Genomic DNA, 144,179 nt, shown 5'->3' on the forward strand with positions numbered 1-144,179 from the left:
AGACAAGAAACAGCACTTCCCTTCCCCTCTGCACCGGTCTGTTTATAATGTTCTCTGTTCAAAACAGCACTGCTTGTTAATCACTATCACAGCAGTGTGATCATGTATTAAATGTACACAACAGAGGACACACCCAATGCATAGTAGCAACAAATAATGGGCACAGTACAACTGTGCACATTAATCACTATTACTATACAAGACAGTGCCCACTAATCACCACCGTTATATATGGCAATTCACATCAATCACCATTACACTACACTGCAGTATTCAATAGCCACAAATATTTGTAAAGACTCTAAATTAATCACTGCTACTAAGGTGCACCTATCATTCACTACTAATTAATGGACCAGTAATTGCTATTTTTCATTATTAATCTCCACAACAGGCACAATTAACTGATCATGAATGCACAACACACGACTGCCCGTTACTCTCAGTGGTACCCATTAAACAGTATGATTGTACACAACATGCATTATTCACAATTACCAAACATATCAATTAATCAGTTACTGTACAAAGTGGTTTCCATTAATCACTAATACACTACACATCAGGTCCATAACCACTACTGCTGTACATAGCAGTGCCCATTAATTAGTACTGCAGTGCACAGTTTTGCCTTTTGTCATGATTTCTATACAGTCACATCTTTACCCATTAATCAATAGTACCCAACATTACCAGTACACAGCTATGCCTTTTATCACTATAACTACACCTAACTTTGCCTGTTAATCACCATTACTGTACATTACTGGGCCTATTAAATCACTATTACTGAACACAGCAGTGTCCATTAATCACTCTTAGTCCAGGGCAGCACCTTTAATTGCACTTTGGACCATTAACCAATATTACAACACAGTGTCTTTAATCACTATTACTTGCCAGTGCCTTCCCTGTTATCACTATTACTACTACTGCACACAGCAGCACCCATTAACCTCTCTTACTCTCCACTGAAGTGCCCCAATCACCATTACAGTGCAGTGTCTCTAATCACTACTATTAGGCAGATTTTCCTGTTATCTCCACAGTGCCTGGTAGTTACTCTTACTGTCCACAGTGGTGTCCATCAATCACCAGTGCAGCATGGTGTCTCTGATCACTATTAAAATCCACAGCAAAGCTCATTAATTAATCTTACCATACACTGCCCAATAATTACTACTATACAGTGCCCAATAATCACTTTTATTGAACACAGTTGTGCCCATTAATCACCACCACTGTACATAGTAGTGCCATCAATCACTGTGATGATTCATACCCACAGCTTTATCCACTAATAACTGTACACAGCACTACCTATTTATCACTACTACTGCACATAGCACACCCTCTTAATCATAAAACTTTACATGCTTTAATCTCCATTCCTATATGCATCAATGCCCATTAATTTCTAACAGAGCATAGCAGCTTCCATTTATTGTGACCATACATGCCAAATTCATTAATAAATATAGCAGTGCCAGGTATCATTCAATATGACACAGTAGTCTATTGCACTCTATCAGTGTATGGGTATATTCCTTAATCATTATTACTGTAAACAGCAATTGACTTTATTCACCAGTACTGTGCACAATAGTGATTAAAGTTACCATTGTAGTGTTCAAAGACCATAGTTCTCGAAACATGAGTTTGAATTCCCTTATTTAAAATCGGGAAGTAAATCTGGTATCAATAATGGTATTTGTGAAACTACCAGACTGTTGTACAAACCTATCTAGTTCATCAGCTTCCTTTAGGGAAGGAAAGCTCCCATCCTTACCCAGTTAGGCCTGTATGTGGCTTTAGACTCCCTTCTCATGATTGACTTATAACTGCCTCCTTAGTTCAGGGGAAGATAAGGATAAATGCTGGCATTGTGAGTGACATCCACATCCTGTGACTAAATAAATACTAATTCTACTCATCAATCACTTTTATTGAGCACAGCAATATCTACTAATCACCAGCTAGTCACTGCAGTGCCCATTAATAACAAGTAATGAACCTAGTAATCCTGTTATCCATTGCTAATATATAGAGCATTGTTGATTAGTAACTAACTGCAGATTACTGCGCACAGTGGTGTCCATTAAATGATATTATTCTGCCCATTAATCACAGGATTAATGGAATATTATTGTATATGACCCTGCCTGTTAATCACAATTAGAGTCATAGAATTATACAGCACGGAAACAGGCCCTTCAGCCCAATTTACTGACTGAGTTGCCTACCATTTGCCTACTTTTGGCCCATATCCCTCTAAACCTTTCCTATCCGTGTACCTGTCTAAATGCCTTTTAAATGCTGTAATTGTACCCACCTTGACCACTTCCTCTGACAGCTCGTTCCATATAACCACCACTCTCTGTATGAAAAACCTGCCCCTCAGGTCTCATTTAAATCTCTCCCCTCTCACCTTAAACCTATGCCCTCTAGTTTTGGATTCCCCTACCCTGGGAAAAATACTCTGACCATCCACCTTATGTATGCCCCTCATAACTTTATAAACCTTTATAAGGTCACCCCTCAGCCTCCTACGCTCCACGGAATAGAGTTTCAGCCTATCCAGTCTCTCCTCATAACTCAAACCCTCCAGTCCTGGCAACATCTTTGTGAACCTTTTCTGCACCCTCTCCTGCTTAATCACATCCTTCCTATAGTGTGGCGACCAGAACTGCACACAGTATTCCAGGTGCAGTCTCACCAACAATTAGAGTGTGTGCTAGTGCCAATTAATCACTAAATACGCATTGCAATGCTGATTTACTCCCCATGCTCTACAAGGTGGTTTTCATTAATCATTATTAAATGAAACAATAGTGCATGTTAATCATTATTACTCTACTTGACCTGCACCCATTAATCACTTCCACTGTACATGGTAATGCCCATTAAATGCTATAAATACACATAGCCGTGTCTACTAATCACTATTGCTCCATATGTACCCAATTTGGAGTAGTGCAAGGTCGAGATAAAATTATAGGACTGAAGGTAGCTGTTGAGTCTGAAAGGGCAAGGCCATGGTGGGAATTGAAGACAAGGATGAGATCTTTAAAGGTTATTGTTGCATAAATGGGAGCCAATCTAGGCAAACAGACAAAGGAGTGATGGTAATAGAACTAATTGCAAATTAGGAACTGGGTAGCAGAGCCAATAGAGTTGAGGATAGAAGAGCAGAAGCTGAACCCTTTTCCATGCAAAGAAAATTGAGCAGCTTCCTTATACCAATACGTCACCACAGGTTGAAGCCCAGGATCCCTATGTTTGCTTGAACTCACCAAATCTCTGGAGAACTGTTCATCCAAAACAGACACAGGAAGCTACAGTCCTGTTGAAAACATGTCTGCATGATGCAGAAGGTGCAACATCTGGCCACCTCCTGCCCACTTAGTATTACACTGTTAACAATATGATGTTTGTTTTGATTTTCCCTGGTGTCTATTTCTGTCTGATTACACTTCTGTGTAGCAGTGAGGCACATTAAATGCAACATATAGATTCACAATTGTACAAAGCGGCTGCGGCTTGGTTGGTAGCACTCTTGCTCTTGGCTACGAATCCTGCACGGGGCACTTAAGCCCAAAAATCTAACCAGATGTTTCAGTGACATATTAAGCTGCAATACAGTGCAATGATGAAGGTGCCTTCTTTCTGATGACACATTACACCAAGGTCCCGGCTGCTCTCTCAGATGGATGTGAAGGTTGAAATAAAACTATTTCAGGGATTTATCCTTGCTGTGAAGGCACTAACTAACCACCAAGTAACGTCACAAAATCAAGCAATCTGCTGATTATCACATTGTTATTGGAATCCTTGGTTGCATGCAAATTGCCTGCCACATTCCTTCATTATAGCAGTGAGTACACCTCAGAAGTACTTCATTAGTTACAAAGCATCACTGGTAGTTTTGAATCATGCTATATGGATATAATATATATATGGATATATATATGGATATATGGATATAAAATAGATTGTACTCAGTTTGTGTGTGCCACTTAACAAAATTTGCACGTACTTTTTAACATACTTATTAGTGTTTGTGCACACTGTCAAATAGTTTATTCAAACCATGTAATACTGAGCTTGTGCACACCATTTTGATGCAAGTTAATGAAAGCATTTAATACAATATTTAATTGAGGGTTTTCTTACACTGTTTAATAGTTTAATTGTGTTTATATTTAATGAGTATCTATATATACATTATTTAATCGAGTATATATACCCACTGATTACAATAGAAAATTCTGGGTATTTCAATGACAGCAGGAAATTTGGAGCAGCACAATGAAACAATTAACTGCAGTCCTTGGCACAGACATTAGTGCCTGAAACAAAAGTTCTTGTAACATGTTGTTACAGATTTGCACAGCCTCCTTGATCCCTCTGGGCAAGATTGACAATCAGCAGCTGGGGTCCAGGCAAGAGAAATCCCCTCCTCCCACCGCATCTGACTGTCTCCGGGGGCAGCAGACCAGCTGGGTTCATTAGCATTGCAATGGCTGCTGGACCAAGAAGACACAGGCTGGAAGGTATTAATTAAGCGGCTTTTCACTGATGACCCTGTGATTTTTGTCTGTGTCTTTTCCTTCCCAGCACCTGATCTCCTGCACATCTCCTGCTAACAAAGGGGTGTCATGGTAAACAGAACATGCAATCATTAATCATAGAACCATATAGAAATAGGAGTACAGAAACAGGTCAAATAAGCCACCCTCTAAGATGTCTTTTTTATCCTGCGCAGGAACTTCCTTCCACCCCTCTATCTTACTCTATCACTATATCCTTTTCCTCTCATATACTGATTCAGCTTTGCCTTAAATACATATTATTCTCCACTTTAACCATTCTGAGTTATAACAAGCTCCCCCTTCACACCACTCGTGGGGTAAATGTGATCCTCTTCACTTCCTGACAGGATTTATCAGTGATTTCCCTAGTTTTGAATTTGCCTCAAAAACATCTTCTCTATATCACCCATTCTTTAATTCTTTCAAAATTTGCGTGCCTCCTAGAGAATTCCAGCTACTTTAAACCAAGAGGGAATATGAGTGGTGAGGAGGATGCAGTGAGGCTTTGAGGGGATACAGACAAGCTGAGTGAGTGGGTGACAACATTTGAAAAATCTGAGGTTATCCACTTACATAGAAAAACAGAAGTACCGTGGTCTTTTTTAAACGGTGAGGGATTGCAAAACATTGATGTTCAAAGGATCCTGGGTGTCCTTGTATACAAAGGACATGCAGGTGCAGTAGGCTGCTTAGGAAGGCAAATGGTTTGTTGCCTTTTTTTTGCGAGAGGATTTGGGTACAGATGTCTTATTACAATTCTGCAGGGTGTTTGTGAGATCAAATCAGGAGTAATGTGTCCAATTTTGGTCTCTACCTGAAGCAGAATATAACTGCTATAGAGGGAGTGCAGCAAGACATGTACCAGGCTAGTTCCTGGCTTGGCAGGTCTATCATACAAGGAGGGATTGAGAAGACTAAACCTCTGTTCTCTAGAGTTCAGAAGAACATACGAAATTATTAGAGACCTCAATAGGATGGCTGCAGGAAGGCTTAGAACAAGCACTAACAGTCTCCGGATAAGGAGTCAACCATTTAGGATTAAAACAAGAAGAAATTTCTTCACTCAAAGGAGTGATGAATCTTTGGAATTCTCTACCCTCTACCCAGTCAGTGATCACACAAAGTAAAGATTGACAGACCTCTAGACATTAAAGGAATCAAGGGATATGGGGCTAGTGGAGGAATTCCCTACTTTGGAATTGTCTACCCTGCAGGGTCATTGGAAGGTCAATCTCTGATGGCACTCAAAACAGAGATAACAGACCTCTAGACATTAAGGAAATCAAGGGATATGGGGCTAGTGCAGGAAAATGGTGTATGAGGTAAAAGATCAGCCACAATCTTGTTGAATGGTGTAGCAGCCTCAAGGGGTTGAAGGGCCTACTCCCACTCTTACTTCTCGTGTATGAGTTAAATCAGAGAAAATTTACAGTAGCCTTTTCTTCCTAAATATGTCAGCATTGCCAACATTTACCACCAATCCCTAACTGCTGTTGGACGATGCTAGTGAGACATCCTCTTGTGCTGCAGTAATCACATTGGTTCAAAGCTCTAGGGTTTTGACCAGCAACAATGAAGCAGCAGCAATATGTTTCCAAATCAGGATAATGTGCAACTTAGAGATGAACTTGTAAGTGACAGCATTCCCATGAACTAGTTGTCCTTCCTCCTAGATGGTTGAGGTCATGGGTTTATAGACTCATAGTGTCATACAGCATGGAAACAGGCCCTTCAGCCCAACTGGTCCATGCCAACCAAGACACCCATCCAAACTAGTCCCATTTGCCCACATTTGGCCCATATCCTGCTAACCCTTTTGTGTACCTGTCCAAGTGTCTTTTAAAAGTTGTTGTTATACCTGCATCAACCACTTCCTCTGGCAGCTCATTCCCTGGACCACCCTCTGTGTAAAAAGTTGCCCCTCAAGTTCCTATTAAATCCCTCCCCTCTCACCTTAAACCTATGCCCTCTAGTTCTAGATTCTCCAAACCTGGAAAAAAGACTGAGTGCCTTCACCCTATCTATACCCCTCATGCCCTATCTGCACATCTATAAGATCATCCCCCAGTCTCCTACATTCCAAAGAAAAAAGTCCTAGCCTGTCCAACCTCTCCTATAACTCAATCCCTCAAGTCCTGGCAACACCCTTGTAAATGTTTTCTGCACTCTTTCTAGTTTAGTAACATCTTTCCCATAGCAGGGTGGGCAAAACTGAACACAATATTCCAAGTGCGGCCTCACCAATGTCTTATACAACTGCAACATAACCTCCCACCCTTTATACTCAGTGCCCTGATTGATGAAGGCCAGCATGCCATAAGCCTTCTTCACCACCCTGTATACCTGTGACACCACTTTCAGCGAACCATGTACCTGAACTCCAAGGTCACTTGTTTAGGTGGCTTTGTGAAGAAACCTCAACAGGTTATTGCCATGCATCTTGCAGACAGTACGTCTGTTTTGGAAGGGAGTGATCATTTAGGATGGTGAATGGGGTTCCAATCAAGGGAAGTTTTTATAATATTTCTTTTGCATCTAATTTGCATCTGATGAAGCTTAAATATTGTATAGTAAAGTCAAGAAAGAACCTTCATTTCAATAACATTTTGTTACAGTTGTGCAGCGTGTGGGTGAGACCACACCGAGAATACTGCACATAGTTTTGGTCCCCCTACCTAAGAAAGGGTGTAGTAGCATTGGAGGAAGTCCAGAGGAGGATCACCAGGCTAATTCCTGGGATGAGATGATTGCCCTACCAAGAGAGACGAGACAGGTTGGGTCTGTATTCCTTGGAGTTTAGGAGAACTGATCTGACTGAAACATATAAGATCCTAAGGAGGCTTAACAGGGTAGACCGAGATGTTTTCACTTGTGGGAGAATCTCAAACAAGGGGATGTAGTTTCAAGATAAGGGGCTGGTCAAGTAAAACCAAGATACATAGAAATTCCTTCTCGCAGAGCGTGGTGAATCTTTGGAATTCTCTGCCCCAGAGAGTTATGGAGGCTGGGTCATTAGAAGTAGAGGTAGATGTAAAAGATCGTTTTAAAAGATCGGGGGATGAGGCGATGTGGATCTGGCACAGAGAAGTTAAGGCCTGGGCAGATCATACTGGATGGTGAGGGAGGTTTGAGGGGCCGAGTAGGCTACTCCTGCTCTTCTGTGTTCATCTTCGATACGTCCCAAAGCACTTTACAATCTCTTCCTACCCATTCATCTCATAATGGTAAGTAAGCCAATGTTTTTAAAGGATAGTTATGTTATAATGTAGGAAACATAATGGGTAAATTTTGCACAAGCAAGATACCCTAAAACAGTTTTTCTGATGTTGATTAAAAGATCGACTATTATTCAACATGACAAAGAGCCCGTCAGAGAGGGTAGGTGAAGCTCGAATAACCTCACACTTCACAACCTCTGTTCCTCCACCTTCAGTAATTCACTGGAAAATGTGCTGGGAATATTGGAGAGTGGGATTTTGCATCCTTCTGATACAGAGGAATTGGGTGCTACCCGTCTAGCCACAGCTGATACTGAAACCCCTCACTTTATGCGACAAGCTGCCAGCAAATGCATTAGAATCAAAGAGTCAGCATTATTTTACAGGCCCTCCCTAGGTTACAAACGCCCAACTTATGGACACCCGTACGTACAAACAAACTGCAACAATCAGGGGCTGGGTGGAGCCGGGCAGAGCTGGGAGCGCTGAGCAGACTCACTCCCTCACTCACCGAGTCAGTGAGATCGGCAGGCGGCCGCTCTTCCCTCACCTGCTCGCTCTCCCGTCACAGCAGTTTCTGCGATCCTCTCCCACACACTGTGTCTGTTCATTTCCGACTTATGAACAGTTCAGGTTACAGACGGTTCTCAGGAGTGGAACCCTGTTGTAATCCAGGGACTGCCTGTACTCACCCCAGTGTGGTGGAGGCGGGGAAAGGTTTCAAAGGCATCTGCTGGCATGGTTATTACATCTCAGGGCTCATCGGTGCCTGGTGCTGAGCTTACTACAGGAGGGACACTTCAATAAGCCTTTGAAAACACAGGCTGAGGAAAGAACTAGCCAGTAATTTTCCTGGAAAAACCAGGAGAACAGGAGGAAGCTATTCTGACTCTCGTTGTCCCAATAAGATTAAGGCTAATTTTCTCCTCTTCTTCATTTATCCACCTTTGTTCCATATTCTTTGCAATATTTACTTAATAGAAATTTATCAGCTGAAGGCTCTGAGCTGACCCCAAGCCTTCTTAGTGGGAAAAGTTCTGTACATTCTCAAGTCTTTGCCTGCATTAACATCCCCCTTAATTCCAATTTTAGGACCTCGTCCCCTTGCTCTGCATTCCCCACCAGAGCACGAATTCACCCGAAACCCTCCTGTCAAATCCCCTGATCACCTTGCATTGGCATCATGGTTGGCACAGACAAGGTGTGCCGAAGGGCCTGTTGCCTGTGCTGTACTGTTCTCCCTTAAACACCCTCACTCTTCCTCCCATCAAACATACATAATTCTTTGCTTACTTAAAAATAAACAAGTAGATGGAAGCACAAGGGATGGGGGTGGGGGGGGCAGGTGTGAATGCAGAGTGAGGATGCTGTGGATGGAGACTGCTCAGAGGGAGAGTGAGAGCTGTTTGCATGGAGAAAGAGGAGGTGAATGGAGAGGGAGGAGGTGAGGAGGGAGAGTGAAGGGGTGTGGAGGGAGAGTGAAGACCTCAATCAGTGAGGATTGGTAACAACATCTCCTCACTGACCATCAGCACAGGTGTACCTCAAGGCTGCATATTTAGCCCCCTGCTCTACTCCCCATACACACATGACTGTGTGGTTAAGCACAGCTCCAATGCCATATATAAATTCGCCGATTTTGGATGACTCACGGGTGGTGATGAGTCAGTGTACAGCAACGAGATAGGACATGGTCCCTCAGGGTAGGTTGATTCAGAAGACAAAGATGCACGGGATCCAGGGTAAATTGCAAGTTTGGATTCGGAACTGGCTTGCCCATAGAAGACAGAGAGTCGGGGTGGAAGGCTGTTTTCTGTCCATGACCAGTGGTGTTTCACAAGGATCGGTGCTGGGACCTCTGCTGTTTGTGATACATATCAATGACTTGGATGAAAATGTAAATGGGTGGATTAGCAAGTTTGCAGCTGACACCAAGATTGGTGGAGTTGTGGAAAGTGTAAAGGACCATCAAAGAATACAGTGGGGTATAGATCAGTTACAGATATGGGCAGAGAAGTGGCAGATGGAGTTTAATCTGGGCAAGTGTGAAGTGTTGCACTTTGGGAGGTCAAATGAAAGGAGAAAGTATACAGTTAATGGTAGGCTCCTTAATAGCATTGAAGTACAGATTGACCTTGGGGTCCAGGTCCAAAATTCACTGAAAGTGGCTACGCAAGTGGATAAGGTGGTAAAGAAGGCGTATGGAATGCTTGCCTTCATTGGTAGGGGTGTTGGGTATAAGAGTAAGGAAATCTATAAAACTTTAGACAGAACGCACTTGGGGTATTGTGTGCATTTCTGGTTGCCTCATTATAGGAAGGATGTGGAGATTGTGGAAAAGCTGCAGAAGAGGTTTACCAGAATGCTGCCTGGATTAGAGGGTATGAGCTATAAGGACAGGTTGGCAAACTTGGATTGTTCTCTTTAGAGCACTGGAGGCTGAGGGGAAACCTGATAGAGGTTTTTAAAATTATGAGAGGCATAGATAGGGTAGACAGTCAGAATCTGTTCCCCGGGGTAGAAATGTGAAACACCAGAGGACATGCTTTTAAGGTTAGAGGGGGGAAGTTTAAAGGCGGCGTGAGGAGCAAGTTTTTTACACAGAGAGTGGTGGTTGCCTGGAATGGTTAGCAGGGGTAATAGTGGAAGCAGGCAGTTTGGTGGAGTTTAAGAGGTTTTTAGATAGACACATGAAATATGAAAGGAATGGAGGGATATGGATAGTAAACAGGAGGAGGACGTCTTGTATCGGCACAACATCGTGGGCAGAATGGCCTGTCCGGTGCTATACTATTTTCTATTCACCAGGTGAGGTGGTGTTCATGGAGAGAGAAACACAGTTAACATTTCAGGTCTTTCATCAGAACTGTTGTTCTATGTTCTATGACACCTGGTTGGGTGGTGCCACAACAACAACCTCTCACTCAACACTGGTAAAACGAAAGAACTTATTGTTGACTTCAGGAAAGAAAAGGAGGTCGAACATGCGCCAGTGGATTGGCGGTGGAGAGTCAGCAGCTATAAATTCCTGGGTGTTAACATATTGGATGACCTGTCCTGGGCCCAGCACATAGATGCAATCACAATGAAGGCTCACCAGCGTCTTTACTTTCTTAGAAGGTTGAAGAGGTTCAGCTTGTCACCTAACACTCCAACAAACTACTACAGATGTACTGTTGGAAGTATCCTAACTAGATGCATCATGGTCTGGTACAGCAATTTGAATGCACAGGAACATAAGAAGCTGCAGAGAGTAGTGGACTCTGCCCAGTACATTATGGGCACTCACTCGCCACCATCGGTAGTTTCAACATGAGACTCTGCCTCAAGAAGGCAACATCCACCATCAAAGATCCCCACCACCCAGACCATGTCATCTTCTCGCAGCTACCATCGGGCAGGAGGTACAGAAGCCTGAAGACCCACACCACCATGTTCAAGAACAGCTACTTCCCTTCAGACATTGGGTTCTTGAACCAACCTGCACAACCCTAATCAATACCTCAGTACAGCAACACTATGACCACTTTGCACTACAATAGACTTTTTTTGTTCTAATTGTGTCCTTTCTTGTATAATTTCGTATAATTTATGTTTAATTTGTCTTTCTTGTGGATGTTGCATCTCTAATACCATGTGCCTGTGATGCTGCTTCAAGTAAGTTTTTCATTGCACTTATGCATACATGTACTTGTGCAGATGACAATACACTTGACTTTGACTTTGACTTTGAAAGTGGTGTGGATGGACAGTGAGGGTGTTGTGAGTGGAGAGGGTGCAGTGTGGAAGGAGAGTGAGCGGCATCTGGAAGGAGAGCAAGGCAGTGTTTGCTAGTGGTAGGGTGAGGTTGAGGAAGGAGGGGGACGTGTAGTGAAAATCAAACAAAACTGCAGATGCTGGAAATCTGAAATAAGAACAAAGTGCTGGAAATACTCAGCAGGTTGGGCAGCATCTGTGAAAAGAGAAACAAGAGTTATTGTTTCGGGTTGGAGACCTTAGTCAGAACTGAGAACTTAACAAAAAATAATTTTAAGTTGCTGAGAAGGTGGCAGAAGATTAGAAGGGGTAAAGGGAATAATTGTGGTCAGGTGAGGCCAGGTCACATGGGTTGATGGAACAGTTGGAGGGTGATTATGCTTCTTTGTCTGTTATGTGTTGCTGGAAGCAGTGCTGTGGGACGTACTCAGCAGGTCAGGCTGGGCTATGGAAAGAGGAATACTGCCAATATTACAGATGGACGGCTTAGAGTCATACAGCACGGAAACAGGCCCTTTGGCCCAACTGGTCCATGCCGACCAAGATGCCCATCCAATGATGTTCTGGATAAGTGGCAGAAGCAGTACACCACCTCACAAATTAACGTCAGGCACCTTCTGCTCTACCTGCAGGAGAGTCTGAAGGTCCCTCACACTGGGTTCATTAGCCACCTCAGAACCCACAGAACCAGAGTGGAAGCAAGTATGAATTAGTTATTATATTTCCTACTTTATAAGTGACTATATTTTTAAAAAATTTCATTGGCTGTTAAACAATATTAAGCAAGTTGAGACTGCGAAAGCCACTGTACACAAGTACTTCACTTGATACTGCTGATGAAGTTGAAACTATTCGGTATACCAGGTTTCTTGCCCATTTCAAGCAGTCACGGGCCAAGGACTCCCAGATGTCATTTCAAATTCCCAGACGTACAGTTCTGATACAGACAGAAAGAAAAAGCAGCTACCTAAAGATGGGGAATTTGATATTGAGTCCAGAAGACTGCAACGTGCCCAAATGGAAGATGATATTTCTCCTCCAGCTTGTGTTGGGCCTTGTTCTAACAGTGTAGGAGGTCACAGACAGAAAGGTCAGAGTGCGATGGAGAAGTGGCAGGTATCAGAAAGCTCAGGGTCACTTCTGTGGACTGGATACAGGCACTCCGCATAGTGATCACCCAGTCTACATCTTTTTTCTCCAGTGAATCACCTAAACTTCATCATCTAACTCTCATCAGCAAAATTCTTTATTTCCTTTTTCTTCACGAGCTTATCTAGCCTTTCCTTAAACGTATATTGCCGGTCCCGTTGCCATGAATTCCACATTCTCACCCCTCTCCAGTTCTCCTGATTCTCTGTTTTATGGTGACAATCTCATTTTGATGGCTACCCAAAAATGAAAACAGTTTTCTGAATCTGCTCTATTGTAACTTTTCATAATTTTAAAGATTTCAACAGAATAGAAAATCAGGTGGAGCAAAATGGTTTCAATTCAGAGATGACTTAATGACAATTAGGAAAGTAAGTTGTGAAGAGGACATAAGGAGACAACAAAGGAATGTAGATAGGTTAACTAGGTGGAAAAATGTCTGACAAATAGAGTACAGAGTGGGAAAATATGAAATTGGCCATTTTGGCGGGGAAATAGTGATCACAGAGCTCCTGTGATACAGAGGAATCTGGGTATCCTGGTATCGGAATTGCAAAAGGTCAGTATACAAATACAGCAAGTAATTATGAAAGCCAACAGAATATTATTGTTTATTGCTAGAGGAATTGAATACAAAAGTAATGAGCTTATGACTAATAAGAAAAGGTTGGATCAGCTTGGTTTGTAATTACTGGAGTTTAGAAGAGTGGGAAGGGACTTGATTGAAATATACGGTATATGGTCCTGAGAGGTCTTGATAGGGTTGATGTGGAGAGCATGTTTCCTTTTGTGGAGTCGCTGCTTAAGAAGAAGGGGTCTGCCATGTAATGGAGAGACGAGATGAAGTGTTTTTTCTCGGAGAGTTGTGGGTTTCTGGAACTCTCTTTCTCAAAGGGCAGGGAAAGCAGAATCTTTGAACCTTTTTAAGGGAGAGGTGGTTAGGTTCTTGATAAGCAAGGGGTGAAAGGTTATTTCAGGTCGACAAATATGTGGAGTGAAACTACAATCAGATCAGCTGTGATCTTACTAAGTAATGGATAAGGCTTGAGGAGTCAAGAGGCCGGCTCCTGCTTCTAACCCATGTTGGTTTATCTATCTGCACTCACGTTACAAAAGATATATTTACTGGAATGCTCACTTCCTTCGTTGACTTGCTAATCAAGTTTCTTCTCAAAATCAGTTATCTTACACTTCCCCACATTGACCTGCAGGTCCCACTATTTTGTCCTCCCACTCCTATCTCTCCCCAGTCTTCCACAGTCCTTGTTGCCCCTCAAGCTTTCCTGTTTTGTATAATTGACAATTTTGGATATTGAACTTCCTGTACTCATCTCTACATCATGTACATGTACTGAAATATCAGTCATAGGTTTCACATATTTCAGAAAGGTTTAACTTATGACCATAATTAAGCAATCTTTTGATATTGGTATTGATTTATTATTGTCACTTATACAGAGGTACAGTGAAAAGCTTGTCTTACAAACCAATTGTACAGGTCAATTTTTTGTTAATGGAATCCCTGAGCACCAGTTTTCAGAGGAGAACATTTTATAGGGAATGAGGGGAAAAGATTGGCAAGGAGTATAGATGGCCCTGAAGTTGTGAAAGTGGCTATATGAATGAAATCCTTTCTTTTTTTCTTTAAATAAGTGGCTGTCACCAGTGCTGTTAAATAAATAGTGATTTTATTTTATGAATTATGTGTTTGTATTCCTAAACATTATTGCAAAGGAAACATGGAAATTTTGATTTTGAAACAGTTTAAACTGTAGCAATTGTTGGTATTAAAGAGCAAGATCTGAAGGTGTGTATATGTAAGGAATATTTCCTAACATTTTCAAAAGAATGCACAGAAATGGTTCTTCAGTAACTCAGTACCCCCTTACTGATACAATGGAGACTGTACTTTGGTCTGGCTGTAAAGCCTCAATTAATTTTATAGTTAAACAATTTCAAGAAACTTGTGGAGGAATTATAATCCCAATCGAAGCCGTGCTCAGACTCTCAGTTTATTGGTTTATGAACCTCTCCAATGCAATTGATTCTCCTTCCTCCAAATGCCAATCTGTCGTGACAGAAAGCTTGATTGGCAAACTCAGTGTCCCCTTACTGATAGAATGGAGACTGTACTTTGGTCTGCCTGTGAAAATAAATGTCCAGATTCATTCAGAATTAGAGGGAATTGTTCACGTAAAGAAACACCAGCATCTACGCACACACTGAGCAGGGTTTCAGACAATGAGATGTCAGGGAAAGAAGTCACTCAGTTGCCTGCAAGAATGCAAGTTTTACAACTCAGTGCTCTTGCAATTGAGCAACAGATAGAGACTGATTAACAAAATTGTACGTAGCAAGGATGCTCAATTTTGATACCGTTTGGGATCTCAGACTTTGATAAGGTGGCCCGGGCCAGTTTTTGTTGTTGTTGCTGCCTGATACCCATGAAGCACTACAATGCCGACTCCCAAAGAACTTTATCGTTTGAAAGTACTTTGACTGTGCAAATAAACCATGAGCCGGTGGCTGTTCCTATCAATGTTCCTTTTGTCGTGTGTTTGCATTATGTCTTCTGACCCTAATTGACACTCTGTTGTCCTGTAACATCAGATTGTTGACCTCATTGAAACTGAGACCTTCCACACGTTCCCCATTGACCTCCAAAATTTCATCCCCTGGTTCCAGTAATCCAGAGTATAATTTCTCAGCATTCTTGTCTGCCATTTGGTGAATAAATATACCTGAAGCCAAGAGAAAGAATATGAGTTAACTTCATAAAGTCACTGCATTCAATATTTGCTCATCTACCTACATGTGTGTCTATGTGGATTGCAAAGAGTAGAATTGTTAAATTTGTCTATACCTGCAGATTGTTAATAAGAATGAATTACAATATCAGTTTGATAAAAGCCTGGCAAAAATATCTGGTTGAGTATGAACTCTAAAGGCTATAAAAATGCCAAAATGGTTACAGAATTGAAAAGTGAAAGGATCTAACGAAAGATCAATAACTTTGGACCACTGCAGCATGAGATGCAAAAGTTCTTAATAACAAACAGATTAATAAAATTAAACAATTGACATTTCAGGAAACAAAACATACTCATTCTACATTCAATGTGTTGACTATTTACCCTTGTCCTACCTTTGAAGGCTTTGCTTGCCCTGCTACTTCTGTGGGCTTTATTGGGCAGCCATACCACTGAAAGTCAGTTCCTTGCTGCGGAGGAAGTCACAGATATCCAGGATGGCCCACTGTGAGCAATTCCCCTAGATTGTCCCACTACGGACTGTGCCACGTCTGCATGAGGGGCAGGAATCTGGGCTAGCTAATGGGTTGGTAAATAGAAAGATGCTGTTCGGGTGCCAGCAGTGGGCAGTACAATTATTCTAGGCTTGGGAGCGAGAAGGGGACATGAAAAGGCTTTGGCGAGTAGAGTTAAGGAGAATCCCAAGGCTTTTTACTTGTACGTGAAGAGCAGAAGGATGGCTAGAGTAAAGGTGGGAAGATGTGCCTGGAAGCTGTGGAAGTGGGTGAGGTTCTCAATGAATACTTCTCTTCAGTATTCACCAAGGAGAGGGGTCTTGATGACGCTGAGGCCAGTGTTGGTAAGGGTAATGTTCTAGAGTATGTAGATATCAAGAGAGAGGATGTGTTGGAGCTGTTAGAAAATATTAGGACAGATAAGTCCCCGGTGCCTGACGGAATATTCCCCAGGCTGCTTTGTGAGCTGAGGGAGGAGATTGCTGAACTGTTGGCTAGGATCTTTGAATCCTCGTTGTCCACGGGGATGGTACCGGAGGATTGAAGGGTGGCTAATGTTGTCCCCTTATTCAAAAAAGGTAGTAGGGATAGTCCAGGGAATTACAGACTGGTGAACCTTACGTCTGTGGTGGGTAAGCTGTTGGAAAGGATTCTAAAAGATAGGATCTATGAGCATTTAGAGAATCATGGACTGATTAGGGACAGCCAGCATGGATTTGTGAAGGGAAGATCTTGCCTCACTAGCCTGATAGGGTTCTTTGAGGAGGTGACCAGGAAGATTGATGAGGGTAGTGCAGTGGATGTGGTCTACATGGATTTTAGTAAGGCGTTTGACAAGGTTCCGCATGGGAGGCTTCTTCGGAAGGTCAGAGGCCAAGGGATCCAGGGAGGCTTGGCTGTGTGGATTCAGAATTGGCTTGCCTGTAGAAAGCAGAGGGTTGTGGTGGAAGGAGTGCATTCGGACTGGAGGGCTGTCGAAGCTTACAGAGGGATATTGATAGGATGCAGAGCTGGGCTGACAACTGGCAGATGGAGTTCAATCCAGAGAAGTGTGAGGTGGTACACTCTGGAAGGACAAACTCCAAGGCGGAGTACAAGGTAAATGGCAGGATTCTAGGCAGCGTAGAGGAGCAGAGGGATCTGGGGGTTCATATCCACAGATCACTGAAAGTTGCCACACAGGTGGATAGGGTAGTTAAGAAAGCTTATGGGATGTTAGCTTTCATAAGTCGTGGGATCGAGTTTAATAGCCGCGAAGTAATGATGCAGCTTTACAAAACTCTGGTTAGACCACACTTAGAGTACTGTGTCCAGTTCTGGTCACCTCATTATAGGAAGGATGTGGAGGCATTGGAAAGGGTGCAGAGGAGATTTACCAGGATGCTGCCTGGATTAGAGAGTATGGATTATGAGGAGAGACTAAAGGAGCTAGGGCTTTACTCATTGGAGAGGAGGAGGATGAGGGGAGACATGATAGAGGTATATAAGATATTAAGAGGAATAGATAGAGTGGACAGCCAGCGCCTCTTTCCCAGGGCACCAGTGCTCAATACAAGAGGGCATGACTTTAAGGTAATGGGGAGGGAAGTTCAAGGGAGACGTCAGAGGGAGGTTTTTCACCCAGAGGGTGGTTGGTGCATGGAACGCGCTGCCTGGGGTGGTGGTGGTGGAGGCTGATACATTGGTCGAGTTCAAGAGATTGTTAGATAAGCATGTGGAGGAATTTAAAATAAAGGGGTATGTGGGAGGAAGGGGTTAGATAGTCTTAGGTGTGGTTTGAAGGTCAGCAAAACATGGTGGGCGAAGGGCCTGTATTGCGCTGTATTGTTCTATGGTTCTATGGGAAAAGTTCTTTCTCCACAGACCTACCAGCACTATTCCAGGCTGGGCCAGCAGTTGGGCTTGTAAGTTGGTGGAGACAACATTGCACCATGACTTTCACTGCCTCAAAGCACATATTAGGAGTGGATTTTAATGCCATGAAGGCAGTAGGCTGTGCCTGAGTGGTGTAAAATATTGCTTTGTTACCAGCGAACTGAGCTTCCTTCGGACTGAGCAGACTTTGGATGACCTCCACCTGTGCTGCTGTGGAAGCTGAAACCTCTGTTATCGACCACCGCACCATGCATGGGTCTGTGTCTGACAGAATCGAAATACCCAGCACTTCCCAACTGTTCAGATAGGCTCCGGGTTCCACCGGACCTATGCATTTTAGGAGAAAAATAAGGGGTGACCTTATTCAAACATATAAGATCCTAAGGTAGCTTGACAGGGTCGATATTGGGATGTTTTCACCAGTGGGAGAGTCACGAATAAGAGGGCATAACTACTAAATAAGGGGCCAGTCATTTAAAACTGAGGTGTGAACAAATTTCTTCTCTCAAAGGGTGATGAATCTCTTGAATTCTCTGCCCCCGAGGATGGTGGAGGCCAGATCGTTAGATATATTTCAGGTGGAGGTGGGTAAATATTTAAAAAGTCGAGGAATTGAGGGTTATGGAAACTGCCACAGAAAGAGGAGTTGAGGCCAGCATAGATCAGGTATGATCATATTGAATGGTGGGGCAGGCTTGAGGGGCCGAGTGGCCTACTCCTGCTCCTATTTTCTTGTGTTGTTGTGAACTGATGGGATATTCACTATAATTTGTCTAAGATTACTGCAATGGAAGTCAGGCTATATTCATTCCAATGGTTTGGTACTTTAAAGCAGAATAATATAAAATAAACCTATAGCTCTTTGACTGTGACTGAACTCCAGAGCAGTACTCACCGCCATGAGATCTAGAGATGAAAAACCCAAAAGGTCCATGAGCTGGTTTGGACAGTTGAAGCAGGAAGCTGGCATCAGCAAATGTCTCCATTACCTGGCCAATAAACCTTGGGTGATTGGGCGATCCTATGTCTTCCACACTGAGTGAAGTTAACGACTTGCAGCCAGTCGCCTTTGGCTCACTTTTGAGAATATAAAGAAGACATTTATAAGGGCCATACCATCACAACACAATCATACAGACCTCCGCTCCCCTAAGAAATCACTCTTACATGACAGATGAAAACAAAGGCATATCACTCCCCCAGCAATTGTCATCATATGGAAAGAGGCAAGAATCCACATTAATTGATTTCTATGTTTGGACCAAGTCTGTGATGACAGAAGGCACTGAATGACCCTACCAAATTCCAAATTGAGCATTGATAAAGGAATTATTGGTGAGTAACTGCTACAGAACAGCACTTTGTTGACACCATTCATCATTTTGCTGATGACTGATAGTGGATTGATGGGACTATAATTTCCAGAGTGTATTTGCCCTGCTTTGTGTGGACAGGACATGCTTGAGGTTGACAGGCAGCTGCCAGTGTTATAACTATGTAGGAATGGCTTGGCTCGGCCAAGGCAATTACTAGAGTGCAAGTCTTCAGCACTACAGTTGGGATGTTGTCTAACCCCACAACTCTTGGACTATTCATTGGTTTCAGTTATTTCTTGAAATCATGTGGAGTGAGTCAAATTGGTTGAAGTTGATGGTGGAGACTTCAGAGGAAGCCATGATGGACCACCATCTCTGAATTTCTCATTGAAGGTGATTGTAAGTGCTTCAGCTTTGTGCGTGGAATGAGGATGCAGTCTCCCTATTAGACAGCAAATTGTCCAACACTGTTCATGACTGATTGTGGTTAGTTTGTATACCTTTGATCTGATCCAGTGATTATGGGATTGCTTACTCTGTCTGCTGCAGGCCACTTTTGTTGTTCAGCACACAAATAGTCTTCTATAGCAATCTGACCTATTTGGCAGGTCACTTTTATAGCTGGTGCTGCTTTCAGCATACCCATAAATGCTCTTGTTTAATTAAGTTTGCTCCTCTAGCTTGATGGCAATGTTAGAATGGAAGGTAACCAAAGGTACGAGGTCACCGATTGTGGTGGTGTACATTCTTGGCTGCTGCTGCTGATGGTCCACAGTGCCTCATGGATGCCCAGTTCTAAGCTGCCAGATCTGTTCTGAATGTCACACAACTTAATGTAAAGATGGGACTTTGTCTCTGCTAGGACTGGCTGCTCCTACCAAAGTTGTCATGTCAGAAGCTTCTGTAATAGGTAGGTGGTGAGTACAAGGTCAAGTAACTTATCTTATTGGTGGACATTGAAGTTCTTCCATATGCATATTCTGTCCCCCTTGCAACTTTTAGTGCTTCTTCCAAGTTTTGTTAAATATGGGAGAAAGCTGATTTATCAGCTGAGGGAGGATGGTAGATGGTATTGGTATTGGTTTATTATTGTCACTTGTACCGAGGTACAGTGAAAAGCTTGTCTTACAAACCGATCGTACAGATCAATACATTACACAGTGCAGTTACATTGAGTTAGTACAGAGTGCATTGATGTAGTTCAGGTAAAAAACAATAACAGTTCAGAGTAAAGTGTCACAGCTACAGAGAAAGTGCAGTGCAATAAGGTGCAAGGTCACAACAAGGTAGATCGTGAGGTCATAGTCCATCTCATTGTATAAGGGAACCGTTCAATAGTCTTATCACAGTGGGGTAGAAGCTGTCCTTAAGTCTGGTGGTACGTGCCTTCAAGCTCCTGTATCTTCTACCCGATGGAAGAGGAGAGAAGAGAGAATGTCCCGGGTGGGTGGGGTCTTTGATTATGCTGGCTGCTACACCAAGACAGCAAGAGGTAAAGACAGAGTCCAAGGAGGGGAGGCTGGTGTCCGTGATGCGCTGGGCTGTGTCCACAACTCTCTGCAGTTTCTTGCAGTCCTGGGCAGAGCAGTTGCCATACCAAGCTGTGATACATCCAGATAGGATGCTTTTTATGGTGCATCTGTAAAAGTTGGCGAGAGTCAAAGGGGTCATAACAAATTTCTTTAGCCCCCTGAGAAAGTAGAGGCGCTGGTGAGCTTTCTTGGCCATGGCTTCTACGTGATTTGACCAGGACAGGCTGTTGGTGATGTTCACTCCCAGGAACAGGAAGCTCTCAACCCTCTCAACCTCAGCACCATTGATATAGACAGGTGCATGTACACCGCCCCCTTTCCTGAAGTCAATGACCAGCTCTTTTGTTTTGTTGACATTGAGGGCAAGGTTGTTGTCATGACACCATTCCACTAAGCTCTCTATCTCCTTCCTGTACTCCGACTCATCGCTGTTTGAGATATGGCCTACAACGGTGGTATCATCTGCAAACTTGTAGATGGAGTTAGAGTAGAATCCGGCCACACAGTCATGTGTGTATAGGGAGTAGAGTAGAGGGCTGAGAACGCAGCCTTGTGGGGAACCAGTGTTGAGAATAATCATGCCAGAGGTATTGCTGCCTATCCTCACTGATTGCAGTCTGTTTGTTAGAAAGTCAAGGATCCAGCACTGGGATATTTCCTTGCTGTATCTGATCTGATTCCATGTGGTATAGAGTCAATATTGATAACTTCTACTTACCTGTATAGCACTTTGCCACCATCTCTGGTAGGTCTGCTCTGCTGGTGGGGCAAGATGATTTTGATGGAGGTGTTAGGAATATTGGCTGAAAGGTATGAATTCATGAGAACAACTTATCTGTGGCACATTCTCCGAGTTCCCAGATATTGCGTGATTGTGTGAAGGTAGAACAGGCTGGAGTGACTGTGTGGTGCCCAGCTCCATTGTCCAGGCCAAGATCAATGTCCAGTGATCAGTCAAATTTACTCTTGTTTTAACATAAAAGTTAAGTACATTGTTAAAACACAAGAAGAACAAAGCTTATTATGGAAATTAAGAGTCTATTAGTTTTCTGTTGGTTTGTAGTCACATCTGGGCCAAATGGGTAGGGGCTGTAGACCTGTTTCCTTGAAGAACATTAATGATCCAGAAGTGTTTTTTATGACAGAGTCGTAGTTTCATTGTCTACAGTACTGTAACTATTTCTTTCTTTCATTACTTAACTAACTGAATTTAAATTCCCCAGTTGCCATTAGTGTGATATGAGCTCATTGTTTCCACAGTGTAGGCCTCTAGATTGCTAATCTGGTAACTATGAGACTACCATACTGTCATATTCTTAATTCCAAGTTTCCTAACATCACATTCACCTCCCTGTCCTTCTGGAGTGGACCAACTTGCTGACCAATTGAGCAGAGATGACATAAGATCTCAGTACCTGGCCACTGTCTAATTACAGATCCAATGGACCTGTGGTAACAGGCAGTAAAAACACTCTAGTGGACTTTCTATTAGATCAAAATGACAATGATACTGTTATTTCTACAGCATGTTTAATGTTTGGAGAATCTCCACAGCACTGTTATTTAACACAATTTGAGATAAGGTTATTTCAGAAGATATTAGGAAAATAACAAAAGCCTTGGTTGAGTTTCTTAAAGGTGGAAAGAGAAGTAGAGAGAGACAAGGTTTCAAGAGGGATTCCCAGCTGAAGGACTCTAGTGTTGAAGATATCCGATTTAGGGAGGGCAAAGGAAATAGAGTGAATTGGAAACAAAAATGAAATCATGTAAGATCTGACACAATTCCAGTTCTGCACAAACCTCTGTACTACCACTCAATACCTTAAATGCTTTCCCTTACCTGCTTCCTAAGCCAGTCTCCATCATCTCCCCTACCAGGTATGAGCTGCAACGGTTCTTCTTATTCTGGGAGTAAAGCAATTGTATGGATGATGCTTTCCTCAACTGGGCCAATGGGGATGCCTAGCAGGAGATAATGTCAACAGTCAGTCAATGCTCAGTCACATAGTCAACATTTCCACACATTTTTAATGTTGACCTTAGGACTTATTTTGGGTTATGTACACGCTTCTTAACATTAATTATTCAATTGATATTGAAACTAATTCTGGATAATCCCATTTTCCCTAGAGATGTTAATTCATCAGATTAAGCTTTAATTAAGTTATATTGCAACTTTATAAAACTCCAGTTAGGCAATTCTGGTCACTTCATTATAGACAGAATGTGGAGGTTTTGGAGAGGGTGCAGAAGGGGTTCATCAGGATGCTGCCTGGATTAGAGGGAATATACTATAAGGAGAGGTTGGACAAAATTGGGTTCTGTACTCCAGAGCGGCAGAGGCTGACGGGAGACCTGATAGAAGTTTTTAAAATTACGAGAGGCATAGATACAGCTGGTATCTTTCTCCCAGGGTCAAAATGTCTAGTACTAGAAGGCATGCTTTTAAGGTTAGAAGGGGTAAATTCAAAGGAGATGTGCAGGGCAAGTTTTTTTGATATACAGAGAGTGGTGGGTGCCTGCAATGTGCTGCTGGGGTGGTGGTGGAGGCAAATACGATAGAGGTGTTTAAGAGGCTCTTAGATAGGCACATGAATATGCAGAAAATGGAGGGATATGGACATTGTGTAGCCAGAAAGGATGAGTTTAGTTAGGCTTTTAATTACTAGATTAATTAGCTCGGCACGACATCATGGGCCGAAGGGCCTGTTCTTGTGGTGTACTGTTCTATGTTCTATAAGCAAAAACTAAGAAAACTTCAAAACAAAGGCAAAATGTTATAAAAAAAAGTATTGGTGACAAACTCTGATTAACTCCTTCCCAGTAATCTAATAAAGCAAGGCTCCAGAAGAGTTTGGTTATCCACAACACATCACATGTACACAAACTAATATCCTCCTTTGGAAAATCTTATATTTATGTCCACTTGTCTAGATTTCGCTTAAATGGAAATGGTTTCTCAACATTCTCTCATTCAATTCTTCGTCATTTTAGAGAACTCTTTTAGGCCACTCCAGATTTCTCTCAACCAGAGAAAAGAGTTGCATACTTTCAGTTTTGACATTGTCCTACAAGAAAACAGTGCACAGGATCTGATATGGTTTAGGAATCAGAATAGTACCTTGTTCTTCAACTATTCCATGAAGTCCATAGGTTCAATTGTTAATGTGCAGAGATACCTGGACATTGCACACTGTTAGAAAGCACTTCCAAGATTTTGGATCATGCAATGTGTACACTTCCTGGTCAACCACAGTGCAGAAATTATTGTCAGCTGGAGGAGCTGAAGCTCCAGTGGGGTTGAACATCAATAAAGCTGGGATGAATGTCCTTATGGGAAGGTTTACTTGTGCTGTGGAGGTGGGGAGGAGAGGTTTAAACTTCTTTGGCAGAGGGTTGGTTACAGTAAGGCAGCATTAAATGGTGAGAAAGGATTGGGAGTTATAAATGGCATTAGAACAAGAAACAGAAAGCTTTTGGAAAGGACCAGATTATAAGAGAGTACAAGAGGGTCTAAGATGGATTTACAGTGTATTTATAGACACACAAGAAATGTGCTAAACAAGGTTGGTAAACTGCTGGTGAAATTAACCACTTGGAATTATGATGTCATGGAAAAAACAAAAACCTGACTCAATAAAAGGCAGAATATTCCTGGAGGCAAGGTGTTCAGGAAATATAATGAAGGGAAGAAAGGAAGGACAGTGGCATATTAACTAAGGGGATATTACAGTGCTGGAGAGAGAGTATCGAGAGTAGCTCCTGGAATGGACAAGCGCAAAACCTATCTGTTTCGAGTGTAGAAACAACAGATTACTGAAACTATCCAAAAGATTGCCTAAAAGTGGAAAGGATGTTGAGGAGCTGATTTGTATGGAAAGTGCGGATGTGTCAAGACTTAGAGTAGTGATAATGGGGGACTTCAACTATTGAGATATAGACTGACATAGCAATAACATAAGGGAGAACTTGCATGATCAATATGATTTTGGCCCAACGAAGAAAGTAAATGAGCTTGGCCAAATGGAGCAAGTATCGGGGGGAACAGTGATCATAATGTCATAAATCTAGTCAAAAGGAAAAGAAAAGCTTACAAAAGGTACAGAGAGCTAGGTAATGTTAGAGATCTGGAAGAGTATAAGGCTAATAGGAAGGAGCTTAAGAAGGAGATTAGGAGAGCCAGAAGGGGGCATGAGAAGGCCTTGGCGGGCAAGATTAAGGAAAACCCCAAGGCATTCTACAGGTATGTGAGGAGCAAGAGGATAAGATGTGAAAGAATAGGGCCTATCAAGTGCAGTAGTGAGAAAGTGTGTATGGATCCAGAAGAAATGGCGGAGGTACTTAATGAATACTTTACGTCAGTATTCACTACGGAAAAAGATCTGGGGGATTGTAGTGGGGACTTGCAGCGGGTTGAAAAGCTTGAGCATGTAGATGTTAGGAAAGAGGAGGTGCTGAAACTTTTGGAAAGCACCAAGTTGGATAAGTCGCCGAGACCGGATGAGATGTACCCCAGGCTGCTGTGGGAGGCGAGGGAAGAGGTTGCGGAGCCTCTGATGATGATCTTTGCATCGTCGATGGAGACAGGAGAGGTTCCGGAAGATGGGATGGTTGCGGATGTTGTTCCCTTATTCAAGAAAGGGAGTAGAGATAGCCCAGGGAATTATAGACCGGTCTCACCTCAGTGGTTGGTAAGCTAATGGAAAAGATCCTGAGAGGCAGGATTTATGAACATTTGGAGAGGTATAATATGATTAGGAATAGTCAGCATGGCTTTGTCAAGGGCAGGTGCTGCCTTACTAGCCTGATTGAATTTTTTGAGGATGTGACTAAACACATCGATGAAGGGAGAGCAGTAGATGTAGTGTATATGGATCTCAGCAAAGTGTTTGATATGGTACCACATACAAGGCTTATTGAGAAAGTAAGGAGGCATGGGATCCAAGGGGGCATTGCAGTGTGGATTCAGAACTGGCTGGCCCACAGAAGGCAAAGAATGGTTGTTGAAGGGTCGTATTCTGCGTGGAGGTCGGTGACCAGTGGTGTACCTCAGGGATCTGTACTGGGACCCTTGCTCTTTGTGATTTTTATAAACGACCTGGACGAGGAAGTGGAGGGGTGGGTTAGTAAGTTTGCAGATGACACAATGGTTGGGGGTGTTGTGGATAGTTTGGAGGGCTGTCAGAGGTTACAGAGGGACATAGATAAGATGCAAAGTTGGGCTGAGAAGTGGCAGATGCAGTTCAACTCAGATAAGTGTGAAGTGGTTCATTTTGGTAGGTCAAATATGATGGCAGAATATAGTCTTAATGGTAGGACTCTTGGCAGTGTGGAGGATCAGAGGGATCTTGGGGTCCGAGTCCATAGGACGCTCAAAGCGGCTGCACAGGTTGACTCTGTGGTTAAGAAGGTATATGGTGTATTGTCCTTCATCAATCGGGGAATTGAATTTAGGAGCCGAGAGGTATTGTTGCAGCTATATAGGTCCCTGGTCAGACCTCACTTGGAGTACTGTGCTCAGTTCTGGTTGCCTCACTACAGGAAGGATGTGGAAGCCATAGAAAGGGTGCAGAGGAGATCTACTAGGATGCTGCCTGGAACGCAGAGCATGCCTTATGAAAGTAGGTTGAGGGAACTCGGCCTTTTCTCCTTGGAGTGACAGAGGATGAGGGGGGACCTGATAGAGGTGTATAAGATGATGAGAGGTATTGATAGGGTAGATAGTCAGAGGCTTTTCCCCAGGGCTGAAATGGTGGCCACAAGAGGACATAGGTTTAAGGTGTTGGGGAGTAGGTATAGAGGAGATGTTAGGGGTAAGATTTTTACTCAGAGAGTGGTGAGTGCATGGAATGGGCTGCTGGAAACAGTGGTGAAGGCGGATACGATAGGGTCTTTTAAGAGACTGTTGGATAGGTACGTGGAGCTGAGAAAAATAGAGGGCTATGGGTAAGCCTAGTAATTTCTAGGGTAGGGACATGTTTGGCACAGCTTTGTGGGCCGAAGGGCCTGAACTGTGCTGTAGTTTTTCTATGTTTCTATAACATTCAGAATAGCTATAAGAAAGGATATAGATCAAGGTAAAAATAGTCCATTGGAGAAGGGTCATTTTCAATGAGATACAGAAAGATCTGGCCAAGGTAATCTGTAATCAAAATTTGGCAAGCAAAAGTGTGGGAGACCTTTAAAGTGGAGTTACCTCAGCTATAGTATTGGTATACTCGCATGAAGGAACAAAGCCTGTGCTCCCTGGACGACCATAAAGATAGAGAGTAAGACAGATCAGGAAAGAGAGCACATGACAAATGCTAGTTTATCAATAAATGGAAAGCAGGTAATTTAGAGAAAACTCAGAAAGAAAGCAAAAGGAAGTAAGAGAGGCAAAGAAAGCATGAAAGAAGATAGATAGCAAATATAGAAGAATAGAAAAAGAGTTAGTTGAGAAGGAGTTGGGATGATGAGAGATCATTAAGTACATTTACTCTGGAGGCAGAGGGATTTGCTGAGGTATATCAGACTTCACAGAGGAAGAAGATGCTGCTGGAATCTCAGCAAGGGAAGTTTCTGCTGAGATTCCAGCAGCAGTTGAGATTCTGCATGGGCTGAAAACAAAAAGTCTAGGATGTGAAATGTTAACTCTTTTTCTCTTTCCACAGATGCTGTCTGACTTGCTGAATGTTTCCAGCATCTACAGGCTTATTGAATTTCTTAGCTTTGGATGAATTGAATATTTGAGGCCATCAGGAGTGCGCTGGAGTTGTTAAGTCTGGCGGCGACAAGAACTGGAGATGAATAAAGACAGCAGAAGTTACAGACGTGGGAGCAGGCAGTACTGCTGATGCATTAGTCTTTCTCCAACCTATGTTATTATAATCAAAAAGTTAAGTATTTATTACCCATCCCTTGTTGCCCTGAGTGCATCAAGGATTAATTGTAGACATAAGACACTGCAGATGCTGGAATCTGGAGCAAAATTATATCTGAGAACTTCAGGCAGCAACTCCACATGTGTGACTCTAAAGGTAGATCTGGGTGGGAAGCTTCCACCTGCAGTGACCCTGAGTTTGCTCTGAACTGCCAGCACCTTCTGGAATTTTCAAAGAATGTTGACAGATCTGAATAACATCTGGAGAATCCCCTGGTATTCAAATAGTGTTGAATGGGAGCCACATGCCAACCTGATTGTAGTGGGTGACAAGCTCCCTTATTGGTTTTTACACCTACACAGCAGGTTCCAATCATCGGATTATTGAAATGATGTGAATTTGAACTCACAACTTCCAGTTGCTAGACTTACAGCATAACCATAACATCAATACAAGAGTGTATATTCTTAACTTCCCACCTGGTGGCGCTCATGTACTATTTATACCATTCATTCAATGCTTTGACTATTACAGGATGATAAGAGTGACAAACAGTTAACAGAAAAATGCACAAATACTCCAACTATGCCGTCTGCCACACAAGTTCATCTGACACAAGCGGTCTATCCTTCTATTCCCTTTATTTACTTATCTAGCTTCTCCTCAAGTACATCAATGGTATTTACCTAAACTAGAGTTAGAGTTTCCAAGTTCTCAACAATCCCTGTGGGAAAGTTTTTCCTGAATTCCCTACTGAATTTAATAGTAATTATCTCAGGCAACAAATGGAGTCAAAATTCAGATCATCCAAAATCCAAAGTGAATGGCAAATCAGGACTATGAGTTGGATGGTCACTCCAATGTCCTAAATCATACTTGTGCCCCTTGGTTCTGGTCTACCTCTCAAGAAGAAACATTTGCCCAGAAATCAGAGTTCATCCTCTTTTGGTGTGATGAACATATGGTGTATATATTGCTAATGCTCACACAAAAACAAAATCACAAAATTAGGGAAAAGTACGTTAATAGTATGGCAGTATTCGCACAGATTCATGCAAAGAGCAGTTCCCATCGGGAGCAATATGTAGAGCTTATAGCTGCCACATTGAAGACTTGCTGGCCTCTGGGAAGGTGGTCGGACATAAAAGAATCTCCTTCTCCATGTCAGTCATGGACTCACTGCAGAAAAGACTGTTATGAAGGTGATGGAAAATGTGGGGGAATTGGAGGGGACGTAGGGGAGGAAGCAACAATATCCAGTGTGTTTCGCCAGCCCCTACGTGATCCCATGCGCTGATTGAGTCTTGTTCTACAAATGGCACTATGTCACTGTGTGGTACACAGTCTTCACAGCATCTTGCAGTAAGATGCATTATTTATAATAGTTGCTAGCAACAAGAAAACACATGGTGATGCTTTTGCATGTATACCGAACAATGAAAAATTAATCTGGCAGAGGCAGCAAGTCAAACATCAATGTCGCACCTGGGACCCTTTAACTCATACCTCTTTGAGAATTTGCTGCAGAGTTTGATCCTCGTTTTGTTATGGATGCAATAAAAAAAAGACATAGGCTGCACATTATGGCACACTGTGGAAATGGCCACTGCACAGTTGAAGATGTCATCAGCTGCATGACTGATACCAGCAGTGTCATCCAAGCCAAGGGGAAATCACACAGTACCAGGCCAATTTCTCCATGGGCATTAATGTACAACTGGATCCAATTTCTTGATAATTGTCTCAATGCCAGTTCTATTAAAGCTCTTCATAAATAGCTTTACGAAGGTCACCTCTCAACTTTCTCTTTTCTGTAGTGAAAAACTCAAACCTATTCAGACATTAATAGTGATTGTACACCCTCTCATGTTTGGTACCATCTCTGTAAATCTGAAATCTAATCTTCTCATGCCTTTGCATACATTCTATAACATGGAGAAAAATGCATAGTACTCAATGTGGGCTGTAATCCAGATTTTATACTCTTAACGTAATTTCTCAATTTTTAAATTGAATCTCGCACAGAATGAAGCAAAATAACTGAGACCACACACCAGCCGTAGTGATTGTAGAGAGGGAGTCTTCCTCAGGTTTCCTCTGGCCTTCTCACATCGCAGCTTCCCAGACATGGCCTCTGTAGATTGGCAGTTAATCTGCTCCATACTGGACGATCGGAGCCTGTTCAGTTTACTGACTGTGTTCTGTCCAATTGATGTAAAGAAGGCCTTCATGAAGGATCGAGACTTGTGTTGGCTGTCAGTAATGTGCTGAGTTCTAGAGTTACCCTGAGAGGTGCTGCACAAGAAGACAGAATGTTATTCAGGCAGTGCTCACATGTAGCTCATCTGTACTTTATATTATAGACGATAGGGGTTGGTTTTATACATACAGTGGGTGTGTATCAAGGATCGATCACTGAGATGTTTGAGTTGGAAATGTGTGTCAAGGGATAATGTACATATGGGGGAGGAAGGGTGCAATGGGCAAAATAGTAAAGTGAGATAGACACCAAGGTCTAGAAATTCATAAACTCCACAGAGGAGTGAAAAAACTTTGTTGCGTGTTTCACCTGTGCTGTTTCATTCTACAACATTAGGATCACCATTTTTAATCACGAACCTAGTACAACACAAGTGATTTTCACGAGGCAACATTTGTGAAGAAGGGAAGCTGCACTTGTGACCATTCCAATAAGGTCAATTTTATTTAGCTACCAGTATTAAGCCCCACAGTTAACAAGCACCTTAAAAGGAAAGTTAACACTGTGGCACACCATACTGCTGTAACTGTTAAGGCTGAGAGGATGGTGGAGAGAGGGGGTAGAAAGACCAGGAAGCATGCACTTGTGTTCCTCGCCAAAGATCTCAAGATATTAATGGATGAGATTCACTCCTGAAGGTAGTCCAGGAGACCTCTAATCAGGAAGAGGCAGGAGGTGGCAAATAAGATTCCAGCCAAGTATACAACCCCTGTTTGTACTGACCATTACTGAAAGAATCATGTCTTTCTACCCTCTGGAACAGCAGCATCCAACATCACCCCACACACCTATCCTTAGAGACATATACACATATATAATTTGATTGTTTGTCATTTTAGCTCTAATACCATAAAGACCCCTCCTTATCTGTTAGGCAAAGGTTGCACATAATAGGAAGTTGGCACAGCAAACAGGATGAGGATCCTCTCATGGTTAGAGCCAGCATGGTCAGCTGAAGCTAATGCCAATGGGATGCAAGTTATCTATGCTAAAATTCTTTCCTCCTTCACTGAAATGACTATTCAATCTGAAGTGTTCTGCACATGTCCTGGCCACTTTCAGCAAAATGCAAACACAAGCAGCTTTGCTATTCTAATAATTATCTTCGCAAGCTATCCAAAGAGAAACCCACCTCAACCCAACCTCAACATGAGGAGGAGGAAGAGGACACAGCATCAAAGCATCTAAGCCCACTGACAGCAGCTCAGACACTGGCACTACAAGGGTAGAGCAGAGTAAGCTGGAGGAGCTAGTTTCACAAGGAGAGACATCTTGCACGAAGAGGCTGCAGGCAGGCAAGAGGTGAAGGCAATCTAGTGTGACTGTTCACTGGAGAGAAAATCCACACATTAGTATTTCCCCTGAGGATTCAGAGATGGGCATGATAACAAAGTTTTCCAGAGAAGGCTAGAATGGATGCAAAGTGAAATGTTAGGTTCATTGTTTGGCCTGTCAAACTGAATACATGAGGTGCTCTAACTTCACATATGAGATCATGCAGAGCCAGGAGAGCATCACTTGCACTGTAAAGGCGATTTGCACCCCTGAGCCAGATGTCATCGACAGCTCTGCATTGTAGTAGTTAATAGTCATGTTTCAGTTTCCATGGAGGCACAGCGGAGACCACTTAAAGTCTTTGTCACTCTGTGGAGACCAAGGCCAACTCATCAGAGCTCTGCTAACTGTCGTCAACAGCATATTGCTCTCATGAGGGAGTAGAGAGATACCACTGGGGAAGAGATTGGTTTCCACCAGGCACAGATTACTATCATTTGTAAACAGGGAGCTGACTCCCAAGAGATCACAGTAACCGTCAGTGTGACCTCATCTGCTTTGTGTGATTTGGATGCAAGGGGCTGGAGGTTTTAATGGTATTTGGGCAATCTGGGATACGACAAGTCTACCAAGAGTCGAGCGCCATTATAGTGCATAAAACTTCTGTGCTCTTTCAAGGTGTCAGTGTTCACCTATCACCACTGGCACTCATGCAATGTCCACTGATAACCTGCTTCATAGTGCATACAAGTTCTTGTATTCCTTGATCTAATGACACTCTAATAAGATTTGTGTAGTCTTTCAGTCAGAAGTTAAGGTGAAAACTGTTGATTAGTGAAAAGCTGCTCATTGACTGCATGGGCGAAGATGAAGATACTAAAGTTAAAGCTGACTCTTCCTTCATGACTACAGGAAACACAGCATCCTACAGGTAGTCCTCCAAGGAATGGAGTCCATGGCAAGGTCAAGCATAGCCTTTTAGCTGCCCATCTGTCGACATCATTCCATTGAACAAAATATTTAATCTGGACAGAGTGATACCTGAAGTTCTGTTTTGTTGTTTGCCAGTATCTTTATCCACGTTGTCTTCATCCAATCTTTACCCTTGAAGAAATCTGAAACTCAACATTTAGAGTAATTCATGCATTCCACATTGTTCTGTGACAGCAGCAGCATATGTATACTTGCCAACTTTGTTGGGATAAGATAGTGGCTTTCTTTCCCTTGCATGACATAGTGTTCAGTCTGGACAATCCCAAAGGCAGGTTTTCAACTACCTGCCATTATACTGGTTCTGAATAAAGTTGATCACATATAATTGATCAAGATAGATATTGGTCAAGCAAAAGGCTGGCCATGGTCTCATACCGTTCAGGGTTGGCACTGATTAAGGCAAAGACCTCACAGGTACTCATGATGCACCCCTTAATCTGTTACTTGACTAAGGATATTGATTGATCCCACAGAATTTTTGAGGCAGCTGTGTCTAAGGTTCATCATGCTGTACATTTTACTGTACCCTTGCAAGGTCATGACAGTTCAGAGCAATTGATGCTAGGTTGTGGAATGGTGCTCATAAGCATAGGCACAATGGGTCTCAAGGCTGATATGCTTGTAGGAGTATCTCAAATGGACCTTGCCATGGACTCCATTCCTTGGAGGACTGGCCCCTTGAACCATTGCTTCTCCATTGTGATGTTGGTACTCCACTGATACTTTTGTGGACCATCCTTGCATAGGTGGAACAGTATTTGAGTACTGTCTTGTTTTTGTCTTTTTTTTGCACTAATGTCTTGTTTTTGCACACTTTTTTCCCTCTTCACTTTCTTATGTATAATTTATGTACAATTTATATTCTGTGTTTTATGTACCTATGTGCCTGTGATGCTGCTGCAAGCAAGTTTTTTTGTTGCATCTGTACCTCACAATACTTGTGCACATGACAATAAACTCGACGTGACTTGATTAGCAGAAGCTGAACACCAGTCGAGTTCCTCCTTGCTTGCTACTCTGAGAGCCACTAATTGTTTCAGTAGCTATGGCTTATGAAACAAAATGGATTTGAAGGAAAAGAAACTATATTTCGTTGGTCCCTTGCCAAGGACACTTCTGGTATTGAAAATGTCTGGGTGTGAGCACTGTTCCCAGGTGCATACGTGTGGCATATATATTGCCTACATTAGAATCTGTGACTTACCAGATCTTCCCTTACAGGACACCCAGACCAGCATGTCCCTTCATGACCCCTGGCATCATTGTCTTCCTGTAGCACCTGTCATTGCTGTTTCCACAGCTCTTCCTTCATTTCCTCCTGCTCATCCTCTCCTTCCCTTTGGTAAGTACTGCAGCAGGCACCCTGATTGGTGCAGACAGTGGAATCTCATCACAAGAAAGCCAATGGCAATTTCAACTAAGTGGCGTTGTATTGTATCAGCATTCAGAACAAGAAGCTGGAGCACAGACAGAATTCAAAAAAGGAGAGAGCCCTTATTTTTCAACACTTCTCCATTAGGCAATAGCAACATCATTCCCTAACAGTGTAGAGAAGGTGGAGTGCCTAAGAATGCAGGAGTTAAGTAAGCTCCTCAGAGACCTGGCATTGAGCATAGGAAAGCTTCTCTCATAGCTAATGACAAATTGAACATTGAGGGAGTCAACGAGTCAAGTGGTTTATGAAGAGATTTGAGATCTGAAGGCAAACTCAAAGCATTATTTGAGTTCATTTTATCATCGTATTAATTTTAGGAAGCCTGTAATACTAGAAAATCCATGCTCCTATTCAGTAAATATAAGCACTTCAATGCTCCCTCTCTCAGGTCTCAACCTTGCTCGCAGTCCCTCTGAAACCTGCACAACAGTTTGGTCATCCAACAGAACCAATGGGAGCAGTAGGGCTGGTTCCCATAGCAAAGATATTTCAAATGTTGAAATGCCAGTGTAGCTCAGTAATGGTCTCTGTGTTCAATAGGACCAGTTTTCAAATTAAGTAAGCAATCTCCAGGGTGTTTTGCAGTAGAGCGCGGAAGTTGGAACTAACAGTGAGAATGCCCCCTTCAAGTTATGGCCAAGTCTTGCAATAAAACATGGTTGTGTAATGGGTGACGAAAGACTGAAGCAGTTCAGAGCCTTGTGGCCCAACTTAATCATAAAATGCCTACAAGGGGCATTTCATAAGGATAGACATTGTTAGATGTTAACCAGACAAGTAAGATTTTCAACAGAAAAGGTCAGCTGAATTTCTGGAATGACATGAAACAACCTTGAAAACCTCATTATTGCATCTAGCTCCATTTTCATTTATGTTGTCCTGAAATAAACAGTGCTGAACAATAACGTGTGCATGTTGAGCGTTCACGTCAGATGTGTGTTGAGGATGGGATACAGACTGTAGAAGTATGGTACAGATAGTCTCAAAGTTAAGAGTGTTTCATAATTTAAATTTTCATTTACTTCCTTTAACAAATATGATGATTTTATAATTGGATGATCATACCCTTGCCTAATCAGTGGATAATCACATCAGAATGCTGCCAGATTCATATATTACTTTTGGGCTGAACTTCACAGGAACCCATGACTTCCCAATATGAAGAGCTTACATCAACAGTATGTTTACATGATTTTGCAACTGAGTCAGGTCATTGGTATAATCCAAGCAGACAATCCCAGTGAGAGATGGCTGCAATTTTGAAAATGCCCTCTTTTAGATTAAAAATTAAATTAAGGCCTTTTCTGCCCTCACAGATGGATACAACAGATCCCCCAGCACTACTTTGAAAGTGGGTAGTTTGTTTATCCTTCAACCATATCGCTAAATTAGATTTTCTGGCTATTATCTTAAGTCCAATTTTGCAATTCTGCTGCGCAAAAACTGCCTTCAGTATATTCCTATCTTATAATTTTGACTGCACTTCCGGAGTAACTAAATGGATGTTAAGTAGCTTGGAACATCAGGTCAAATATGAGAATGAAACTCCTTCTGGCTTATCGCTTAATGGCCTCACTTACCTGATGAATCAAAGCTCATTTAAACAATCTGGGTCTTGGATAGGGAGGGAACTGGCCAGAGAAGATTCACTTGGAAAGTGGTAATACCATGGAGTCTGTTGATTGGAGAGGTAATCCGGGGTCTGAGTTGGTTGGGAGAGGACTGGATGGTAGTCAGTGGTAAAGATTATTGGGGGGGGGGGTGGAGGGGGAACTCCAATAATATTGGTAGCAGGCAACAGATTAGGGCTAGGCATTCACGGGACCAATCACCACAAAGAACAAAGAACTTACCTATATGGAGGTGGACACCTCAAACTCTCTGGCTGCAGCCCAGATAATATTGGACCCTTAAAATTGTGCTGAGACAGGCCTCCACCTTCCAATTAAGGTCTGATTAAATGAGCCTCATCCACAAAAGACATCATTGCACAGAGGACCAGAAATAATGAACAAACTAACCACCCTCCTTTTCCATCAGCCACCTGTATCAGAGTCTGCAGATCTCACATTAGCCTCATCATTAACCTCAGAATCACAGAACCAGTTTGGAAGCAAGTCATCCTAGATCCTGAGGGACTGCCTAAAACAGGCAAACTGGAGTTAGAACGTGGAGTACAATAGAACCTTGGATACCTCAAATTTACAGAAGGTAAAACAAGGGAAAATGGCCATGAGTGCTTCAGATTTAACATGTTTAGAGGTAACAAGAATGATGGGGGTTGTATAGCAGTAGATAATCTATTACAAGGATGGAGTCAGGCAATATCAAAGAGGTGGAATTAGGCAGTCTAAGTGATGGCACAGATAGGTGGCCCAAATATTATCATATTATTAAGTGTGCAGACAGCCTGGTTCAGTTGCCAAGAAGAGGTAGGTGCTCCAGTCAGAACCTTATCCAGCTCTCACCTGAATGAATTCTCTGACCTGCTGCTGCCCATCTGATAGCTGATGGTTCTTTTCTCAGAGAATAGTATAATATATGAAAATCAAGAAATGGCAGATGCTGGAAATCTGAAATAAAAACAGAAAATGCTGGAAATACTCAGCAAGTCAGACAGCATCTGTGAAGACAGAAACAGAGTTAACATTTCAGCTCGAAGCCCCCTCATTAGTCTGACCTGCTGGATATGTCCTACAGCACTGTATTTTGCAACTTTTATGTTCCTTTGTTCAGATTCTCTCCCTCTGCCCCCATGAGCCCATTAACTGGGTTACCTCGTTTACAGCTTAACTCCATGGAACCCTGACCTCACCTTATCCAAGTAATGCCCTTTGTTCAATCCATTTCTCTCTTTAATTGAAAATCAAATTGTTTTCTTTCTTTCCCAGTTCTGACAAAGGGTCTTTAACCTGAAATATTAACTCTGTTTCTCTTTCCATGGATGCTGTCTGACCTGCTGAGTACTTCCGGAATTTTCTGTTTTTTTTGTATAAAGGTAACCTTAAATAGCTTAAAACTGTGGCCCTTGGTACCCCTTATCCCATTTAATTAAAACAAACCATTTATTAACACATAATCTATTTCTATCATGATCTTATAAATCTCAATCAAATTATTCTCAAAAGTATGGACTTTTAGCCTGCCTTGATAAAGACAATTATTCTGGTGGCTCTCTCCTTTGCACTTTTCCAAAGCTTCAGTTTCATCCATCATATGAGGAGAATAAAACTGGATGTAATATTCTAATTGAGACCTGGACTTGGTCTTGTCCAGCACTAAAATAATGTGCTCCCCTCAGAAGAAATAGGCCATATGGCTCCTGAAGCTCGGAAGGAGACTATTCAGCACATCCAGTCTTTCTGAGGGTCCTGACCTGAAACGTTGATTATCCCTTTGCCTCCACAGACTCTGCCTGACCTGCTGAGTCCCTCCAGCAGTTTGTTGTTTGCTCCAGATTCCAGAATCTACAGTCTCTTGTGTCAGACTTCCTGAATTTTTTTCAACTAATTCAACTCCACTGCTCTTTTCATATAACTCAGCTGATACTTCCCTTCACCAAAATATATCAACTTTCTTTTTAAAAGTTATCATTAAACTTGCCTTTCAGATAATGCTTTCTGCATCATAATAACTTGTTATGTTAAACAATCTCCTGACTCTCCTGCTAATGGACACAATTTCCCAGGATGCAACCTTATCAAAACCTCTTATAATTTTGAATATCTCTATTAAGTATCCACTTTCTGCTCTAAAATCAATAATCCTAGCTTTCCTTAGTGTCTTCATGTAATTAGTCTACTTCACAACAAACTTTTTTTTTCCTTCTTTTGAAAAAAAGACGTTTTCTGTGCAGCATTATTTCATAATTTCTGCTGGTCCCACATCCAATCAGATAGGCTGTGGGATCATCTGAAATTAAATACTTTCAATATGTGGTCTCAATACAACTGTGAGGAAATAGAGAAGCCAAAATGAACATACTAAAATCACACAAACAATGTGATTACCTTTATGTTGGTTGTGGGATAAACATCATTTTCATATAGCAGTTCATGTGAAAGATGGCAGTGAAATATTTCCTCAGCATGAGTCTGGATTATGTGTGCAAGTTTCTGCATTGCACTTGCACAGCTAGTTCCTTGGACTTTGGAGTGGAACCCACAACCTTTTAACACAAAAGTAATTGGTAACAGTGCTATCAACCAAAATGACACCTGATGTCCTACAACAGATACCATCCATTGCCTCCCCTTCACTTATCTTCCTAGACCCTGACTGTATGTGACTATGTAGGAGCATCCCAGATGAGTCTAGACAACTTTTTAGGTAGGGACTCTGGATATTAATCATGGACCTCAGCCGACATGTCTATTTGGTTCATCGCTTCCTTCCTACTAACCCTCCAGTCCCAGGCTTTTCTTTGCTGATTAACAATGCATCTACCCTGGTACACAAATTTAGTCAGGGAGTCTTCCAAATGTAATGGGAGCTTTAACTCACAATGGCAGCTGATTGTCATCTGAAGACTTGCTGGCTGGATTGTGAATGGGCTTGTCTCCGCATTGCACTGCCCCAATCCCAGGCAACAGTGGTTCACCATCCCTGGCTGCTGGTGGAGGAGGTTTGGGCAAACTGTTGTGTTCTTCCTGGACCAAGGTCGGGACAGGTGTCACTGGCTCCCCACTGGAAGTGATGTCTTGGGGCTGTGTCTTCACTGTTGCAGACTGACTTTCTGTTAAAAAGGAGAGAATGTGACCACATGTACCCAGAGTCCCATGGCGTTAATTCATACAGAATGGAACAAAGAGCCCAAGAAAATAGGAACAAGAGTAAGCCACTCAGCCTGTCACACCTGCCCTGACATTCAATATGATCATGTCTGAACTTCCCCCGGTCTTCTGTGCCAGTTCCCCACAGCCCTCAATCACCCGATCTTTCAAATATTTATTTATCTCCACTTTAAATACTTCTAATGATCTAGCCTCAACAACTCTCTGGGAAAGAGAATTCCAGAGATTCACTCTCCTCTCTGAGAAGAAATTTCTATACACCGGTTTTAAACTACAATGTGAGTAAATAACAAAGTGTAGCGACTCACCGTCCGAGCAAGTGAACCGGCTCGACGGTCGGGTCGTGCGTCGTCGGAGCGGTGAGGCCCAAGATGGAGTTGGGCCTTCGTCTCCCCCGAGCGACGGGGAGAACCCGCACGTGGGAAAAGTTTTATGACGTAGCGCATACGTCATTTCCATTTTCGGTGGGCGGGAACCGTTCCTCTTAAAAAGCCCGTGCAAGGCGGGAAGATAAATCAGTTTTGTTCTGCAGCTCATCGACTAGTGTTTTATTTTCGCATCGCGGTAGCTGACGCGCTACAAAAGAACATATTTTAAACTATGCTTGAATAACACCCAATTCTCAAAATAAACCTTACTGATACTTCACTTGAACATAATATTACAGTGGGGTTCTGATTAATCAGATAGCTCCACCAAAGAGCTGGCACTGACACTGAGGAAGGGGTTAGATATTCTTAGGCATGGTTTGAAGGTTGGCACAACATTGTGGGCCGAAGGGCCTGTATAGTGCTGTATTGTTCTATGGTTCTATGGTTCTTAAGGCCAAAAACCTCCCATGTGGTACAAGATTTTATAATTCCATATCATACAGTTGCCACACCCTCACATTTCAGCTATTAGCTACCCATCATATCCATTTTCATTGCATAGTCCCATTTTCTTGCACTAATTGTAAAGTGGTAAATGCTTCATTAACCAATAGAATGTCTTTTTTTTTACTGTCAATCAAACAACCACACTTCCTATATCGCTAACAGTTTTGATAACTATTAAATATAAGTACAAAACCACACAATTTTTTAATTAAAGCCTCTATTAATATTTCTTTTGTATTTTTTGTTCACTGCAGTATCCAGGTGGTTAGTCTCTACATATTTTAGTTTGAGGCCAATTCTGGAAGATGGCTACTCTTACCACCAACAGATATTTAAACTACTGGATTTCTGGTCACACAAGGATTCTTTTTAAACAGTACAACAAGGTTATGTACCAGGAGACAACCAGCAACAAAGTGATTGATATCTCATGGAAAGACAGATTTAAGGGGGGGGGGGGGGGATGGTGAGTAATGAGTGATTGGCCAGGTCTTTCTCACTTTTCAAGCAGAATTACTGGAAACATTTACTCTGGTTAAACATGGGCTGAAGTTTCTCCAAATGACTTGTCACATAGATCTGTAGCTTATTAACAAACTCATGATTCTTGCCAGTTACCTGTGTTCTCACTACATCAGTACTAATTGCAACATAATTTGTTGTATAGAGGAACATTAGTCATTCTCCCTCAGACAAACTGTTAAAGGTTATCTCTGTCATGACAGTCATGCTCTCTTCATTGTGTTTGATGCTGAGGTCCCCACAGGATACAGGTGAGCTTGGTGATTGTTTATTTATATTTCAAAGGTATCCTTTCCTTCATGCAAACTAAAGCACTGCCATTCAATACTATTGCCATGACCCACACTAAATTTCACAGAGGGTCACTAATGATCAGAAACATAACTGGACCAGCCACATTAATACTATGGTTATAACAGCAGGTCAGATATATTCAATGCCCGTGACCTGACTGCTTGAACTTTTGAATCATTGACAAGGCATGAGTCTATTTTCCACTTGCTTCAACATTATTCTGAGCACCATCAAGGATAAAGCAGCTATCTTGACCAACCAATTACCCTAATAATTCACTCCCTCTACCATAAGTGTGCTGTGCATTTACTATCTAGGAAATGCACTGCAGCAATTTAACAAGGCTTCTTTGAAAGTATCCAACAAATCCACAATTTCTACCATCTAGAAGGAAAAATGTAGCAGGTACTTAGCTCCACCACCAAGCTGGCAAGTTCCTTTTCAAGTTACACATCATCCCGATGGTTACATATTACATATCCTTCATCAACAAGTATTGGAACATTTTACCCAACAAGACTGTAGAAGTACTTTCAACAGACTATAGCAATTCTAGAATGTGCCTCATCTTCAACCTCTCAGGGGTAATTAGGGATGGGCAATAAACTCTGGCCTTGCCATTTGGCTCTATAACCCAGAAGAGAATGAAAAAGAACACGCGATTTTTCCTGTTCACAGGAGCAAACGAGCTGCTAGAGGAAGTGGTAGAGGCAGGTACAACTACAATGTTTAAAAGACATCTGGTTAGGTTCATGGATAGGAAAGGTTTAGTGGGATATAGGCCAAATGCAGGCAAATGGGACTAGCTCGGGAAGGCAACTTGGTCGACGTGGATGAGTTGGGCCGAGGGGCTTGTTTCTGTGTTGTATAACTCTATGACTCTATATCAAAGGTTTCAAACATGTAATAAGCCTTTTATTTGCATTTGGAGTGGAGATAATGTTTACATAAGATACTGGCCTTGGATCCCTGATGTTCTGTCTAAACTAATAAGATAGGTGACACATTTCCGGCCTATATGTGTGTGTTCTCACAGCCCACCATATTGGAGGTACAGGAGACTGCCTGGCACTGAAAAAAAACACTGGTGGTGCTTAGTTGAGTTTGTAAATGATTAGCTTCAAGCAGTTAGAAGACAAAGCTTTTGGAAGTTGATATCAATGACCCATTTACCTGTTCTGTCCTTCCGTTTTTCAGTACTTTGCTTGGATGAGGAGACTGTTGCATGAGTTGGATCAATAAGACAATTCTGGTTTTCGGTGAGTTTGATGGATGTCTTATGCTCAGAAGACAATAGCCCATCACTTATATTTGTTATCTGTTTGGACATTTCTGAGTTTTTTCCAACTTCTGATCTGTAGCCCTCTGAACTTTGATCATCACCATTGTTATTCCTTACCAACTGAATAGCAGAACTCAAAGGGCGGTTAGCTAAAGGGACTGATATGCCAATGGTGTGGCCATTTGGCAACTGTTGATTAGGACCACTGGGACTCTGTTGAGATTGAAGCAAAGACATATCTGGAAAAGTCTGAGAATTAGATGGTCTTCCATCATTCTCCTCTGGATTTAAATGAATGAGCCTGTACTGAGGAGAAGGACAGGTATCCAGGTTTGTTAAAGGATTATTCTTCTGCGTTAGTGGCAGTTTGTTTTGTTGGGAGTTGGACAGGATTGTCAAGTTGGCTTTGTTGATCACTGGTCTCTTGGGAAGAGGATCTTGATCAGAAGTGTTTTCTTCGAACTTTGTGGGAAATGATGTATTCATTGAGCGAGAATTGGACATCCTGGATCTCCTCTGGGAATGGGAAGAAGAAGGAATCTCCTTGACTTGACCATTTCCGAGAGAGCTTGTGCCCTTTTGTCGGGGAAGTGATGAGCAGTATAAGGTGGAGTTCTCTCTATTCTGCTTAGAACTTTGAACTGGCTTCACGACTGGACACAATGAAGCAGGTAACTGCGCTGAAAAGGGGGAAACTTCCACAACTTGTTCTGTGGGTAGCCTTGGTATGTGACTGTGCTTTGACATCGAAACACCGGCCACTGGTTCAGAATCAGCAGAGTCTCTTGACTCTTGAATGCTACTTATTTGGCATTGAACATGTTGGTGACCATCTTGTTGCTTCTCAATGGGTTTTCTTCTAGACTTTGATTTTCCACCTCTCACAATGCTTACTGGTTCCTTTTCAAAACTGTTCTCCCCAATGCATTTAGTTGACATACCTGTGCCTTTGGCATTCAGTTCAATACAGTTTGTAGAGTCTTCATTGCTCCCTGGCATTGTGGCAGAGCTGTGCATTGGGATCTTAGGCTCTCTGCAATCTTTCATCTCTTCGAAAGCAGTGTTAGTAGTATTACCATCAGTTACTGATACATCATCAATGGAAGTAATCTCCCCTATATATGTTTCCTTTATAGGTTCAATTCTGATTCGGTGCTGTGAAGGGAGAACCCAGCAAGGTACAATTCTGGGAGGCAATACTCCAACATCTGGAGCCTCCACACCAAAGTTATTTTGGACCTCCTTTGCAATAGACATGGGGAGCTCATGATGACTGGGTCTTTGAGGTTCCCTGCCTTGGTGAAGTACACTAGCATCTGGAAATTCATAAGAAGGAGGGTCAAGGCAAATTGCTTTGGTACTTGAAATGATGTAAGAGCCACAACAGCTACACTTCCCATCAATGCAGATTGCTGTGTTGAAATGAGGGCTGCTAGCCTTGCCAAGTGGATTTTCTCCAGTCTCTCCGGTGGCAACCGGATTTGGTCCACTTTTCCAACTCCAGCTCCCAATAACTCCAGTGTTCTTATGGAAAGGTTTGCCATAATTCCTTGACTCAGCTCTCAACACATACTCCTTCTCTGGAGTCCCATAGGATGGAAGCCCATGCTCTTGTGTCAATCCCCTTGGGATTTGCCGAACTGAAGACTCAAGGCCACATTTCCTGCGTAATTGGTAGCGCACTTCAGCCTCTTGGGTGGACTCATCCTCAAACCTTACGTGGCTTGGAGACTGGCTTCGCTTCTTGCGTAGTCCGCATCGCGACTCACCACTGGAGGAGTCACTGAGGTTGCAGCTGTTTTGGGTGCTTGATGAACATTCTTCTCGGGAGAAAGGGCCCTTCTTTGGTGAAGGGGTACCTTTAGTGCCAATTTCCCTACAGAAAATGGAGAAATGGGTAGTTATTTCATAACCTGCACTGCTACAAAATCAGAAATCCAATCTTCCAAAGCAACTGCAGATCAAAGGTTATACCAGGAAGCGACAATAAATTATTTGTCATGTTTACAACCTGACGAGTTCCTCACTCTTCCTTGGACAGTCACAGATCATCTGAAACTCAGGTTTCCATAATGATAAAACATAGCCTGGATGTTACTATCTATATTAGCCATGGCTCAATGGTAGTATTCTCCCAAGATGTTGCATAGAAGTATCTTGCTATTCTCACTATTTCAGAGAACAGCAAGATACTTCTATCCAATTTGTCTTGATCGATATTTATCCTCAACCAAAATCTTCTCTCTCTTCGCTATTGCACTGCTCACAAAATGTCTTATGCACATAACGTTTGTAACCATTCTCTACTCACTGTATTTTTATAGAAAGAACACTTTCATTTTATTGGGAGAAGTTGTAGTTTCCAGTTCTCCTGCAAAATTGGCTTTGTTTCCTGTGCAATACACTTGACAGTATTGAAGAGGACTTTCACCTCCTGTAAAAGCCAGTAGATATTTTCATAGTTTCTAGATTTCTCTAAGATATCCAGACATTTTAAAACAACATTACTTTAAGTGGTGAATATGAATTTTAAGAAATCTGGTAAGTAAGGGAAGTGATTTCAGCACTGGTAGTCTATGTTCCTGTTTATCACCCTCCAGCAACAGCCTCCACCTTAATCGACCCGCCCCCACCTCAATCCAACTTCCTCTTCTATTTTTTTTTGTCTGCCTTCATCTATCATTCACCTGCCTCTGTCTCCCAAATCCACACCTCCCCTCCCCTACCTGGCTCAACCTGCCCATCATCCTTCACCCCTCCTCAGTCCACCAATTGCCTTGGGCTCCTGTCACACCACTCCCCCTCCCCTCTTTATACTGGCCATCTCCCTTCTCCACTCCCAGTCCTGATGCAGTGTTTTGATTCAAAACAGTGACAATTCCTTTCCCCCCACAGATGCTGCTCGACCCGCTGCGTTCTTCCAGCAGATTGTTAAAGATAAGCCTAATTTACTTTTTCCCAACTAATGTCCAAATTATGAACCCCTTTCAAATGAATGAGGATTACAACCTGACCCAGGCTGCAGAAGCCTATTCTCCAATATAAAGCTGGGAAATTCCACACGAGGGATCTATCTTTGGACTCCATGTAGAATTCTGCAACTCCCCCTGCTGTGGGTTTGCACATTGGACCTTAGAGTGCAGCAATCTTAGAGTTCAGGCTTTAGTGAGTGAGGGGTTTCAGAGAGGAGAATATTTGGTGAGTAGCAACAGGTGAATATATCCACCTTTCTTTATTCCTTTAATTCTCTAAGTAAAAGTAAAGGTAGAGACTTCATGTTGCAGTAGGTAATACTTAGAATGGAATAATGAGTTACTCCCTTTAATTTAGAGTGCTACAACAATTCAAGAATTCAAGAGTACATTCTGCTATAACATGTGTTTCCATAACATGGTTGATAGATTAGGGAACACTATTTGGATTATGCAGGCCACATTGGATATAGCATGATCACAATCAGGTAAACCTGTTGAAATCTGTGCTTTGAAGGCAATTACAGCTTGTTCTGTTATAACACAATGTTTCTTAGGAACGTAACTATTGTGTTATAGCAGAACCACCTAAAATTCATGGCAGAACTCAGCCCATGGTATGCTCCACCTGGGCTATGTGGGTAATCAGGGACACTTTCAATGTGGGAAGTGTGTCTAGTTGCAGCTCCTGACTGATCACAAGGCACAGACGGCATTGTAGATAGACTCACTGTAAAGTATCAGTGATGCATACAGCATCATGGAGAGCACATCAAGTGAGCTGGTCACCCCGCAGTTATTGGCTGCACAGGCAGAAAAGCAATGGGTGACCAGCAGATGGAGCAGTAGGCTCAGACAGGTAGTGCAGGAGTCCTCTGCGGCTATTCCCCTCTCATACAGATATACCTCATCAGAGACTGTTGGGAGGAAATGGCCTTCCAGGGAAAAGCAGCAACAGCCATGTTCATGGAACCACGGCTAGCTTTGCTGCGCAGGGTGAACCATGGGGGATGGAAGCTATAGTGATAGGGGATTTGATTGTAAGGTGAGTAGATGACGAGCACATCTGAGGACCAACTGCTGGGATTAGTAAAGATAAGTGCTTGATGGTCAGCACTAACATGGTGGGCTGAAGGGCCTCTTTCTGTGTTGTATGATTCTATAAGTCCTTCCCAGGTGTAGCATGTTTAAAGAGCAGGAGAAACAAAAACTACATCAACTTCTCCTGATTAAAAAAAAATAATTTTTGTATAAAATACAGTGAGTGGAAGATATTTACATATAAATTATATGAATAAAACAAGTTCAATCATTCAGTGATTCAAAAGGCATTGATGGTTGCCACAGATTGATCCATTCACTGTCTGCATTATTTATTCTTAAGCGCTCGAATGACAGAATAAACTGAGATGGGGTGAAGAAAGGACTGAATGCTGAATCTGCTGCATTAATCTAAATATCTTTTGAAACATTAAAGTACTTCCTTCCTTATTGAAAGATGAGCTATTTTCAAAGCAGATTCCATTCTCCGTCAATGGTAACATTTTGAGAAGGTGTTTCTTGAGATCACAATACTGATAATGGAGAGATGTAGGTGTGAAAATTACTGTTAGCATTTGGACTAATCTTGCACTTCAAAACATGACCAAAATCCACCAAGACCACACCTGGAACATTGGATTTTGGGCATCACAATCTTGGAAAGGGTAGAGTGGGTTTGGGGAAATGCAATATGGATTTATTAGCATTATACCTAACCCCATGGTACATTATAAGGAGCGCTTACAGAAAACTAGTGCTATACTGTATTTGGTGGAATTCATAAGTTTCACATGTGCTTTAATCAAAGTTTTCCACATATTAAGGAGAACCTGAATAAAATAGTGATAAATTATATTCTTGGCTGAGGAGTCAGAACTGGGGCATGATCTACAAATTAGAACCAAGAGTGAAGAGACTTAACACCTCCACAGATACAAGGTTATGGACATTTGGAACAATAGCACTTGATGCAGCATCAATTATAAATCTTGAATATGTGATTGATACTTTTATATTATCAAAGTATTAATGATCTAGAGAAAAGTTGGGTATAACAAATTAGGTCACAGATTAATTACAATCTCCCCGAGTGGTAGAATAATTTTCAGAAAATAAATTGGGTACTCTTGTTCCTAACCTCCAACTTTCCACTCTGACAGTTCTTAACCAATAAGCCTATATCAATTATACTTTCAACTGGCTCATATTAAGTATGCATTAATTGCATAGTTCATGAAGTTTGGCTTGGCGTTTCTGGTCATGGAACATGTTGGCACAGAACAGAGATTTGCAGCATTGACATGCATGGAGTCAAAACATGCTTTGATGCTGCCAGCTGAAATTGGGCCACATTTTCGAAAAAAAAGAATTGGCCACTCAGAGGGAAATTTGTTCACTACAGTTACACTGCTGAAATGATTACTTACCCACTAGGCACTTACCAACTAGACACAGGCACGGTAGCATAGTGGTTAGCATAATGCTTTACAGTGCCAGAGACCCGGGTTCAAATCCGGCCACTGTCTGTAAGGAGTTTGTACGTTCTCCCCGTGTCTGTGTGGGTTTCCTCCGGGTGCTCCGGTTTCCTCCCACATTCCAAAGACGTACAGGTTAGGAAGTTATGGGCATGCTATGTTGGCGCCGGAAGCGTGGCGACACTTGCGGGCTGCCCCCCAAAATCACTGCGCAAAAGATGTATTTCACTGTGTGTTTCGATGTACATGTGACTAATAAAGATCTTATCTTACTTGTGCAATTTGCTAAGGAGCAGTCACCCTCTTCCCAGTTACTTCCATTCAAACATTCAGTTCTTGAACTGAGGAGGTGTAGGATTAATAAACTATATCTGTATTCATATCTTAAGACGGATGAGAATTATGGCTGCTCGAAATACTGACTTAAAAAGTGTCCTCCAGGCCGGAACACACCACTGCTTTCCTGGGCTGCGTGCTGTGTGGTAATTGCTGTGCCTGGAACTTAATTGGATTCCCATTATGTTCCCACTATGGAGATGATGGTCAATCTTAATGGAAAATGGGAAGGCTGTCTCAAACAATGAAGGTGATACCTGCCTTTGTCTCACCCGATTGCAAAACGATTAGCTGAACCTGGGGTGTGAGGCTGCTCTTTGTCCATCTGCAGTAGCCCTTTGTCCGTTTCCTGCTCAACCAAGAACTCCGGCGCCTGACTCATTAAAGTGTGTGTGACAATGTTTGTATAAATTACTGTCTGCCCCCTCTGTACCTCAGAGGACTCCGCCGCAGACTCTGTCTGAGAGTAAGGTTTCTCCCTAGCGATATATTGCTAAATAAACGCCTTTGAATTAACCTGTTGCACTGTGTGATTTACAGCAGACGGAAGTGGGACTTCAAAATCGGGTTAACAGAACAACCAGCACACCCTAATCACTACTTTAGCAACACTCTGACCACTTTGATCACTTTGCACTAAAATGGACCTCATTTTTTTTGTTCTAATTGTGTATAATTTATGTTTTTCTTGTGAACATTGCTTAAATGATGCTGTGTGCCTGTGATGCTGCTGCAAGTAAGTTTTTCATTGCACCTGTGCATACTGAATTGTTAACTCCTGAACTGTGAAATATAAGAGATTGTTCACAGTTGGCATGCAGCTAACTTCATGTACGTACCAACCCTATGGGGATATTGTGAAACTTCAGGCCATTCATCTGTGGCAGGATTTGTTTTATTAATGGTCACTGAGGAAAGTTATGAGCAGCACTTACACAGAACTCTTCACTACAGGCAAAATGCTGTGGTCAGCCTTGAGTGGACTAGCTCGGGCCTTCATCCGAGCTCTCTCCAGCAGCTGTTTCGCCAACTCATGCCTGGGACTCAGTGGCAGCTGATTGGAGGACACAAAGGCTCTGTCGGGTAGATTAGGAGCAAACAGAGATTAGTGGACTAAATGAAGCTACAATGCAACACACACACACACACACACACACACACTCTCACAAATCTTTGTGTTGTGGCACATGACAGCCAATGAAACAATAGGGTAGGCCTACTGGAGAAAATGAAGAATGGTTTAGTTAGGAATAAGGGTTATTTATTCAAATAAAGAACACTTCACTGCTCCAGGCCACAAACTGCAGGAAGTGTTCATCACACTGGCTGCATTCTATTGGTCAGCCCTTTAACTTTACTGGCACTCATTATTTCAGTCTCCATCAGCCCTTTGCTGATTGCTTTGTAAAACAGAATTTTTGAGTGGAGACAACCAAAGGAATTTTTTTAACCTTATTTCATTGCTGTAGGATGAGCTTGCATGATCAGATCAAATCTAATTTACCTCCTATATCTCACTGATTCCAATGGAGTGGATAACTGGCTAATATTAGTGCATAGTTGAAGTGAATATTTCTGGGTCTGCTGACACTCAGTCCTGGATAACACTGATGTTTAATTGTTATCAAGATTTAGTTTACGCACACAACCCAGTATGATGTTGAGTCCAGACTAAGACTCAACCTGCTGCTGCTCAGCTCAGTGTCTGGCTAGGACTTAGCCAAAAACAACCAGGTCCTGGCAAAGATTTGATCCACTGGCACTAACAGAGACATACTGAAAAGGACCCCGTGGCCCACTGTATTTCTATACACTTGTGATGCAACTAGAAAATACAAAAATACATAAAAGAAAAGCAACCAAGCAAATCTCCCCATATCCCTTCCACTATTCTGTAAGTCACATATTCTCAGCAACATTGTCCACAAACGCATCATTGATTTCTATATTTTAACTAATAACATGCTATTTGGTCCCTGCTTTAAACTCTATTCTCTCCCTCTGGCAATGGTCTGAAACTGAAACGGATCATTCATAACCTTAGTGTCATATTTAACTCCAGAGTTTCAAATCTCATATCTATGCCAACACCAACTCAATTGCTGCTGAAACAATCGTCCATACCTATGTAAACCCTAGATTTAACTATTCCAACACATTTCTGACAGTCTGTCTACTCTCTGTAATCCTGTCACTAGATGCTTTGCCTCTGTATGTCCCTTTGCAACTGGATACATGACTTCCTCATCGGCAGACCTCAATCAGTGAGGATTGGTAACAACATCTCCTCCTCACAGACCATCAACACAGGTGCACCTCAAGGCTGCATACTTAGCCTCCTGCTCTACTCTCTATACACACATGACTGTGTGGCTAAGCACAGCTCCAACGCCATATACACATTCGCCAATTACACCACTGTTGTAGGACAAATCACAGGTGGTGATGAGTTCAGTTTACCGGAGTGAAATAGGACATCTGGTTCAATGGTGCCACAAAAACAACCTCTCACTCAACATCAATAAATCTAAAGAGCTGATTGTTGACTTCGGGAAGGGGAAGGAGGTCGAACGTGTGCCAGTCTATATTGGCGGCGGAGAGAGTCAGCAGCTTTAAATTCCTGGGCGTTAACATATTGGATGGCCTGTCCTGGGCCCAGCACATAGATGCAATCACAAGATCGGCATACCAGCACCTTTACTTTCTTAGGAGGTTAAGGAGGTTTGGCTTGTCACCAAACACTCCAACAAACTTCTACAGATGTACAGTTGAAGTATCCTGACTGGTTGCATCATGGTCTGGTACAGCAATTCGAATGCGCAGGAACGTAGGAGGCTGCAGAATAGTGGCTTCTGCCTGATACATCATGGGCACATCCCTCCCCACCATCGGTAGTATCTACAGGAGGTGCTGCCTCAAAAAGGCAATATCCATCACCAAAGATCCCCACCATCCGGGCCATGCCAATCTTCTCACGGATGCCAATGGTCCCACACACCAGTTTCAAGCTACTTCCCTTCAACCACTTGGTTCTTGAACCAGCTGGCACAACCCGAATCACCAGAGTTTAGCAACACTATGACCACTTTGATCACTTTGCATTAAAATAGACTTTTTTGTTGTTCTAATTGTGTTCTTTCTTGTAAAAATCATGTTTAATTTATGTTTTTTCTTGTGAATGCTGCTTATCTGATGCTATGTGCCTGTGAAATTGCTGTAGGTGAGTTTTTCATTGCACTTGTGCATACACATACTTGTGCAGATGATAATAAACTCGACTTTTGACTTTTGCATCTAATTCACACCTGTGCTATCTGACTCCTGGTTAAACAATAACTCAATTTTAAAATTCTCATCTGAATTTTCAAATGCCTCCTTTGTCTTTGCTATCCATAATGTTTGTAATCTCATCCAGTCCTGCAAAGTTTGAAACATTTTTCTTCCTCCATTTCTGGTTTTCTCCTCAACCCTAATTTTAATCACTTCACTATTATCAACGTTCTGGAATGTCCTCACTACATCTCACTGCCTCCTTTGCTTTTACTTTTTAAGATGTTTCTTAGAAAGTGCCTTATGAATCTAGCTTTTGACCAGCTACCCCACAGAATTCTGCATGTACAGAGTATGAGAGTCAAGATTTTGGTGTGGGAGAATTTGGTGAAGTAGGGAAAAAATTGCTACACTTCTAAGATAAAGAAGCATATCCGAGTTAAATTAATACAAGCCACCAGCACAAACCCAAATCAAGAGCTTGGGAAACAGAGAAATAGAATCAAACTGTAATATAACAGGAGGCAAGAAATTAATTGGCTCCAATTTTTCTCTATCTCAAAGGTGTTTACTCAAAATTAGAATCCAGTGATTAAATTGCTATAGTAAAACTAGGCTGAATTATAATTAAAAGTTATAAAGAGCCAGTTAGAAAAAAATTATTACTAATAAATAAATTAAATTCTAACAGACATGGCAGGGCAGTTGATGAGTTGTGGCTGTAGCATATGGGAGCTGGTAGAGACCATTGTGATCCACAGTTGCACATCAGCATTAACTGTTTGCAGCACAAAGTACTTTGGCTCAGATTTAATGAGTCAGAGCTTCATACACTGTAATGCAGCAGGAAATGTTACCTAAACACTCTGTTTCAGAAGGCAGACATATCCCTTAGCTTAAGTACTATAGATATGATCTGTGGATACAGACAGACAGCTGAGACTATGAGTAAGGCAGGAATAGGGATTCAGAAGATATGGGGAGCTTCAGCCCCTGCACTTGTCCAAAAGGCATGCAATTCTTGCAGCCTTTGTGATTGAGAACAGAGATGGCAAGGATGATGAGCAATCTGACCACAACACCATGGTACAGGGGCATTCAGATTGAGGAATGTAAAGGAATGCAGCACTACTAGGCAACAGTGTGCTCGGAAGGTAAATAATGTTCCCCGTGATGTGAGAATAATTCTCCAAGCTGAGTTGCTGAGCCATTATCAGGGTTAAGGACATCTCCTCAGGGTTGAAGAGGAACTTGGAGTGGGAGGGGAAACATCAAGTTATTATGGTCCATGTAGGAACCAAAGACACAGGCAGGATTAAGAAATAGTTTCCACTGAAGGAATGAGCAACCAGGGTCTAAATTAAAAAGCAGCACCAGAAAGATAGGAATCTCTGCTTTACTGAGTCATGACAAATTGGTATAGGGTCAAAAAAAATCAGAATCTGAATATGTGGCTTAAGGATTGAAGTTGGAGAAATAGGTTCCAGTGCATGGGCCACTGTTACCAGTACTGGGGAAAGAGGGAGTTGCACTGATAGAAAAGGCTTCATGTGAACTGGGCTGCAGAGAGAGTTCAACCTTTAAATAGTTTAGGGTTGTGGGTTGTTGAGGAGTTTGATAGGGTTTTAAGCTAAATTGTTCGGGACTGGAGGATGGAAAGTTAAATACATTTTAAACAAAATAGTTTGGAGTTAGCGGGAAGGTTTCAGGTTCTGATGAAGAGAAATTTAGAAAGATAAAGGATGGAAGTGCAGGAAAGCAATATGGGTTTGACAGGAAAGGACAGACTATACAAATATAAGAGTGCACCTGCAAATAGAGTAAAAAGATGTAAAATTACCAGATGAAAGGATCTTTATCTGAATGCCTGCAGCATTCACAGCAAGATAGATAAATTGGTGGTATGATTAGAAATAAATTGGTATGATAAACATTATCGAAATAGATACTAGGTGAACACAGTCAGGAACTAAATTTTGCAGGGTATTTGACATTTCAGAAGGATAGTTAGAAAGGAAAAGAAGGTTGGATGTTTCTGTTAACCAACACAGTAGCGAAAAATTATCTTGGCTCAGAAGATCAAGATGTAGAATTAGTTTGGGTGGAGTTAAGAAATAGGATGAGAACTGTTAGGCATCGTTTATAGGTGCTCTAAAACATGCTACGTTTAGGATAAAGTAAAAATTCAGGATAAATAGGGGCATACTGCAAACATTCTGTGCTTGTGAATCAAGTGTAAAAGTTTTCTTGGGGAGGGTAAATTTCAGTGAGTGAAAAGGGATCTAACACAGGTGAATTGGAATCAACCTTTGGCTAATAAAACAACTAATAAGAAATGACAGAACTTCAAGGAGAAGATGGTTGAATTTAGATGGTTAGAATTAATTCCCACAAATGGGCTAAAGTTTGGTATCCAAACCCAGAGCTGCCTAGATATGTAAAAATATCTGCGGCAAAATGAAATTGAAAAATGAGCCCGTAACGAGAAAAATTATACTCATGATACAATTTAGATCCAAACTAAATATACTGAGGAGAATTGAAAAAGAAAAGAGAAATGAGAAAAATGGAGACATAAGAGACTGCAGATGCTGGAAATCTGGAGTAACACACAAAAGGCTGGAGGAACTCAGAAGATCAGGCAGCACCTATGGAGGGAAATGGACAGTTGCCATTTCAGGTTGAGACCCTTCAACTGGACTGGGCCTGTTGAGTTCCTCCAGCTTTTTGTGTGTTGCTCGAGAAATGAGAAAAGCAAGTTTTGACTTAAGCGATGGCAAATTTACTTCCCTATTTAATAGGCCAAGTTTCCACTTAAACAGTCACCTCTGCAAGCCTGTGAGCATTGAGTGCTGGGCTATAATGCCTCAAGACAGTTGAAGTATTATAGTCTCAAGGGGTGGTGGAATTCTGGAACACACTCTTGCAATTGACAGTGTATGCTCATGGGATCAATTATTAGATTTTTTTGGGGTAAGGATGTCAAGAATTATGGTGTAAAAGTGGGTAAATGTCGATAACAGCAGGCTCACAGAGAATAACACTCTTCTGGCTCTATATATAACTCCAATCCAAAGAATTTGCCATTTGGCAGAGCAGAGAGTGCCTCAGCCATGAATTACTGTAAAATTCAAGGACAGGTCAAAAGCAGCACGTCTCACCTCATTCCGCGATCAGACTCCTGTAGCGAAATCCCTGAATCCCAGTCACTGTCATTTTGACCTATCTCACAGCCTAGGAGAAAGATACATGTAAGAAAAACATTTAAATCTGTGGCTTGGACTTGGATTTAGATAGTACCATTTGGAGCAAATCAAAGTAGTTCTAGAAATAGCAAGAAGGCTGATGAAAGACTTCAAAGTGGACAAATTTAGATTGGGTAATGGGCAGATTGATAGGAACAGCAAGTATAGAGGTCTGAAGTTTCCTTAAATGAGCAGGTCAATGCAGTACACAGGACTACAGGTGTAGTGTCACCAATGCTCTGTAACCGAAGCAAAACAACCTTTATTTTGTAGTCAATTTCCCTCAGAGATAAACAGTAACATCCTGTTAGCTTTCCTCATTACTTGCAATAATGTTCTGTCTTTGGTTTTATTCTACAGTTCCTTTCTGTGCCGCATGCAAAATATGTGCTACCAGATTGACTTTTTTGAATGTATTGTAAGGAGTAGGTTAAAGCTGGTTACAATTTGACCCAAGCTATGTCCATTTCAATTGGAATAATCAAAACATACATATATATAGGAAACACTCAGGTCAGCCAGCATCTGAGATAACATTTCAAGCTGAAGACACTTTGTCAAAACAGGAAGAGAGAAAACAACTTAGTTTTAAGTTGCAGAGAGGATGGGGAGGGATGGATAGAACAAAGGGAATACCTCTCATAAGATGAGACCAAGGTTGCCATGGGGATAACTTGTGGATGAAGTCATCTGGTTGATAAACCATTGAGGATAGTTAGAGAGAGAGAGAGAGAGAGAGAGAGAGAGATTGTGAGAGAGAGAGAGAGAGAGAACAAACAAAGGGACAAATAAAAGTTGTAAAATGCTGAGTTATAGGAAATTCCCAGCAGATTAGGCCAATTTAGCAGAGAGATAAAAACTGAGTTAATATTACAGGAGAGTGGCCTACAGCAGAACTGGCAGTTCTAACACAAACAGAAAAAGCAAGTTACCTGAATTTGTTGAATTTGATATTGAGTCCAGATCCATGCCTAGGTGGAAGATAAGGTGTTCATTATAACAGTGCAAGAGGGCAAGGAGAGGTCAGAGGGAGAGTGGGATGGAAAATTACACCAAGTATTGATGGGTCTTCACCCTGAATCACTGGTTCTGTTTCTCTTTCCATAATTGCTGCCTGACTTGATATTTCCAGCATCTTATGTTTTGTCTCAGATTTCTAGCATCTGCAGTTTTTAAAAAAATTTTCATATGTACACATATATTCTTTCTGTTAAAAAGAAAGACTTTCACCTATATTGTCTTTCACATCATTTTTATAATATCCCAAAGCACTTTACAGATACTGAAGTACCCCTGAAGTGTAGTCACAGTGCAGGAAATGCAGAAGCCAATTTGAGCAAACTCCCACAAGGAACAATGTGATAATGATCAGATAATCTGTTTTTAGAAATGTTGATTGGGGGATAAATAATGGTCCGGACATGAATAGTTACTGTCCTGGGCTTCTTAAAAATAGTGGCATGAGATCTTTTATCTCCATCTCAACAAGTAAACAGTTTAATATCACGTTCACTGCCACAGTTGGATTGTTTCATTTAGTACTTGCATGGACCAATCACAGAAAGGCCTTTGTTGGCAACTGTTATGTAGGCAGTACAGAGGGTAAGGAATTAGCCAAAGTAAAAGGCGAAAATAACAAAGGACACCTCAGTGTGCTTCAGCCAAAATTAGAGAAAACTACCACCGGCCACATTGTTGAACATGGCTGCGCTGATGTTCAGTAAACAGGACTTCACCAGAGACCAGCTTGTTAGGTTTAGTAAAATCAGATAAACAAGAGGATGGGAGAAGGAAAAACGAAATTAAGTAAAAGTGAACATTTAGCTGGATTAAAGGGGATAAACTGTGTTTGGGAGTCAGTTTCAGCCTAATTCCATGGAATATACAAACAGGAAAGGAGAAACCAAGGATTTATAAGCCAAATAAGACCTTCCCACACATCCTATTAAATACCAGGAATTCCATATCTCTTCAACATAGATGAAGGGTCTTTGACCTGTTTCTTTTTCTACAGATGCATGACCTGATGAGTGTTTCCAGCACTTTCTGTTTTTAGCACAGAGAGATAGCTCTATATATGGTAGCACCTGAGTCCAATTACATTCCAAAGGTTGAGGAAAACAAATGACATAATGGAAAGGAGACCTATCATCAGACAATGGACAGGGAAAATGTAATTAATTTAATGACTGATGGGAGAGTTCACCAGCCTCTGAAGTATAAAATACAAGGGAGACTTGTCTGCAGCAAGAGGTTGATTTCTCCATTTATGTTTTTCTATAAATAGGGGCAGTGTCCAAACTTGCTGGCCAGCATTGAGACATATACATATTGTGGACAGAGCTTTATACTTTATACCTTATTTTCATATTTTTCTTTATGATGTGGGAAGTCACTTGGCCGATGCTGCCTCTCAGAGGATTCCCATACATCCAATTTTGCCATTTATTTTCCTTGTAGCCTATTCTCTCTCACATACTCCTCCATAATTCTCCTGCCACCCACCTACCCTAGGGGTAATTTACAGTAGCTAATTAACCTACCAGCACGTCTTTGGCATTTGGAAGGACATTGGAACATCCAGAGGAAACACGCAATCGCAGGGAGAACATGAAAGCTCCACATAGACGGTGTTTCAGGATCAAACACTCGAGTTGTGTGGCAGCAGCACAAACTGCTGTGTCACTAATTCATTTCAATAAAGCCATTGTAGCCAGATTGGCGTCAGTTAGAGAAAAGTTCTGCATTAGAACTAGATTTTCAATTGCTGATTGAGCATAAAACCATTGCTGCAGAACAAGTAACTCTTCTGACTTCAATTTTCATTGTCAGCCCTGTCATGAACTCATGCTGATTACTTAATCCCCTTAAGGGAAATGCAGGTCAAGACAAAATTTCAAATTGGCTAAGAGACAAAACTTTGAAGTAGAGGAGACACAAAAGACTGCGGGTGCTGAAATCTGGAGTAAAAAAAACAAACTGCTGGAGGAATTCATCAGGTCAAGCAGCATCTGTGGAGGCAAAGGGATGGTCGACGTTTTGGGTCAAGACCCTGCGTCTGGACACATAGAGCTTATCTCTTCATAGCCTGACTCTACCCTGTTACACAGAACATAGAACATTACAACACAATACAGGCCCTTCAGCCCATAATGTTGTGTTGATATTTTATCCTGCTCTAAGATCTATCTAACCCTTCCCTCCCACACAGCCCCCCATTTCTCTATCATTCATGTGTCTATCTAAGAGTCTATTAAATGTCTCTGATGTATCTGCCCCCCACAACTTCTGCCAGCAGTGTGTTCCATGCACCCACCACTCTCTGTGTAAAAAACTTACCCCTGACATCCCCACTATATCTTCTTCCAATCACCTTAAAATTACGTCTCCTTGTGTTAGCCATTGTCGCCCTGGGAAAAAGTCTCTGACTGTCCACTTGATCTATGCCTCTTATCATCTTGCACACCTCTATCAAATCACCCCTCATCCTCCTTCTCTCCACCTTGCAGCTCTTGAACTCAATATCCTGACTAATAAAGGCCAACACACCATACGCCTTCTTAACAACCCTATCAACTTGCATGGCAACCTTGAGGGATCGATGGACGTGGACCCCAAGATCCCTCTGTTCCTCCAAACTGCTAAGAGTCCTGCCATTAACCTTGTATTCTGCCTTCAAATTCGATCTCCCAAAGTGTATCACTTCACACTTTTCCGGGTTGAACTCCACCTGCAACTTCTCAGTCCAGGTCTGCATTCTATCAATATCCTGTTATAATCTACAGCAATCTACACTATCCACAACATCCACAAAGGAGGAGCAGTAGATGTAGTGTATATGGATTTTAGCAAGGCATTTCATAAGGTAACCTATGCAAGGCTTATTGAGAAATTAAGGAAGCATGGGATCCAAGAGGACATTGCTTTGTGGATCCAGAACTGGCTTGCCCACAGAAGGCAAAGAGTGGTTGTTGACGGCTCATATTCTGCATGGAGGTTGGTGACCAGTGGGGTGCCTCAGGGATCTGTTCTGGGACCCATACTCTTTGTGATTTTTATAAATGACCTGGATGAGGAAGTGGAGGGATGGGTTAGTAAGTTTGCTGATGACACAAAGGTTGGAGGTGTTGTGGGTAGTGTGGAGGGCAGTCAGAGGTTACATCAGGACATAAATAGGATGCAAAACTGAGCTGAGAAGTGGCAGATGGAGTTCAACCCAGATAAGTGTGAGGTGGTTAATTCTGGTAGCTCAAATATGATGGCAGAATATAGTATTATTGGTAAGACTCTTGGCAGTGTGGAGGATCAAGAGGGATCTTGGGGTCCGAGTCCAAAGCAGCTGCACAAGTTGACTCTGTGGTTAAGAAGGCACATGGTGTATTGTCCTTCATCAATCATGTCAATTGAATTTAGGAGCCGAGAGGTAATGTTGCAGCTGTACAGGACCCTGGTCAGACCCCACTTAGAGCACTGTGCTCAGTTCTGGTCACCTCACTACAGGAAGGATGTGGAAGCCATAGAAAGGGTGCAGAAGAGATTTACAAGGATGCTGCCTGAATTGGGGAGCATGCCTTATGAAAACAGGTTGAGTGAACTTGTCCTTTTCTCCTTGGAGTGACAGAGGATGAGAGGTGACCTGATAGAGGTGTATAAGATGATAAGAGGCATTGATTGTGTGGATAGTCAGAGGCTTTTTCCCAGGGCTGAAATGGTTGCCACAAGAGGACACAGGTTTAAGGTGCTGGGGAGTAGGTACAGAGGAGATGTCAGAGGTAAGTTTTTTACCCAGAGAGTGGTGAGTGCATGGAATGGGCTGCCGGCAACGGTGGTGGAGGCGGATACGATAGGGTCGTTTAAGAGACTTTTGGATAGGTACATGGAGCTTAGAAAAATAGAGGGCTATGGGTAAGCCTAGTAATTTCTAAGGTAGGGACATGATCAGCACAACTTTGTGGGCCAAAGGGCCTGTATTGTGCTGTAGGTTTTCTATGTTTCTATGTTACCACCAACCTTTGTATCATTAGCAAACTTACTAACCCACCCTTCCACATCCTCATCCAAGTCATTTTTAAAAATCACAAAGAGCAGGGGTCCCAGAATAGATCCCTGCGGAACACCACTGGTCACCGACCTCCAGGCAGAATACGCTCCATCTACCACCACCCTCTCTCTTCTATGGGCGAGCCAATTCTGAATCCACATGGCCAAGTTTCCCTGGATCCTACACCTCCTGCCTTTCTGAATGAGCCTTCCATAAGGAACTTTAACAAATGCCTTACTAAAGTCCATGTACACCACATCCACTGCTCTGCCTTCATCAATGTGCTTTGTCACATCCTCAAAGAATTCCGTCAGGCTCATGAGGTGCAACCTGCCCCTCACAAAGCCATGCTGACTGTCCCTAATCAGCTTATGCTTCTCTAAATGCCCAGTTACCTCTTATGTAGTCTCTTCCTACCTACATCCAGGACATGTCTCATGCCCTCCTCCATTTCGACAACTTGTAATTCCCTGGCCTCATGAGCCTCATCTTCACCATGGATGTCTAGTCTTTATACCTCCATCTCCCATCAGGAACATCTTGGGGCCCTCTGCTTCTTTCTGCCACAAAGGCCCAACCAGTTTCCCTCCAGTCCTGATGCAGGGTCTCAACCTAAAACATCGACCATCACTTTGCCTCCGCAGATGCAGCTTGACCCGCTGAGTTCCTCTAGCAGTTTGCTTTTTGCACCTTGAAGCAAAAGGTGACAGTGTCGAGGAGGGAATCCCATGACAATGACAAAGAAACATTGAAGAAACACAGTGAAAGTGCTGCCCAATACAAAAAACTATAATGAGGAGGTCCTTGGTCATGAAAAGATTCACCTTGCTTGATATATTTGTTCCCAGAGAAGCTGTCATCCAGTGGGCTGGGTTGGAATTGGCAGCTGGTTGGTGCAAGACTCTCCTGAGGCGGGCTTTCAATGCCAATACCAGGTCCACACTGGCATTGAGAAGATGTCAGCATTCGTTTGAGGTTGGTACGGTTGAATTCCACCCTTTCTGTCAGAGAGAACAAGCTGGCATTACTGCTGACACTCTCCCAACTATCTGTCCTCCAAAAGCCCCCCAGATGGCCAAGCTTGTGTGTATTTTCCGCAGTCCATTCTCCAGTCCTTAGAGCAGAACCGTCTAAAACATCATCTTTTGAAAGGTCCTCTGATAGACTCTTTGGTCCAGAGTCATTTATGTACTGAACGTTGGAAACCCCTGATTCATTAATATTCCAGGTTTCCTCTGGGAGAATCTCATCATCAAATCTCTCTGCACTACCAACTGGTGCTATATTTTCCATTCCAAGTACTTTCCAGAATTGTTTTGGAGGACTCCAGTCCTTTGTGTTGCTTTTTTCAGCAGGATTCTCCCCATTTAGCAAAGGAGAGTTTTCCAAGGTGACTGCTTCCACCATCCTTCTTGACAAATCCTGTTTGATGCACTTGCTGAGGGATTTCTTTCCCCCATTGAACTGGCCCTCCTCACAGTTAAGGATTCTGTCTGTTAAGTAAGTGCGCTTACAAAAACCAGAGCTCACCTCTTCTTCATGATGCTTGTCCTCTAGGCCATCTCCTGAAGGAATGTAGTTTCTTGATTTGTTCTGCTCAAGGCAGGTTCTATTCTTAGGCAGTTGGCTTGTATCTCTATCTGATGATCCATTACCTTTTAGGACTCGCTGCTTGTTCTGGAGGGTAATGGCATTTGGATTTGGTATCCACTGACAGATTCTGGGGTACTTTTTGGAGAGCTCAGAATATACATTTCTGTCCAATATGTGAACCGAATTTGTTGCACCCTTTTCTTTGTAGGGAGCAGCACCAATATTGCAGTGATGATTATGTGACTTTGAAAGCTGCTCATCACCTGAGATCCCACTTCCTGCCATGTTGATGTCCCACAGTCACTTCTAATCAATGGCATGCAATGACTCAAATGTACCTAAAAAAGATGCAGACACAATATTAGGGATAGGAAATGAAAAGCTCTAATTGTTTAAAGATTTCATTCAGTATCCAGAAACTGGAGCACACAACCTGCCCTTAAATGGGGTAAATAAAGCTAATCCACAAAAATCATTATGCTCCCACTGCCTTGGGAAAGCAGCTAACATAATCAAGGATCCTTCCCACCCCAGCCATTCTTGCTTCTCCTCCCTCTATTGGGCAGAAAATACAAAAGCTTGAGAATACATACCACCAGGCTCAAGAACAGATTCTACCCCACTGTAAAAAGACTCTTGAATGAACCTCTTATGATCTCTCAATCTTCCTCGACATGGTGCTTGCACATTATTGTCTCCTTGCACTGCACTTTCTCTGTAACTGTAACATCTTATTCTGCATTCTGCAATTCTCAATAACTGTTATAATTAGTCAACAACTCCATTATTATTGTAAAATGGGCTATTAAGTAGATAATAAGTGAACAAGATGGACATTTCATCCAAGACCCTACAGGTAATTATTGAAAAGGATTTAAACAGCCAAAAGCTGCCATTTCACCAAGAAAAAACCTGGTATTGATTTCATTATATTACCTGAAAGCAACATTGATGTGTTATCAGTGGTGAATCTGCAAGTTCATCGTTAAAAGTATGTTTTTGGTTCTGCTTTCCTTTTGATTTGTTAATTGTGTATCAGTTGTGATTCAGTAATCACAGATTCACACAAGACTCTGAAGATAACAGTTCCTCCAACTCAAGATCATAATCTGGAATGACTTTCACAACGCAGTACCAGGACAGTGCTGCGTTGTTGGAGATTCTATTATTCAAATGAGACAAGAAGCTGAGGCCCTGTCTGTCCTCTCAGATGGTGGTAAAAGACCCAAGAACACCATTTAAAGAAGAACAGGAGAGACCACACTAGTGTCCTGAACAATCCTCCCACCAAGACCTACAAAAACAACTCACCTGGTCATTATCACATTGGTGTTTTTGTGATCTTGTCACATTTCCACTTAGCTGCTACATTTCCTATTCTACAACCCTGCCTACACTTCAGAAATACAATTGGCTGAGTTCTTTGGAAAGTCCAGAGGTTCTAAAAGGCACTCAAAAAATGTAAATTTCTTCTTTCTACTATGAAGTATGTATTCCAGTCCATTATTAGAGTTACACTTTAACATTTTATTCCCGACCATGGAATAGTGATTGAAAAAGCAAAATACTGTGGATGCGGGAAATCTGAAAGAAAAAAAAGCTCTAGAAGTACTCAACAGGTGTGGAGTATTTGCTCTACACCTATTCCATTTGCTCCAGCATCTGTGGAGGAGGAAACAGACTTAATGTTTCAGGTTGATGACCTTTCATTGGAATTGGGAAAAGTTAGAAATAAACAAATTCTAAGATGCAGAAACATGGGGGAAGAGAAGAAGAGAACAAACATGAATGTCTGTGATAGGTTGGAACACATGGGAGATTAAAGTGAAGATAATACAAAACAAAAAACATGATGACAGGGAAATAAAAAAAAGGTCTTGTGGAGATGTTAATTGGAGAAGCAGAATCCTGATATAAAATTACCAAAGAGGAATACTGTGGATTCTGGAAATCTGAGGTAAAATCAGAAAATTCTGAAATGCACATTATCTAAATTCTTAAATTCGATGTTGAAATTGGATGGCAGTAATGTGTCTGGATGATGTGACATCCCCTGAAATTTATATTAAACCTCTTTGAACAGTGTAAGAGGCCAAGGTCTGAGGGGTCAGAAAGAGGGTGGGGCAGAGAACTAAAGTGACAAGTAACCAGAAGCTCAGGGTCATGCTTGTAGCTGAACAGAAGTGTTCTACAAAGCCACATTTTGCATTTGGCCCTCCAAAGAAGAGGAAATTATAGAAGTAATGCAAACATTCCTCAGTTTACAAAAGAGATTTGCTGGGTGAAATGCATTTTGGTACATTGTGTTCCTACATATGGACAGTGGTGTACTATTTATTATGGTGATATGTAGGTTCATAAATTGAAGACACATATCCTAAAGAGTCAATGGTATTATTGTGAAAATTCTGAACTATAATGTTTGTAAATTGAGAAATACTTGTACTTCACACCAATCGGTTCCTAGGTGCATCAGCATTGTTTGTTGATGACAACCCTCTTCTGGTCTATAGGTGAGGCTGATGGCAACACTGACTATAGACATGATGATCCATAGAGGTCAAAGGGTTTCTCCTTTCAAACTTAACTATATTGTGAGAATCTGATTTCAGTCAGGGGCCATTAAGTGAATTCTGCAGTAAAACCCAACTCTTATTTACTGCTGTGGTTGCTCTAAGAGTTTGTAACATCCATGTTGTTGCATCGGCCAAATGCTAATAGGCAATTTTCGAGCATTTTCTGCTGAGGCTCTAATACGAATAGACTGCAGGTGAAGAGCAGCTGCTGCCTGTGAACACTCAGCAAAGTACCAGTTGTAGATCCAGCAGTTCAGAGGTTATGCTCCTTGACTGGCAATTCTGAGATCAGGACTACAAACCCCACCATGCCTTCACATTTGAATATCGAGTACAATGACTGTGAAGCTGTAAGCTGGTAATAAAAGCCTACATGGTCTGGCTTCGAGATTATATCAATCCACCACCAACATTAAGTTTTAACTATTTCCTTTAGTGACTCAAGTGGACAATCCACCACCCACCTTCTTAGGGAATCTAAATAAATAAATGTCCAATACACTGCTGATAACCACAACCCAAGAATGAACATAATTCAGAATCAAAATCATTGCCTAGAAGTTGATCACTGCTGTTAAATACCTGCCAAAAGGGTTGTTGCAGAACATACTAATGTTCTGCAACAAGGTGTTGTGGGCCCTAATCCAAGCCAAGTGGCTAGAGAGGTGGTGGATGCAGGGTAGGTGCCTGGAGATCAAGGCTTTAGTGAGGGGTTCTGGAGTTCAGAGCACTTGTCTGGAGATCTGGAATCCAGGAAGGCATACATAGTGATCAGAGCCTTTGAAAAGTCCTGAGATTCAAATCTCAGGATGATGGGAGTGGAGGGGGATTAGGGACACAGGAAATCAGGGCTGGGAGGTCTTTAGGAGGCTATGGGGAATGAGGGTAAGCATAATAGGTAATGGGAAGAATATATGTTAAAAAAAATGATGTCCTCTCGGTCAGGTTCCCATTGGTGAGGCTAATAAATAATTTGGCTGCCTCTGAAAACTTGTGTTTCCTAGCAATGTTCAACAATGTAAATTGAGTCATAGTGTTATACTGCACAAACAGGCCCTTCAGTCCAACTCGTCCATGCCTGCCAAGTTGCTTACCTGAGCTAGTCCCATTTGCCTGCGTTTGGCCCATATCTCTCTAAACCTTTCCTATCCATGTAATGACATAAAGACAAGTCACAACCCAAGGGTCCAATTAAACTTCTGGAGTATCTTGATTTGTTTCAGATGTAGTGGCCATCAGTTTCCACTCTGGAAATAAGAGGTGTTCAATAACATACTGCTGAAATATGTAACATTTTGCATTTAAATTTCATCCACAGGGAAGAAAGTTGGGGAAGTAGCCAAAATACAGATTAGTGGAGATTATATGTGGCTGGTATTTAGTCAGCTTGTTTAGTGCCAAAATAAGTCATTTCCTGACATCTGGAGCCAGATAGCCTGATGACTGAGGTTTGCAAGAAAGCAAAATATAGTTGACTGGGTTTAGTGGCTAGGCTGCATTATTTAATCAGTCCAGAAATTCTGTAAATTTGTGCTCAGAAAAACACAGTACAACAGTGGTATAATACAATGATCTCCTGCACAAAGGACTGAAGAACTTCTGATATTGATGGTAAATTTCTTTTCAAACACCACCTGAACTTCCTTGTTTTTGTCTGTTTCCGTACTTGCTTTTCATTAATATAGCCTTTCCACCTCCATGCATGTGATTAATTTCCTTAAGTTATGCCAGATGTGAATAGGTGATAAATTTTGTATCCAAAATTTAAGTTCAAGAAGACTTAGAGTTATATCGAGACACAAGAGATTCTGCAGAAGCTGGAATCTGGAGCAACACACACACAGTGCTGGAGGAACTCAGCAGGTCAGGCAGTGTCAATGGAAGGAAATAAATAATCAACGTTTCGGGTCGAGACCCGGCATGTGTCCTGATGAAGGGTCTCAACCTGAAACGTCGACTGTTTATTTCCCTCCATAGATGCTGCCTGACCTGCTGAGTTCCTCCAGCACTTTGTGTGTGTGGTTAAAGCTATATCAGTCAATTTAACATTTATCCTGAGCACCAAGAACTTACTGTATCTTGGAAAACAACTTTGAGGGGGTGACCTTATAGAGGTGTATAAAATCATAAAGTGAATGCACACAGTCTTTTTCCCAGGGAAAGGGAATCAAAAACTAGAGGACATAGGTGTAAGGTGAGGGGAAAGATTTAAAAGGGACCTGAGGGGCAACTTCTTCACACAGAAGGTGGTCCATATATGGAACGGGTTGCCAGGGACCGAGGCAAGTACAATAACAACACTTAAAAGGCATTTGGACAGGTATGTGGATAGGAAAGGTTTAGAGGGATATGGGCCAAATGCTTGTAAATGGGATCAGCTTAGATGGGCATCTTGGTCAGCATGGATGAGTTGGGCCAAAGGACCTGTTTCTGTGCTGTATTACTCTATGGCTCTATAACTTCATGTCATCAGAATATTTTATATAAATATTTGCATTAACACTTAATAAACCTTGATGATATAATGTTCTGATATGCTTGGTCCCTAATGAATGTAAATATTTTTCAAACTTAATTGAGGATTTGGTATTGGAATATGAGAACAGTTAGATGATTACTTTGAACCCTGGTAGGTTGCAACAATTTTTCAGACCTGAGTCCAAAATTTTGGACCTGCCTACTTCTGCTTTCTATCCTTTTCTATTCAGCCTGTTATTTAAAAGCAAGTTCTACGTTGATTTTGGCTCTGTATATTTAGCCCAGTGATTTCAGAAAGAAATACTATATAGTAGCTCACTTGCATTGAAGGCCTCAAAATGGGAGCTGAATTCTGCCCATTGCAGTTGAATAGAGAGCGGATGTTAGCAGATAGTATGTCATTATCACCCAACGGGACTTATGATTCACAGTGATGACTTTCCCAAAATTTGGCCTCATGACTTTCCCCTCACTTTAAGCCTATGCCTTGTACCAATAAGTGGTTTGAACTGATTCTACTCCATGGTAGGGCCTGAGAGGATGTGTGGAAGACAATGGAGAGGGAGAATTAGGGACACTGTGCTGGGGAATGAATACTGTTCCTCCTGGACCCACAGCACAGGATTTCTTATTATTTCGTGGCAATCAACAACATTTACAATCTCCGAGATACAAAGGCTAATTTCTGTAACGTTAGATGTAACATGTAGGCCAAACATTGATGTGCAGACTCTCATTTAATTATGCAATGACCAAACACATCTTTTAGAGCTCCATTGAAATTGCCTGGGATATAGCATGATCCAAAATCAGGACAGTCCAAAATCCAAACCAAACTTTTCCAACCAAACTCTCCCGTTAGAATCCTGATATTTTAAATTGCACCGCAATCTTTTCCTTTTCTGACATCTTCCACTCTGACAAAAATCCTCACCTCAAACCTTTTAATCTTGTGGCTCTGATACACTATGCATTTGCTCCCTGCCTACTCTCCACCTCCTCTACCATCGCTGTCTGCCCTGCCTAACTCCCACCACTGCTTGCCCTGGCTTCCTTCTCCCTCTTCCCTATCCATCCTGCCTTCCTTCTTCTCCATCACTGCCTGCCCTTTCTGTTGCCCCCACCACCACTGTCTGCACTACCCTCTAACCCCACCACCACTGCTTACCCTGCTTTCCTACCCACCCCACCACAGTCTGCCCTGCTTTCCTACCCACCCCATCACTGCCTGCCCGGTCTTCCTTTTACCCCAATAGCTCCCTGTCCTTTCTTCCATCTCCCCCAACAACTGCCTGCCTTCCCTTCATTTAACCCCATTCAGTGCCTGCTCTGCCTTCATTTTACACCCCAACCACTGGCTCTCTTCTCCCTCCACAACTGTCTGCCCTGCTTTTGGCCTTCACCCCACTGTTGACTCTCATGTCTTTCCTCCACTGACAGTTCCTGGCTTTATTTCATTATTGGCTTCCTTGCCTTCACAGTTCTTGGCTTCTGTACATTGATGACACTGCTGCCTGTTGTGCTTTCACTCTACCCTTGCTTGCTTTGCCTTCAACTCCCTACCTCCCTAAAATCTTATGCCTCCTCCTCTTCCATCTAAGACCCTCTTTATGAGCCACTGCTGTGACTAACTATTCAACAGTCCCTTCTAAGATCTCTTTCTCCACCCTGGCATCCATTTCATATCTTTTAGACCTCTGGAGCTCTGTGGGAAATACTTGCACATTAAATCATTTTATAATATTGTTTATATTATACAGTTGCATTTACTTTTTAACTACATCTAAAGGTGCACAAATATATCTACACCTTACCTCATCTGACAACTCTTACTTAATATAATTAAATTAAAAACACACACACAAATATCGTCAAACATCTTTAGCTGAGCTTTGTACTATTGTTGGTGTGTCATAGAGTCATAGAGCCATACAGCAAAGAAATAGGCCCTTCAGCCCACCATCTCCATGCTGACCACCAAGTATCCAACTATACCAATACCATTTGCCAGCACTTGGTCCATAGCCTACTATGCCTTGACAATTCAAGTGCTCATTCTGATGTTTCTTAAATGTTGTGAGAGTACCTACCTTTACCACCTTCTAAAGCAGTGTATTCCAGTCTCAAGCAGTGCGTGTAACACCAATTGCTGGAAATTTCCTTATTGCAAGTAAGATCTGTTTGCCAACAGATTAGTTATTAGTTACATCAACACAAGCCGCAGACGTGGTCTCATATATGTCATTTCAAACATTTAATTTTCTGCTTCCACTTCATGTCTGCAGAACACATCCCATCTTCAGTTCACATAGATGGTCATCTTTACGTAGATCACTAAACTTTGCCAAGAACTTTTGTTAAAAACTTTTCTTCCAGCTACTGCAGTCAGTCTGTGAATATGTGTATGCGTGAGCAACTACTTGAGAAAGTGGCTGTTCAAACTGCATACCAGTGCACCCAACCAATACCCAAAGGGAGAAATCTACTGACTATAAAAGGCAAAAATGTGTGTAAATCTAACCGGTCTCCATGACGACAGGCAAACTGTCAAGAGCAGATGATTGCAGGCAGACTATTGTAAGCTGCAAGTTAATATCCTGGAACTTATGAGGTTCAGTTTAAGGAGTGGTGCTGTTGTAATTCTACACCTGAAAACTGAGCTTGCTACCAGGAAAAATCTAAGGAATCAGCACCAAACTTTGAAGTTTATATCGTCCTGTAGATCAATTATTCCTTAACTAACAAGATCATGGGGTATGCAAGTACATGGTTTGAATGAGATCAGTTTCTTTTCTATTTAATACCTTTCTTCTAAAAGTACGTGCAGTCCTAGAAGGGCCAAGGACTTACTGTGGCAGGCAGAATATCTTGGGAGGGAAAATCACTGTGTAATTACTAAAATAATGTGTTTTTTTTAAATTTATTTTCTTTGTCTATTGCTTTTCAATTAAAAAAAATTGGATTCAGATTATAAAGCTGTTTGATCTGATAGGATGGTTGCATGACACATGATAAAACCTCCATGAATATGGCTAACCAGAGATGGCAACCATGGTAGATAATAATTGGTAAAGTGCTTTTTAAATGTTACCAAAGCAAAATACAGAAACCTGATATAAAAACAGAAAATTATGGAGATATTCAGCAAGACAGGGTGTTTCTCTCTTATCAATAATGTTTCAGGTTGGTGACCTGAACTGGGAATGGTTAGAGGTACATAGATTTTATATTGCAGAGAAAGGAGTTTGTGCGGGGCAGGGTGCGGTGGGTGGTGGTGGTGTTGTAGGAACGTGTGATGTTGGGGCTGGGGGTTGCACCCTATCTACCACCCCAAAAACTAATTTCCAGAAGCATCAGTGCACCATACCTGTAACTCTAGCAAAGAACAAAGGGTGGGATGCTGCATTATTGCACTTGATTTCTCCAAGCAAGATCTGAGATCCTGTCACCCTGCACTTAGTTAAATGGTGTGTCCTTGATGTGATAAGACAACTGCTACAAGGCAGCTGCAGCCGGGTCAGGGGACAAGTGTGTCAGCTCCCAAAAGGATGAGATCACACAACAGTTCTGCTGTAAAAGATTCTGAAGAGGACTGAAAAAGGGCAACCTACACGAGAAAGATGATGTATTTGACTAAGGATATACTTTGTGCATAGTCCGCCTCACTAGAGAGAAACTGAGAGATGTCAAAGAGATTGGGGGAGTGCTCCTCCAAAATGCATAGGTCCAGTGGAACCCGGAGCCTATCTGAACAGTTGGGAAGTGCTGGGTATTTCGATTCCATCAGACACAGACCCATACATGGTGCAGTGGTCGATAACAGAGGTTTCAGCTTCCACAGCAGCACAGGTGGAGGTCATCCAAAGTCTGCTCAGTCTGAAGGAAGCTCAGTTCGCTGGTAACAAAGCAATATTTTACACCACTCAGGCACAGCCTACTGCCTTCATGGCATTAAAATCCAGTCTTAATATGTGCTTTGAGGTAGTGAAAACTGTGGTGCAATGTTGTCTCCACCAAATTACAAGACCAACTGCTGGCCCAGCCTGGTAGATTTGAGGAGAAAGAATCTTTCCCAAGCCTAGAATAATTGTACTGCCCACTGCTGGTACCTGAACAGTATCCTTCTACTTGCCAACCCATCAGCTAGCCCACATTCCTGCCCCTCATGCAGACATGGCACAGTCCGTAGTGGGACAATCTAGGGGAATTGCTCACAGTAGGCCATCTTGGCATCTGCTGCCTTCTCCACAGCAAGGAACAGACTTCCAGCAGCATGGTTGCCCAGTAAAGCCAACAGACGTAGCAGGGCGAGCAAAGCTTCCAAAAGGAGCACAAGCATCAATATATTCACTGAAGAACAAGTATGTTTTGGTTCCTGAAATGTCAATTGTTTAATTTTATTAATATATTTGTCATTAAGAACTTCATGCCATCAGCTTTGGCAGCTTGTGCTGCAGTGCTCACAAAGGTATTCATCAAAGTGGTTGTGCAATAACTGTGTGCATTAATTCTTTTCCCTTTATTTGGCATTGGCCATGTTGATAATCAACATGATTTTGCTGATAAGTTCCCTTCCACACTTAGAGTAATGCTCAAGCAGAAGGAAAAGTTACTTCAGTTGATATGAGCCTTGCTTTAGCATAGGCGAGCAGGTGGCACGTAGGAAGGAAATCACTTTGTTATGACAGCTGCATTACCTGAAGCCCACTTTGTAGTACCTTGTGTACTTGCACCTTCCTCCTGCTTTAAAGTTGTTAATGGTGGGTGATTTTCATTGTAATAGTGCCTGATCTTACAAAAAGCTTTGACTTTCTAAAGCACACATGGAGTATATGACAGACCAAAACAAAATGGCAAGTAGCTTGTTGTCATGTTCAGAGATTCACCTTGGCTCTCTCCCTAGATCCCCATCATCAGAGAAGCCACAAATTCAATTAATTCCATGTGATATCTAGAAATGGCTGAGAGCACTGGATACAGCAAAGACTTTAAGACCAGGTAGCATCCCAGCTGTAGTGCTGAAAATGGGCACTCCAAAACTAGCCAAGCTATTCTAGTACAGTTACAACACTGACATATACTTGACCATATGGGAATTTCCCAGGGATGTTCTGTCCAAAGAAAGGAGGACAAATCTAATCCAGCTAGTTACCACCCAATCTGACCATTCTCAATCATCATCAATGTGATCGATGTGCTACAAAGTGGCACTTATTCACTAATATACTACTCATTGATGCCCTGTTTGGGTTTCACCTGGACCACTTAGCTCCAAATCTCATCACAGTCTTGGGTGAAATACAGAGCTGAATTCCATAGGTCAGATGACAGCAATTGCCTTTGACATCAAGACAGAATTTGACCAAATGTGGCATCAAGGAGCCCTGATAAAACTGAAGTCAATGGGCATCAAGGGGATAATACTCAAATGGTTGGAGTCACACCTCACACAAAGGTTTTTTTTATTTACAGCGTGGTAACAGGCCCTTCTGGCCCAATGAGTCCGCGCCGCCCATTTTAAACCCAAATTAACCTACCCGTACGTCTTTGGAATGTGGGAGGAAACCGGAGCACCTGGAGGAAACCCACGCAGACACGGGAGAACGTACAAACTCCTTACAGACAGCGACAGGAATCGAACCCCGATCGCTGGCGCTGTAATAGTGTCGCGCTAACCGCTACACTACCGTGGTTGTTAGAGGTCAATCATCCAAGCCCCAGGACATCACTGTGAGAGTTCTGCTGGGATGTGTTCTTAGATAAACCATCTTCAGCTGCTTCATCAATGACCTCCTTTCCATTACATTTAGAATATTGACATATACTCGACTGCATGGAAAATTCCCAGCTAGGTGCAAACCACAAAAAGCAGGACAAATCTAATCTAGCTCGTCGCCACCCAATCTGTCCACTCTCAATTATCAATAAAGGGATTGATATGCTATCACTTCTGACCAATGGTAATTTGGTCAGAAATGTGGCATCAAGATGACTTGGTAAAAGCAAAATCAAAGGGCATCAAGGGCAAGTATATCACCATTGCTTCATTGTTGCAAGGTGTGAACCTAAAACTCCCTACCAAACAGGACCGTGAAAATATCTTAGTACTTCTGAGTTCAAGGTGGCAGCTCACCACCACCTTCTCAAGGACAGTTCGGGATAGTTAATAAAAGCTGATGAGGCCCACATTTTGAAAAATGCGTTAAGAGTGAAGTCTTCTCAGTGTTGATAGCAAAATTTATGTAGCCAGGTGCTGAGCTTTAGTCCATTCCCTTCACGAGTGAAGATTCAGATTGCACCACTACCTTGTGCCTTTTTTATAGGGAGATGCATTGCCAAGTTCAGGGTTCATCCTATGTAGAAGTCTATGCCTGGTAGATTTTGGGTGATGATAATATTCCTCTAAGAATCTAAACATCGTTCATTTTGCAGATAATTAAGTGTCAGTGACATCTACAGCACATGACGCAGATGTATCCAGACAGATCCTGGAGAGCTGCATTGGTGTTTTGGTGCTAGTGATTGCCAAGTCAGGTGGGGTCAAGGTGAGTCAAGCAGAAGCATCTGAAGTGGAGTTGTCAAGTGAATCGTTGGACTAGAGGTGCACCCTGATACCAAATCCAGAAAGGATTTCACACCTCATTATTTTCTTCTGGGTGTCTGCAATTTAAGGGCCAGAATCTGATCTTGAGGACATCCTCCAACTCTACACAAGGGCCCCATGACTCTGCTTGAACATGTGTTCAGTGAACATATTGCACAGTGAAGATCATGGAAGTACGTAAGGAGCCAAGAATGGAGGGGATAGGCCTTACCCTTCGACAGCCAGTGCTCTGTACAGCTGAAATATGGCAGAGACCACAAATTGCTTGAGAATAAAGGTGTCATGCAAATTCACTGGAAACATGAAAACATGACATTGACCCTGAGAAATTTAATCTCACGATTACACAGTGATTGTATGTTCAGGAGCTACAAGTTATTTTGAGCTTCAGGCTCACATAAGTGGCCTGGAATGCCACAGATCTTTGGGAAAACCACAATCCTGACAAAGCATGCCCCCCATACAAAGTGATAGACTACCCAAAGGAGATGGTCGTCTTTTCTTGAGTAGAGAGTATCAGTGACATTCCGAATGTAACGTATGCTGCAAACTGAGACTGAAAGACCTGAAGATGAAGAATTCAGGATAACAGTGACCTGGATCACTGCAGGCAGAGCAGTTTACTGGAGTTTTGTATTCAGAAAGTGACGAATCTCTGTCACCACTGATTATGAAAACTTAACCTCAAGATACAAAGAACCCTGGAGAGCTGAAAGTAGAAGGTTGGTGATAAATACTTGGGAACACAGCCTGAGAATTGAATTCTTCCCCTTCTCCCTCAAGGTCCTCTGACATGTCAGCCTTAGCTCCCCACCCCCCTCCCTTCGCCTGTGGCTCCTCCATGAATTATCCAAGTCAAAGAGGCAACAACTGGTAAAATGACTTCTGTGTTTACAAAACCTAATTTTGTTGTCACATTACATACTACACTTCAAAAGTAATCAATTGGCTGCAAAGCATTTTAGGACACCCTGAAGTCATGAAAGGCACTGGCTAAATGCAAGTTCTTTCTTTTTGTTTATACAATAATTATGAGCCAAGATCCCTATTGACACAATGTAACAGTTTTCTCTAGTTTCAAGTTTCACCTTAAGGAAAAAGATATCAATTAAATTACACAATGCAACTACTCAAAATAGAAGTTAAATTTAAATTCAACTGCATTTAAAGGACTCACCCCTTGCCCATTCGTGACTTCCAGCCATAATGCTGCATGTAAGCTTAGATTCTCAGTACATTAGTAAATCTAACTTATGCACCTAATCTGATAGAGAGAAAGGATAAATGTTTCAGCCCTACCGGGCTTGTCCCTTTGACCTCAGTTAAAGATCTGCTCTCAAAACACCTGACCTGCACTTCATGTTTGCACATCATGAGCAGCAGAGAGAGAGCTCAGCCTTCTGCTGTATGTTACAACATTGCTAATATTATGCACATGAGCACATGGTCTATGGACATTCCAAGTCAATACCTCAAAGAAGATATCATTTGGCTGTAACATTAAACAGAGACCTTGCCATTTCTTTCAGGGTTCATAAAAAATTTTCAAAGAAGGGCAGGTCCATCCACCTAAGTGTTTTGGTCATGATTTATCCCTTAAATACTGGAACAGAATATCTGGCCATTGGTATTTTTGGAAAGTTGCTGCATGCAAATTAGTTGTTGTATTTGTTACATTATAATTGTGACTATGTTTCAAAAATACTTCATTGCAAAAGAGCATTATATAAATGCAAATTCTTACATTCTTTGAATTCTGTAGAGCCTTGATGTCCAAGAGAATCCACTGGTAGGCCAAGCAGCCCACCAGATCTGGATCAGCTCTATGCCAATATGTTGAGAAAGCTTCAAGAAAAACCACATTCTGGATTTCAAATGACTGTATAAACCCTTGGAACTTTGTTGTTATATTAAACAATTTTGATTGCATTGCACTGCTTTGATTATGAAGGTTGATTATGAGTGATTATAGAGTGACCTAGAAATCCATTGCATAATGGATTTTTTAAGCATGATGCAATTGCTTTAACCACAATATCATTCATGAAACAAGAAAAGCAACTAATAGTACATTTAGGGAAAAACTGATATTTTCAAAGACCAGCCAAGAATGTAGCGCATGGAACACACATGGGTTGCATCAAAACCATGAAACAGTCCTTGGAAAGCTGTCCGTGAAAAGGAATCAGTCTATATAATTAACATTTGATTTGACATTCATAGGAAAGCAGGTCATCACAGTGGAGCCATGCTACCTAAAGGCATCAACCACCAGTAAGTTTGTGGCAGTTAGAACAGTATATCTTTATTCAAAAGGAGAGGAATACAATAGATGGAAATTGTATGCAGAATTAGGGAGAGTGTTGAGCTCAAGAGTGGCTGTTTTACCTTCGGAAAAAATGGTATTGATACTATCGGGCCTGCAGCAAAATAAGGAGTGGATTTAGAGGTAAAGACAAGGAAACAAGGCCTCTAACTTGGAGACTCTATACTTCAAGAGACTTTTGGAAAGCATATTACTAGCTCCACCTGTCCAAGGGACAATGCATCCAAGGACTGATTTCAAGGACTCCATTGATGCATCTCTACCCTGAACTCTACCCTGGGCATTCCAGGTAGCAGCAGCTGATGTATGCCATATCCTACAGTTTGCAGTCGACCACCAGGTATACGTGGATTAGAGGGCATGTGCTATAAGGAGAGGTTGGACAAATTTGGGTTGTTTTCTCTGGAGCAGCCGAGGCTGAGGGCAGACTTGATAGAAGTTTACAAGATTATGAGAGGCATAGATAGAGTAGACAGCCGGTATCTTTTACCCAGGGTCGAAATGCCTAATACTAGAGGCATGCATTTAAGGTGAAAAGGGGTAAGTTCAAAGGAGATGTGCAGGGTGTTTTATACACAGAGACTGGTGGGTGCCTGGAATGCGCTGCAAGGGATCGTAGTGGAGGCAAATACGATAGAGGCGTTTAAGAGGCTTTTAGATAGGCACATGAATATCAGAATCAGAATCAGACTTATTATCACTGACATATGACATGAAATCTGTTTTTTTGTGGCAGCAGTACAGTGCAAAGACATAACATTACTATAAATTACAAAATAAATAAATACTACAAAAAAAGAAATAATGAGGTGGTGTTCATGGGTTCATGGATCATTCAGAAATCTGATGGTGGAGGGGTGGAGGGGAAGAAGCTGTTTCTGAATCATTGAGTGTGGGTCTTCAGGCTCCTGTATCTCCTCCCCGATGGTAGTAACAAGAAGAGAGCATGTACAGGATGGTGAGGGTCCTTAGTGATGGATGTCATCTTCTTGAGGCACCACCTCTTGAAGATGTCCTCGATGGAGGGGAGGGTTGTGCCATGATGGAGCTGGCTAAGTCTATAACCCTCTGCAACCTCTTGCGATCCTGTGCATCAGAGGATCCATACCAGACTGTGATGTAACCAGTCAGAATGCTCTCCACAGTACATCTATAGAAATCTGTAAGAGTCTTTGGAGACATACCAAATCTCCTCAAACTCCTAAGGAAGTAGAGCCATTGGCGTGCCTTCTTTGTGACTGCATCAATATGTTGTGCCCAGGATAGATCTTCTGAGATGTTGACACCCAGGAATTTGAAGCTGCTCACCTTTCCACCATTGACCCCTCAATGAGGACTGGTGAGTGTTTTCCTGACTTCCCCTTGCTGAAGTCCACAATAAGTTTCTTGGTCTTTCTGGCATTGAGTTCGAGGTTGTTGTTGCAACACCACTCAACCAGCTGATCTACCTTACTCCTGTAAGCCTCCTCATCACCATCTGAGATTCTACCAACAACAGTGGTGTCATCGGTGAATTTACGGATGGGGTTTGAGCTGTGCTTAGCCACAATCATAAGTGTAGAGAGGGTAGAGCAGTGGGCTAAGCACACATCCTTGAAGTGCACCTGTGTTGATTGTCAGTGAGGAGGAGATGTTATTGCCAATCTGCACTGACTGTGGTCTCCCTATGAGGAAGTCAAGGATCCTGTTGCAGAGGGAGGTACTGAGGCCCAGGTTCTGAAGTTTGTTTATTAGTACTAAGGGAATGATGGTGTTGAACATTGAACTGTAATCAACAAGCAGTAGCCTGACTTTAGTCTTGTGGCGGTCTAAATGCTCCAAAGCAGAGTGGAGAGCCAGTGAGATTGTATCTGCTGTAGACCTGTTGTGGCGGTAAGCAAATTGCAGTGGGTCCAGGTCCTTGCTCAGGCAGGGGTTCATTCTAGCCATAACCAACCTCTCGAAGCACTTCATCACATTAGATGTGAGTGCTACTGGGCAATAGTCATTGAGGCAGCTCACCTTGCTGTTCTTGGGCACTGGAATGCATGCTGCTGTTTTGAAGCAGTTGGGAACCTCAGACTGCAGCAGTAAGAGGTTGAAGATGTCCTTGAATGCTCCAGCCAGTTGGTTGGCACAGGTTTTCAGTACCCTGCCAGGCACACTGTCGGGCCTGACACCTCGCGAGGGTTCACCCTCTTGAAGGATGTTCAGACATCGGCCTCCAAGACAGAGATCACAGGGTCACCAGATGCTGTGGGGATTCGCACAGGTGAAGTGTTATTCTCCCCTTGAAAGGCATTGAGTTCATCGGGGAATGAAGCATCAATGCCATTTATGCTGTTAGGAATATGCAAAGAATGGAGGGATATGGACATTGTGTAGGCAGAAGGGATTAGGTTAGTTAGACATTTAATTACTGGTTTGACGCAACATCGTAGGCTGAAGGGCCAATTCCTGAGCCGTATTGTTCTATGTTCTATAGAAGAGCATGGATGCCCTCTGCCAGAAAGTGGAATTCATCCCCCTCCCCTGAGGAGAAAGCAGCAAGTATTATGCATTTGTGTTTGTACCAGGAGTGTAAATATCTCACATATTCATGAGCTTGAAGTGAACTCAGAGTTCTTTTTGATCATAAATATATCAGTTTTTGAATATGCAATTGGAATGTGGCCATCAGAATAACATGCTGCTGACCAGTGCTTGTATCTGGAAAGCTTGCTTAACACCATTATCCTCAGAGAGTCTGCAATGGCCCAATATATTTTAGCCTCCAAGCTATATGGATTGATGGCTTTTGGATGACAAGCATTATAACGTACCTCCTTAGCCCTTATAACATTTCAGGCTCCAGATCATGCTTCAGAGCACAGTAATAAATGGTGCCATGGGGCCACTAGGAACCTAGTGGAGATTGCCATTAAGGTCCCCCAAGCGTGAGATTCTACTGTTTGGATTACTTGGTGGGGGAGCACCCTGCTGTATGCTCCAGAAAGGGCCTCAAGCCTTGTTGTTGTCTGCTGCAGGCTCCATAATATGGCCTTCCTAAGGATATAGCCTTAAGTAGTACACAGCAGCAGGAGCAGGAATTACTGAGAACCACGCCATTCCCCAAAGCAGCAAGACCTTTGACTCTATGACTCAATGACTTGTGTAAGATTACAATTGTGCTGTCCCAATCGTTTTGATATCTCTCACAGGCTTTCAGGCAGACAGGTCCCAAGTTTTTCATATTTATTTTCATCTATAGGCTTCCCCATTATTGTCCTGCTCTTGACTTCCCGGGACAGTATCTATGAGCAATCTTCTCCAGATGATCAAAGATTTGGATTTTGAATTTTAAATAGCAAATTACTATTGTGCCACATTGGTCTTTGACAATAGGCATCTCCATCAAGTAGGCTCACATCTCACATGTACAACTACTCCAATATGGAATAGCCATTACATCCATACATTTTGAAACACATTCACTAATGTTCTTCTTCTTTTGAATGCAAGGAATGGTTGGGCAAACAAATGGCCCACCCTCGCCAGCATAACTCTCAGTTGGAGGAGAGGACGCCTGTATTCACAGGCTGTTTCCTCAGACCTGGTCACCACAGAACCATACTCACATCTCATCCTTCCATACTTCCCTGATCTCACAATCTCTTTTGCTTGACAACATATGGATTGTTCAGACATGTCCTTCTTAGCTGCTCCTCCCCTCACCACGACTATATCATTTATAGTTTCAGATGTGCAGGACATCCAATCTGCCAAGGCCCTCCATTTGTTGAGTAGAGGGACTCTGCAGAGGAAGAAGACACTGTACTCATCACTTCCATCCAGCAACTCAGATCCTAGTGTTTGGAGGAATATGGGCCAAGTGCAGGCAAATGGGATTAATTTATATAGGTATTTTGGTCAGCATGGAGGAGTTGGGAGAAAGGACCTGTTTCCATGCTTTATAACTATATGAATCTATATATCCTTTGCTTTGGTTAATGAAGGCAAGCATCCCCATATGCCTTCTTCACCATCCTACCTAAGTGTGCTGTTACCTTCAGGGATCCTTGGAATTGTACACCAAGGTCCATTTGTACCTCATGACTCCTTAGGGCCACACTATTCAAGGTATATGCCCTACCATTAGTAAACTCCCAAATGCAATATCTCATACTTGTCAGAAATAAACTCCATCTACAATTGCTCTGCAACTCACAGAATATCATTCTGTAGCTTAAAACTACCCTCCTCACTATCAATAACACCACCAATTTTCACGTAATCTGCAAATTTACTAATCGTACTTCCTATATTCTCATCTAAGTCATTAACATACATAACAAACAGCAAGGGTCCCAGCACTGATCCCTGTGGTACACCACTGGTTGCAGGCTTCCAATCACAAAATCAACCCTCCACCATCACCCTCTGTCTTCTATTACCCAAGCCAATTTTATCTCCAATTTGCCTAGGCTCTAACCTTTTGGATCAGCCGTCCATGTGGGACCTTGTCAAAGGCCTTACTTAAGTCATTTCAGAAATGTGTTCCTTTCTTCAGCCTTTACTCTAATATTATCCCTATCAATATTAGGATAATTGAAATTCCCCAATACATATCCATAATTTGCCTAAAGATTTACTGCTTTATTTCCTCTTACTATTTGTTGGCTTACAGAATATTGCTATTAGCAAAACTCTAACTTTATAGATTTTGTCCTTGACTCCTCAAGGACATCTTTATCTGCTGCACTGTAATATGGCATAGAAATTCGACTGTCCCCATTTGGGTGTTAGGGTGTAGTAGAATGCAACAAGCATTTTGCCTGCTTTCTAACATCCTGTGATTTGAGACTACCCAAATCTCCATTTGAAAAATATTCAGTTTTCCTTTTCATCCTTCTAAAGTGAGTAACCTCATATTTGCCTACATATGTTATAATCTGCCACTTTCTTATTCAGGAACTTGTCTATATCTCTTGTGTTCTTTTAACAGCATACTTTCCAATCTAGCTTACATTCTCAGAAAACCCGAATACACTACAATCAATGTCTTCATGTAAGTCATTGATGGGTTAGTCTAAGCACTGATTCTTGTGGCACCCCAATTACTACAGCCTGCCAACCTGACAATGACAGTTTTGCCCACTTTTCTGTCCTTTAATCCTATGAAGGCTTATCTGTTGTAACAGACCTATCTGTTGTAACAGCCTTGTACATGGCACTTAACAAGTACATTTCTATAATCTAAATATAATACAGCCACTTGTTCCCTTCTATCTAAATAAATTTGTCAAATATGATTTACCTTTCAAAAACACGAGTTGATTCTGTACAATTGGATATGGTGGGGTGGTAGAATGTTATAGTTTATTGCTGGGGAATTGAATATAACAGTAGGGAGTTATGCTTCAGTTATATAGGGCATTGGTGCAATCAAATCTAAAGAACTAGGTACAGTATTGGTCTCTTTTTTAAAGAAGAATGTTAATGCATTGGGAGCAGTACAGAGAAGATTTACTATTCTGGAGGTTGATTATTTTCAAAGAAAGGTTGGAAAGGCTAGGCTTGTTCCTGCTGATGTTTAGAGGAGTGAAGGGATACAATTGAAATATATCAGATCATGAGGGTTTTTGACAGGGTGATATTTCTTTTTGTGGGAGAATTTAGAACCAGGGTGATTGTTTAAAATTAAGGGAACATCTATTTAAAATAAAAAAGAGACAAAATGTATCTCATTGGGCTGTGAGTCTTTGAAACGCTTCTTCTCAAAGGGCAGAAGAAGCAGAATTTTTTAAATCTTTTAAAGTCGGAGATAGATAGATACTTGATAAACAAGTGGCTGATAAATTTCCATGCACAGTTATGAGAATAGAGGTCACAATAAGACTCGCCATCATGTTATTCAATAGTGGAGCAGGCATAGAACATAGAACAATACAGCACAGTACAGGCCCTTCGGCCCACAATGTTGTGCCAACATTTTATCCTGCTCTAAGATCTACCTAACCCTTCCCTCCCACATAGCCCCCCATTTCTCTATCATTCATGTGTCTATCTAAGAGTCTCTTAAATGTCCCTAATGTATCTGCCCCCACAACCTCTGCTGGCAGTGCGTTCCACGCACCCACCACTTTCTGTGTAAAAAACTTACCCCTGACATTCCCCCTTATAGCTTCCTCCAGTCACCTTAAAATTATGTCCCCTCGTGGTAGCCATTGTCTCACTGGGAAAAGTTGCTCATGGAAAGCTTCAGAAGCCAGCACCATGTCTGTATGGAGCAGATGTTATTAGTCTAACAGGAGACATAAGAGACTGCAGATGCTAGAATCTGGAGCAAAAGCAATCTGCTGGAGGAACTCAGTGAGAACCATAGAACCATACAGCACAAAACAGGCCCTTCGGCCCACCATGTTGTGCCGTCCATCAAACCACCCTCACACTACCTAACCCCTTCCTCCCGCATATCCCCCCATCCCACACTCCTCCATATGCCTATCCAACAAACTCTTGAACCTGTCCAATGTATCTGCCTCCACCACCACCCCAGGCAGTGCATTCCATGCACCAACCACTCTCTGGGTGAAAAACCTCCCCCTGACATCTCCCCTGAACCTCCTACCCATAACCTTAAAGCCATGCCCTCTCGTCTTGAGCATTGGTGCCCTGGGAAGAAGGCGCTGACTGTCTACCCTATCTATTCCTCTCAGTATTTTATATACCTCTATCATGTCTCCTCTCATCCTCCTCCTTTCCAGTGAATAAAGCCCTAGCACCTTAAACCTCTCCTCATATTCAATACTCTCTAATCCAGGCAGCATCCTGGTAAATCTCCTCTGCACCCTCTCCAACGCCTCCACATCCTTCCTATAATGAGGTGACCAGAACTGAACACAGTACTCTAAGTGTGGCCTAACTAGAGTTTTGTAAAGCTGCATCATCACCTCGCGGCTCTTAAGCTCAATCCCGCGATTTATGAAAGCCAACATCCCATTGGCCTTCTTAACTGCTCCTTCCACCTGTGAGGCAACTTTCAATGAACTGTGAATATGAACCCCCAGATCCCTCTGCTCCTCCACACTGCCAAGTACCTTGCCATTTACCCAGTACTCTGCCCTGGAGTTTGTCCTTCCAAAGTGTACCACCTCACACTTCTCCCGATTGAACTCCATCTGCCACTTGTCAGCCCAGCTCTGCATCCTATCAATATCTCTCTGTAAGCTCTGATAGCCCTCCACACTATCCACAACACCGCCTATCTTAGTGTCGTCTGCAAACTGTCACAAACCAGCAACAAAAGAAACACACTGAGCATGATTCAGTGTTAAAAACTATTTTATTAATCACTACTTATGATAATACGTAAAATAAAAGTTAAAAAAAATGTTAGTATGTTAGAATTCAAGAATGTTAAACCTCGAACGTTAACCCCAAAACTAAACTCTTCGTGTGTGTGTGTGTGACAAAGTCCAAAACTCCCAGTTCCGGAATGGTTCTTAAAGTTCAGTTCCGCAAGCCATAAGGTGAAACATGAGCAAGGGCTTCTTCAACAACCACCGTTGTCTGAAGATAAGATGTAGATGTAGAAAAACATAGAGAGAGTACATACGAAATCCAAATGTTCCATGATGGAACCCAAACGACACTTCAGTGTTTACTCGGTAGTGACTTCCTCACCCCGAAAAGCATCCGAACCGTGGTCGTCCACACACAAATACCTGTTTCCTTCTACAGGTCAGCAACAAAGTGAACTCCACCGGATTACTTCCAACTTCCATACATGGATTTCAGTGGCAAACACAGTTATTGTTTCTCATCCATCGATAGAGAAAACAAGCAGGCTGGTGTCTCTCTCCCTTCTCTCTCTCTCTCCTTCTTCTTCTGACCTCTTCAACAACGTCATTACGTCCTTTATCTTCTATTGACGTAAGCACGCCCCACACACACATACACACACACTCTCTATCTTAAAGGGACTTTCACTGAGTCCGTAACAAAACTTACTAACCCAGCCCTCCACCCCCTCATCTAAGTCATCTATAAATATCACAAAAAGTAGAGGTCCCAGAACCGATCCCTGCGGGACACCACTAGTCACTGCCCTCCAATCCGAGGGCACTCCTTCCACCACAACCCTCTGCTTTCTACAGGCAAGCCAATTCCTAATCCACACAGCCAAGCTTCCTTAGATCCCTTGGCCTCTGACCTTCTGAAGAAGCCTACCATGAGGAACCTTATCAAACGCCTTACTAAAATCCATGTAAACCACATCCACCGCACTGCCCTCATCAATCTTCCTGGTCACCTCCTCAAAGAACTCTATCAGGCTTGCGAGGCAAGATCTTCCTTTCACAAAGCCATGCTGGCTGTCCCTAATCAGTCCATGATTCTCTAGGAGTTCATAAATCCTATCCCTTAGAATCCTTTCTAACAGCTTACCCACCACAGACGTGAGACTCACCGGTCTATAATTCCCTGGACTATCCCTATTACCTTTTTTGAACAAGGGCACAACAGTCGCAACCCTCCAATCCTCTGGCACCATCCCCGTGGACAACAAGGACTCAAAGATCCTTACCAGTGGTTCAACAATCTCCTCCCTAGCCTCTCGAAGCAGCCTGGGGAAAATCCCGTCAGGCCCCGGAGATTTATCTGTCTTAATATTATTTAACAACTTCAACACATCCTCTCTCTTGATATCTACAACCTCGAGAACATTAGCCCTACCAGCACTCGCTTCCGCGTCATCAAGACCCCTCTCCCTGGTGAATACCGAAGAGAAGTATTCATTGAGAACTTCTCCCACTTCCGCCGCCTCCAGGCAAATTCTCCCACCTTTGTCCTTAATCGGACCTACCTTTACCCTAGCCATCCTCCTACCCTTCATGTACTTGAAAAAGGCCTTGGGATTTTCCTTAACCCTACTAGCCAACGCCTTTTCATGTCCCCTTCTAGCTCTCCTCAGCCCCTTCTTAAGTTCCTTCCTCGCTACCCTATATTCCTCACGGGCCCTGTCTGAACCTTGCTGCTTATACCTCACGTATGCTACCTTCTTCTCCCTAACAAGTCGTTCCACCTCTCTCGTCACCCACGGTTCCTTCACCCTGCCATTCCTTCTCCGCCTCACCGGGACAAATTTATCCCTAACATCCTGCATAAGATCCCTGAACATCGACCACATCTCCATGGTACATTTTCCTTCAAAAAGGACATCCCAATTTATACTCCCAAGTTCTCTCCTTATAGCCTCATAGTTCGCCCTTCCCCAATTAAAAATCCTCTTGTCCTCTCTGCACCTGTCCCTGTCCATGACAATTTTAAAAGTTATGGAGCAATGGTCACTGTCCCCCAAATGCTCACCCACCAATAGATCCTTCACCTGTCCTGGTTCATTTCCTAAAACTAGATCTAACATGGCATTCCCTCTAGTCGGCCTGTCGACATACTGCGTCAGGAATCCCTCCTGGACACATTTAACAAATTCCGTCCCATCTAAACCTTTGGCACTAAGCAAGTTCCAGTCTATATTTGGGAAGTTGAAGTCTCCCATTATAACAACCCTCAGGAGCCTAGTGCCCTATTCCTGTTCTTCCTTCACGTGTTTATATATGTCAGGTTGTCTCCCACTGCAACATGGACAGTATTTTCTCAGAGCTGGAGTAGTTGTCCTCCTTGACCTCATCCATAGCTTCTGGGGTTGGGGCTGATAACTGTAGCATGCTTGTTCCATATGAGAGTGAGCTTATGGTCATGTTGCATTCACATTTCACAGAAGGATAGGCTAAGACACCAGACTAATTCATTCCTGACAGTGAAGCCCACATCATTAAGACAGTGTTCTTCTTTCTATTTGCTTCCAGAAAAAAAGTGTACCCACTGCTTTGCTCTTTGAACTGTCTATCTCCAGACCTTTGTGTCTCACTCAGGGCAGCTATGTTGATGTCAAAGTGTCTGAGTTCCCGAGCTATGACAGCAGAGTGATGTTCAGGTCTGTCACCAGTGAGTCTGTCCATAAGGGTCCTGATGTTTCAAGTTCTGAACGTCTCACACACACACACACAAGTTAATAAGTAAGTGGAGAACCAAAGGACTGCAGATGTGAGTCCTTTCAGGTGAGACAAAGATTCACACGCACCTCCCTTAATATCTCCTACTGCATTCGGTGCTCCAAGTGTGGCCTCCTCTACATTGGTGAGATCAAACGTAGACTAGGTGACTGTTTCGCAGAACACCTGCGCTCTGTCCGTAACTGTGATCTGCATCTCCCCATTGCCAGTCACTTCAACTCCCCCTCCCACACTAATCACTGATATGTCAGTCCTCAGTCTCTTCCACTGCCAGGAAAATTCCAAGTGCAAACTGGAGAAACAGCACATCATTTTTTTGACTTGGAACCTTGCAGCCTAATAGCACAAACATTGAATTCTCCCATTTTAAGTAATCCCCACCCCCCACCCCCACAACCCCTCCCCCCACCATGCTTCTTCCCTTTCCTAGCCTTTTTTTTTCTACCTTTTTTCCCTTTCTCTCCTTACCTTTTACCCACCCCCCAGTGGATCTGCTCTCCCCTCCTTCCCCGCACCTGCCTATCACAACCTCTTATCTGCATCTACCTATCACCACCTCTGGCCACCCCACCTCCCCTCTTTTGTCCACCTATCACTGTTCTACTTTTCCCTCCTATATATTGGGCTTCCTCTTTTCCTATCTTCAGTCATAAAGAAGGGTCCTGACCCGAAATGTTGACTGCCTACTTTTCTCCACGGATGCTGCCTGGCCTGCTGAGTTCCTCCAGCATTATTGTGTTTTTCATTTAATAAGTATGTGCATGTGTGCTGTTGTGCCAATATAAGTGCCAGTGCATGCTAATATACATGCAGCAGAGTCTGGTGTCTGTGTTTCTTGGTCCTTCTTGCGAGAGGATCAAGGCCTCATTCCATCAAGCCTGTATGGTAGCTGGTGTGCAACAGCCACTCTGCATTTAAAGAAATCCTGCACAAGCAACTTCCACTCCTCGATATGAAGTTCAGGACCTGGAATGTCAGGACAACCCTAAAAGCAACAGGCTTGAATACCTGTCAGCTATTACTCAGTAGTAATCAAGCTATAATAGATCAAAGAATATTTAAAGTTCCCACTCCTGTTTTCACACCAATCCATAGCCTTTCTTAGCGTACTCTGTAAACTAATCCAGCACGACATCCTCCATCCTAATAACACTGACTCTCTTGCACAACTCTGACTTTCAACACACTGCCGTGGATGGGTGTACCTTCAGTGTCTAGATCCTAAGCTTTGAATGTCCTCCTTAAACCTGTTTATCTCTACACTTTTTTATGACCAACCTTAAAAACTTAACCAACAGCAACCTTTCATCTAAACCAACTACCTTTGCTTATAGTCCAATTTTTACTGTGTGAGACATTTTAGTACTTTAAAGACGCTGTAAAAATGAAAGTTGTGGTTGACTATGATCAGCCTTGGTTCACTGTGTGGTGCTCTTGCCTCTTAGTCAGAAGATTGTTGGTTCAAGCATCATTCCTGAGACTCTCAGCTTAAGATGTAGTGCTGACTGTGGTACTGGCAAAGTGGAACATTGTTGGAGACATTGCTTTTCACTAAAATGAGTGCCATCTACCCTCTCAGGACTATATGTGTGAGTCCAAAGGATGCTTGAAAGTGAGGAGTTCTCCCTTTTCCCAGAGCAACATTTATCCTCCCAATCAACATCATGAAAATAGATTATCAGGCCATTATCACAATGTTGTGTGTGTGATCTTGATTTTTGTGTGCTTCATACATTACAAATGTGATGAAAATTTAAAAATTATTTGCTGGTTTATGAATAATATTCGCTATTATTATAGGCATAAAAGGAGAGTTTTTTCAAATTATTATTAATGTTTCTCTGCATGAAAAGAGCCATAGAAGTTACATTACATCAGGGGTTATCAAAGAGCACACAGCCAAGAACTAGGATTCATTAGAAGAAGCACTTACTGGAATTGAATTAGTTTATGTTATTCAGGAAGAGATAGTATATCAGAGGAAGAGCTCCAGTGAGTCAAAGAAAACAATGGTATATCTATTTTTTCTTCATCATACATAAAATGTACAGAATAACATTTAGGGGTATGCGGTGGTGCAGTATTTAATTTACCAGTCAAGTAACCCTGAGTCATGACTAACAATTAATAGACATGAGTTCGAATCCCACCATGACAACTATGGAATTTAACTTCAGGTAATTGTGTGGAACAACAACTACCAGACTGCCATTAAAAACTCATCTGATTCACTAAAGCCTTTCAGGGCAGGAAATTTTCCATATTTAATCAGTTTGGTCTAAATGTGACTACAAATACACCCCGTGTGGTTGACTCTGATGTGGCCCAGTAAGCAATTCAGTTGTATTAATATCCAACAGAGAAAGAAAAAAACAGATGGACCATCTTGCATCTTTCCAAGCACTAACTTTGGACACAGCAAAGTCACTCCCAGTCCAACTGACCTCGCAAACATCCGGGGACTGGTATCTAAAGTGGGAGAGCTGCTCAACAGACTAGTCAGACAATGACCTAACATGGTCATCCTTCAGAAAAGTATCTTACAGAAAATGTGCCAGACAATTCCTGGTTAGTCCTGTCCCATAGTCAGGACAGACCCAACAGAAACACTGCATAGTCGGGAAAATGTGAGCCTGGGGGGTCCTCAATATTCCCTCTAGACCCATGAAGTCTCATGGCATCAGGTCAAACATAAACAGGTAAATCTCTTCATGATTACCACCACAGTCCTCCCTTAACAAATGTCATTGTTCCTTCATGGTGAACAACACTTGGAAGAAGCACTGAAAGCAGCAAAGAGACAGAATACCCTCTGGTACCTTCAAGGTCTATTACCAGGTGTGGCTTGGTAACATCACCAATGACTGAGCTGGCCAAGCCCTGCAGGACATAGCTATCTGATTATGTCTGCAGCAAGAATATGTCAACTAATAAGAGGGATAAACCTACTTGACCTCATCCTCACCAATCTACCTGTGACAGATGCATCTCTGCATGACACCATTGGTAGAAATGACCTGGGCATGGTCTTTGTAGAGACAAAGTTCCATGATTGTACCGGGAATATCCTGTATCCTCTTGTGTGGCACTATAAATGTGCTAAACTGGAGACACTTGGAACAGATTTGACAGTTCACAAATGGTCATCCAAGAAGTGATGTGGGACACCAATAGAAATGCACACCACTGCAGTCTGAAGCTTCACAGCCTGGCAAATCCCTCACTCTACCAACACTATCAAGACAGGGGATCAACCCTGGTTCAGTGAGGAGTACAAAGGCCAAGCCGGGAGCAACATCAGGTATATCTAAAAATGATGAGGTGCCAGCCCTGTGAATTTGCAACACAGTACTATATTCATGCTAAATTGCAAAACTAGCGTGTAGTAGATGAAGCTAATTAATTCCACGAATAAACAGATCAGATTGAAGCTCTGTAATTCTGCTGTATCTCATAGAGTCATGGAAATGTACAGCACAGAAACAGGCCCTTTGGTTCACCAAGTGGTACAGATCATCATTCACCCATCTAGATATGAATGATGATGGCTCCTTAAACAGCTAACAGGATCATGAAGAGAAGATTCCAAGAACGTTCCATCCTCAAGTGATGGTGGCACCTGACACGTGAGTGCTAAAGGCAAGGCTGAAGCCTTCACAACCACGTTCAACAAGAAAAGCTGAAAAGATGATCTATCTTGGCTTACTCCTGAGATCCAGCCCATCACATAAACCAGTCTTCAACCAGTCTGGTTCACTCCACAGCTATCAAGGAATGGCTGAGGCCATTGGATGCAGCAAAGCCTACAGGACCAATTAGCATGCAAATTTTAGCACTGAAGACCTGGACTCCAGAACTAGCTGCACCTGCAGTCAAGCTGCTTCAGTGCAGTTGCAACAGTGACATGTACTCAACTATGAGAAAAATTACCCCAATATGTCATTTGTACAATGAGCAGAACAAATCCAATCCGATTAATTATTATCCAATCTGCAAAGCAATGGGTTCTAAAATGAAGGTACTTTCAAGTGGCAGTTACCTGTTTACCAATGCCTAATCTGGATTCCACCAGGGTCACTACATCCCAAACCTCATCACAGCCTTGGTCCAAACATTGATAAAAGAGTTGATAAAACTGAATTCAATGGGCATCGAGGGAAAACATTCTGATGGTTGGAGTCATACCAAGCATCAAGGAAAATGGTTGGGGTTGTTAGAGGTCAATCATCCAGCTACAGGAATTCCACTGTGTTGGACCTAGTGTTCTAGGTCCAACCACCTGCAGCTGATTACCAATGATCTTCCTTCCATCATCTGAGGAGAGTTGATGATAATGTGGTGAGAATAAAAAAAATGTGATTAATGAAAGGTTACTGTAAATAGTTGGTTAATGGTCAGCGCAGACTCAGTGGCTGAGGGGCTTATTTCCATGCAGCCTCTCAATGACTATGTCAGAAGTGAGGATGTTCACTGATGATTGCACAATTTTCAATTCCATTTGCAACCCCATGGCAAATGGAGGAGTCCATCCCTGCAAGCAGCAAGACCAAGACAGCATTCAGGCATTGGCTGATTAGTGGCAAGTAACATTTGCACCACAAGAGTGACCAGGCGATGACCATCTCCAACAAGAGGATGTCTAACCAACTTTCTTGACATTCAATTGCATTTTATAATTGAGTCACCCACAGCAGCATCCTAGGGGTCTTCATTGACCAGAAACTCAACTGAAACAGCATTTAAATACCATAGCTACAAGAGCAGGTCAGAGGCTGATTATTGACAAATGATTCACCCCTTGACACCCCAAATCCTTTCCACTATGCACAAGGCACAAGTCAGGAGCATGATAGAATATTCTCCATTTGGTTGAATGAGTGCAACACCAACATCACTCAAATTTGAGAACATCTGGGGTAAAGCATCCTGCTTGATTAGCAGTCTGTCCACCACTTTCATCATTCATTCCTTCCAACAATGGCAGACAGTGGTCACTATACACTATAGACTGTAGTTACTCATCCAGGCTACTCCAGACAGCACCTTCCGAACATTCAATCTCTACCATTAAGAAGGACAAGGGCACCAAGTGCATGGGAGCACCATTCCCTCCAAGTAATGCACCGCCTGTCCTGGAAAATCACAGTTCTCTCATCATCAATGGGTTTTCAAATCTTGAAACCATCCATGCAGCAACATTGTGGGAATCTGATCACTGGAAGGACTAATGCAATTAAAGAAGTCCGCTCACCACCATCTACTCTACAGCAATTAGCGCTGGCAATAAATGCTAGCATTGCTAGCAATTCCCAACTTCCATAAATAACTTCAAAGGTATTTAAACGTTGGCATTCCCTTTGTTCTCTTATGTGGATTAAGCAAACAACTTTCTTCATTGAATAAAAAATATATTATAGTAGGTATATTTAGTTAGAACTAAAAATTATTCGAGGGTACATAGGTGTGTAAGGGGAGGCAGATCAAAAATTTCTTAAATAATACTGTTGTAAAGGAAGGAGCTGATTAGGGAGTAGCATCTAGATCAGAGATGTCAGGTTTATTTCTGGCAACTTTAGTTAGTCCTCTAGTAAATAAAGATAGAAGAGAGAACCTCAGTCTCATCAACTGTTCCTTGGATCCTGGGCAAACATATGCTGAAGAATCTCAAACAATGCAACTTTGTAGAGCAAGGTAGAAGGCTACGTGGATGGTGTGGATGGTATGGATGGTATGGATGGTATGGTATGGAAGCAGGTGGTCACCTGCAACTTGAAAGTGTGCAGACAGAGTTGGAATACTGGCCACCAGACAGGCTAGAGTTCCAAAGACTCAGAACCTTCAGAGAAACAAAAGTTGTCTCAACTCTGTCATATTTTAAACAGTGACCTTTAGTTCTAGATTCTCCTACAAGAAAAAAATGTCCACCCTGTCAAGACCCTTGAGGATTTTAAAAGATTCAATTAAATCTCCACTCAGTCTTCTAAACTCTATCGGATAGAAGCCTAGCCAGTCTAATCTCGCAATATTAGATAATGCACCCATTCCAAGTATTATTCTAATAAACCTCCTCTGAACTACTTCCAATGTATCAGTTTTCTTAATAAGGAGACCAATACTGTATACTGTACTCCAGATATGGTCTCCAATGCCCTAAAAACTGAAGTATCATCTTCTTACTTTTGTATTCAATTCTCTTCACAATAAACAATAACATTCTGCTGGCATTCTTGATTACTTGCTATACTTGCATACTAGCTTTTTATGAATCATGCACAAGGTGACCCAGATAACTCTGCATTTCAGAGCTCTGATGCTTCTCACCATTTAGATAATATACATCTCTTTTATTTTTCCTGCCAAAATTGTCAATTTCCCATTTTCATTTATTATTCTCCATTTGCCAGATCTTAGCCCACTCACTTAACTCCTTATATGTCTACTTCATAACTTACTTTCATACCTACTTTTGTGCCACCGGCAAACTTAACAACTCTACCCTTGGGGTCTTCACCCAAGTTATTTATACAAACTGTAAAAATGTGAGGCCCCAACTCTGATCCTGCAGCATGCCACTCATTATATTTTGCTAGTAAGAAAAAGGTCCATTTATGCCTACCCTCTGTTTCCTATTAGCCAGCCAATTTTCCATCTATCCCAAGACGCTACCTCTTACATCATGATCTTTTATTTTCTGCAATAACCTTTAATGCAGCACCTTATGAGATGGTGAGTGTGTGGGGCTGGTGGGTGGTGTCAGTGAGCAGGAAGAGTACGTTGTGTCTGTAGGTTCCTTTTTGCTGCTGATTGCATAAACAAATAAACAGAGATGGAACTATAAATATGAACTTTATTGAAGGCAGTAACTCAACTAGATGGCAGTACCTAGGTAGAACAATCTGTTGAGAGTCATCCCTTGTGATACAACCCAATAGACATGCACACAGGACTGTTTTTCTTTCAAAAAATGAAACTATTTATATGTATGAATTTATAGAAGCAGTTAACTAGTTATGTGAATGTACAGTTTTAAATTTAATTAATTTTCAAATCAATGAATGAACTCTTCACTGCAATCTACCCCACCATCTCTGCCTTTGAGGTCTGTGAGAAGTTCCACTCTTCTGAAACTGCTATCACTGTCAAAGTGCTGCCATTGACTTGGACTATTCATAATTGCTCCACTGGTACCAAAATCAGAACGCCTCTGGGCATACTCACACATGTGCAATTCTCTGACCAGCTTGTTATTTTCCTTTGCAGGTCTATTTCTTAACTTTGAGGTTTGCTCTGCAGGAAGGAAATAGCACCTTCTATCATGGTACTTTACTGCCATGGTGGTTCAAATCCTGCTTCACATTCACCTGAAGCAAAAGTCTATACTGTCTGCTACACAAACTGCTGACACTGGTAATTCACATCTCTTGAAGAATGCCTTAAATATGCTCTTTATATCTCTATAAGTATTTCTTTAGAACCCTTCAGAGATACATAATATCTCTTTGCAATATGTAATTGTAAACCCATGTCAGGAGATAATCACATTCCCATTTATTGCCACTGCTACACCATGTTCCTTGGCCCAATGCCACGTGATTTTTCCCTTTCCTTAGTATGCAACATTTGCATGCTTTGACAAAATGGCTGTCCTTCCTCTGCTCAAGCATTTAACTGCTTGGCTTTTTTTGTCAGCCTAAACTTCACACTTGAGGAGCAGATAGGGAAGCAGATTCCAGAAAGGTGTGAGAATAACAGAATTGTTGTGATGGGGGATTTTAATTTCCCAAACATCGATTGGCATCTCCAGACAGTGAGGGGTTCAGATGGGGTGGAGTTTGTTAGGTGTGTTCAGGAAGGGTTCTTGACACAGTATGTAGATAGACCTACAAGAGGAGAGGCTGTGCTTGATTTGGTATTGGGTAATGAACCTGGTCAGGTGTCAGATCTCTCAGTGGGTGAACAATTTGATGATAGTGATCATAATTCTATCTCCTTTATGTTAGCACTGGAAAGGGATAGGAACAGACAGGCTAGAAAGGTGTTTACTTGCAGTAAAAGGAATTATGAGGCTCCCATGCAGGATATTGGAAGATTAAATTGGGAACAGATATTCTCTCGGAAAAGTACGGAAGATATGTGGCAAATACTCAGGGGATGTTTGTGTGGAGCTCTGCATAGACATGTTCCGATGAGACACGGGAGTCATGATAGGATACAGGAACCATGGTGTACGAAGGCTATAATAAATCTAGTCAAAAGGAAAAGAAAAGCATACAAAAGGTACAGAGAGCTAGGTAATGTTAGCGATCTGGAGGAGTACAAGGCGAAAAGGAAGGAACTTAAGAAAGAGATTAGGAGAGCCAGAAGGGGACATGAGGAGGCCTTGGCAGGCAGGATTAAGGAAAACCCCAAGGCGTTCTACAAGTATGTGAAGAGTAAGAGGATGAAATGCGAAAGGATAGGGCCTATCAAGTGCAGCAGTGGGAAAGTGTGTATGGATCAGGAAGAAATAGCAGAGGTACTTAATGAATACTTTATGTTAGTATTCACCACGGGAAAAGATCTGGGGGATTGTAGTGGGGACTTGCAGCAGCCTGAAAAGCTTGAGCATGTAGATATTAGAAAAGAGGTGGTGCTGAAACCTCTGGAAAGCATCAAGTTACATAAGTCGTCAGGACCGGATGAGATGTACCCCAGGTTGCTGTGGGAGGCGAGGGAGGAGATTGCGGAGCCTCTGACGATGATCTTTGTGTCGTCGGTGGAGACGGGAGAGGTTCTGGAAGATTGGAGGGTTGTGGATGTTGTTCCCTTATTCAAGAAGGGGAGTAGGGATAGCCCAGGAAATTATAGACCGGTGAGTCTTACCTCAGTGGTTGGTAAGCTGATGGAGAAGACCCTGAGAGGCAGGATTTATGAACATTTGGAGAGGTATAATATGATTAGGAATAGTCAGCATGGCTTTGTTAAGGGTAGGTCCTGTCTTACGAGCCTGATTGAATTTTTTGAGGATGTGACTAAGCACATCGATGAAGGGAGAGTAGTAGATGTAGTGTATATGGATTTCAGCAAGGCGTTTGATAAGGAGAAGGTGAGGAGACATGGGATCCAAGGGAACATTGCAGTGTGGATCCAGAACTGGCTGGCCCACAGAAGGCAAAGAGTGGTTGTTGAAGGGTCGTATTCTGAGTGGAGGTCGGTGACCAGTGGTGTATCTCAGGGATCTGGACTGGGACCCTTACTGTTTGTGATTTTCATAAACGACTTGGATGAGGAAGTGGAGGGGTGGGTTAGTAAGTTTGCGGATGACACGAAGGTTGGGGGTGTTGTGGATAGTTTGGAGGGCTGTCAGAGGTTACAGAGGGACATAGTTAGGATGCAGAATTGGGCTGAGAAGTGGCAGATGCAGGTCAACCCAGATAAGTGTGAAGTGGTTCATTTTGGCAGGTCAAATATGTTGGCAGAATATAGTATTAATGGTAGGACTCTCGGCAGTGTGGAGGATCAGAGGGATCTTGGGGTCCGAGTCCATAGGTCGCTCAAAGTGGCTGCGCAGGTTGACTCTGTGGTTAAGAAGGTATATGGTGTATTGTCCTTCATCAATCGGGGAATTGAATTTAGGAGCCATGAGGTATTGTTGCAGCTATATAGGTTCCAGGTCAGACCCCACTTGGAGTATTGTGCTCAGTTCTGGTCGCCTCACTACAGAAAAGATGTGGAAGCCATAGAGAGGGTACAGAGGAGATTTACAAGGATGCTGCCTGGAATGCGGAGCATGCCTTATGAAAGCAGGTTGAGGGAACTCGGCCTTTTCTCCTTGGAGAGACGGAGGATGAGGGGCAACCTGATTGAGGTGTATGAGATGATGAGAGGTATTGATAGGGTAGATAGTCAGAGGCTTTACCCCAGGGCTGAATTGGTGGCCACAAGAGGACATAGGTTTAAGGTGTTGGGGAGTAGATATAGAGGAGATGTCAGGGGTAAGTTTTTTACTCAGAGAGTGGTGAGTGCGTGGAATGGGCTGCCGGAAACGGTGGTTGAGGCTGATACGATGGGGTCTTTCAAGAGAGTGTTAGATAGGTACATGGAGCTGAGTAAAATAGAGGGCTATGGGTAAGCCTATAATTTCTAGGGTAGGGACATGTTCGGCACAGCTTTGTGGGCTGAAGGGCCTGAATTGTGCTGTAATTGTTCTATGTTCTTCCTGTCATATGAATTATTGCCAAATTCTATCCATGTTGGTGTTGGATTACCATCTTCACCAGGGATACCATACCTGCCCTCGGCGGGGGGGGGGGGGGGGGGGGGGGGGGGATGGTTGTGAAGCTTTGCTTATCCACTGCACTTAACTCCCAGGTTTTACTTTCTCCCTGTTTCAGTTAGTTGCATGGTACCACAGAGCCACTGTTTTCTATAGCTATCTTATTTGACATTCAGACTGTAATGCTAGTCTGCCACTGTTTGCTAATTGGAGGCTCCTTGGTGCCTTCATAACTATGACCAGTGGTCAACTTGGGTAGGACCAACGCATTTCAGAATAGAAACATAGATAGAAACATAGAAAAACTACAGCACAATTCAGGCCCTTCGGCCCACAAAGCTGTGCCGAACATGTCCCTACCCTAGAAATTACTAGGCTTACCCAAAGCCCTCTATTTTATTCAGCTCCATCTACCTATTGAACAGTCTCTTGAAAGACCCTATCGTATCAGCCTCCACCACCGTTTCCGGCAGCCCATTCCACGCACTCACCACTCTCTGAGTAAAAAACTTACCCCTGACATCTCCTCTATATCTACTCCCCAGCACCTTAAACCTATGTCCTGTTGTGGCCACCAATTCAGCCCTGGGGAAAAACCTCTTACTATCTACCCTATCAATACCTCTCATCATCTTATACACCTCTATCAGGTCCCCCCTTATCCTCTCTCTCTCCAAGGAGAAAAGGCCAAGTTCCCTCAACCTGCTTTCATAAGGCATGCTCCGCATTCCAGGCAGCATCCTTGTAAATCTCCTCTGTACCCTCTCTACGGCTTCCACATCTTTCCTGTAGTGAAGCGACCAGAACTGAGCACAATACTCCAAGTGGGGTCTGACCAGGGACCTATAAAGCTGCAACAATACCTCTCGGCTCCTAAATTCAATTCCCCGATTGATGAAGGACAATACACCATATGCCTTCTTAACCACAGAGTCAACCTGCACAGCCGCTTTGAGCATCCTATGGACTCGGACCCCAAGATCCCTCTGATCCTCCACACTGCCAAGAGTCCTACCATTAATACTATATTCCGCCATCATATTTGACCTACCAAAATGAACCACTTCACACTTATCTGGGTTGAACTGCATCTGCCACTTCCAGCCCAACTTTGCATCCCATCTATGTCCCTCTGTAACCTCTGACAGCCCTCCAAACTATCCACAACACCCCCAACCTTCGTGTCATCCGCAAACTTACTAACCCACCCCTCCACTTCCTCATCCAGGTCATTTATAAAAATCACAAAGAGTAAGGGTACCAGTACAGATCCCTAAGGTACACCACTGGTCACCGATCTCCACTCAGAATACGACCCTTCAACAACCACTCTTTACCTTCTGTGGGCCAGCCAGTTCTGGATCCACACTGCAATGTCCCCTTGGATCCCATGTCTCCTCACCTTCTCCACAAGCATTGCATGGGGTACCTTATCCAACGCCTTGCTGAAATCCATATACACTACATCTACTGCTCTCCCTTTATTGATGTCCTTAGTCACATCCTCAAAAAAATTCAATCAGGTTCGTAAGGCAGGACCCGCCCTTGATAAAGCTATGCTGACTATTCCTAATTATATTATACCTCTCCAAATGTTCATAAATCCTGCCTCTCAGGATCTTCTCCATCAGCTTACCAACCACTGAGGTAAGACTCACCGGTCTATAATTCCCTGGGCTATCCCTACTCCCCTTTTTGAATAAGAGAACAACATCCGCAACCCTCCAATCTTTTGGAACCTCTTCCGTCTCCACTGACGATGCAAAGATCATCGTTAGAGGCTCCACAGTCTCCTCCCTCGCCTCCCACAGCAACCTGGGGTACATCTCATCTGGTCCCGGCAACTTATGTAACTTGATGCTTTCCAAAAGTTTCAGCACCACCTCTTTTCTAATATCTACATACTCAAGCTTTTCAGGCCGCTGCATATCCCCACTATAGTCCCCTAGATCTTTTTCCATAGTGAATACTGATGTAAAGTATTCATTAAGTACCTCCGCTATTTCTTCCAGATCCATACACACTTTCCCACTGCTGCACTTGATAGGCCCTATCCTTTCGCATCTCATCTTCTTACTCTTCACATACTTGTAGAACGCCTTGGGGTTTTCCTTAACCCTGCCCACCAAGGCCTTCTCATGTCCCCTTCTGGCTCTCCTAATCTCTTTCTTAAGTTCCTTCCTTTTCGCCTTGTACTCCTCCAGATCTCTAACGTTACCTAGCTCTCTGTACCTTTTGTACGCTTTTCTTTTCCTTTTGACTAGATTTATTATAGCCTTCGTACACCATGGTTCCTGTATCCTCTCGTGACTCTCCTGTCTCATCAGAACATGTCTATGCAGAACTCCACACAAATATCCCCTGAATATTTGCCACATATCTTCCGTACTTTTCCCAGAGAACATCTGTTCCCAATTTAATCTTCCAATTTCCTGCCTGAGAGCCTCATAATTCCCTTTACTCCAAGTAAACGCCTTTCTAGTCTGTCTGTTCCTATCTCTCTCCAGTGCTAACATAAAGGAGACAGAATTATGATCACTATCACCAAAATGTTCACCCACTGAGAGATCTGACACCTGACCAGGTTCATTTCCCAATATCAAATCAAGCACAACCTCTCTTGTAGGTCTATCTACATACTGTGTCAAGAACCCTTCCTGAACACACCTAAAAAAATCCACCCCATCTGAACCCCTCACTGTCTGGAGATGCCAATTGATGTTTGGGAAATTAAAATCCCCCATCACAACAACTCTGTTATTCTCACACCTTTCTAGGATCTGCTTCCCTATCTGCTCCTCAATAACCCTGTCACTATTGGGCGGCCTATAAAAAACACCCAGCACCGTTATCAACCCCTTCCTGTTCCTGACCTCCACCCACAGCGACTCCGTAGACAATCCCTCCACGACGTCCACCTTTTCCGCAGCAGTGACACTATCTCTGATCAACAGTGCCACACCCCACCTCTTTTGCCTCCCTCCATGTCCTCCCTGAAACATCTAAAACCCGGCACTTGAATCAACCATTCCAGCCTTGGAGCCACCCAAGTCTCCGTAATGGCCACCACATCATAGCTCCAAGTATCAATCCAAGCTCTAAGCTCATCCGCCTTGTTCACAATACTTCTTGCATTAAAATAGACACATCTCAAGCCTGTCTGAACACTTCCCTTTTCTATCACCTGCCTATGGTACTTACTCCCAGCTTCCTCTATTTGAGAGCCAAACACCTCTTCCCCAGTCTCTCCAGTACAGATCCCACCCCCCAACAATTCTAGTTTGAACTCTCCCCAGTAGCCTTAGCAAACCTCCCCGCCAATATGTTGGTCCCCCTGGGATTCAAGTGCAACTCGTCCTCTTTGAACAGGTCATACCTGCCCCAAAAGAGGCCCCAATGATCCAGAAAAATGAATCCCTGCTCCTTACTCCAATCCCTCAGCCACGCATTTAACCTCCTCCTCAATTTGTTCCTATACCCACTGTCGCTTGGCACAGGCAGTAATCTGGAAATTACTACCTTTGAGGTCCTGCTTCTCAACCCCTTCCTAATTCTCTATAATCTCTTTTTAGGACCTCATTCCTCTCCCTACCTATGTCATTGGTACCAATATGTACCACGACCTCTGGCTGTTCTCCCTCCCCCTTCAGGATATCTTGGACGCGATCTGAAACATCCCGGACCCTGGCACCTGGTAGGCAAACTACCTTCTGAGTTTCTTCCCTGTGTCCACAGAATCGCTTGTCTGCCCACCTAACTATAGAGTCCCCTATCACTAGTGCACTCCTTACTCCTTCCCTACCCATCTGAGCCACAGGGCCGGGCTCTGTGCCAGAGACACTGCCGCTGTTGCTTCCCCCAGGTAGGCTGTCTCCCCCAACATTACTCAAACAGGAGTACATTGTCAATGGGTACAGCCACAGGGGTACTCTCTAGTACCTGACTCTTCCCCTTCCCCCTCCTGACTGTGACCCAGTTGCCTGATTCCGATGGTCCCGGTGTGACCACCTGCCTATAATTCCTCTCTATCACCTCCTCACTCTCCCTGACCAGATGAAGGTCATCAAGCTGCATCTCCAGTTCCCTAACATGGTCCCTCAGGAGCTGCAGCTCGACACAGCGGGTGCAGATGTAGCCTTGCCGGGAACTCCCACATCTGACACTGAGTACAGGAAACCGCAATCATACCCTTTCCTTTCCTCAAGTCACCTACCTTTCCTCACCCCTTCACGCCTAAGCCCCTTGAGCCAAATGTGTGGCCTTTGGATCTACTCAAAACATTATCTCTCAATCCGAGTTACAATTCAATTCAGTCTCCTCTTATCACTGATACAGAATCAAATATATCCATCTCTCATTGAAACACAATTCACTTTGCCTATAATTCAGAGCCTCCCTCTTGCATTGTTTTGCTCCATCTCAACGGAAAATGGGAAAGGGATTTCAGACACACTATGACTGAATGGCCTGCTTCTTCAATCCACGAGATGGCCTTAAATGTACTATCCTTATCACTCTCTTCAAATGTGCCATGGATATTGTTAAGCAACCCTTCTTCAACCTCCACATATCCGATTCTACAATGTGTATGGTTCACCAGTGAGGCAGTTCTATAAACTTGCCTCCATGCATCTGAGCATTAAGGGGACTACATCTTTACTTGTTACCTTCTACAGGAATTGCATCCCCAAGCAATTCACCCTACTCTTTGACAATTATAGCATTTGGCCATCTTGAACTGGTTCCCATAACATCCCGGGCAAGGCCTCTCACCTTTTGCACCTATGTGACTTGCAGTTTTCCCACCTTATGCAACCTGGTGGCCTATTGATTTCCTGCTGGACTCACTTTGCAACTATAGGTCCTGGCCTTACAAAAGACATTGCAATTGCAGTTTCAGTAGTCTTATTCACTTCTTGCACCTTGGAACTATGCTCTGCCTTGAGTGAAACTATATCACAGTTTTAAATGTCATCTCCAAACTAGTGGCTATTCTAATCAAGTGCTAAGTTCACCTTATTAATTAGTTTCACCTGAATTCTCTCAATCACCAATCCTTGTCCAAAGCTAAAAAGGTCAAGAAATTGTAACTTTTTTGCAGTTTGCTAACCATACATTTTTCTAATTGTTTCTTCTGTTCCTGCTTGCACAAGCTTGTAGCTCTCAAAAATCTCCGAAGGTGAATTAAAATGTCTCTTCAAGGTTTTCACTATGTCCTCATGAAACCTCAGCTGCAGTCTGTGGCAATGGCAGAGTCACCAGCATTTCAGAAGTTTCCAGTCCTTGCGTGTAGTGGGAGATATGCTAGATTTGTAGAACATATTAGTTTGGCAAGTAATGCAAATAGTTTTGGTTGCCATATTACACTTGCACTTATTACACAGGAGACAGAGGATGTTGCCAGTACTGGAGAATTTTAGCTATGGAGAAAGGCTTTGGAATGGAGAAGTTGAGGGAGTTTTAATTATGTTACGTAAAATTATAAGCAACCAAGATAGATTGGATAGCAGCTATTACATTTAGCAGAAAGACCAATAACAAGGAGGCATAGATTTAAAGTGAATGATAGAAGAACTTGAGGGGAGACTGAAGAAATGTTTTCATCCAGAGTATAGTGGGAGTCTGGAATTCATTGTATAAAAAGGGTAAAAAAGCAGAAAACTTCAAAAATAATGATATACTAGAGGTCATGCATTTAAGTTGAGGGGGGTAAGTTCAAAGGAGATGTGTGGGGCAAGCTTTTTTTACACAGAGAGTGGAGGGTGCCTGGAATGCACTGCCAAAGGTGATAGTGGAGGCATTAAGAGGCTCTTAGATAGACACATGAATGGAGGGATATGGACATTGTGTAGGCAGAAGGGATTAGTTTAGTTAGGCATTTAATTACTAGTTAAATTAGTTTGGCACAACATCGTGGACCAAAGAGCCTGTTCCTGTGCAGTAATTTCTATAATTTATGCTCGATGCCAAACCTATTGGGCTATGGATCAATAGCCATACAGTGGAAATAGACTGAATTGCCCTTCATTTAGCATAAACAAAATTGGCCAATTATCCTCACAGCATATCCTTCCTGAGCACACCAGCTCAATCAAATCCAGGTATGACCTAATTAGGACTTAGCAGTGCGGTGACATTAATTCTATGACCTTGAACTCCAATTTTCTTGATATAAGGTCAGCATTCCATGAGTTATGACTGTTTTCTGGATGTCCATATTTTAGTCTTTTTGGACCATTGAAACCTACTGGATACTGAAAGGCCTGGATAGAGTTGACATGGAGAGGATGTTTCCATTAGCAGGAGAGTTTAGGATCCAAGCCCACAGCCTCAGAATAAAGGGATGTCCCTTTAAAACTGAGATGAGGAGGAACTTCTTCAGCCAGATGATGGTGAATCTGTTGAATTTGTTTCCACAGAGGGCTGTGGCGGCCAAGTCATTGGGTGTACTTAAGGCAGAGATTGATAGGTTCTTGATTGGTAAGGGGGTTAAAGGTTACGGGGAGAAGGCAGGAGAATGGGGTTAAAAAATCAGCCATGATTTAATGGCGCAGCAGATCCGATGGGCTGAATGGCCTAATTCTGCTCTTCTATCTTATGGTCTCATGGACCTCCACCATTCCCAGTATTTCATTGTGTTCTCCCCTTTCTAGCTCCAAAGTGGATGGGTTCATATTTGCTTATGCTGAAATCCATTTACTGCAAATTTGTCCATTTACTTAGCCTATTAAGATCTTGGCAATTTATTGTCCACATTTATATCATCCATCTTTTGTGTTGAAATCCTGAATTCATGGCTTTCTACTCCACATTTACCAGAACAGTGAATAGTTGTGACCCCAACTCTGATCTTAGTGGGACCCCACCATTCATATCCTGCTAATTAATTAAATGCCCATTAGCACTGGTCTGTGTGTCCTGCAACCCAGCTAATATCCTTGTTAGGATAACTCAATTCAATGAGTTTCAACTTTAACTAACAGTCTACTCAATTATTTTCTGGAACTCCATGGAAATAATTCTGTTATTTTAATCAACGTGTCAAAAAATTCAATCAAGTTCTGGAAAGGGTGCAGAAAAGATTCACAGGATGTTTCCTGTACAGGAGGGATTAAGTAATAAGGAAAGACTGGATAGGCTGGGCTGTTTACCCCGGAGCATAGGAGGCTGAGGGGTGACCTTATAGAGGTTTATAAAATCATGAGGGACATAGATAAGGTGGATGGTCATAGTCTTTTTCCCAGGGTAGGGGAGTCTAAAATTAGAGGGCAGAGGTTTAAGGTGAGAGGGGAGAGATTTGTAAGGGATCTGAGGGGCAGGTTTTTCACACAGGGTTGTGGGTATATGGAATGAACTGCCAGAGGAAGTGGTGGAGGTGGATACAATTATAACATTTAAAAGACATTTTGAGAGGTACATAGATAGGTAAAGTTTAGAGGGACTTGGGCCAAATGCAGACAAAAGGAGCAGCTTAGGTCAGTGACTTGGTCACCATGGATGAGTTGGGCTGAAGGCCTGTTTCCAGGCTGTATAACTATGATTGTAAGTACAACCCATCCTTTACAAATTCATGTTGGCTCAATATCATTTAAATTTTTTAAGACATTCCATAGACTATAGTGATTTCCAATTATAGTTATGAGGTTATCTGGCCCACTACTTCCCTCACATTTTTTTAGTTGACAGACTACTCTAATAGAGATACTGCAGCATCCTGAAACAAGAGCATTTTGGAAGATTATGGTTAAGACAATGCAATGCTTTCATCTAATCCCTTTAAAACCCTGGGATATAAACCATCTGAATGTGGAGATTTGTCACACCTTTCTTCATTACTGTCGGTTGGTTAACATTAATTTTGGTGATTCTCTGTTTATGATTCAAGATTAATTTCCTTGTTGCATACAATTCCATTCTTATTATGCGAAGAAGAAAGCAAAGAAATTATTCAATATGTCCAACACTTGCTTAGTTTCTTACTAAGAATATTACCCCTATCAATTCTTAAGCCCACATTGCTTCAGATCAGTCACTTTTTCTTAGCATAACTATAAAATACATGTTTATTTAAGTATCTCTTACTACTTTCTTTTCACATTCCCTTTACTGTCTTGCAGACATGTCCCACCAATTCTGCATCCCACTGGTATTGTGATAGATCTGACCACACCAGTACTCCACTAGTGGTCAAGTGACAGCCTGTTCCCATGAGTATAGTATTTTTGTGTTAGATAACGACAAACCAGTATGCATCAATACTATTCATGTGTTATACTGTGACAGGCCAGAACCCAGTAGTGCTATAACCATGTTATACAGTGACAGACTTGCACACAGCAGTACTGTACCCCAGCACTGTACAGTGGCAGATCTGTACTCAGCAGTACTTCAGTGTTATAAAGTGATGGATCTATCCCCAGCAGTGACCTAGTGTAAGAGCAATGACCTGCCCCCAACACTACTGTAGTCCAATGCTATTGGGATAGTAAGGACAGTGAGACCCTGAGAGTGGGCAGAAGAAAGGGGTGCACTCTGATAAGGATACCATTGCTCAAGACAGTCATTACTGGGATGATTATCTGATCAAGACCATGATCTACCAATTACCATTGAAGGAATCCTCAAGGATCAGGCCCCAACATTGGCCATAGCCAGCCTTGCTTCTCAGTATTCTGGTCACCAAATGATGTAGGATTCCTATGTTCATCATAAATCAGTTATGATGTCACTAGCCATTCCCTTTATGGTGTTTGACTGGCTTGGGGATTCCCTGCCTGCTACTGGCTGAATGGGAAAATTGGTATCCCATATCAAAACCATGCAAGACATCCAGTCTACCTTTTAGCTACAAAAGATTCCATATAGTATTGTTGGCAGCTCTGTTCCAACTCCCCTTTTATGTGTTAATATATCAACTCGCACTTTAGCTCGATATCTCTGAGCAGGAGAGATTCAAGACAGAATCAATCTTTTACAGCTATGTTTGCTCAGGACACTCTCGTTACATGCAAACTTGCTCATTCTACGATCCATACACTCAACATGTTCTGCCATAACTTCTAAATATTCTATTGTTTACTTTTTCTAAGCTTAATAACTATACTACTTTGTGCAGAGCTGTAAAACAATGGACAGCAATTTATAAATTAAGTGTCCCAAGTCTGTAAGCACCACAATACGCACTAGAGACAGATGCTGAACCCCCTTCATGTCCAAGTTTAAGGTGCACTCCATTTAAGGCCACACTGTACAGTTTTCATAATCTTTTTAAGCTTCATCCAAGTTACAAATGACTCAGCATTCTCTTAACAATATTTATTCCCTGTTAAGACAAACATTTACAATAGTTAACTGTTACTGACAGTTTGTGTTAATTGTTAATTAATCTGCAGTTCCTTTCATTTAAAAATTCCGTTTTAAATATTAAATGTTAAACAAAATTTCAGTTTGAGATCTAATCATCTACTGCCTACCAGAGAATTACAAAAGAATTCCTCTTTGACCATATTCTTGATTTTATCATCTGTATAAAGTGCATCAACAGGCATTGTTTTTTTCTACACCTTTCTGAATCACTCCTAACTTTCATGTAATGCTCTCATTTATGGGATGCTTAGTTCACTGCTTTCACCACACCTCAGAAAGTTATAGAGTTGTATAGCATGGATTCAGCACAATACTGTCTGGATAATAATAGCTGAATTATAGGCAAGGGAATGGTAGCATGGAAATTAAGTTACTGGAAGATGTCAGTATAAATCCTATTGCAGCTGGCAAATTTAAATTTAATTCATTAAATAATAGTAACCATGAAGCTGCAGCATCATCTTAAAGTCTTATCTGGTTCACAAATATTCAGGTTAGGAAATCTACTGCCCTTATTAAGTCTGATCTATTTGCAACTCCATAACCATGGGAAATAGTTGACTCATAGGTCGGACTTAACATCTTAGTATGAATATGGAATTGATTAAAGGATATAAAACGAAGAGTAGGAATAAAAGTGAAAGAAGGATATGAGGCACTGGTGGAGAGATGAAGGTATTTCCCATGACTACAATAATAAAGACAAAGAAAAGTATGGTATATTGAGGCCATGGCATTACGAAGAAGAGTACATAGTATGCAGGTATATATTCATTATGCTTAAAGTATTGGTTTAAATTTTAATACATTTTTCTCCTATAATATCCAAATCTCCAAGAAGGTTCATGGCCTGGGAAGACTCAAAGCATGGTAAGTATTTGGGACTGAAAGCAACCCCCCCACAATTACAAAGGTAACTGGCAGCTATCCGCATCATTATCCTGCATGACAAAGAAAACATTAACAGCAAAGTGTTGTTTCTACATGACTGCCACAGTTCAAATGATGTGCTTGACTCTGTAGAATGAGTTGAGAGCTGTGTGATAGCTGAGGAAGTGTTGAGGTTGTGAGGAATGTATTTGGACAGCTGAAGACATGGCTACCATAGCTGGATAACTGTTTGTGTTTACGTGATTTATATGTACATGTGTCTGGAGCTGTCTGAGTATTGGGAGCCTTGAGCAGAGTGGTGCTGCCATACAGCTCAAGGACTGCAAGGCTCCACATCAGCTGGAGTTAGAAGGATCAGAAAACTCATCTTGACAAAATAGGTGATGTCATGGAGTTTCTTTATGCACAGCTCCCAGATCCTAGCTAACTCACTCCTGGATACTATCTCAGTGCCCATCTCCTGCCATTTGTTCATCTGTTCAGCTCTGGATGTCCTCCAGGCATCCCTGGTGTAGAACAGATGCTTCATCTCATCAAGAGGATCTGCAAGCCCATATCCATAAAAGCTCTCTCTCCAGCTGAGCTTCCCTTGCAGCCACCTCTGCAGTCCACAACACAGGAGTGCTGTGGTTTATCCGGCAAAAGTGCCCTCCAAAGCCACAGCAGCATAAATCTGCCATAGAGACTGCATTTTAGAGTACTGCCTCACTTCCCAATGGTCAATCCAGGAACAATGAAGCAGCTACAAGCTCTCCACACTACTGTAAGTTACCCCAAGCCGCTGCAAGGTATTGGATCATAACAGAACCAATCACTGCAGCATCTTGCATTGAGCTGCAATATTAATCAATGAGGTCTGTGGGGAAATGGGAAGCAAATGAAAATGATTGTGCTGATGTCATTGTTCCAGGAGGGACATTTTAATTTATACATGGATACCAACTTTGGGGGGTTTTTCCCCATGTTGAACTGTGAATTAAAAACAAAGGTAGTAGCTTGAGCGTTTTAGATTTAACTTCTGTTGGATCAGCATAATTGAATCATTGATACACACAAGAATACACACAAGAAAATTGGAGTAGGAGTAGACCACATGGTCCCTCTCACTTGTCCTGCCATTCATTATAATTATGGTTGACTGTCCCAGGCATCAATTCTACTTCTGTGAGAGTTCCACACAATCCTCAATTCCTGGATCTTTCACAAACTTATTTACCTCTTCTTTAAGTACCTTCAGTGATTCAGCTTTCACAACTCTCAGGAGTTGAAAATTCCATAAACTTACCACCTGCTGAGAGAAGAAATGTATACACACCTCAGTTTTGAAATAACTACTTATCTTGTAACTGTCAATTCATTTGAGACTCTCCTATAGTGAAATATCTTAACATCTACCTCATTCTTCTTAGGTGCTCATGTTAGGACAAGCCTCTCATCCAAGGAATTAACCTAGTGAATCTCTTCTGGACTGCTTCCAATGCTTCTATATCCTTTCTTAAATACAAGGGCCAAAACTGTAGATGGTGCAGTGCTGCTTCACTAATACCCTGTAACAATTGTAACAATATTTCTCTATTTTTAAGCTCCAGGCTCTAACAATGAAAGCCAATATGCAATCTGCCTTCCTAACCACTTCCTAACCTGTCTAAGTTTTTTGTGATTCATGCACAAGAGCACCTCAGTGCCTCTGAAAATAAATGGAGTACAGTCTGTTTAAATAATAATCTGCCTTTAGATTTCTCCTACCGGTGCATGACCTCACACTTTCCCACATTAAACACCATCTGCCAAGTTTTCACCCAATTGCATAGTTCAAATATCCTCATCACAACATGCCCTCCCACCCATTTTTGTGTCATCAGCAAACTAGGTAATTTATGCTCTGCTCGCCTTTCTAACATACATTATAAATTATCAAGGGGCAAGAACTGATCCTTGGCGCACCCCAATCTGAAACCATTTATTTAACAAACTCTGTCTTCTATGTGATAACCAGTCTTCAATCATGCTAATGCCCTTCCCCTATTACTGAGAGCTCTTATTTTGTACACTAGCCTTGTGTGGCACCTTATCAAATGCCTTCTGGAAAGTCAAATATACTATATCTACAGGTTCCCCTCTTTTGACTGTTATATCTCTAAAATCTCTAGAAAATTTGTCAAACATGTTTTACTTTTCATAAAACTACATTGTCATGATTTGATTGTATTAAGCTTTTCTAAATAACTAGCTTTTGCTTCCTTGATTAGACTGTCATCTATCCAACAATAAACATTAGCAAACTGGCCTATAGCTTTCCATCTTTTGTCTCCTTCCCTTTGTGAACAGGGGCATCAAATCTGCAACTTACTTGTCCATTGGTATCCTTCCAGAACTGAGTTTTGAAAAATTTCAACTAGTGTTACTATCTCTGCAGCAACTGTCATTAAAATTATTGGGTGGAGGCCATTAGGTCCTGGTGACTTGTCTGCCTTTAGTCCATTAGTTTCACAAGCTTTGTATCTTGTGATGATGTCAAGATGTGTGAATGATGCAGGAAATATGTGCAAAAGTAAATTACAATGGAAAATGCCTACTCCAGTTCCATTATGGGTAGGATTTTGACAGGAGTTATAGAAAATCACAGAAGAATTAGAGAACATCACAGAGAGGCAGAGTTAAATGACACTAGAAAGCTAATATCATCAAGGATCATCCCCTGATTCCCTTCACATGATACTGGATGCTGTAACATAGCATGGCACCTTACAAAATCAATCTTCTGTACTTCTATCAGTGTAGAGATTCTGGAAGCAAAGTTCTTAAATGTCTACAAATAGACATAGTTACTTTTGTCACAATGTCCAGCGAAGAGTGAGCTCACAGAGAACCCAAATGCAGTGCATTGGCACGAGACTGGAGTCAGGACACCTCCTCAGAACCAAATGCAGGTGGCAACCAGAAGGAATCTTGCCTTGGGGCTCTGAGGTGGGGTCCCAACACAAAAACTGGATATCCTGAGGAACAGTGAAACCAGGACTGCTCTAGAGTTGACAGCTCTAAGCAGCCAGGAGCCAAAGTATACCCAAAGGTTGACCAATACTCTGGCAACTAGTGCTAGTGGAACCAGGGTTCTTATGCTAGTCTCCTGATGGGGCTCAGGTGTGTTGTTATGCGATTAGTAGTGCATGGACTCCATGTGCTGCACAACGAGGCACCATCAATGGAGCCAAGTAGAGGGCCAGCGCTCTGAGCCATGACAGTACCGTGACCACCACCACCCCCCCCCCCCACCCCAACCAAAACGGGAGCCTCTCGGCGACCCACTGGGCTTATCTAGATGGTTCTGATGGAACTCCTGAATGAGGGAGGGGTCCAAAATGAAGGAGCAAGGAACCCAGGAACATTCCTCTGGACCGTATCCCTCCCAATCGACCAAGTACTGCAGGCCCCTACCCCAGCGGCGTACATCCAGTAAATGCCGGATGGTGTATGCTGGGTGGTCATCAACAATCCTGGGGGGGTGGGGGGGGGGGTTGCTTGGCTGGAGGGCACAACAGACTGCTAGCCACTGGCTTCACCTGAGACACGTGGAAAGTGGGATCATCCTCAGAGTCACAGGCAATTTGAGCCAGACCATTGTGGGATTGACAATCTGCTCAATTTCAAAAGGTCCCAAGAAGCAAGGAGCTAGTTTCTTGGGCTCATCCTTGAGGAAGATGTCCTTAGCCGAGAGCCAAACCTTCTGCCCAGGCTGGTACACTGGTGCAGGAACCCACTGACGATCAGCGAATCTCCTGTTGCAGTCAGCAGTACAGAACAGGGCTGCGTGTGTCCTCCCAGACCTTGCGGCACTGGCAGAGATGGTCCTGAACTGAGGGCACAGCGACGTCCCCTTCATGGACGGAGAACAGAGGAGGTTGGTAACCGAGTGAGCATTTGAAGGGGATCTTCCAGTGGCAGTGCAGACCAGAGAGTTGAGGGCATACTCAACCCAAGCGAGGTGGGTGCTCCACGTCAACGGTTCATTTGCCATTATGCAGTGTAGTGCTGTTTCCAAATCTTGACTCGCCTATTCCATCTGGCTGTTCGTCTGTGGATGGAAACTGGACGATAGGCTTATGGACCTTCTGAGGGCCTGACAAAAGGACCTCCATACAGCGGAGACAAACTGGGGACCCCGGTCGGAGACAACGTCTGCAGGGATTCCGTAGAGGCAGAAGATGTGTTGGACGACCAGGTCGGCTGTCTCCTGAGCTGTAGGGAGTTTGGGAAGGGCCACAAAATGCACTACTTTGAAAAAGCGGTCCACTATGGTGAGGACAGCAGTATTCCCATGAGAAGGGGGCAGTCCTGTGACAAAATCCAGGGCGATATGGGACCACGGACAGCTAGGTACAGGTAAGGGATGAAGCAGTCCAGCAGGTGGTCGGTGGGAGGCTTTTCCACAGGCGCAGACAGAACAGGCAGAAACAAAGGAACGAGTATCAGTGTCCATGGAGGGCCACCAGAAGTGTTTCTTCAGGAGGAAAAGCATCCTATCAATCCTCAGATGGCAGGTGAAATGAGAAGAATGTCCCCACTGCAGAACCTGAGACCACATGGACTCTGGTACAAAAAGGCAGTTGGGTGGTCCGCTGCCTAGCATCCTTCACTACGGTCTTGATCTCTCAGGTGAGGGCCACCACCACACAGGACCGGGGAAGGATGGTCTCGGGGTTAGGATGGTCCTCCTCGGTAGTGTATTGCCAGGAGAGCGTGCATTGGGCTTCCTGTTCTTGGACCCAGGATGATATATTAACGTAAACCGGAACCTGCCAAAGAATAATGCCCACCAATCTTGACAGAAATTCAGGCATTTAGCGGTTCGTATATATTCAAAGTTCTTGTGGTCTGTCCAAACGATAAACTGATGTTCCGCTCCCTCTAGCCAGTGCCTCCACTCCTCTAACGCAAGCTTGACTACCAGTAACTCCTGGTTCCCCACATCATAATAATGTTCAGCAGGGGACAACTGGCGAGAGAAAAAAAAGCACAGGGGTGCAGTCTCTGATCCAAACTCGAGCGTTGTGAGAGGGCCGCTCCCACCCCGGAGTCAGAGGCATTGACCGCCACAACGAATTGGCTGGAGGGGTCTGGTTGGACCAGGATGGGGGAGGATGTGAAGCATTTCTTCAGGTCAGAGAACACTGAGTCAGCTTCGGGGTTCCACAGAAAAGGGGTCTTAGGTGAAGTGAGTTGAGTAGGGGGCACTACCACCCAACTATAATCCCTAATGAAATGGTGATAGAAATTCACAAACCCCAGAAACCGTTGGAGTTGCTTGCGTGTCGTGGGTCAAGGCCACTCTGCCACTGCCCGGATCTTCTCGGGATCCACCCTTACTCATCTGCTCTCAATGATGTATCCTAAGGAGCTGAAGGAGGGGGACATGGAATTCACATTTCTCAGCCTTGACAAAGAGCTTGTTTTCCCAAAGCCTCTGGAGGACCTGACAGACATGCTGGGTGTGTTCCTGGAGACTGCTAGAGAAGATCAGGATGTCATCCAGATAGACAAACACAAAGCGATTTATGAAGTCTCATAGGACACCATTGATCAGAGCTTGAAAAACAGCAGGAGCATTGGTGAGGCCAAATGGCATTACTAGGTATTCAAAGTGGCCAAGAGGGGTATTAAATGCTGTTTTCTATTCATCTCCCACCCTTATCCTGACCAGGTGATAAGCGCTTCGAAGATCAAGTTTAGAGAATATAGTGGCCCCATGAAGCAGTTCAAAAGCAGAATTGATGAGAGGTAGTGGGTACTTGTTTTTGAGGGTTATGTTACTTAGGCCCAGGTAGTCGATACACAGACACAGTGAGCCGTCCTTCTTCCTCACAAAGAAGAACCCTGCGCCTACTGGGGAGGATGAGTGCCGAATAATGCCTACCGAGAGAAATTCATTGATATATTCCTCCATTGCTTCCCTCTCTGGTCAGGACAAGTTAGGTAGGTAGCGGAGCTCTGGGGAGAATGTCGATTGTGCAATCGTATGGCCGGTGTGGGGGAAGGGAAAGAGCCCTTTGTTTGCTAAATACTTGCCCCAGGTCGTGATACTCCACTGGGACCCTGGACAAGTCTGTGGTTTCGGTGGCCAACAAACTAGCAGTAGCCTGTACCAGAGAAAGGGCCAACTGGAGACAAAGTGGAATGGCAGAACAGACTCCAACTGACTATCCTGCCTGTGGCCCAATCAAGGTGGGGATTGTGGCAGCTCAACCAGGGGTACCCAAGGACCATTGGTGTCTGCGGGGAGTTTCAGGTGAAATTGGACCTGCTCCTGATGGTTTCCAGAGATCAGCAACAACAGCGGAGGTGTATGGTGTGTGACTCGAGTCAACAGTCTGCCATCTAGTGCCCAAACTTCCAGAGGGGTACTCAGTGGCTCCTGAGGAATCCCAGCCCAGGAGGCTACGTCTTCATCCAACAGATTTCCCTTGGCGCCAGAGTCCACCAAGGCAGAAAGGGACAGGAACTGTTGGAGGTGTCTTATGATAGCTGGGATCAGCATCTGGTTCTGGTAGACCAGAGGGAAAGTTGCCTGGCTCACCAGGACCCCACTCTCTACTGGTGGGCCCTTTCCTCTTGGCTGAAGGGCACAAGTGGCAAGAAAATGGTCAGGCTGGCCGTAATAGAGGCAACTCCCAGCTCTTAAGCTCTGACATCATTTGGAAGGAGAAAGGTGGTTCCGTCCCAGTTGCATTGGTTGCTCCCCTAGGGTGGTGCAATCAGCTGGGTCGGGAGCACCTCTAGGGGTGGAAGGAGAAGGAGCAGAGGCTCGAGCCAGGAGAGGCTGGGAAGGTGACCAGAGGTGTTGAATGAATCGTCCTCTCTGCCATTCCCAGAGTCGGTTGTCCAGTCTGGTAGCTAGGGAGTTCAACGCATCCAGGCTGGTTGTCTCATCCCATGCCGTCAACTTGTCCTTTATCCTGTTGCAGAGGCCTTGCCAAAAAAACCCCTGGAGAGCCTCCTCATTCCACCCCAAGTCAGCCGCTAACATCCAGAACACCATGGAGTATTCTGCGACACTGCAGGAGCCCTGACAGAGGGTGAGTAGTCATTTGGCTGCCTCCTTACCCTGATGGGATGGTCAAAGACCTTTCTCATTTCCTTGAAGGTGTGAAATGAGCAGGCCTCTGGCTGATTGTCCCAGATGGCAGTGGCCCATTCCAGTGCACTTTCTCACAACAACCCCACGATAAACGAGATCTTGGATCTCTCAGTGGTGTCCATGGAGGGCCGCTGCTCAGATACTAACAAGCATTGTAGTAGGAAGGACCAGCATTTTCCCAGATCCCCAGTGTAGGGTTCTGGGTCAGGTACATGCAGTTCCTTGGGTGGACAGGTCATCAAACCATAGCGTGATGACCCTACAGGTTGTCCAGGCAGGTCAGACAGAGTTCTCAGAGTGGAGGAGGTAGGGGCAGAGACTCAGCTGATCTGCCCAACATTCGCTGCTAGGGTACAGCAGTCTGCCATAACCTCCCAGAGCTGCTGATCACATCAGCCCAGAAGTGAGCCCTGGCTAGTGAGGGCTTCATACAGGGGATTCATGTCCACTGGGTTCATGGTGGCCAGAGTATTCTGTCACAATGTCAAGCAAAGAGCAAGCTCACAGAGAACCCAAATGTAAGCACACTGGTACGAGACTGGAGTCAGGATACCTCCTCAGAACCAAACACAGGCAGCAACCAGAAGGAATCTTACCTCAGGGCTCTGAGGTGGGGTCCCAACACAAAAATTAGATATCCTAAGAGGAACACTGAAACCAGGACTTCTCTAGAGTTGACAGCTCTAAGTAGCCAGGAGCCAAAGTATACCCAAAGATTGACTAATACTCTGGTAACTAGTGCTAGTGGAACCAGGGTTCTTATGCTAGTCTCCTGATGGGGCTCAGGTGTGTGTTGTTATGCAATTAGTAGTGCATAGAATCCATGTACTGCACAACGAGGCACCATCAGTGGAGCCGAATTGAGGGCCAGCACTTGGAACCATGAGAACTTTAAGTCTGAGTTATAGCTTCATATGAAGATGTACCTGAACTATATGCTGGAGGAATATTCAAAGCTCTGTAAAGCAGTTTTTTTACCACTTAATGTGAATTAAGCTGTGTCACTAACATGAGATATGAAGATTTGGAGCTTCAACTGTAAAGCTAATGTGGCACCATGGTTGGCAGGAGATTGTTATTTGTTGAATATCTAACTGCATTATCTGAAACACAAGTTGATACTTGTTCAATAGAGTTTTTGATTCAACTGTGTGGCTTGATATAATGAGTTACAGAAACGATTCAACTGCACTGAAATGAAGGATACACATCAAGAATAACAAGAATAAGTAGGAAATATAAGGTCAATGCTCTTAGCTAGTCAAATGACCCAGCACGGTGTTATACAACATCATTCTCATTGGTCGCTAACAATCAAATTCCGTGTGATGTGGAAGTTCTGCCTGACACCTTTGGCACTACAAAAATTTTCAAGGAACATTCATGGTGCATTGCTGAGATTGTCCTATCCCAGAAAAATTCTGAGTCATTCATTACGTGGCAAATTAATGCATCCCTAAGCATTCTTTAATGTGTAGACACACAATAAGCGGTAACTTTCAGAGTTTTCACATATCACAACGCATCATTGAAAATGCTTTAAAAGTCGTTGGTCACTTACCAGAAATACAGTATTTCTAACTCCTCCTTATGGATAAAAACCCAGCACTTTGTCAATAGTTTAACACAATCTCAGGGACTCTCACATCCAGGCCAATACAGTTCATTTATTGCTACTACTAACCTAGCTGCTAACCACATACAATCAATTGCTTTAAGAGCCTTAGAATGATATTTAACCACCTACCAACTGTAGATTTTCATACCTTATCTATTAGATGAGAGGCATTAATAACAATTAGTCTTGCAATTAAATATCTCTGCTCCACTGAAAATGTTAACTGTTTTTCTGATTATTTCTCTACTTCTGTCCGACAATGGCTTCTCCTTTTGCTTCTTTATCAGCAAGCCCCAGAATACCCAGTTAGATTTGCAGCTCTGCTATAAGCTTAATATTTCTGATTGCTTTACTAATCCCTTAAAATGTTGTACAGGATTTGTGTTTTTTTTCAGTGTGCAGTTACTGGCATCAGTGCACGAATTGCTTTAATCTGCATAATCATTAAGAGCCTGTCATTTCTCAAATAGAATATTAGTCATGGAATCTGATTTTCAAAAATGGTATACAGCTTCCAGAGAGAAGCAGCTGTTGTTTACCATCTGGAATGGTACTCAAAGCAAGGAATGAAATTGCTTCATTCATGAAGAAAGCAGTGAATTACATTTTACATCTCCCTTCTCTGTAGCTTTTGTCTCTCTACCTACTTCTGTCTTTCTCTCTGCATATACCTCTACACACTGGTCTACAGTGATTTTTTTTAAAAGCATAGTAACAAAATACTATTTGATTTGTTTTCATGTGCAGCAGATTCTTAATTCATAGACACTACCCTGTGTATGTCAGAGGAGGATTTAATCTATAGACTTGCCTGGTGTATATCCCAAAGGCAGATATTTCTGGCAACTTTGATTTGGATAACATGTAACAGAAATTTAAACAAAGCAAATAAAAGATTATTACCGTTTTACTATCTACTGGCCTCATTTTCCAACAAAACTGTGTTATTTTTAGTGAGGGTGGTTGCTACCAACAGTACTCTCCAATCAAAAGAAAGCCCTGTTAGTGAGAATCTTGTGTCTGAAGATACTGTATGTTGGGCTGAATATTGGGCTGAGAAATACTGGTGTACCCTGTTACAAATGCATGAATTGCCCAGAAGGTTCATAGGACTAAGAGACACAAAATGAGCTGTGAATCTGCAATATCTGCTGGTTTACACTGATAAGATGTTTGCTTCACATCATTGGTTTCTTATATTCAATCTTCCCTGTTACTTTTGGTATTGGTATTGGTATTGGTTTATTATTGTCACTTGTACCGAGGTACAGTGAAAAACTTGTCTTGCATACCGATCGTACAGGTCAGTTCATTATAGAGTGCAGTTACATTGAGTTAGTACAAATTCCATTGATGTAGTACAGGTAAAAACAATAACAGTACAGAGTAAAGTGTCACAGCTACAGAGAAAGTGCAGTGCAATAAACTTTTTATAAACTTGCTGGGTTTGTACAATATACTTAGCATTAACCCTGGTGTAGAAAGTCAAGTTTCACTTCCACATCATGTACCTCTTAAATTAAATGATTGATGTTGACATAATCCCAACATTCTTTCCAGTTGAAGAGAGGGAACAACTTATATTGTAGAATCTCATAACTTCATCGAATCATTTCTTCGAGTTGTAAAAGTTGCCTAATTACTTTTTTCTTACTCTTCCTGTCTGGTTTCTAACCAAGAAATAGGAGCAGGACTGGGTCACATGGCCCTCAGATCAGCTCCATAATTTAATAAGATTATATCTGATAGGATCTTTTAGCCTCAACTCCACTTTTCTGCCCAATCCCCATAACATTTGATTCCTCTGAAGTTCAAAATCCTTGCTATCTCAGCCTTCTAAATATTCAATGACTCAGCATCCAGAATGCTAAAGATCTGCAATCCTCTGAGATGAAATTCCTTTTCTTCTCAGTCTTAATGAGTGAACCTTTATCCTGAGACTAATATCCCCTATTCTAGATTTTCCCACTGGGAGAAAAATCCTCACACCATCTAACTTGCCAAGCCTACTCAGAATTTTATATGTTTCAAAGAGGTCACCTTTCATTCATCTAAGCTACAGAGCATAGGTCCAAAGTCAAAAAAAATGTAGATGTGGGAAACCTAAAATAAAAACAAAATAAAAATGAAATAAAAATGGTGGAAATATTCAACAGGTTGGGCCCATCTGTGGGAAGAGAAACAGAGTTAAAGTTTCAGGTCGAGGACCCTTTGTCAGAACTGGGAAGGACAAAAGATGCACGTTAAGGTGCAGGGAGAATGGGGGGGGGGGGAGGTGGGGGTAAAACCAGCGTGACAATGGGGATAAGCTGTAAAGAAGGTCATCTGGTTAGTGAGTGAGTGGGAGAGTTAGAGAGTAATAACCTACACAAAAGAACATAGACCAAACAATGTGGGAGCTGTGAAATGCAGAGCAAGAAAACATGATGAGCTGGTCAAGCTGGCCATATTCTCCACTTCCAGAGGAAATAGTGGTAAAGGGGAAAAAAAGCAACAAGCTGAGCCAATATCACATATGACATCTGATACAGACAGAAATCAAGTTGTAGAATATGTTGTAGAATTCAACATTAAATCAAGAAGGCTGAAACACGCCCTGACAGAAGATGAGGTGCTGTTTCTTAAGCTTATGTTGGGCCTCTCTGTGACAGTACAGGAGGCCATAGACTGATAGGACACAGTGAGAGTGGGAGGAGAATTAACGTAGATTGTGAGATCACTTTGAAGAACACCTGCATTCAGGATGCAGGGGTGACCCTGATCTTCCTGTTGCCTGCCATTTTAATTCCCCCAACATGCTGGGTGTTTCCAGCATTTTTAGTTTTTATGTCTGTTTCAGGAGTCTGGTGTCGGGCATACAAATGATGTGGCCTGCTCGACTAAAGCAAACTACAGGAAGGATGTGGAAGTCATGGAAGGGGTGCAGAGGAGATTTACAAGGATGCTGCCTGGATTGCGGAGCATGCCTTATGAAAGCAGGTTGAGGGAACTCGGCCTTTTCTCCTTGGAGTGACGGAGGATGAGGGGGGACCTGATAGAGGTGTATAAGATGATGAGAGGCTTTGATCGGGTGGATAGTCAGAGGCTTTTTCCCAGGGCTGAAATGGTTGCCACAAGAGGACATAGGATTAAGGTGCTGGGAGTAGGTATTGGGGAGATGTCAGGGGTAAGTTTTTTAACTCAGAGAGTGATGAGTGCGTGGAATGGGCTGCCGGCAACAGTGGTGGAGGCAGATACGATGGGGTCTTTTAAGAGACTTTTGGATAGGTACACGGAGCTGAGAAAAATAGTGGGCTATGGGTATCTAAGGTAGGGACATGTTCAGCACAGCTTTGTGGGCCGAAGGGCCTGAATTGTGCTGTAGGTTTTCTATGTTTCTATGTTTCTAAACTGTGTCAATGGGCCGTCAGTGCTGGGTTTGTTGGCCCGAGAGCCTGGGGGTGGTAGCCTGATTTTCAAATACAGAATCCTCAATTAACAGAATGCTGTGCTAGAATGTTGAAGGGGATGGTGAATTTCATTATTGACACCTGCCTTCGCCAAGTGGTGACTCCTAAGAAATGGGAAGTGGTCTAAATTTTCCAGCATCTTACCATGAACTGTTATTGTTGGAGGGTGGTGTTATACAGTGGCAGTTGGCTGATAAAGAACCTTTGTCTAGTGGATGTTGAATGTAAAATCCATTCTACTGGAATACTTCAGTGAATGAGCTTGTACATACAAGCATAAGCTTTGCCTGCATACTCCAACTCAATTACTGGGGTTCAGGTAACCTTGGTTCTAGAGTGTAATTGTTGTAGGTTGAACAGTTTCCTATCAGTTCTGAAGATCAGCTCCACCCTCCATTCCCCCACATTCCCCCAAAAAGTGACACCAGGGCTGAAGCCCACCCATTCCCTGGAGGCTAGATGTTGGTAGAAATCTCACTCTATCCATGGAGGCTGGACTCACTGCCAATCACCCTCTAGACCCACACCAGTTTGACATCCTGCACTGAACTGAGACAAGACGATAAATGCAGAATCTAACCTGCTGACATTCTAGTCTGCAAGTAAGAGGCCTTGGCTCTACTACTGCTTCTGGGAAATAAAGACATCTCAGAGAGTGGGCAGAGGGGAAGAGCATGAAAGATGGGGAAAGAAAGGACCGGGGAGGGGGAGGGCGCGTAGAAAAAGAAAGGAATGGGCAAAAGAAAAACAAATGCGAGAGAGGACAAAGGAAAAAAAGGGAAATGGAGAGAAGTGGGAGGGGGAGGGGGAGAGAAAGAATGGGGGCAGAGAGAGAGATGTAAAAAGAGAAAGGAGGTGGATCCAAGAAGCAACTACTTACACACACAATGTTGAGACAGCTCTTTTGATTGGAACGAGGTGCTTGGTTTGATTCATTGCCCACTAACTGATACCCCAACTCTTCCTCTCTTTTCTCTTCTCTTCTTCTGTCTCCCACTTCTCTCCTTTCTCTGTTCTCCTACCTCTTGATTCCACCTTCCAGCACGTGCTCAATAACCCTCCAGTTCACAGCTCCTCAAGTACACATTCAAATACTTTTTAAATGCGATAAGAGTTTCTGCCTCCACTACTCTTTTAGGCGGTGAATTCCAGATACCCTACCACCTTCTGGGTTAAAAACTCCTCATCACCTCCCTCCTAATCCTTCTCTGATTGCTATGTTCTCTAATTTTTGCCCTCTCTGTTGGGGAAATAAGTACCTAATTTTTACATCTCTGCTGAGGGTAATAGGTCTTCCCTATTTGAAATACTTGGCCTCTCAATATTTTATACTTCTAAGTCTCCCCTCAGCTTCTCTGAAGGAAGCCTCAGCCTAACCAAACTTTCCTCACTGCTCACACTTCTCAGTCCTGGCAAATTCCTCTGTATAGAAGTTGAGCTCAAAGAAAATTGACAGTATGGTTTTCTGCAATTGTGCGTCATCTTCTCAAAACTCCCTTTGACAGTAATTCCCATTTTCATTTATTGCAATTGCTTTTAATCCCTCAAAATTGCAATGCAAGGTCTACATAAATATGTGAAAAACAATCCATTAACTGCTTTGTTTATAACAATTACAGTATTCCTTTCCATCTGTTTCCCTTTTAAAATAAACTTTCCCTGGAGGCCTAGTACATTAAATGACCACTTGCTTTAACATTAAGCCACAGAAAGAAACTGGTTGTGGTTTATACTGGGTTCGCTAATCTCAGGCAGAGGCGCTGAAACTAGCTAAACTGCTTCTGGGAAGGGTAGGGCAAAAATAGATTCTTACTATTTATTCTTACTTTTCAGGTTGGGACTCCTAACAGGGAGTCCCAACACCTTGAAAAGATATAGCAAGTTCCAACAGCCTGGAATTTGTTTGCACAATACCCTAGAGCGACATAGCTTCAGTTTAAGATAGTGCGTGAACTACAGCTGGTGGTGTAGCCTATGCCTTTGTCTGCCTTGTTAGTTGACATAGTGGATTTGGGAAGTGCTGTTGGAATAGTCTGAGCATGTAAGCTACGCTGGTGACATAGCAGTCGTTAACAAGACTTGTTCTAATAATCCAGAATCAAATTTGAAATCCCGCCACAGCAGCTGTGGAATTCAAAGTTAGTTAATAATCTGGAATTTGGTGCAAGAAAAAACCTACCAAGTTGTCATTGGAATGATGGCCATGAAAAAGCTACCGGATTGTTGTAAGAACCATCTGGTTTGTTCAAGTCCTTCAGGTGAAGAAACCTGTTATACTCGCCCAGCCCACTCTACACTTGACTGCTGACCCAAGTGGTTGGCCTCTATGGTGGCCTAAAACACTGCTTAGTTGTACCATTATTGGAACGTTTAAATAGGGAGGGAACTTATACCCATATTAAAAACTAAGTAGTTTTGTTAAAAGTTTTTAAAAACTAACAAGTTTTGAGCAGAAGGTGGAGAGAGGGGGGAGAGGAGTTAGATGGGAGGGAGGAGTGGGGAAGGGCCGGGTGGGAAGGAGAGCAGGAGGGGTGAACAGGGTTGAGTGGAGGGAGGAAGGGGAGCAGGAGGAGGGAGAGGTGTAAGGGGGAGAAGGGGAAGGGAGGAGGGGTAGGAGAAGGAAGTGGGAGAAGACAGGGAGGAGTAAGGGGAAGGGGTTTGCAATGAAAAAGAAAGGTCTGTGTGGAGGGCTGGGGGAATAAGGAGACTCAGAATAAAGGAATCAGTATGGCAGAATGTAGCAACAGTAATCTTCTCCAAGGATGAGAATTCCTGAACCATGCAGCAATGTCAGATAAATTTCATGCTCACACACGATATATCAAGGTAACCTCCAGACTTGCAACTATGACTCCATCCACACATCCCACTCTCTTCTGCTGCAACCCCAGATTTTACCCTCATAACCCAACACATAGGGCAAACCTCCAAATGTAGAATTAAAAAAAAGAACTCAATGTCACTCCACTTAGCAAGAAAGGGGCACCATTGTGTGCGCAGTGGCTCATCCATATCTTACCTTACCATATATTTTACTTAAAATGACACGGAAAGAGGGCGTTCAGCTCAATGGGTTAGAGGAGGCCATCCTGCAGCTCATGGGCAATTTGACCACTGAGTCCCAAATCACTCCTGCAACAAGTGTGATATGCAATATACCAGATATACTCACTTACAAGGTTTCATTGAAATGACTTTTGATTCAATAACTATTAGACATTTTCATTACCACTTGTGCTGCTGCATCACCATAAAGATGCTTCCAAGTGCAACTTTTACAGACTTGTCTTTGCAGGGTCTCAAGACCAACTATCCCTTGAGGCTTGAGGAGGAGGAAATAGATTTAGTGGGTTTACTGGAAGGAGAGGATGAGGAGAGGATGATGACGATGATGATGACTGTGGTACATCATTGCACCTGACATCCTACATCACCTCAGAGATTGGCACCGTAAGAGATGAGTAGATGTTACAGCAATGAATTTCAATAAGGAGATGTACTGAGCACCGAAAAGCTGTAGTCTGGTACATGTCATACAGTATCTGGATGGGGGATCACTGGAGGGAGGGTTCACTCATCCATACTGTGTCTGAGGACTCTGATAATGACTATAATTGAAATCTTTTCTTGACAATGCTGATACTAGTGCACATTTAGGTAGAGAGCAGACTATTAGGCCTGCTTCACTGAATGCAGGAGGTGACAAAGAGCAGAAAGAATTCCATTTACAAGCTCTCATAGGAAGTAGTACTGGTATTGGTATTGGTTTATTATTGTCGCTTGTACTAAGGTACAATGAAAAACTTGTCTTGCATACTGTTCGTACAAATCAATTCATTACACAGTGCATTGAGGTAGTACAGAGTAAAAACAATAACAGAATACAGAGTAAAGTGTCACAGCTATAGAGGGAGTGCAGTGCAGGTAGACAATAAAGTGCCAGGTCATAACAAGGTAGATTGAGAGGTCAAGAGTCCATCTCATTGTATAAAGGAACCACTCAATAGTCTTATAACAGTAGGATAGAAGCTGTGGTATGTGCCCTCAGGCTCCTGTCTCTTCTGCCTGATGGGAGAGGGGACAAGAGGGAATAATCCGGGTGGGTGGGGTCTTTGATTATGCTGGCTGCTTCACCAAGGCAGTGAGAGGTACAGGCAGAGTCCACGGACGGGAGGCAGGTTTCTGTGATGTGTTGGGCTGTGTCCACAACTCTCTGCAGTTTCTTGTGGTCCCAGGCAGAGCAGTTGCTATACCAAGCCGTGATGCATTCAGATAGGATGCTTTCTATGGTTTATCGATAAAAGCTGGTGAGTGTCAAAGGGGACTTGCCAAATTTCTTTAGCCTCCTGAGGAAGTAGAAGCGCTGGTGAGCTTTCTTGGCCATGGCATCTACGTGGTTGGACCAGGACAGGCTATTGGTGATGTTCACTCCAGGGAACTTGAAGCTCTGAACCCTCTCGACCTCAGCACCATTGATGTAGGCAGGTGCATGTACACCACCCCCTTTCCTGAAGTCAATGACTAGCTCTATTATTTTGCTGACATTGAGGGAAAAGTTGTTGTCATGACACCATGTTGCTAAGCTCTCTACCTTCTTCCTGTACTCCGACTCATCGTTATTTGCAGAAGGCAGCAACAGTAATCTTCGATATGGCCCACTACAGTGGTATCATCTGCATTAGATGGCATTAGAGCAGAATATGGCCATGCAATCATGAGTGTATAGGGAGTAGAGTGGAGGACTGAGGACACAACCTCATGGGGCACCAGTGTTGAGAATAATCGTGCTGGAGGTGGTGCTGCCTATCCTCACTGATTGCGGTCTGTTGGTCAGAATGTCAAGTGGTCAGAAAGTTGGTCAGTTCTCGGAGTTTGCTGATGAGTTTGCTTGGAATTATAGTACTGAAGGCGGAGCTGTAGTCAATAAACAATAGCCTAACATAGGTGTCTTTACTTCAAGTGCTTCAAGTGACTCCCATGAGGTAGAGTCCAGACCTTTGTAAGCTAGATCAGCATGAAAATATTTGAAAACACCATGACTTTATGTGGTTTCCATCCATGGCCATTCCATCCACCAGAGATGAGTGTGGAGCCAGGGAGATGGCGTCCACTGTAGACCTGCTTCTGCGGCAGACGAGCTGAAGTGGGTCAAGACTTTCTGGGAGGCTGGAGTTAATGTGTGCCATTACCAGCCTCTCGAAGCATTTCATGATGGTGGATGTCAGAGCCACCAATCGGTAGCCATTAAGGCACATTACCTTGTTTTTTCTTAGGTACTGGGGGGAGAACAGTAGTCTTCTTAAAACAGGTGGGAACCTCAGATTGAAGCAGGGAGTGGTTAAATATGTCTGCAAATACTCCTGCCAGCTGATCAGCACAATATCTGAGAACACAGCCAGGGACACCACCTGGGCCAGATGCTTTCCTCAGATTCACTCTCCAGAAGACTGATCTTATGTCCTCAACGGTGACCATGGGTTCAATTGCATTGAAGGCTGTCAGGGTGGGTAGTGACAAACCAATCCCCTTCTGTTCAAAATATGCATAGAATTTATTAAGTTCATCAGGAAGGGATGCGCTGTTGTTGATTATGTACCCGACTTCGTTTTGTAGCCCATTATAGCATGTAAGCCCTGCCACAACTGACGGCTGGTCTGGGACTCTATTTTGAACTGTAACATCATGGAGCCAGCAGATATACAGTAGTCTGGAGACCATGTGCACAACTTTGCTGGGGATGTGCTAATCCTGCCACACAGCACTGTCTGACAACTACTCTGGAGACATGGATGGAAACCACATAAAGTAATGGTGCTTCCAAAGATCAGGTACCTGTGGTTAGGCATCTGTCACTTGTCTATAGGTTGAAACAATGGTGGAAGAGTTTGCATGCCAGCAGATCAATAGAGCATTGTTGCCTAGTCCATTGGGAGGCCACCTTGTATCCAGATTTAGATCACTGATACCCTGTCTCCCATCCCTAACAAGGGTACCATCACCTTCCACCGCAGCCTCTCAGGTAGCGTGGTCACCGGTGCCAGACATCTCTCTCAATTGGCTCTGGGCAGCAATCTGAAGTCAGCCGTTCTAAGGCAAAAGCTTTTCATGGGTTATCAAGGTCATATGTGCTCAAAGTGAAAGGGAGCAATCTTCAGCAGCCAGTCTGCAATCAAATGGAGACACTACAACGTAACACTTCAAAACCCATACATAATGTAGTAAAATAGGAAAGGAAGAGGGGTATGTAATTTTACCTGAAAAAATATGATTTTCATTGTTTGTATTATTTAATTTTTTTCAATACATTAGCACTACTGAAATGCATCCTCAGTTAGAGGAACTAATAAACTTTATTTTACAGAGAGAATTGACACTGGTGGAGCTGCTGATAGCATTGATATAGATCTTGTAGCAGGAAAAGTTGCTAATTGAGTACTACCGCAATGTCACTACCGAGACTTCCATTAAATGTCAGTAGCTAAATGTTGAAAAAAGCATTCCATTAGCTTATTCACAAAGCTTACACTTTGGAAGACCTCTGAGCAGCATGCTGTGAATTCTGAGCATGCCCAGTCAACCTGATACAAAAACAGAAAATGCTGAAAACACTCTGTGTTTTGATTTTTAAGCCTCTTGATGTCTGTGGAGTGTCCCTTTAAAGAGACACAAATGCAATAAAGTAGAACAATGCTCTCTCAGTTGTACTGGAGTGTTCAACAAAAGGTTATAGAATGGAAACAGGCCGTTCGGCCAACTAAGTTCATGCCAACCATCAACCACGCATTTACAGTAATTCTTCATTAATCCCATTTTGTCCTCATCAACTCTCCCCAGATTCTACCACTCACATATTAGGGGCAAGTTACAGTGAACAAGTAACCTACTGATCCGTGCGTCCTTGGGATGTGAGATAAAACTGGAGTACCCACAGTCATAGGGAGAACATGCAAACTCCACACAAACAGGACCTGATGTTAGGATTGAATCCTGGTCTCAGGAACACTGAGGGAGCAGCTCTATTAACAATACAATTTGTTCTCATTATGTTTACATTTACATTCACATAAACATAAACAATTATGTTTACATAACAAGCCTTTTCTTAACTAAACTGCAGGCATATCTACTCTATTCAAATTATATTGATAAGATTATTTTGCATGGCAGAATGCAATTCTGCGCAACATGAACAAATTTAATCAAAAACCCAATCGCACTTACTTGTTGTGCAGTTTGCTTTCAGGTCCTCTGTGCAAATGTTGTGGTTCTGCAATGGAGGGCTCCTGAACATACACAGTGGTGTCAGACAGCATTCAATACATGTTTTGATATCATTTGCTATCATAAATTATTCATTTGCACATATGTGGTCCGTTAAATGTGTGGGTCATTCATGTAGAAGCAGTCCTTTAAAATCAGGTGAGGCCTTCTTCTTTGGTCCTTAAAGGGAACCAGCCTAACTACCCTTGAGGAAAATCCCCATTAAAAATGCCTTGCTCCCATCCATTTTGCTGCAGGTCACAAATAGGTCCCACCAAATAGTTCACATCCCAGAGCCCAATTATGAGATCTCCTCTCAAAGCCCAGTCTGATTAATCTCTGCTGATAAATCTACTTCCTCATCAAGAGAACTTTTGTTGCACTTTCTCCATGTCACAAGTATATCTTACACTTGTATTCAAATCTTCTTGCAATAAAGGCTAACAAACTGTTTGCATTCACAGTTGCTTATTGTACTGCTATATCAAATGTCAGTGATTCCTACATAAGGACACCTAGGCATTTTTGAACACCATTATTTTCAATCTCTCATCATTTAAAAAAATAATCTGCCTTTCTGTTTCACCTATCAAAGTGGATGATCTGACATATTTCCACATTATATTTCATCTGCCATGTTTTTATCCATTCAATTAACTTTACTATATATCCTGCTGAAGCTCCCTGCATCCTCCTCACAACCTACACTGCCACCCAGCTTTGTATCATCAAAATACTTGGATATATTACACCTGGTCCTGTCATCCAAATCATTGATATAAATTGTGAGCTGCCAGGGTCTTTTGTAACAAATTACTCATCACAGCCTCCCAAAATGAAAATCACCTATTTAATCCTACTCTAAGTGTTCTGTTTGTTAACCAATCATAGTACAATCTAATCTTGATAAAATCTCTTTTACATGCAACTTATGCATAAAATATAGGCACAAATGGATTAAATTTTTAGACTCTGGCCTTTGTCTATGTGGAACTGTGACATGACTGTTTGCCTATGTGCTGGTGAAGAAGTAGCAGCATTCTTTTGTTTTAACATCTTTATGAAAAGTACCCATAGTGTTGGAAAATGTGAATCTGATTGTTAATGGTTTTAGTTTGTACACTGAGTTGGGAAAAAAAATTAAATTGTGATTGAAATAAAAGGTACTGGCATAACTTTTGACTCAAGGCTTTTTAGAGGTTATTTTCCAAAGATAATTTTCAAACTTAGAAAAATTAAAAGTTGCAGTTGCAGGCTAGTATTGGTTTTCAGTCAAACAAGTTTCTTTAAGTGTTCAGTTTGATTTGTTGACATTTAAGAATAATATTTGGCTTATGTTCAATTTTCAATATGTGGCCTAGTTGGAATTTTTGATAAAGATCCTGTCTTTTTTAATGATTTATTGCATGAATGCTACTGTTTACTGTGTTTTTTTTGAAAAACCTGTATTAATTTTCAGGGACTATGCTCCACCCTCTTCTTTCATTCTCTTGCTACATGGAGATTAACTTACTAGTTTTTTCTATTGAAACAGTTGTTTGGAAAGCATCTGAAGAAAGGAAAGAAGACATTTTATTATGATTATTTGAAAATTTGCTTACGGATAAATTATGACTAATTTTAGTTCCAAGATATAAGATTGTCACATATTAAAAAGAGGTAGATTTATGCTTTCTAAATTTTGAATAATTAATTTAGTTTAGAATGGTTAATTTAGCACAATTGATCTAATTTTGCTCACTGAATCATCTTGATTGTTTTAAAATATCTTGATCTTGGAAATCATTTTTGAAAATTGTTAAATGCATTTAAATGTATCGTGGTTCAATCTTGAAATATTGTCATCCTTAATGATATATTTTAAGGTCAGCATTGATTTTTTTTCAGCTGCTGCTAATCAATTCTGCCACAGCTCATTGATTCTGCCACAGCTCTTTTTGGTTCACTGTTTTATTATTGCTGTATATTGTTAACTTTAAGTTTTGTAATTCTATATAGTTTTCTGTGATGATGGAAGGCAATTTTGAGTCAACACAATAATCCTTTGGGCTCTTAAATTAAGCTACAATGGATTCTGTTGTGTCCCCTCAAACAGATCACAATGTCATTGAAGAGTTTGAATATCGATGAGTTTGGCAAGAGATCTGGCAGTTTGAAAAGCTTTAAAGGTTTATCTACAAATATACTGACAATGTGGGCTTTGAAATTTTGGCTTTCAAAGGTTTAGGATTAAAACATTCAGATTTGTTTTTTGTCTCCAAAGACAAAATGTTTAATAAGAAGCATCCATGCAATTATAGACCTAAGATCGTAATTTGATGGTCATACTCTTATCCTAATGCCCTACAAAGCCTCTGTGAAGGAAAGAGTACATTAGAATTCTGCAACAATGTGCTTCAAACATATACAGTATATCTTTCTCTATCCCCCCATGAGTCCTCTAACAATAATTTCTAACCAACAGAATTTCACAACCTGCAAGGCATGAAGAAAGGCCTGCCCTTGTGATGTTTGCTATCTTGAAGTGTGATGGCACCATGAAGATGATCTTCACATCAACAAGGGACTCTTGATCCAATGGCTAATAGCTCTGATATTGGAAATGGACTCATCATGCTTCCCTCCATTCCACTGTTGCATTTTTGAGAATACATTATCTCCATAGTAAATCACAACAAAAGGACTTAAAGACTTTAATCCACTATTGTCGCTAACATGAATTCATTATGCTATGAGAGAGACTAGTAGCAGCAGACTGTTATTGGAAGCAGTGAATATTTTCTGATAATGGACTCCATAAAAGTAGAGACACAAGAGATTCTGCAGATGCTGGAATCTGGAGCAACACACACAAAGTGCTGGAGAAACTCAGCAGGTCAGGCAGCATCTAGAGATGGAAATAAACAGTCAATGTTTCGGGTTGAGACCCTTCATCAGGACTGGAAAGGAAGAGGGGTGAAGCCAGAATAAGAAGGTTGGAGGAGGGGGAGAGCACAAGCTGGCGGGTGATAGGTAAGTCCAGGTGAGAGGGGGAAGGTAGGTGGGTGGGAGAGGGGGAATGAAAGGGAGTGATATGAGAGGTGATAGGTAGAAGAGGCAAAGGGCTGAAGAAGAAGGAATCCAGTAGGAGAGGGCAGTGGACCATGGAATAAAGGGAAGGAGGTAGGAAACAGATGTCCAGGTCATGAGGGCGGGGGAGGGGAAAGAGAAGGGGTGAGGGGGGCTACAGGAATGACAGAAGACAAAGGGGGAGGGGAATTGAGGGGAAAAAAGGGGAGGGGTTACCAGAAGTTAGAGAAATTGATGTTGAGGCCGTCAGGTTGGAGACTACCAAGGCGGAATATGAGGTGTTGTTCCTCCAACCTACATCTGTCCTCAACGTGGCAGTAGAGGAGGCTGTGGATAGACATGTCAGTATGGGAGTGGGATGTTGAATTGAAGTGGCTGGCCACGAGAGATCTTTGCTTTTGCGGCAGACGGAACAAAGGCGCTCGACGAAGCGGTCACCTAATCTGCATTGGGTATCACCGATGTAGAGGAAGCCGCACCGGGAGCACCAGATGCAATAAGTGTCACCCTCAGATTCACAGGAAGGACTGTCTAGGGCTCTGAATGGTGGTGAGGCAGGAGGTGTAGGGAGAGGTGTGGCACTTAGTAGGGTTGCAGGAATAAGTGCCAGGAGGGTCATCAATGGGGAGGGACAAGTGGACAAGGGAGTCGAGGAGAGCGCGATCCCTGTGGAAAGCGAAGCGGGGGAGAGGGGAAGATGTGCCTAGTGGTGGGATCCCATTGGAGGTGGTGGAAGTTGCAGAGAATGATGTGTTGGATGCAGAGGCTTGTGGGGTAGTAGATGAGGACAAGGGGAATCCTGTCGTTATTATGTCCGGGGGGGGGGGGGAATGAGGGTGAGGGGAGACATGCGGGAAATGAAGGAGATGCAGGTGAGGGCTGTATTGGTGGTAGTGGGAGGGAAACCCTGATTACTGAAAAAGGAGGACATCTCTGATGTCCTGAAATGAAAAGCCTCATTATGGGAACAGATGTGGCAGAGGCAGAGGAACTGAGAGAAAGGGACAGCATCCTCACAAGTGACAGGTTGGGAAGAGGCATAGTCAAGGTAACCGTGGGAATCAGTGGGTTTGTAAAATATGTTTGTGGTTAATCCGTCTCCAGAGATGGAGACAGATCCAGAAAGGGGAGAGAGGTGTTGGAAATGGATCAAGTAAATTTGAGGGCAGGGTAGAAGTTGGAGGCAAAGTTGATGAAATTGGTGAGCTCAGCATGGGTGCAGGAAGCAGCCCCAATGCAGTCATCAATGTAGCAGAAAGAGTTGGGGAGCATTACTGGTGTAGGCTTGGGACATAGATTATTCTACATAGCCGATGAAAAGGCAGGCATAGCTGGGGCCCATGCGAGCGCCAATGGCTACATCTTTGGTTTGGAGAAAGTGGGAGGAGCTAAACATAGCCTGAATAACTCAATGTGGCATCATGACATGGTTGCCTAGGTTGTTCTCATGCAAGAAGGTGCATTGACCTCACCATTAAAACATCCTGTTAAGCATAACGAAAGAATGGATAAGAATCACATAAGAATGAAGCATTGTACACTTACAGCGCATGATTATAAAGTTCAAGTTGCATCCATTTACATGGGCTTCATCTGTCTATATAGATATAGGCACTCATTTGTGTTTTGCAGACACAATTGCATTACAATCACCAGATCTACCTTGGTTAAGTAAAACTTTGAAACAAGGAATGAAACACAAAGGAAACTTAACCTACTCACCACTTTGGACCTCTTAGTTTTTTGTGATTTTTCCGTGTTGGTTTGGAAACCCACAAATGCTGCTCCTGTGGCTACCACCTGCCTGCTGGAAGGCTGTCTACCTTCTTGGGTTTCAGATACAATTGTCCTTTTAGGATGCCACAATGAGCTCATGCCATTGGTGGACCAGCTCCAGATTGCGAAGTCCATAAAGAGTTATGTTCACTATACCATTTGAAAGTTTACATATCAGTAGTTTGTTAACAATACAGCACATCATGTGACAGTTGCACTCCCATGAGTCTTGCATCTGCACATATCTTTAGATGTATATAATAACAACATAAACATTTTACAGAGATACCATCAGAGCAGGTATACTCAGGTACTATTCCAATGCAATGATTATTAGGGAGCAATTGCAAAGGTTGCTTGTGAAATACCATGCAGGACTTAGGGAACATATGCTTCCCAAATTTGGAGGAGTTTTCCAATGGCTACAACATAGATATCTGGAGAAAGTTGTAACATAGCACTTCGTCATTTAATTGGACAGGCAAGGCTTTTAGACTGTATTAAAGTTCTTGCTTCTTGAAAACTTGTGGTGCAGTGGTGGCAATCATTAGCTCTAGTCTAAGTTCATCTTTCTAACACAAAATCTTTCCAGCTCTATGCTGCACAACCAATCTTCACTAAGTTCACCTACTACCACTCCTCCTCTCCCCACACCCACACCACTCCCTTGCCTCTGGGGTCTTGACTCTCTGGTGCTAGTCCTGTGTGTGGTTCCTGCCCCAATACAGAGCCACTATGTTCTGTTACTTTTTCTGTTTGTTGATCTGCTCCTAACTGCTCACAGTGAGAGGACAGCCAGGAGCCGGGGGTGGGAGGGGGTGCAGTTGGGGGGAAGGGGGGGCAGGCGGGGGGGGGGGGAGAGAGAGAGAGAGAGAGAGAGAGAGAGAGACAGAGAGAGAGAGAGAGGGGGGTGGGAAGAGGAGTTGGAGACACAAAGGAGGTGGGAGAGGAGAGGGGGGTTGTGGAAGAAGCATACTGAGAGGGAGAGAGGCATATAAAGAGTGGGATAGAGAAGAAGCAAGATAGAAAAGTACATGGAGAAACACAGTAAGGGAGGGAAAAAGAGAATGCTATCAGAAGGGTGGGAGAAAGAGGGAAAGGTAGACACAGGTACCCTGCCTTTAATTTTCTCAGTTCTGATTAAAAATTCAACAACCTAAAATACTAACTCTGTTTTTCTCTCCACAAGTGCTCCATGACTTTCATTTTTCAGCATTTTCCGCACATGCCTCCTCGCTTCCTTTTCATCTAACATCCTCTTTTTCTTGTTTATATAACATCTCTTAAAATACATTCTTGCTGTTTGACTCAATTACTCCATATAGCAATTTCCATATTCTAACACCTCACTGGGTAAAGATGGCTCTCTTCAATTTTCTATTGGTATTGGTATTGGTAAATATTGTCACTTGTACCGAGGTACAGTGAAAAACTTGTCTTGCATACCGATCGTACAGGTCAATTCATTACACAGTGCAGTTACATTGGGTTAGTACAGAGTGCATTGATGTAGTACAGGTAAAAACAATAACAGTACAGAGTAAAGTGTCACAGCTACAGAGAAAGTGCAGTGCAATAAGGTGCAAGGTCACATAACTTTTCAGTGTTAAGTTCATGACATAAAGACCACTTTCTACAATAAAATTATGTAGTAACTTGTTGAAAACAACTTTATTTTATGTATTTCATGGTGCTGAGTCGTTTGGTAACAGTTATTTGATTGTACAACCTATTGGTTTCATTTATGACCTCCTTATATTCATGGTCTCTAGTTCTGATCGCTCCCAAAATTGAAAACAACTTCTGTGCATTTGTCCTATCAAACTCGGAATGTCTTAAGAAAGCCAAGAGTGAAGTGAGACACAATCATCAACATGATAATTGCCAAAGCAGAGCAGAAATCAGGAAAACAAACAGAATTCTAATCTGCACAATTTTAAAAAGAGATGACTAGAGATTTACAACATAGTGGCACACTAAATATAGACCTTTAACAATGTGAAATTCAAATTATGTGCACTGATAATAGAAAGGTGGGATTGTTGAGGGCTGGGGCAGTAGTGAGCTCCACATGGTGATGCTGCTAATAGGTAAATTTAGGACTAGTCTCATAAATCTCCTTACAAAAAGTTTGCACAATACATTAAATGGATTTTATTCTTTCATAAAGTTATGGTGCTTGAAGAGGTTAATGGACTTGAAAACCCTAGACTCATTTAAGAAATAATTAGTGAACTATAATGAGAAAACCTCTAGTTGTTTCTATTTGATCAGTCAAGATGAAGCAAATTATCTTTTTTATCAGTATATCATGAAATTGCTGCAAGAAACCCAAGTTAAAAATCATGTTGATATGTTGACGTTCTGTATTCAAGTTATGAGGCAGTAAGGAAATCTGAACCCTAAATGCCAGTTACATTTCTTAATAATTAAACTCCTCTTGGAATTCTGAGAAGCTGATGCAAAATAAGTCTCAAAGTGATCTTGTAAACAAAGAAGATAAAATGTAAATCAAAACTACACAGATATTCTGGCATAGGTGAGAACTGGTGATCCATAATTGATTGATGCTGTTGTTGTTCACTATTTACATGAGCTCAGGATACACTCAATGAATGGTAGGGCCCTGAGGAACAGAAGGACTTCAGTGTATGTCAAAGGATTCCTGAAGGTGGCAATTACAGATAAGGTGGTGTAGAAAGCCTTTGGGATTCTAGCATCCATTAGCCAGAGCACAGAATATAAAAGTAGGGAGGTTCTGGTACAGTTTTATAAAACAATGGTTAGGCCTCAGCTGGAGTACCGTGTGAAATTCTGGTCTCCACAGTATAGGAAGGATGTGATTGCACAGGAGAGGGTGCACAGGATATTCACCATGATGATGCCTGGGAAGGAGTCTCAGCTCTGAGGAGAGATTGGATGGTTTTCCTTGGAGTAGAGGAGGCTGAGGGGAGATCTGATTGTAATATACAAAATTTTGAGTGACATAGGCAGGATAGATAGCAGAAAACTTTTCACCATAACAGGCGTCAAACGTTAGAGGACATAGGTCTAGGGTAAGGGGGAAGCAAATTGAAGGGGTTCTGAGGAAGAATTCTTCTTCACCCAGACGATGGTTGGTATCTGGAACGCACTGCCCCTGAGGGAATGGTTAAGTGGTTACTCTCACAACATTTAGGAAGTATGTAAAGTATGTAGAGAAGTACTTGAATTGTCAAGGCATAGAAGGCTGTGAACTAAGTACTGGTAAATCAGATTAGTATAGATGGGTAATTGATGATTGGCATGGACATAGGGCCTGTTACTGTGCTGTATGACTCCACGACTCAATAATTAATTGGAAGTTCAATTGAAAATCTGTGAATGCTGCTAAATTGAATGGGGCAGAAGATGGGCATAGTCATTAATAGAGATTAGTTTGGTGGCAAAATACAAGAAGACATTATTATGTTTTCAGAAAGTCATTCTGTGAATGGGTTTGTAATTGTCCACGTGACCTGCAGTATAGGTAAATATTCTCATGTCAGGATGTGAAATTGTCACTGCAATAAACAACAAAGACTTCAAGAGAAATTTATTCACTCAAAGATTGGTTGGAATGAGGAGATAAGTTGAGCAGCAAAGATGCACTTAAAGAGAAGCTATAGAAAGAATGGACAGAAGGATATATTTATGGTGGTTAGGTGAAGAAGTTTCGGAGGTATGGAATATAAACATTGACATAAACCTGTTGAGCTGAAAGATCTGATTAGATTCTGTTCAAAACACAATTAGTACTAAATAGCTCATTATTAAAATTGAAAAGAATGGCATCTTCAAAATCAGAATCAGGTTTATTATCACTGACATATGTTGTGAAATTTGTTGTTCTGTGGCAGCAGTGTAGTGCAAGACATAAAGACGTAAAAATTACTATGTTACAAAAATAAATAAATAGTGCAAAAGAGGAATAATGAGGTAGTGTTCATGGGTTCATTAACCATTCAGAAATTTGATGCATTTTCTTTCTTTAAGACCTGCTTTTGCAGTAATTTCTATTAATTGTCCTGTTAGGCATTGTATTTTATTGGGTCTGTAATACAAAAGGATTATTATTACTGTAATATGGGGACATATTGGTCCCTCCATTTCGCTATCTCTCTTCTTAAACCTATTGCCTTCAGCAAACTGCCCCCCACTACCCCATTGTGATTTGTTACGCAAGATACTGCAATGATTTCTATCTATGAAATTGATATGGGTGCCACATTGCCTTTTTGTGGAAATAAATATCCTTTCATCATTATTACTAAAGAAGTTTAATTCAACTCCCACATTTATGTTTCCTTATTCTTCTGGTTCCCAGCAAAAGAGGTGGTTTATTTCCAATTTATCTAGTCAACTTTGTTTGATATTTTTGAGACAGGAATCAGAACCTTGCTTAATGTCATCAAACCATTTCATCAACCTTCTCAAAACTAAGGGTATCATCCCAGTGTTTGACCGTTGCTTTTTCTAAAAATGACCCAAACTGGATTCCATGCATTAAGCTGAATAGACTTAATACTACTGCCATAAATATAAGGAGAAAAGAACCAAACATCTTTTGAGCCACCCTTCTGACAACAACCATGCTTGCTATCCATAACTTACCAAAGAAAGGACTTTAATATTACAATTTTCTAGTGCTATGTTTGAGAATATCTGTCAAGCTTCTTTTCACCTGAATGGGACAAGAACATTACAGATATTCTGAACTGTTCACATCACAATTAAAAAACTTAACTGGTTTACAACTACTTTTATTTCTGTCTGTTTAACCTTTAAATATCTTTTTGGAAGGGAAAACTATAGGTGGCAAAAGTACATATGCTGACTAAAGAACTTTGAATACATGATGTTTTTAGTGATACTAAAAATAAATCAGACTAAGCCTATTTTTGCCAGAACCAGTTTTGCAGTGTGAATTTTGAAAAGACAAAACTAAATATTAAAGAGTTATATAATCTTAATGCCTAGAAGGGAGCCATTTAACCTAATCTGTCTGTATTTTTTTCTTGTGGAAATTTTAACAGTTAATATCACTGGGACAGATTTGCTTTGGGATGCATATAGCAAGTTCTAATTAAATTCCTTTTGAGATCAGTGAGACTGATCAATCTCAATGCTAGTATACCCATACTGAAAAAGACTGCAAAATTCAGAAGGACATCATTTGGTGATCAGCCAGCAAAGAGCATGAAGTAGCATGCAATACTATCACCAGGTTCACAGGCAACACTTGATGCAGACTAAGGCTCTGTCTGTCTGGAGCAATCTTTTAGCCCTCTCGGATCAGCTGCAGATGACCAGAAAAAACATGAGTTGCCAGTTTGAATGCTAATGTTATGATCAATAGAAATGTATTTATTTTTCAGGACTCCTACAAAGACTTTGTGAATGCCTTCCAACAAAATGGTACAAGGATATTCATTTCTGTGCAATCATTGTTTAAGTGCAGATCACTGGAGAGGTATAGTTGAATCATAGGATTCAATATGTGGCTTTGGAATATTTGTGAGAAAGTCCACTCTATTAACAATTGACAGGAGTCTGATGTGCAATGCAAATAGTTGATGAGGTGGGGCGGTGGGAGGTAGCCTTCAGCTAACCTCCTCGGACCACAAATGCTAGCACTAGGTCATGGGGACACTGCAGATAAGGTCAAAAATGGCTCTATTGATCACTACGTGGATTCTAAACACTTGAGTTTAACGAGGCAAGAAGCATACCAGAATAGATAACTCTAAAAAAGATGTTGAGACCATGGGCAACACGGTGGTGCAACATTCAGAGCTACAGTTTCACTGCTTCAGCAAACTGGGTTCAATCCTGACCTCAGGTGCTGTTGTGTAGAGTTTGTACTTGCTCAAAATTAATAACATCTGGGCAATCATTGTTTAAGTGTATATTTGAATCATAGGACCACAAATATTTTCTATGGGTACTCTAGTTTCCTCAAGCATCCTAAGGTTAATCGATTACTATAAATTGCCCTTAGTTTAGGTAAGCAGCAAGAGAATCGGGGGAGTTAATGGGCACTGGACAGAGAATAGCTAGACAGAAATAAACATCTCACTTTAGTGAAGCCTGCAATAGCAAAGACTATTGTCTGCCAGGTCTATTCCTGCAGACAGAAGAAACAGACATAGCAGACCGGAACAATGGTTCAACAGGAGGTGCTGCTGCCTCACAGCTCCAGCTGTCTGGCTTTGAACCTGGCCTCCTGCATTGTTTACGCTGTTTGCATATTCTCCTTGTAAATGCATGGGTTTCCCCGGATGCTCGAGTTTCCTTCCACATTTGGCAGGTTAATTGGTTACTGAGAATTATCCCTTGTGTAGGAGGATAGTTGGGGAAATCATAGTGCAGTTGGACATGGGAGAGAGAATAGGTTATCAGGAAATAAGTAACGGAATGGGATTAATGGGATTGCTCTGTGAGCAGACTCCATGGACCAAATAGCCTTTTTCTATGTTTAGGGGAAATATGAGAAAATTTAGATCATGGATAAAGTGAATGTAGCCTTCTCTCCGTGAATATGAAACTCAGTGCAGCAGTGACCAGCAAACCGTAAGCTTTGGCATCTTCCTTCCTTGGCAGTCCTTCGAGATAGAAGACAATTTGCATCTATTCCAATTCTGGGGTTCTAAACTCACTGATGAGCCAATTTGTGATCAAACAACTCTGCCACAGGTGGAGCAAGAGGTGCTTGGCTGGGCAGGACAGTGGGTAGTTTGGGAAGAGGGTGCAGTCCTTCCACCGTGTATGCTGGATTTATATATGATGCTGATGGATGGACCTGAGATTATCAGTGCCATTCAGAATGCTCCTTCTCCATTTTAAGAGGCCATGAGCCAGGGATTCCCAGGAGTTGCTGGGTTTGTTTTACTTTCTTAAGAAGACTTTGAGAATATTCTTGTATCATTTCCCTCTATCCACCTGGTAATTTCTTGCCTCGGAAGATCAAGAGAAAGTTTCTGTTTTGGGTGTCTGGTATGTGGCATGAGAGTGACACAGTTTGCCCAATGGAGCCTACAAGGTATAATTAGAACCTCTGTTGGTTAAGCTGGTCTTAGAAAGGACACTGAATATGGTCCACTTATACTGCCAATGAACTTGGAGGATTTTGTGCAGGCAGCACTGGTTGTACCTTTCTAGTACTAGGAGGTAACTGCTGTAAGTAATTCAAGGGCTGAAATCATAGATTCATAGAAAGAAACCATGCAGCTCACTGTCCATGTCGACTATTCAGCACCCCTTATTACACTAATCCTACCCTTGTGGCGACTCACCTTACTGGTATCGAACTGGCTCCCGAGATCGCGAGCGTCGTTGGAGGCCCCGACCCAAGATGGTGCAGGGCCCTCTTTCTTCTGCATCGTTGGGCTAGGAAAGCCCGAGCGCGGAAGGTCAGGTGACCCGTGTGTGACGTCAGCGCGGGAACTGAAGCGCGGGAAGAGTTTCGGTATTAAAAGGCGCACCGCGCCCCTGTCGAGCAATCGACTCCTGATTCCAAACAACAGACTCCGTGTCTTTATTCTATAGTAGCGTAGCTAGCCGCTACACCCTAACCATTTTATTCTTTCCATTTTCCTATCAATTCTCTGTCTCCCCTCCCCACACCCCAAAAAAAATTTCCACCACTCATCTACACACTACAGTCAATTTACAGTGGCCAATTAACCTACCAATCCAAACATTTTTGGGATGTGGGAGGAACCTGGAGCACCCAGAAGAAACTCACCCAGTCACAGGGAGAACATGCAAACTTCATACAGACAGCACCTGAGGTCAGGATTGAATCCAAGTTGCTGGAGCTGTTTTTGACGCTGGGTGGACTATAAGCTTTGCGAAGGGTTTGAGGTCTTGATCTTCAAACACTGTTATCCTTGGACAACCAAAGATTGTACTGGTGCACTGAAGGCAACAATGACACCATCAATGTCTGCTTTTCTGCCTTCACTGAGTGATGCGGTCCTTTACCAGGGTCTCATCATGGACATTTATTGTTGGAGGGTGATGTTGAACAGCATGCTTGGTACAGGATTTTTGTTTGCAAACCTTGAGCATAAGCCCCACCTTTTATATGCATCAGTGAATGAGTTGACCTTGAGTTGGTGCTCGGACTCTGAATGCACTCATACACAAGCATTGTCTGCCAACTGCACTTGACTTGGTTTTGGAGTGGAAGCAACCTTACACAGTTTCCCATTTGTCTTGTAGATTAGTTCCACTCTAGTAAGAAGCTGGTCCATCTCCATGACATTTGATTAGAGAAGTTTTGGGGGCAGATAAATCCCCATTCAGTTTGACTTCAGAAACATTTTGAAAATGCAAAGAAGGCTCAGTCTTAAATGTGAGCAGTGCATAGAGCAGTGAGGTTGCAGGGTGCTCTGAAGCAACCTGGCAAGAAATAAAGTTTCTGTGATGCTTGCGATGCCTCAGGGGTAACAGATTGTTAAAAGTGGCCTGAAGGGCATGTACATGTACTGTACTGTTCTAATAGCTGGATGTTCTTTAAATCAAGAACTTGTAGTGACTCACCGTCCAAGCAAGCGAACCGGCTGGGTGGTCGGGTTGCGCGTCGTCAGAGTGGTGAGGCCCAAGATGGGGCTGGGCCTTGGTCTTCCCTGAGCAACGGGGAGAACCCGCGTGTGGGAAAACTTTGATGACATAGCGTATACGTTATTTCCGTTTTCGGTGGGCGGGAACCGTTCCTCTTAAAAGGCCCGCGCAAGGCGGGAAAATAAATCAGTTTTGTTCTGCAGCTCATCAACTAGTGTCTTACTTTCGCATCGCGGTAGCAGCTGCAACATTGGTGACCCCGACGGTCAAACGGATTTTGGACCCGCATAATGGACGACAACGCAGCAGCCAATGCAATGGCACTCAAGCTGCCCACCTTTTGGACGCCTCGGCCCCGCGTCTGGTTCGACCAGGCTGAAGCACAATTCCAACTTCAGCAGATCACCTCTGACTCCACAAAGTACTACCATGTGGTCAGCTCTCTGGACCAGGAGACAGCCGCCCAGGTCAGAGACTTCATCCAGTCTCCTCCGGAGGAAGGCAAGTACCCGGCTTTCAAAGACCTTCTTATTTGGACCTTTGGCCTCTCCCGTCGCGAGCGTGCCGCCCGCCTGCTTCATCTCAGCGGCCTGGGGGACAGATCCCCATCGGCCCTGATGAACGAGATGCTGGCCTTGGCTGAGGGACACAAGCCCTGCCTGATGTTCAAACAGGCCTTCCTCGAACAACTACCTGACGACATTCACCTGCTGTTGGCCGACGTTGATTTCAGCAACCCACGTGAGGTAGCCGCCTGGGTAGATGTCCTGTGGAAGGCCAAACGCGAGAGTGGGTCGTCCGTCGGCCAAACCGCCAGACCGCGGGCCCAACGCCTACCTAAACCAGTCCCAGCAACCGAGCGACCACACCCCAGAAACACAGACGACGAAACTGGCAACCAGCTGTGTTTCTACCATCAGAGGTGGGGCACGGAGGCCCGTTGATGCCGCCCACCCTGCAAGTTTCAGGGAAACGCCAGGGCCAGACACCGCTGATGGCTACGGCGGCTGGCCACCAACACAGCCTCCTATTCATTTGGGACAAGCAGTCCAGGCATCGTTTCCTCGTTGATACTGGAGCAGAGGTCAGTATTTTGCCCCCGACCGGCCGCAACACTCGTAGCAGGCAACAGGGTTCCGCACTCAAAGCCGCAAACGACACAACGGTATGGACTTTCGGTACCCGTACAGTTCAATTACAATTCGGCGACAGCTGTTTTACCTGGAACTTTACCCTTGCCGCCGTCGCCCAGCCACTCCTGGGAGCTGATTTCCTTCGGACCCACAGCCTGTTAGTCGACCTGCGAGGGAAGCGGCTAGTGCACTCCAGAACTTTCCAAACCTACCCCCTGGGAGAAGCCAGCCTACCAGCCCCGCGCCTGGACTCCATTTCCCTGTTTGGCAATGAGTTCACCAAGCTCCTAGCCGAGTTTCCATTGGTTTTGGCACCTCAGTTTACAAATTCAATGCCCAAACATGGGGTGCGGCATCACATCACTACCACAGGGCCACCCCTTCATGCCCGAGCACAACGACTACCTCCAGACAAGCTCTGCCTGGCAAAAGAAGAGTTCCGCTGCATGGAGGAGCTGGGGATCGTTCACAGGTCAGACAGCCCCTGGGTCCCCAAAGCCACTGGCGGGTGGAGGCCCTGTGGCGACTACCGCAGGCTGAATGACGCCACCACCCCAGACCGCTACCCCATCCCTCACATCCAGGACTTCGCGGCGAACCTACACGGGGCCCACATCTTCTCCAAGGTGGACTTCGTCCGGGGATACCAGCAAATCCTGGTCCACCCTGACGACGTCCCCAAAACTGTGCTTATCACTCCATTTGGCCTCTTCAAATTCCTTTGAACGCCGTTCGGCCTTAAGAACGCCGCGCAGACTTTCCAGCGGCTGATGGACGCTGTAGGCCGTGACCTGAACTTCGTGTTCATTTACTTAGATGACATACTAATCGCCAGCCGTGACCGGCAAGAACACCTTTCCCACCTCCGCCAACTGTACTCCCGTCTCCATGATTTTGGCCTCACTATCAAACCGGCCAAGTGCCAATTCGGACTTGACTCTATCGATTTTGTCGGCCACAGAATCACCAGCGAAGGAGCAACACCTGGAATGACGAGGCCACGGCTGCCTTCATTAAGGCCAAGGACACCCTGGCAGACGCTGTGATGCTGGTACACCCAAGGACAGATGTCCCAACCGCCCTCACGGTGGACGCATCCAACACCGTGGTTGGTGAGGTACTGGAACAACTAATCGAAGGCCGTTGGCAACCCTTGGCATTTTTCAGCAGCACCCGAACTGAAATACAGCGCTTTTGATCGGGAACTTCTAGCGCTGGACCTGGTGGTCCGGCATTTCCGGTACTTTTTAGAAGGCAGGCCTTTCACCGCTTTCACTGACCATAAGCCTTTGTCCTTTGCCTTCTCCAAGGTCTCCGATCCCTGGTCAGCTCATCAGCAGCGACATTTGTCCTATATTTCTGAATTCACAATGGATATCCAACATGTCTCCGGAAAGGACAATGTCATTGCTGATGCACTTTCCAGACCGACCATCCACAGCCTGTCCCTGGGTGTAGACTACACGGCCCTGGGTGTAGACTACACGGCCCTGGCTGACGCACAGCAAGCTGACGACGAGCTGCCCAGCTACAGAACCGCAGTCTCGGGCCTGCAGCTCCAAGATTTCTTAGTCGGTCCAGGTCAGCAGACCCTCCTTTGCGACATCGCAACAGGTCAACCCCGCCCTATAGTTCCTGCAGCCAGGCCGAAATGCATTTTTGACTTGGTACACGGGTTGGCGCACCTGTCCATCAGATCAACTGTCCGACTGGTCACCAGCAAGTTCGTCTGGCATAGCCTGTGCAAACAGGTCAGTGAGGGGGCCAGGACTTGTCCGCACTGCCAGACATCAAAAATCCAACAACACACCAAGGTCCCGCCACAGCAGTTCGAGCCTACCCGTAGAAGGTTCGACCACATCCATGTTGACCTCGTTGGTCCTCTGCCAGTTTCAAGAGGAGCCTGGTACCTCCTTACCATCGTGGACGGGTTCACGAGGTGGCCAGAGGCAACCCCTCTATCTGACGTCACGACTGATTCCTGCGCCCAGGCGCTGCTCACAACTTGGATCTCGCGTTTTGGTGTTCCAGCCCACATCACTTCAGACAGGGGCGCCCAGTTTGCCTCCAGCCTCTGGTCTGCATCAGTGAACATGCTAGGGACGCAGCTGCACACCACCACGGCCTACCACCCTCAATCAAATGGGCTGGTAGAACGTTTCCACCGCCATCTGAAATCAGCCCTGATGGCCCGCCTGAAAGGTCCTAACTGGGTCGATGAACTGCCTTGGGTCCTGCTCGGCATACGCACTGCCCCCAAGGAAGATCTCCATGCTTCGTCAGCTGAACTTGTGTACGGTGCGCCCATGGTCGTCCCAGGGGATTTCATACCCGCCCTTCGGGGCCAAGAGGAACAACCCACGGCAGTCCTGGAAAGACTGCGCAAGAGGCTCGGCAGCTTGGCACCGATTCCCACTTCACGGCATGGTAAAGCCCCATCTTGTGAGCCCAAGGAACTACGAGACTGTAAGTTCATTTTTGTTCATGGGGCACACCCCGGGCACTGTTGCAATGACCATACGAGGGGCCATTCCGGGTCATCAGGAATAATGGGTCCACCTTTAGTTTGGACATTGAGGGCAAGGAAGAGGTCTTCACGACGGACTGCCTCAAACTGGCCCATTTAGATCTACAACAACCGGTCGAGGTCCCAACACTGCGACGCAGAGGCCGACCTCCTAAGCAATGGCTAGCACATCCCGTGAACCTTGGGGACCGTATTGCTGGTTCTTGGGGGGGGGGGTGGGGGCAGGGGGTTGTGTAGTGACTCACCGTCCGAGCAAGCGAACCGGCTCAGTGGTCGGGTCGCGCGTTGTCGGAGTGGCAAGGCCCAAGATGGCGCTGGGCCTTCGTCTTCCCCGAGCGATGGGGAGAACCCGCGCACGGGAAAAGTTTGATGACATAGCGCATACGTCATTTCTGTTTTCGGTGGGCGGGAACCATTCCTCCTAAAAGGCCCATGCAAGGCGGGAAAATAAATCAGTTTTGTTCTGCAGTTCATCAACTAGCGTCTTACTTTCACATCGCGGTAGCAGCCGCTACAAACTGTCATTTTTCAAACTGGTGAAGTTGAAAATATTGGGCATTGCACAACTATTGATGTCATACAGGGAAAGTTTATAACAAAACATCTTTCTTGCACTGAGGAAAATCATACTAAAAAATCAGGAATCTAATTTTCTGCTGGGTGCAAGAGGCCCTGACATGGGTGCAAAATTGTTTAATTTCTGTTTAAATCTATTTTCAGTTGCACAGCACAGTATTTTTGGTGTTGTGAGAAGGAATTTGTTTGCCAAGGAATTCTCTGAGTACCATGCCTCATCTGCTGTTAAGTGTGGTTAAGATCCTGTCCAAGGTAATTTCCAATCAGATCAAGTCTGTTCTGGGGAAGGTGATCCACCCAAACTAAACCCATCCTATACCCAGCAGGAAAATTTCTGATAGCCTTGTGCTCAGGGATGCCATCGCCTACATGCAGAACAGAGGGAAAGACATTTGTCTGGTGAGTTTGGACCAGGAGAGGCCTTTGACAGGACATGCCAGACATACATGATGGACGTGATACATAGTCATCTATATTGCAGTCCAAATCAATGCGTGGTAAACAGATAGCTTCCCCATCAAGTCTGGACTAAGGCAGCATTGCCCTGTCTTGTTTGTGTGCTGCATAGAACCTTTTGCCAAATCCATCAGGAAGGATGCGGGCATAAGAGGGGTGACAATGCCAGGCAGTGGGAGCACTCAGATCAAAATTTCCACGTATATGAACAATGTCACCATCTTCTGCTCAGATCCAAGGTCAATCCGCAGATTCATCAGCATCTGCAACCCGTTTAAGTTGGCATCAGGGGACAGAGTCAACCCCAGGAAGAGTAAGGCCATGCTCTTCGGCAACTAGCTGACTAGTCCACTGGCCCCTTTGCAGTCAAGTCTGACCACCTGAAAGTGCTAGGAATCTGGTTTGGAGGAGCCAAAGCGTGTAACAAGAATTGGCTGGACCAGATAGGCAAGTTTAAAGGAACACTAGGACCATGGGAGTGGCGCTCCCTCTTGATGACTGATCAACAGGTGTGAGGTGCTCTTGGTGGTGCTGCACATGGTCCAGGTGCGGCTCAGACCTCGATCCTCTGCCGTGGCAGTCACCTGAGCCATTTTAACCAAGCACCAAGACCTCATTTGGCTGGCAGTTGAATGGATCCTCCCTGTTAAATCTTTCCTGCACAGCTGGAATCTCATCTCTACTGCATGCTACCATCAAGATGGCTGGGGTGCAGATGAGACAATCATCTACCTCTTTGTGCACTGTGCATTGGCAAGGAAGATCTGGAAAAGGATGTAATAGTTCTTGTCAAGGTTTGCCCGTAGCAACTGCACAACAGAGAACTCCCTGATCTATGGGCTATACCAAGGGATGCATACTGAGACAAACACCATCTGCTGCTGGAAGATCATCATTTCAATGAAAGTCACACTTGGTCTACCAGAAACTTGTTGGTCTTCCAGTGTAAGGAGATATCCATAAGTGAAAGCAGCCGAATGGCATATTCTAGAGTGTAAGAGGACATCTAAGGGATGCTCTAAAGCTGAGTGCCCCTTTGTGGGGTAGGAACATCCTCTAGAGTCCTGCGTCAATGGACACTGAGGGGCTGGGTGCTGCTTAACAGCCTCTTAAACACTTCATGGGTGTATTGTTTAAAGAGCCAGTGTAAGCAGCATTGATGCATTGTAAGAGAATGGATTGATTTGATGGTACAATGAATGTAAAGGAAAGATCTGTACTAAAATGTATTTCCTGTATATATTATTATGAATAAAGTAGATTGAAATTAAAAGAAGAACTTTGCCTGATCACTCATAGCACCCACTGATCTGTTGATGGATCCAGAACACTGCTTCCTGTACTAACCATCCCAAACATAAATCCTCTCCCTCAACTACAGATCCTACCCTGACTTCCAACCTCATCGCCCAACTATTAATCTCTCACTAGACTACTGACTCTACAGCCTGAGCATCAACTTTTGCTCCTGGGCACTTATCCTTCCCCAGTGAATGTGAACCTCGTAGCCCCACCCAATAATGATTCCCAACAGCCAACCATTACCCCAGGTTCTATCAAGTGGCAGGAGTTTTGACCTTTCCAATCTCCAACTCTCACCCCCACCCCAAACACCTCTCTCCTGCTAACAACTTTGCACTCCTAACCCCTTACATCTCAAACAGTATCATGACTTTGCACAGAACACAATGGTAGCGACCGAAGGGAAAGGCCTTGAGATTGACAGGCCTTTTCAATGATGCAAAGCACCTTGATCTTTTAGTGGTATTGAACAAAACGTTGTTGCTCCGCAGCAA

General features: G+C 42.9%; 1 protein-coding gene across 1 annotated transcript; it reads right to left on the minus strand.

The window, feature by feature from the left end:
* Positions 1–14,619: 14,619 nt before the first annotated feature.
* Positions 14,620–59,971, minus strand: LOC127567959 (uncharacterized). The gene is made up of 10 exons (XM_052011202.1): positions 59,503–59,971; positions 53,554–53,626; positions 48,058–48,198; positions 42,193–43,174; positions 41,190–41,814; positions 38,033–38,264; positions 29,621–29,861; positions 22,544–22,665; positions 18,751–18,932; positions 14,620–15,456 (listed from the first exon to the last, which is right to left on the minus strand). Exons 1-10 carry the CDS (start codon positions 59,969–59,971, stop codon positions 15,251–15,253), a joined length of 3,273 nt encoding a protein of 1,090 aa, XP_051867162.1. The 3' UTR covers positions 14,620–15,250.
* Positions 59,972–144,179: the final 84,208 nt, after the last annotated feature.

The sequence above is a fragment of the Pristis pectinata genome, chromosome 3 (genome assembly GCF_009764475.1).
Source record: "Pristis pectinata isolate sPriPec2 chromosome 3, sPriPec2.1.pri, whole genome shotgun sequence".
Taxonomy (NCBI): domain Eukaryota; kingdom Metazoa; phylum Chordata; class Chondrichthyes; order Rhinopristiformes; family Pristidae; genus Pristis; species Pristis pectinata.

Excerpts from the sequence above, each read along its gene's own strand:
- LOC127567959 (XM_052011202.1), bottom strand. The coding sequence starts at position 59,971 with ATGGAAAATATAGCACCAGTTGGTAGTGCAGAGAGATTTGATGATGAG. Across the intron at positions 22,666-29,620 it reads CTCTACAATCACTACGGCTG|GCATCCCCATTGGCCCAGTT; the intron begins GTGTGTGGTCTC and ends ATCTCCTGCTAG. Across the intron at positions 15,457-18,750 it reads CATCTCTAGATCTCATGGCG|GTATATTTATTCACCAAATG; the intron begins GTGAGTACTGCT and ends TCTTGGCTTCAG.